Source organism: Calidris pugnax, unplaced genomic scaffold (genome assembly GCF_001431845.1).
Source record: "Calidris pugnax isolate Ruff unplaced genomic scaffold, ASM143184v1 scaffold52, whole genome shotgun sequence".
In the NCBI taxonomy this organism is placed as follows: Eukaryota; Metazoa; Chordata; class Aves; order Charadriiformes; family Scolopacidae; genus Calidris; species Calidris pugnax.
Genome location: NW_015090811.1, coordinates 858,052 through 1,002,230, shown reverse-complemented (window position 1 = coordinate 1,002,230; position 144,179 = coordinate 858,052). Strand labels below are relative to the sequence as shown.

The 144,179-nt window shown below is 39.5% G+C and overlaps 3 protein-coding genes across 7 annotated transcripts; 1 reads left to right on the top strand and 2 right to left on the bottom strand.

Moving 5' to 3' along the window:
• Nucleotides 1-8,298: 8,298 nt before the first annotated feature.
• On the bottom strand, nt 8,299-21,791 carry LOC106886135. Of its 3 annotated transcripts, none has more exons than XM_014938828.1 (8): nt 21,652-21,791; nt 13,383-13,533; nt 12,929-12,988; nt 12,273-12,366; nt 11,150-11,268; nt 10,600-10,742; nt 9,709-9,906; nt 8,299-8,951 (listed from the first exon to the last, which is right to left on the bottom strand). In XM_014938828.1, exons 1-8 carry the CDS (start codon nt 21,681-21,683, stop codon nt 8,840-8,842), a joined length of 909 nt encoding a protein of 302 aa, XP_014794314.1. In that variant the 5' UTR covers nt 21,684-21,791; the 3' UTR covers nt 8,299-8,839. The 3 variants fall into 3 exon arrangements, with proteins under 3 accessions (XP_014794314.1, XP_014794315.1, XP_014794316.1); XM_014938829.1 differs by lacking the exon at nt 21,652-21,791 and adding an exon at nt 18,866-19,149; XM_014938830.1 differs by lacking the exon at nt 12,929-12,988.
• A 13,685-nt stretch (nt 21,792-35,476) lies between these two features.
• On the bottom strand, nt 35,477-84,866 carry SERPINI1 (serpin peptidase inhibitor, clade I (neuroserpin), member 1). Its single transcript, XM_014938811.1, has 9 exons — nt 84,769-84,866; nt 57,689-57,956; nt 55,783-56,013; nt 52,876-53,070; nt 51,807-52,011; nt 45,754-45,851; nt 39,576-39,662; nt 38,250-38,339; nt 35,477-36,369 (listed from the first exon to the last, which is right to left on the bottom strand). The coding sequence occupies exons 2-9, from the start codon at nt 57,936-57,938 to the stop codon at nt 36,293-36,295; spliced, it is 1,233 nt and encodes a 410-aa protein (XP_014794297.1). The 5' UTR covers nt 57,939-57,956; nt 84,769-84,866; the 3' UTR covers nt 35,477-36,292.
• Nucleotides 84,867-85,028: 162 nt separating this feature from the next.
• PDCD10 (programmed cell death 10) lies at nt 85,029-98,095 on the top strand. 3 transcript variants are annotated; one of them, XM_014938809.1, is made up of 8 exons: nt 85,029-85,132; nt 91,402-91,616; nt 92,532-92,585; nt 93,985-94,102; nt 94,736-94,862; nt 95,235-95,313; nt 95,614-95,696; nt 97,369-98,095. In XM_014938809.1, exons 2-8 carry the CDS (start codon nt 91,521-91,523, stop codon nt 97,448-97,450), a joined length of 639 nt encoding a protein of 212 aa, XP_014794295.1. In that variant the 5' UTR covers nt 85,029-85,132; nt 91,402-91,520; the 3' UTR covers nt 97,451-98,095. The 3 variants fall into 3 exon arrangements, with proteins under 3 accessions (XP_014794295.1, XP_014794294.1, XP_014794296.1); XM_014938808.1 differs by having other exon boundaries at nt 85,031-85,179; XM_014938810.1 differs by lacking the exon at nt 85,029-85,132 and adding an exon at nt 85,351-85,375.
• Nucleotides 98,096-144,179: the final 46,084 nt, after the last annotated feature.

The window sequence follows — 144,179 nt, the reverse complement described above, 5'->3', positions numbered from 1 at the left end:
GTCCGTATAACCCGATCTCAAATTAAAGGATGCGTCTCCAAGTAAATTAGAAAAACAATTTGTTTTAAAGAAAGAGATGAATTACAGCTTAATTAAAGCTACAAAGGAAGGCTGGAGAAGGAAAGATGAATTCAGACCAGTCCTCAGGGAACTCCAGTCCTCACAGCACTTTGAAAGAAGACATTTGGTACCATCCATCAGCAGGACAAGAATTTCTGTGAGTTATTCCCAGGAGGCAGGACTCTCCTCAGGTGTACGGTTTCACAAATATACCTCCTTACCACAGCGTACTTCCCGAGCACAGAAATCACTCACTCCAAAGTCAGTTTGTGTTTGGAAACAAAAAGGAACAGAGATGGAATGGGAAGAGGGCAGCAGTCTGCTTCTGGAAGATTTAAAGTTGCAGCACAGGTGCCTCTTGCACAGCATGAGTGCACCCAGGACTCACAGCGGGGTACCCAGAGAGGTGTCTCAGAGGCTGTCCCATGGAGGAGAGCAGACACTACTCTTGGGAAGCAGATACATGCAGGTGGAGCGTTCACCTTCAGCAATATGTAGTCTTTCAAGAAACGTGTTTAACAGCTGCTTTTTTCCCAGCAAAGTCACTTTCAGTAATCAATAACCCAAATTTACAACCTATGAAAAGATGTGCAATAATTAGCTTACCTCATTTAGCACCATGTTATCTCCTCCATTGTTTCCACTCCTAGGTTGCCAGTTGTCCTCAGACTATTAGGAAGAACTGAGGCTTCAGCAAATCTGCCGAGGCTGGGGGAGCAAATCACAACAAGCACTTACACAAAATAAACTCAACCTCAACAATCCCCCCTTCCTGGCCTCTCCACGCCCACCCTAGCTTTTCATCTACTCCTTCTTCAGAAGCTCCAAAGTTCAGTTTACCAAGTTTTATCTTGTTAGGCAGAGTCCACAGATGTCTTGGCCCACTGGCTGTTACCAGCTGTGCTTCTTATCGGGGCTTTATTTATACACTCGTCAACCCTTCCTGCTCTGCAGGAGACTGTTGACCTCCGTGCTCAGCTTCCCAGAGAGCCCAACAAAAACCCTCCCCACCTTAGGGGGGCTGCCTTATATCTGGAGAGAGCTCCATGGGCCCCAGGCCTGGAGGGCAGCATATTTTTTTATTTACAGGCAGGGGAAGGGGGAGAGGGAGTAACAGGAAGACCAGTAAGAACTGGAGTATGAGCACGTCAGGAGTCCAGCTCACCTAATGATGGGCCTTACAGCATCTATACTGGGTTCCTGCCCTTCAGAGGAATCAGGCACATGGAGGAGATATGCTTATAGAGGGAGAAATGGCTTTCATTTATACACAGGTGTTTGCAATTAGACATAGAAACTGAGATTTTTGTTTTCTCCTGATATTGTCATACAATACCTTTCACTGTAGTTATTTTTAAAAATACCTACTTTCTTTCAGAGGTGACTATCCACATACATTTCCGAAGCAAAGAACCCCACCACCCCCAGCCCCTGGTCCTTCTCTTGCACCGTGAACTGCCCTGTCTAACCTGCATATACTTTGAAGCTGCTTGACATTAAATACCCACACATACACACACATATATTATGTCACATTATATTTTGCTGTGAATGTAGATGTTTAGGATATCTGGGGCTTTTATTCCTCACCTGGACTTTTTCCTTGGTTAAGTACAACAGAAGGCATTAGCTTTCCAGCCATGGTTATAGTTCTAAACTTGTAGATAACTCTGCACTGTACACTGCATCCGTCACAATGAAGGCACCACGATACATCTTCTAGACCACCGAGGCATCACCTTGTAAAGCTCCTGCTGAAATGGGTTTTTTAATCTGCTACAACACCACCTTTCCAGCCTTTGCCCAGGCTCGTTCCTCTCCTCCAGCTCGACTCAGTCCTCAGCCACCTGCCCCCCAGTATATCCCCACAGCCCAGCTGGTTTCTCTCCAGCACAAACCCTCTCACCAACCCTTTCCTGGTCAGGATGTCCAGGCACAAAGACACCCTCTGAGCTGGCTTTTCTCCATCCTTGGGCCTGTGGTTCCCAAAAACCTGGTCTTGGAGAAGCAGTGCTACTTGGACCTGTGATAATTTATACTGGGTTTCCAGCAGGGTAGGTTAAAAAAGGAGTATCTTTTTCTTCTCTTGAATTACTCGTTGTGGCAAGGATATAGAGACCTGTACGTGCTGTTATATCCACTAGACAGTGCAGAATTTTGCAGTGCCACGCAATTATGCTCAAATTTGGACACCTTTCATCATACCAACTGCTGCCGTGTGGCCCTGGCTGGCTCCTGTGTGCTGTGCTAATGTCACCTGGTGTCCAGCACCCAAATTACTGCAGCCATCCCGGCATCGCACTCAAATCGCCATGTGAAGATCCAGATTTCAAAGGCAGATTTAGGGCAGACTTAATTATGGCCTTTCCAATAATTGACAGATGTCTGTGGTGTAAATGAACCTGGCAAGAATAAATGGGATTATTTCTGCAGAGAAATCTGTCCTGGAATTATTCCAGCACCTTCAAGCTGACAAATATTAGGCCCCAAATAGAATAATTAGGCACTCTGCTAGCACTGTGAGGCTTTTTGGTTCAGAGTGCATGAGTGTGATACAGTTACAGTAGAAAACTTAGTACATTTCTATATAATCTGTGTGTCACAGGACATGATAAGCACTTTGAGCACTTCCCTCTGTAATTAGAATTAACATTAGTTGACATTTTCTCTACAGGCATACATCGACAGAGAAATAACACAGAGGAAAACAGACTGCCAATACTTCAAGGAGTATATAGAACCAGTGGTAAAACATTCAGCGGAATGAAGGAATGCAGCAGGTTTAAGCTTTTAATTCTTTGTATTTTGGACACCGCTGATTTATAACGTCCTCCAAGCTGAACACATTTCTCTATAATGTACTCTGATGTAGACACCTGTCCTCACAAAGAATTCTGCCTTTTAAAGATAAACAGGGATAGGTCGTAGAGAATGGCCGTCATTCGACCGATTTATTTAAACCCACAGAACTTCTTGTTCCACCAACAATTGTTTTGCCTACATAGTACCAAAGCTACCAAATGCGGTGGTGGGCCTGGAGGTGGAACTGGAGGAACCTATGGGGCAGGATCAACAGGTGAGAAGAGAACAGCCAAGCCTGGGAGGCAACAAAAGGCTTAGAGCAGCCTGAGTGACTAGAGACACCTTGGGCTAGAGTTTCAGGCTCATGGCAACCATTAGCCCAACATGGTGAAGGTCTTTGTGGCCCCAAGAGTGTGACTGAGCTATGACAGAAAAAGAAGCAAGATAAAAATAAGAGAGTAAAGCTCAAACAAAAGGTGAGAGCTAAGTACTGCCTGAAAGAGGGCTTGGAGCCCTGAGCACAGATGCAGTCTCCTGTTTGATTTTCCTTGAGTTCAGAAAAAAGGAATTTTGTATCTTTTGCACAGAAGATTAAAATTGCACCAAAGTAACATCTTTCATCATTCATGCCTCTTTATAGGAGCATCCTTAAACTGGCTCGGTGCTCAGGTTGTAAACAGTAATTATAGCAATCTATTAGAAAGAAAATAGACTGTATGTAGAGTAGGAATGGGAAATATAGTGTGTTAACACATAGTAAAAATAAAATTATCAGTATGAAAAACAACCACCAAAAAATTGGCCTGGATTTCACTCCCCAAGGCTGACTGCACCGTTTCCTGTAGCTTGACTATTCATGAACTTTCTGGTCATTCCCAATTTGTTACTGTCCACGCTTGTCTTGTCCCTGTTAGGGTCATTACATTTATTTTTATGGCTGTTTTTATCCAAAGCATATGTTGTCAATGGCCTTCTTTCCTTATCTGCAATGCTTTCAATTCCATAATGTAGCGTGGTACCTGGCAATTCCAAAGCAAATGTTATCTTGGATGATAGATTACAAATGAAAAAGGAATGCTCTGGGACATCTTAATAGCTTATTTCCCCCCATGCTTCCTGCCAACGTGCCTCCGTGTGTCTCATACATGTATCCAAATAGACCAGAACGTCAGTCAGTACATTCACTAAATTCATTTTTGCTTTCAGCGCTGATAGCAAGGAAATCATCAAAATTGGTGAAGGTTCTTTATTGAACAGCAAAACCTCAGTGGCAGGGATCGAAAGTTGCCTTACACAGACCAGAAAGATATTTGATTTTAATCAGTCAGGAAGGAAATGGTAAAACAAACAAATATACTCAGATCTTTAGAAAGATCCAGGGAAAGGGGAGAGTGTTCCGCTCCTCAAAGGTTAACAGCCTCATAGGTTTCTTTTTGGTAACCTGATCCCTGATTTGTGAGTGATTTTTTTTCCTTCCTTTCACAGGGAAGAATAAAGATGTGCTTCTGCAGCTCTGAAGTTGCTGGGAGTTTTGTTGGATGAAACACTGGGAGTATTTGTTGAATTGAATGTGGGAAGGACTTTGGTAGTCAGTTGTGTTGGGTGAGGGAATAGGCAAGCACTGAAAGAACTGCAGTCCTGGCATCACTAATACACAAAAAGACACCCAATCCCCTTCCTGGCTACAGGAACATGCAACTTGGTCCATGGAGGTCCAGTGAGAGCCACAGCAGAGCCTGCTGTGCAGCGAGACACCAGCAGACTGTGAGAGCAGAGCCCCCTGTGCTGGCTGTTTCAGGGGCAGTGATGATGCAGCCAGGAGCATGACCCACCACCTCCCCCAGATCCTTGCCCACAGCATATTTCAAAGTGCGTGTCGGGCAAATTTCTTACAGACACTGTGACCTGAGAGTTGACAAGGACTTCAGGAAGTCACTTGTGAAGTCCTCACAACCGTTCTGTGCTCCAGCAGAGGCAGGCTGAACTCTAGGGAATCATTGACAAGTTATTTACTCGCTGTAGATGAATAAATTTGGGCTTCAGCTGTTTGCATTAACATTCGTGATGACGAATTACAGGCTTAACTGATCAGCTCTGATTTGCCTCCGATGCTCTCTCAGCCTCTGAAGCTCAGTGGAAGGAACTAAAAGAAGACATTTTTGCAAGGTCTCCTTTTGCAAGGAAAGCCACTGCTTTCCTCTGCAGTGTATTCACACCTACTGCTGGTGCTGCAATGCCCAGTCCTGGAGAAGGTTATTGGCTCAAAGTCTTTATTTCCTGAGCAATTTAAATAATTTGGACCAGTATGAACATAGGGGGCTTGTGCTTCGTGTCCTACAAGGTTCACATGTTTTTGAGCAAACAGTCTTCTTTGAAATGCTCATCAGTAGTTGATGATTTCTTTTCTGTTCCAACTTTGGTTGCTTCCATTGCCCATGTACTATAATACAAGTTTTTTAAACACTGTGCTGGAATTCCTGAGATCATAATAAATGGATTAAATGAAAAATCTTGTTTTCTCTCTGTTCATTTAAGGAGTTTGTCTTTTGATTTGATATTCCTCACTTTTTCTTTTGTATTGAGAGACATAGACATAAACCCCAAAAGACAGTTAAAATGAGACCTGGGAACCCAGTTCTGAGCTCTATCAGCTCTGGACCTGTCCCATGATGTTAGGCAAGACTTTGGGAACCCTTTGCTAAATTTTCATGAAATGTCAAATTTGAAAGAATCTTTGTGTGTAATTGGAAATTGATTTCATGACACTTTGCTACTGAGCTCACAGGTGGTAGCTATTTTTTTAGATTTCAGAGTGCAATCACAGCTGACGAAATCTCCAAAGCTCTAGCAAAATAAAGGCTCTACTTTTGTTCCATTCCTTCCAGATTTTCTTGAAGTTATAGATTAGGTTCAGATCAGGCCATTCCATAACACAACTGTGGAAAAGCGACAGAATAAACCTCAAGAGTGATTTGCTGCAGGCCCAATTTTTTTCTTGAGGAAAGCTGAGTGTAAGCCTGGCAGGAAAAGAAAGTTAGATAGTCATAATCTCATTTAGAACCCCAAATGTACATTAATTTCTCCTTGGTTTGGCATGAACTTGAGGCCAGTTTCAAAAGGTTCCTGCTGCTGGGGTTTCTAGTTGACTGGTAATGTTGAAACGTATCCAGTGTGCTTCCTTGGTCTTATGGCTGTTGTCCAGTCAACCAGCTGGAACAGAATTGCTCTTTTTTCCCCCCAGTTTCCCATGTGACATTGCTGATAGCGAACATCTCATTTAAAGCTCGTTGAAGCAAAGTGACTCAAACATTACCAGTACATTCTTGCTCCTGGATGCACTTTAAATAAAATCAGCAAGGCTCCCCAGATATTACCTCATATTTCTCCGGGATTCCAAAGCCAGGCCATTAAAATACTAAAAGGAAAAATTATGAGAGTAGAACCAACCTCCTGTCCGGAAAGAATAAATCCCTGTCTGTGCCTCTTTCTTGTGAGTGACCCAGGACTCAGGTCTAAAGAGCAAAGCCTCTGAGCATGTTCCCAGGAGAGACTCCATCAGCTCCTAATTATATGTGCGAGAAGTGGGTGGTAGCTTCACTATGAGCTTGTATCTGAAATGTCTCCCCAGGGGACTGGGGCAATTTCCCAGCTCAGTCTCACTTGCTAATGCCGGATTCTGGGAAGGGAGCCTAGACCTCGAGTGCTTTTCATTGTGATTTGAAGAGCGCTGATTTGAATGCTCCCCAGTGCCTGTTACCTTGGGAAAAGGCTGCTTCCCTTCCCCGTCTCCAGACACACAGCCTTCAGCTGCTCGCTGACTCTGGCTCTCTCTGGCTGGGTCAGTAAGGGTGGTCCTCCAGGCTCTGCTTCCTTTCTGCTCTTGCTCCCTGCCTTGCTTCTGAGGAGATGGGTGTTTTATCACATACATCCTCAAGCAAAAGAATACATTTCACCTTTTTTTTTTTTTTCACCCTTTCCATTCCCAAACACAGCAGCGGATTTTTTTTATGTTGATTTTATGTTTCAAAGCTTTGGTTGCCTTGTTTCTGCGTAAACCACATCATGTCTCCTCTGAACCTGTAAAAGCTTGTTGCTGTGTATTGTTGAACCTTACCATCTTGATTCTGCAGCATGTTTATGGAGGGGTTTGTCCTAGTAGGGTCTGTTCCCATTGCTGGGGTGGACTACACTGCCTGGATCTAGTTATCAAAGCATGTAAATGCTGGGAAGGAACTGAGCTGCTTCTATGAATCACAAGAATATTTTCCAAGTGTGAGCCCTCAACCTGACACCTCTTTGCAGTGGTCTGTTGTCTTTTTCCTTTCATGGATGTCGAAAACACTTTGAGCTTGATACTGTTTTATTCAGCCTGGAGAAGAGAAGGCTGAGGGGAGACCTTATTGCTCTCTACAACTACCTGAAAGGAGGGTGTAGAGAGATGGGGGTCGGTCTCTTTTCTCAAGTCACAGGCGACAGGACAAGAGGAAATGGCCTCAAGTTGTGCCAGGGGAGGTTCAGGCTGGATATTAGGAACAATTTTTTCACTGAAAGGGTTATCAGACATTGGAATGGGCTGCCCAGGGAGGTGGTTGAGGCACCATCCCTGGAGGTGTTCAAAAGACGGGTTGATGTAGTGCTGGGAGGGATGGTTTAGTGATGATGCTCCTTGTTTGTTGTGTGGGTGACTATTTTTGTCAGTTAGGTTGACGGTTGGACAAGATGATCTTTAAGGTCCCTTCCAACCTAGAAGATTCTGTGATTCTGTTATACATTCCAAATCTCGTGATCTAGTTCTTGCAGTATTTTCCTCGAGTGTTTTGCCTGCTGGGCTGTGGGAGAGGTAAGGACGGTCCTAAGGGAGAGCCTGGAAACTTTTCAAGCTGGTTATTTCTCTTGCCCTGGTACAATACAGACATTATAGGGAGCTGCTGCGACCTTTCTGCAGATAAGTCATTGCACTGCGGAGCTCTACAGGGCTGAGAAGTCATTACTCCTCCCCATGTACCATACCCTGCCTGCAGCCAATACACAGCAGAGAATTTATTGGGTGTCTCTGGAATTAGGCAATTCTGCTAATTGTCTTCATTTTCCATTGCTCTGCCATTCTTTTCCTGAACCATTAGTGGCACAGCTATTTGTATGCCAGCATGAGCTGCCTGGAAAAAAAACCACCTAAAATTGAACAGCAAATGAATCAAAGACAAGGACAGATACCTCTCAAAGATAATTGCATTCAGATATCCTGGGGAGCCCTTACAAATCCCTTTTCAGCTTCCACAGCTCTTTTCCCTCATTGTGGCTTTGGTTTGAGGAACCTCTATTAAGCAACAAGCCATTCCTAAACAATGCCAGCAATGAGTCAAAAGAGTCCTTTCCTTTTCCATTATTTACCTCCCCAGTGCTCTCTAGCCATACCAAACTCCCAAGCAAAGAGGGTTTTCATTACTTTTTTTTATTTCTAAGGGTCAAAATGATTGGAGTGGCTCTGCCTTTCCCATCTACAAAGTGCATTAAATAGCACTAGTACATTGGTGGGACATAAATAAGGAAACTGCATAGCCTGTTCTTTTATTCAGTTGTGGTTTTTTTTGTTTTTTTTTTCTTTTCTTCACAGCCAGGATATTAATCCCTGTACCATTTCCCACAATGGACAGGTGATCCAAACTTGGGCATATTTTAAATAAATGCAGTGGGAGTCAATAATTGCAAGTTGTCTACACAGAGTTCCTAGACAAGACAGACACCCAATATTTTTAATACACCAAACTCATGACACTCAGTATACACATTTTGTCTTATTTACATGTCATTTACCCATACTTGAAGTCCGTAGTATCACAAATGTGTTCCAAAAAATTATATTTCTGCTTCAATATCTCTTTGATCAGAAAAAAATAATAACTTCCATATATAGGATTTATTACATCTTCTAAGTGAGGTGATTCTAGCACAGCTGTGATCCTACAAAAATACAGTGCTAGAGTATAGTACACATTTTGTAAAAAAACCTGATATCTGGGGGCGAACAGTCCTCTGGCAGTTTGGGGATACCATCCAGCATTTTCAGATTTGGCAAACTGGAGAATACACTTAAAGGGAGACAAAAGAAAAATAGAAATTGAGGAAAATAATCTTGGGAAATGTTGAGAACAAAATAGACATTGATAAAAAACAAACAGTGGCTTCAAACATATCAAAAATACCTTTGTATTGTTGGAAATCTTCATTTGTCATTTGTTGCAGGATGTATCTGATAAAGAGCTAATAAAAAATGTTCAGGTTTCACTGCCCACAACACATCCCTCCACTCAGAGGGGTGTTCAAGGCAGGGCAGCTTCCACAGAGCTGCCAGAGAGGAAAGAATCCACAAAAATCAAATGATGGTAACTTAGTTTTCTCTTGCCTCAGCTCCCATCTTTCAACACATCCCTCTGATTCCATCTCTGAGATGTAATGCAATTTAGACTCCTTCGAGAATACACGAGGGATGCAATGAGACTGAAGGGAGTTTGAGTAATAGGTAGTTTCTATTAATAAAAGGGAATCTAATTTATCTGCCCTACTCACTGTCTCTGAACTTGATCCATGGACTTAGTTCAGTTCAAGAACTGCCAGTCATGTGATTAGAAAGCCTCCTAGGAAGTTTCTGAATATTTTGTGGCTATTATTAGATACTGGCTCACCAGCCCATGTTCCTGAAGCATTTATGATAGTTGACTAGGGGAAAAAAAAAAAAGATTGCTTGGGGAAGCTTGTTGTATTTGAGATCCTATTCTTTTTGAACTCGCTCCCAATCATTTCTTTGCATTGTTGAACTTTTGTTGGCTATTGGAGGGTAAGACTTACAGTTGTCTGTATCTTTCTTGAAATTCACAAGGATTCCTCTTGAGTATAAGGGATTCAAGTGGAGTCTGTCTGAAGTCTGATATTCCACTTAGTGTCATAATGTTATTTTCAGCGAGTGATAAGTGCTGAATCTGAGGCATCTTTGGCAGCTGTTTGAAGGACGTAAAGTGATTTTTATTGACATTTAGTTCTCTGCATCTGTAAAGTATAAAGCACATGACATCACCGATCACTTCTGTAGTATTTCATACCTGTAAGCCAACACAGGGATGGCTCTTCATGGAGTTGGAGTCATGACAACCTAAGAGATTTTAATGAGAGACAAAAGAATTTGATTCCTCAAGACCTGCTTTCACACCAGTTTTACATTTGTGTTATTTTTGCCTACCCATGGACTTCAAGATCAGATCCCTGCACTTTATACTCTCAGCTTTCTTTATATTGAACACAAATACATCATTACTGTTGTTCTCAATGCTACAACTTCCCATACACCTAGACATGCGGCAACATAGTAGCAATAGATGGATTGTAAAAAAAATAGTTGTCATGGTCACATCTGGCCTCTCTGCTTGTGTTATGTTCCACCATCTCTTCATATACATTCCTTCAGTCTTCAACAACTGTCCCTTTTCACAAAAATATCACTGAACTTGATAAGACTCATGAATTATCCACCAGGAATAAAGGAGACATCACCTGACCTCCTAACCGAGAATTTTCAACTCGGGATATGAACTCAGCAATATACTGATGGATTGTCACTATAATACCCCCCAAAATACCACATTTTGGCAGTTCTCAAGAGTCTGCTCCAGCTATTACTGAAGTAAATAAAAGTTTTGATTTCAGTGATATTGCATTAGAATAGAAACAGGACATTTTGTCTACCTTGGCAACCTTATGGCACTTAGGTCTGTCAAAGAATTGTCCACCAACCAAAGTTTTTCCACCCGAATTAATCTTCGGAGAACCCTTTTGAAGTTTTCCACCTGGTAAAGATCACCCAGGTCTTGAAATGAAAGGTTCAACTCCTGGGAAGGAAAGAAAAAAAAGATCTGTCACTTTTTCCCCCCCCCTTGTTTTCTATTAACTGTATCTTTAAATCTTTCAATGTCAGAACGAGTTAAAAGGTGAATTTGAGAGCTGAAATTAATCTACTCCATTCTCTAACCATTCATTTACCACTAGGCACTAAGCAGGTAAGAAACATCACTAGTTCTTACATGCCCAAGCACAAATGAAGCCCTGTCACAACACAGGAGTTTACTCTTTGCACTGGGTCAGAATCCAAATTACAATATATTCCAGTGATTCTTCTGGTTTCCAATGTCATGGTGCCAACCTGAACTTTAAAACTGCTAACTGCAAGGAGCAGCTCACACCTTATTATTTGTCTGATTTTCTACTACAGTACAAAGAATTAATGAGAAAGTTTTACAGCACAGTTTTCCCAGTTCTCTTGCTGTTTCTTTTGCCACTTCTCTGTGTCAGTTACTTGTTTTCTTTTTTTCAAATAATGTTCTTCTCCTCTGAAAAATAGCTCTTCTTCTGAAGGCCCTGCTCAAAAAAAAAGAAAAGATTTACAATAGTGGATGTGATATGGAACTGGCACTTAGTTACTTGCTGAAAGATTATATATACAGCTGGGAAGATATCTGAAATGAAGAAATATATATAATATTATAGGTGCGTAGGTTTCCAGGCTTTGAAGAAGTAAATTAATGTGAAGATTTTTCTACCATTTCTAGGCCCATAATTCAGCAAGCAATCTAAGGGCATGATGATTTGGTACCTGGTTACCAAGTGACATTTCTTCTAAGCTAAGAATAAAAGGTTTTTCTAAATGGTTGAGCATAAGCATCTGAATTCTAAAATACTGTTTCTACATAGTTTTTCAAATGCTTTGAGTTTATATAATGGTTATGTATTTATCCTTTAATTATCCTGAGAAAAGGATATGTTTGTAACTTCCAGTCCACTGACAACAGCTGCAACTGGGATAAATAGCCATACTCAAAAGCTCATTCATATTAAGTCTACCAAAATGCTATGGACATCTTCAAATTCCTACCTAAAGCAAGGATAGTGTGGAATTTTTTCACTGTTTAAACCCAAACATGCAAACACTGGATTTTAAAATCCACCTTTCATTGTCCGTTCTTGAGGGTGTCTATAGATTGTAATTAGGCCAATGCAGTCTTAAAATAAAATACACCATTTGCAGAACTGAATTTCACTCTTGTCTTCTTGTTTGGCATATGGCTATTGCATTCTGAACAATATTCAAATGTTAATGAACTTTTGAGAGAAGTAACCAACACCGCATTTATACTAAAATTTTTCAAATTACAGTTCTGGCTTTTGTTTCCCATTTTAAAAATTATGAAGAGTATTTCCCCAGTTATTAAAAAAAAAAAGAAAAATGTACAAAATGGGATGAAATCCTGCCCCTTTTCAAAACAATGGCAAATTCCATGATTTAAGCTCATAATATTTAAGGACATACGCTTTGAGTAAATGGAGTTAAGGCTTAAACGTTAATAAGTCTTTTGGATCTTTACCATCTCTCACGCGGGGACAATGAAGCTGATTCCCTCGAACATCATGTTCCTCTATGTCCTGCCAGCTGAGATACTTGAAGGGATCAGAAGGAAGCTTAGAAAAAGCAAAATAAAGATATAAAAGAATCAGTTAAGATTTTTCAGTTTCTGGCACTGTCTTTTCTCATATTTCCGGCCTGATTACAGTAGAAATAATATTCATCCATGTTTACAATGTCTTCTGCCTTAATACCATCCGGTGAATAGCAAAATGATGTATGGAAGTGAGGATATGATGGTCTGCATTTGTGAATGCGTGTGCATGTAAAGACAGTTCTGGACAAGCTTATGTACAATATATCCTGAATATATCCTGAACTAAATCTAGGTACAGAAAACCTGCCACTGCAGTCCAGATCATGATGTTTCTGCCCATTTTGCTTTTCCACTAAAACACATTGTACAGTTTCGCAGGCATCAGACTCCTAGGACAGAGGAAGGAACAGGATCTCTAGCTCTTCCTGCAGTGTGTGATTGTGCCATGCCCAATGGACACAGCATCACAATTGCCTGCAGTGGGGGAACCTCTTGGAGCAAGTTTGCTCAAACTTGCAGCGTTTCTTTCAGTGGAAACCATGATGGTGGAGTTGAGGGGAGAGGAGAGATGGAGCACACACCTCTGACTGATCTCCTCCAGTCACAGCTGAGCTATGCACACATCCACAAGCTGGTAAATGCTGTGGAGATTCACCATATACGTTACGAATTAACCGAAATACTGGAGAAAAATATTCTTGCCAAATATCTGTATTGTTACCTTTCATAGCATTCCTGCTTATGACACTTTATCGCAAATGTACACAGACTCTTCATGATTTATTAGATACTTGCCCATTGGATCCAGTTCTCTGCATAGTGCTCAAAGGCTTCCTGGGCCACTGAGTCAAATCCCTTGCTGCTGCTGACACCATATCATATAATCGTATTTATAATCTGATCTAGCTTTGGAAGATAAAAGGAGGCAAACCAAAATCAGCTTCAAAGCTGGGGAAGAGATTTCAGCCTTAGTTATTCTTTGTCCAAGTCTCTCTTCTATAAACTTGTAATCAGACCGGCAAGCCAAATACTTACAGGAGAAAGTTGCCCAAAATCACAGTTCTGCCTGATGAATCCTCTGTTTTGTAATAAAACCGGTGGAATAGTGTGTGTATCACTTAGGATGGAGCAGCAGGATGAGTAGGTTTTATGGAACTTTTGATTGCTTGTAGTCAGACCTGAGGAACTAGAGAGGAGATGTTAAACAGGTAATGAGTTCTCTTCGGAGAAATGCAAACTATTTTATAAGGCAGAAAATACAGAGTAGTGAGGGGTAAGACTTACTCAGTCTTGAAGATAATGAAGACCAGAACTTGTTCAATAGCATGATACGTCCTCTGCTATCATAGAATCATACAATGGTTCGAGTTGGAAGGAACTTTAAAGATCTTTAAGTTCCAACCCCCTGCCCTGGGCAGGGACACCTCCCACCAGACCAGGTTGCTCAAAGCCCCATCCAGCCTGGCCTTGAACACCTCCAGGGATGGGGCAGCCACAGCTTCTCTGGGGAACCTGTTCCAGCATCTCACCATCCTCACAGTCAAGAATTTCTTCCTAATATCTAATCTAAATCTCCCCTCTTTCAGGTTAAAACCATTACCCCTCATCTTATCGCTCCACTCCCTGATAAAGAGTCTCTATCCTGTGAAGTCCTGCTTATGGATCAACATTGTATGAAAAGATACCTCAACTGCGTAGTTATTTTAATGCCTTGAATATCTTTTAGTAGAATATCAAGGCTCCAAAGAAGAGTCAAACTTTGTTCAATAAAGTCTTGAAGTCATGTGCTTCTGTGCTTTGTAGTTCACTGCCTAAGAATGCCTTCAGAAGTGCATTTTATATACCCCAAATGGTGCAATTTCTCCAATTGTGCTTCAGAGAGATTGAATAATTTGCAGACTAGCAGCTGCAATTTAGAAATTTACCATGGAATACTTCAAAAACATAATTTTAACTTAGTAAGTGTGTGCATACAACACTATAATTTGACTTTTGCTGTACAAGCTTGGTGAGAGCTTGCCGGAAAGTATCAGATGTCAGTAAGCATCATTAAAACAATTACAGTCAGGAGCAGAAATGGAGAGTAAAAATGCAGCTTAGAAATGGTCTATTGAGGATAGTAATGATAGTTTCATATTGAGTGCAAAAGACAAGCTAAATAGAATATCAGTTAAAACTTATGATTACAGATTATTGGCAAATAATCATGAAGAGACGTGTTCTGTTGACCTTACTAGGATTGTTTTGATGTTTTTAAAAATCATCAAAGCCCAGCATTACATCTTTCCTGGCTATTGCATGAAAACTGCACAGAATGGTACTGACATACGGAACTACTCCTCCCTTCATGCTTTATGCTTTTCTTTTATCGGGATCAAACCAGCCACAAGAAACCATAAGTGACTTAAAGAAAGCTGAGCAAGCTCATCATTTCTGAAAATAACAGCTATTTACTTGGGCATTTTTGGATGTCATCACTGTTTTCATGTTTGTGTGCTGCTACAGACCAGCAGGCATACACACACATGGCAGCCTTGTGAAAAGAAGATTTACATTTGGTCAATATAAAACAAAAAAAAAGGAAAAGGAGAAAAAAAAAAAAAGGTCCTGGAAACTCTTGCTTAGCCCTTTCTTGGTGTTTGTTTACTTCTGCTTTCTTGTATGTTAAATGAGAACAGAGAAAGAAATAGAAAATATTTTATACTTAAGAAAAAGATGTATTATTCTTCTCAGTTTTGGAAGCAATTTGTTAGGATGTATTCAAATGAGTGCAAGGCATTTGAAAACCTACCTTCCTCTCAGCTAGATACTGCCTCCTCTGTGGAGACATGAATATATGCTCCTAGTCCCTTGAAATGTGGGATAAAACATTTCAGCTGACCCATTTAACATGCTATCTTCTGATCTTTTGGCAGAAGCCCGCTCACAAAATTGTATAGCAGTGATAGAAAATAAAACATAAACTTCCAGAATCAATATGGGATAAATAAGACTTCTCCAATCAGGTAGGGAGTGAGATTTCTATTGGAAAGAGCGACAGAAGGAAGCATTTTTCATCTCAAAACTGCCTGAGTTTAATAAGCACCAGCTGGACCCTAACATTATGTCACAGAAGATTTTTCTGAAGGAGCAAGTGCGACAATGCTTTTCTCTCCCTTGCTTTGTTTTCCTTACTATTTTGCTGCAAAATTGATGCAAAAGAAATGGCAATGAATGAGGCGGGATGCAATTCCAAACAATTACAGATCACACAATACATGAAAGTAATAAAATTTTCTGCCTCGATTGTGAGGCCCTTCGGCTGGATATGAATCTCCAGTGACACCTCTGGGAGCCACACACTAGATTATGTCAGGCATTAGGGGGAAAAAAATTAGATTCATGATGTCTGTCCAGGCTGAGTCATTTCCTCTCACTTTGCCTGCAGTGAGAAATTGGTGCTTATCATAAATCATAGACCTAAATTCGTATGAGAGAGGAATTAATTTCACTAATGGAAACCCTCTGTGGCAATAGCATTCCTCGGTTCTCTCTCTTCTTGGGGAAGGGAGGGTGCAGGGAGGGTATCTATGACATCCTCTAAGCAGAGATAGTTGATCATATTTTAAGAATCCTATAAATGAGATTAGAAGCAAAACTTAAAATTGTAAGGGTGGAAGATCTTGTGACCAAATTCTAATTTCTGAGGCTGGTGCTCAGTCTAGTTGTTCATATCATGGCTATACCTTTGCCACCAATATCAAATCCAAAATATGCGAGTTGATATTCAACATCTAAACCCTCTGTCTGGTTAAAGTATGATTTCTCCCACTTAGCTGCAGCTTCCAGCCTGCAAAGCCAGGCTTAGAAAATGTTCTTGGCTCCCTCTACAGTCACTGGAGACAAGTGGGTATGTCCAGAAACCCCCTCCCTCAGCCCATCCTCGATACCTGTTAATTTGGGCTGGAGTGAATCACAGCCCACACATCATCTACATGAGGAGCCCACAGGCTTTCCTGAGAGTGGCCAGGCTTAGAAAATGTTCTTGGCTCCCTCTACAGTCACTGGAGACAAGTGGGTATGTCCAGAAACCCCCTCCCTCAGCCCATCCTCGATACCTGTTAATTTGGGCTGGAGTGAATCACAGCCCACACATCATCTACATGAGGAGACCACAGGCTTTCCTGAGAGTGGACCCAACTTCCAGGCATCTGAAGTTTGATGAGAAGGATCCCACCTTAAGTGCCTAAAGGGTTCTTTGAAATAGGAGGACTTCTGATCACTTCAAAAAAGCTCAGGGAATCATTCCCTTCCATGTAGCATCATTGAAATACCTAAAATAGCCATTTCACCTAAATAATAAAACAACAAAAAAAAATATTTGTACAAAGCAATTCTTTGCTAGCACCTTGAAATCTATAGAGTTTTGCATATGAGCTGAATATGCAGTATGACAAACTGTGGGGATAAGTGGAAGTACCCATGACTAACCCAATATATTTCATGTTTTTTCCTCAGTGGAAGTCCCAGTGGGGAATTAAGTGCCTGAAATATTTTGTAAACTGGAAGGAATGAGAACAGAACAGCTACTGCATTTTTCAAAACATGATTTATGAGATATCAGGCCATATCTTGGAAAATCATGCTCTCCCGTGGAGTTTACTGTTAAAAGTCACACGTTATCAAGATGTCAGTGTCAGTTGTGTGTCCATGAAATGAGTCTGCTTCTCCTCCCACTGACATCTTGGCAACGTCTTCATAGGCAACAAAATGCTGCAAATTTTCCAACTGCAGTGCAAGTACATTTGAGTCCAGCTGACTTTAAGGGTGGAATATATTAAAAGCCCAGGAAATACTTTGAAGAGCTCTAGCTGAGCTACTTCTGCAACAGCACCAGTGAAAGATATTCTGAGTGAAAAACATTCCTCCCGTGTATTATTTTTGATATTTAGCTGTTAAGAAAAGACTGTCAGTCAAAATGCCCCTTTCTCCTGATATAACCTGCAGCTCTGATAAACAAACGTTTTAGACTCTACTGCACAGGTTCAGCTTTGCCTCATGGAGAGAGGAAAACTCAGTGGAAGAGGAGTAAAGATAAAGAAGGAATAAATAGGGAAACTCTTGCAATTGGGATTTGAAAGGTTCTTTTCCCAGCATTTTGAGCAGTTCTGGGGTCTGGTCTGCCTTCCAGTAGTCTTATCCCCAGCTACTTCACATGAATCAGCAGCCTTGCGCAGGCTGAGCTTTCATTGAACCATGGCTTCTTTCCCCATAGATCAATGCCCGCAATAAAAAATTTTGGAAGGGCTATTTATAGTACTACTGCACATATTCAGAGTCAGAATTCCTCTGGTGCTCGCTACAGCTTCACATCCCAGCAAATCATGGAACGTATAGGATGGAAAGGGCCCATGCTGCTGTGTGCTTGACCTCAACTGGAAGTCTGGTCACTATTTAACAACAAAGTGCTCCAAGCTCTTCCAGACCTGCTTCTATGGAAGTGAAAAACACGGACCTTTCTAAAGGAACCAAATCTAGTGTATTTTAAGCTCATCTTTAAGAAAAAGAAAAAGCAAAACCAGCCCAAATAAACTAAATAAAGGGCCATAAACCCTCCTAAAGTGAAGAGTTCTTATACCTAGGTCAGAGCTGCTGATTTTGCGTAGGCTCCAAAAGAGCCGGTTATGGATCTGTCCAAACCACTTGCACAAACAGCTGTTTGCTTGTGTGATACAAACACCCAGTTATTTATGTTGTCTCAGCCAATTGCACATGCCAAAGCTGATTAACAGAAACGAACTGCAGGGTTAACTTACAATCGCATTTTGTACAGGTATTTAAAAGACAGCAAACTTGTGCTTTGTTCAAAATGCACACAATTTACTGCTCTGTAGCACTTGTTGCTTGTATGCAAACATTTATTATGAGAACTCTCTGAATTTAGAATAGTATAGGACTTGGACATAGTGTTTCCATGCTCTATTACCTTTCAATTATTTTTATATGAGTTTTATGAGACATTATGCAACATTTCAAAGCAGTTCTTTTGAGCATAATTTAGTAACAAACACACCTGTAAGTTATAGCTACAATGCATCCTTGCTGTGAGCTGTATCATCAATTATCTTGCTTTATGCATCATAAAATTGCTCCCCAAAAGACGTAATTAACATAATTAGGTCTTATCGTCATAATTATACATTCCTTGTATATCAACTAACATTCCATGCAGCTCTTCATGGATCTAACTTGCATCGATATGAATTCCACATCTTAATCAATGTACCTTTCACACATTCTTACAAGAAATTATACATTTTTTGGTGAGACACCTTTTGTTTTTCGGTAATCAGCCAATGACAGCAAGAAAAAAAAACCCCATTTTTCTTCCTGTTTTTACAGCACAACAATCTCCATCAGCAATACTGGTTGGTACATTTTAAAAAGACACTCAATCCTGTAACACTATCTTTGTTGTCAAAGCATGTCAAGCCAGCTGTGCAATGACTACAGTTACGTCTCTTCTTTCACCCTCCTACCTTTCGGACATGTCTTGCTGTTGCATAAAATCCTCACATCTTGCATAAGGCTATTTGTCTACAGTCAAAGCTTATCTTCCCATCTCTTTGCCCCTGCATAGAGAGGTAGTTGAACATCCTCTGAGGAGAGGTAACCAGCCAGGATCCTGGCTGGGGCTGTATGGATTCACCGTCTCCAAGGAAACACTGTCACCTCGCAACGCAGTCACGTTAGGAGGTATTGTTACCAATCTCTTAAGCACATCAAACAAATTCCTGTGCTGATCTACCTGGTATCGATGAACCGTCTTTCCAGAAGGTGGCTAAAGATAGGTTGGCGATACCTGTAGCAAGATATGTGATCCTCCAGACCAATCTCTGGTGTGCTCACTCCAGCAACTTCACTTTGCTGAATTGCTTTCACAATTTTGCCCTCATGAAGTTTCTCTTTTCTTTACCTAAAAGATGCCTTGCTCCGTTAAATGGCTGTTAAATGCCTTATCAATTTATCCAAGAACTTAATAGATACTTTAAAAGTCTTATATTTTATGTTAGGTTAATGAAATTTCTTCGTGAGCATCTCTTCACTAGGTCGAATGTCCTTGACTCATTTGAACATGCTCAGGCATTCTATAAAAAATTTTCCAGGCTTCCTTCTTCGAGTTTGCATCTGAGAATGAACACAAGAGACTCTTCTCTTGGTGGGAACCCACAGGTCAGTTTTGTGTCTATTTTTACATTGTGTTTTTCTTAAAACATTAAAGCTACAGGTTCTGAGAATAAGTCTAGTGAAGATATTCACTTTAAAATGTCTTTGATATGAAGTTTGCTTGGTTCACTCAGACAAAGTGCAGAAGCTGGCAGCGTGCCACTGATGGAATTGCAGCAGCCCAATATTGTTGCAGGCATTGCCTAGTCCCTGCTGAAGTTTACAGATGGCTTTTAAGCTCGAACAGTAGTTATGGGAACCAAGTTTCAGCTCTGTGCTGTGTGAGGTTATAATAGAGCAGTCAATCATGCCCTATCGATCTGCATCTCCCACATTACAGGTGCTGTTCCTTCTTCACTTGAGCTCCCGGGCTCCATACTGAAAGAAGAAGGGATAAATAGATCAAGATCAATGCGGAAAAAAGTACATGGTAAACCCCTCTGCCCAGGGATATTCAACTGGAAGTACCATACAGTCACAAAGCTCTGAGGTTCAGTCTTCCTACCTTCCAATGTCTTCACAGAAAAATTACTCCCTATCTCCCCTTTCCTTCAGATTTCTCTTTTCTCTTCTTCTTGGTCGTTAAAAAGGCTGATCGTTACAAAATTCTTCTGTATAGAAAGGCATGTTCTTTCCCCAGCAGTGACTGAAGTCTCCGAAACGTTATCTTAGAAATCCCACTGCCAAACTTCACTGTGCCAGTAAAGTACAGGAGCACAGCGTTTATCAGAAAATTTCAGCTCCTATGCAAAGGAATTCTGTGGTTACAAGTGCTGAATTGTCAGACCGTTACCTGAAGCTTAACAATGTAATTGTTACGGTTTCACTAAAACTTCAGGTGGTACGAACTGAGCTTATTACAGGGTGAGTAGAGGACAGACTATTAAGAGTTTCATCAGGTCACTTCAACATACCTTTTCTCTGCCTATTGAAAAAAAAACCCAAAAAGATGTGTTTCAAAATTAAAAGGGACTTTAATTTGGGGCCTTTTTATTTACCATTTTTTGTCTTTGTATAAAATGAAATGTATTTGTCCACATCAAGGCCTATTGGGCTTCAGATCTTCTATGGCAAATGCATTCCTCCCAAAGCATGTGAAAAATTATCAATCTGCTATTTCAGTGAAATGAAATATTTAAGATGGTGTTGGTCTTTCCATTAAAAACCCTGGTTTTCAGGTCTTTACAACCTGCCCATAAAAATTCTGCTAAGAAATTTAGCAGCATGTCCCATCCCTGCAAGAAACAAATAGTCTTTCCCACTTCATCCACGTTTTGACCAGTAATTCTGTCCTTGAAATGGTTGAGCTGGGCAAATACAGGGTGGGCATCAGCCTCCATCACCAAGTCTCTCCCATCTACATTTCGACTGATCGGATGCTTTCCTGTGTGTCCTACAGATACAGCTGGTGGCCTCCTGAAATATGTATGAACTGGGCAGAATACATCTCGCCCTGAGATCTGATTAACGGAGGAAACAAATCAAATTATTATGAATGTTATAGGCCACAAGAAGCCCTATTGTTCTGGGCACCAGGAAAGTAGAGTTTGCTCCAGAGAGTTTGTAGTCTAATTGAACAGAGCAGACAGACAAAGAGTAGGAGAAAGGGAATAATATTATCCCTCCCTCTTTTATACACAAATAACTGAAATGCTCAGACCATGAAATGCTGGTGCTGTGGCAGTCAACAGCAAAGATTCTGTTAATATGAATGGAGTCAGCATTTACACAGGATGCACAGAGACTGACTCTGATAAGTCCTGACTAGATAAACAATCTGGCTTTAAAGTCTATGCATTGAATTGGCTGAGTTTTTCTGATCTGACATTACGTTAATCATCTTTAAAGAATACTTAAATGACAACTCTCAATGAGAACATTTTTCTGATTCAGGGATAAAGCAGCTCTGTAAAAACCAGTTTGACGATGTAATTTCGTGTTCTTTATTAAGAAAAGTAAAATTCCTACTTTACTCAGTGTTAACTTGATACTTACTGGCAATATCAAACCATTAGGTTGATGCCACCAGTAAAATCAGATCTAAAAACTTAACGACATTATAGTGACAGCAGAAAGTTAATTTTTACATTGATCTTACCTGGTTTGCCTGTATCCAGGAATCCATGGCATTCCTGTTGGATGAATCAGTTATACAGAGAGAATTTCTCTGAATATTTCATTAGTATAATCTGCATGGATACTCATAGGAAGCACTAGAAAAAGAACACAATATTAAAGGCATACATGCTCATCTGTGCTTCAGCAGATAAGCAGGCACACTTACATAAACTGGTTATTTTGCTGAGTTACCTAGGCAACAAATTTCTTTTTGTCCTGCCCATTCAGGATTCCAGTAAACTATTTGACTCCCACTGGTAGGAGTTGGAGAGCATTCACAGGGAAAAGCCAAGTACAATGGAATAAAGCCTTGGACGGAAGAAGAACAGAGTTAGTGAAACATTTCATCAGCGTTACCAGACAAAAAGGAATCAACAACAAGCTGCATAAATAATTGAAGTGAAAACTATATATGTCTGGTTTCCTAAGGTGTTATAAACTCAGGGCTTCCAAGACAGTTGGAGGGGCTGTAACCAAGCAACGAGTACTGAAACTTCGTTCTCTCTTTTGGAAAAACAGTGGACCTGCAAGTCATAATGACACTATCTGGCACTGAAGGTTGAGGCTTTCCATTGATTTTATGGTCTTTGGATCAATCCATAAAGAGAGATGTTTATGGAATGAAGAATGGCATTTTTATTTGGGTTAGGAGAGACTTATTTCAGTATCAAATCTGACTTTTCTAGTAAAATGTAGGTCAACAATTTCTGGATGAAGTAGACTTTTTCTGACACTAAAGAATTATCACGTATGAGTAATGTTTTGAGTTTTTTTTTCTCCTCAGAAGTAACTTTGTGGAAAAAATAGACATAACTTGTCTTCTCTTGCATTTGGTCACTTACCTGATGAAAGAGAAAACAAAATTCTATCCCAAGTGAGGTTGGTGGCATGCAGCACTCCTCCTGATTGATGTGCAATAATGATTCCTCCCATTATGTGTCTCACTCAGATGAGATATAGTTCCCCTTTCACCTTAAAACATGGGTTTTTATATTGAACAAAATTATTGCATCCCTAATCCGCAGATGCACATAAGCTTATGCTTAACCTTTTAGCCCTTAAGAGTAATGCTGAATTCAACAGAGTAACTGAATTCAACTGGAGCAGAATCAAACTTGTATGTGTGTACAGAAAAAAACCCAAAAGGGATCTGCCAGATCTGCCAGATTTTTCAGAAGAGATTGAACCGAGCATTCTTTTTCAGAGGTCATGGTTTAGAGCTCATTGAAATTGATAGGCAAACTGCCATCCATTTTAATGAGCTTTCTGTCAGTCTTAAGTTGTCCAAATGCCATTTCTGTCTAATTCTTGAAATTCAAAATATCTTAGCCAAAGCTGCCAACACAAACAAGGTCAGACATTTGATGAAGACACCCAGAGATGAGAACTCTGATATGAGGGCAGTCTCATTTGCCTCCATCCACATCTTTAAGATTAATTTCATGTTTCATCTTTTCATATGTTAATTGATAATAATTCTCGGTGGAATACAACACTCATTAAGTACTTCCTAATTTGTTGAATGTAAGTTTCATCAGGTAATTTTAATCATGTGAAAATCATTGTAAATTCATTTTGATGAACAATTTCCTGTTGCAGTCTGGTAAGCTTCCTTTTACACCATGTCATTGGAAGCAATATCTCTGGTTATTCTCCCGTCTAACTTTCATCATTGCAGATGCCACCGTATTTCCATAAATTGTTGCATTTATTTATGTAACCGCTGCCAACTGCTAAAGAGTTATGTTTCTTTTTTTAGTGGAGAATTGATTACCTGAAATATATTGAAAAAAATGTTTCACTTCATCCATCAAAACGCTGCCTTCCTGAAGCTCAGATCTTGCAAATGTGGGAATACTTAAGAGTCACTAGAGCACTTCGTTATTAAACTGGCTTTACGAGGTTGTCATATGTTAGATATTTAAGAAAAATAGGCATAATCTCTCTAAGTATGGAATGGGAAAACTACTCATAATGCATTTGACTCATTCAGTCTGCCATTATCAATACCAGCAGTTCTTAAATTTTTTATACTGGGCAGCCTTTCCTGTGCCTGAAATACTTTGCACCTTTCCTTCCCTTTCTCCCCAGTACCCTCCTGCCCCACATGTATATCTGTCTCAATCATATACTTAATTATGTTTAGTTGTGTGCACGCACACACAATATACCAAACTCCACTTGCACAGCAAACCTGTTTTACATGCATAATTACAGATATAGCTATTTTTATATATATATTTGTGTGTGTGTACACATGTGCATGCTTGCACACACATATATAACTACTGTGCAAAAATAGGCAGGGGAACAGAGTGTAAGTATTCTTATACAGATGAAAATTTCATGGAAGACCACTGAATTTCAGTACAAACGTCCTTTAAAACATACCTCCTCTCTTTCAAAGATCTATCCATTCTTACTGTTGTTTCAATGATACATTTTACTGAACTACATTTCTAGTTGATATAACTCCATTGCTGGGCCAAGATGGTAAAAATTACCCAGCTCTACATATGCTAGGAAAGGAGTGAAAGAACAGGAAAGCACACAAAAACAATACAGATGGATGACAAACATAATGCAGTTGTTTGAAATTCAGAGACACCTGCCCCTGTTGCAGCTTGAAAGAAAGAACTTAGGACTAAGAACGTGTATTTATTTACAGGCAGAACTTGTTCCTGACATCTCTCATTTTTTTATCCCTATTCTGTCCCTGAGTCTTATTGCCAAAAAAATCTGTAGTTCAAATGAATGTCTTGTTATTCACTGTCTGCAAGGATAATAAAGATGTTCTCTAGCTGAAAACAGAAAGCAGAGCCTCCTATGATCATGGGGAAAAAAAGAGAAAAGCATTATGAGGAGAGCCAGCTATTTTTATTAAAGGTGTTTTGTTCATGCAGCTTTTGTCAGGAAATCCAAATAACTTGCTCCCGCTTGCTTTCAGTTTGATAAAAATGGCAGCCTTGAGTTAAAAGAAAGAAGGAACAGCCTTGTTTCTCTCCAGTGCTGCTTTTCTAGGAAGGAGACAGACACACTCTAGCTGTCCACAATTCCTGCATTTAAAGCTAGAAACTGGCATGTCCTGCCAAAAGAAATTAAATGTAATGAAAACGTGTTTCTGGTCAGTCAGAGACTGTATTTGTTCTATCACAGAATATGCATCCTGAGGGCTACAGGACGTCCTCCTTCCAGCAGTACTGGGAGTATTTAATCATTCTTGGGAATGATTTTCCACTGCTTTGTCTCAGCTGAGTGTCTGTACCTGCTGCTATGCAGGTGTGAGCGCTGGCCTCAGCAAACAGGGGATTCCTGAGTAATAAGCATTTTGCATGCACAAGGCACAGATATAAACATCTATTTTCAATCAGGTCTACTGACTTCAGTAGAGAAGGCATTCCTGCCTCATATACCTTCAAAAGACAAGAAGATCTTAAAGTCATCTCCAGCAGGATGATGCACCGTCCCCTTACTCTACACACCACCATCTTTCCACCCAAGTTCTGGTGCTGGTTCTGTTGGCAAGACTTCCCAGAGCATGTGTTTGCAATCACTGATAAGGGGAGTGCACCATCAATATGCATCAGTCTTTTCCTGCCAACTGATTAGTTTCAATCAGGGTCCAGTAAAGGCAACCCAATGGCTTGAAACAGAATGACTTCATCCAGCGCCTCTCTCTGCATCAACTGTTTTCATCCAAAATCCCTTCTGAAGACAAATCTAGGTATTTTATTCAGAGGTTTGATTCCCCCACCCTTACATTTTGCGTTAACAGAGATGAGGTGATATAAGCAGCAGCTTTTCTTTAAGGAAAAAAAATAAAAAGATTAAAAAATAGACTATTCAGATACACTGAAGACTTTTTGAAGGACTTCAAAGAGGCTATGTCCACTGCTGGCCTAAAGGAGGGTTATGAAGGTGCTGTTAAACTACTTTATGTCACTATATTCTCCAGTCACAGACCTGCCAAGCCACTGAGCTTGTCTCAAACATAAACTAACCCCATCTTTCAGCTGCTCCACTTTGTCTTGCTCTGCCAGCTCCATGCTGTATTCCAGCAGTTGGGAAATACGGATTTTCTTTTCTCCTTGACCCACACAGGGGGAAGGAGGAGGCCCTGTCTTCAGCAGGAACCGTTACATGCTGCTGTTGCTACTGCAGGCAAACAAATCTTATTAAAAAAACCCTAAGTGACCAGATGTAATTCATAGAATCATAGAATTGCCCAGGCCGGAAGGGACCTCCAAAGGCCATCTAGTCCAACCTCCCCGCAGTCAGCAGGGACACCCCCAACTAGACCAGGTTGCCCAGGGCCTCGTTGAGCCTCTCCTTGAATATCTCCAGGGATGGGGCCTCAACCACCTCCCTGGGCAACCTGTTCCAGTGCTCCACCACCCTCACAGTGAAGAACCCTCTCCTAATCTCCAATCTAAATCTGTTCCCCTCCAGCTTGAAGCCATTGCCCCTCGTCCTGTCACTACAGGCCTTTCTAAACAGGTTCTCCCCAGCCTTCCTGTAGGCCCCCTTCAGGTACTGGAAGGCTGCTATTAGGTGTCCCCGGAGCCTCCTCTTCTCCAGGCTGAACAACCCCAGCTCCCTCAGCCTGTCCTCGTAGCAGAGGTGCTCCATCCCCCTGATCATCCTTGTGGCCCTCCTCTGGACCCTCTCCATCAGGTCCATGTCCTAATTCCCTTGATTAAGGTAGTTTAATACTGATGCTTTTACTTTAACGTGTTCTTTCAGACCTCAGAGTTTTTGCAGCTGAAGTGTAAAAGATCAGCAGTATCCTGAGCTTCAGCAGTATCCTTCCCGTTTCACATGCTGCCTTTGCTGTTCTGTAGAGCTGCCGAATGCAAAATGAAGCTGCGAGAGCATGTTGGCTCCACAGCTACCAAGGCATGAAGCACTTCTTTCTACAGCTGTGGAGTACATCCAGAATATTCATAACAGTGTCACAGGAGATGTGAGTCAATGTGCAACATTCAGCGTGCTATTGTGTGACACCAGATGATTAATGCTCCCAGCAAAACACAGGCTGGTTTAAATAAACAAAATTAAATATATTTTTATGATTATAGAAATCATGTGTTACATCTCTGAGAGAACATCAGCTGCTGCTCCCAAATGCTTCCTAGTTGCTGGCTTGTTTTTAAATGCTTCGATTGTTCACTGGATTTTCCTGCCACATAAATCCATTGACATTTTGGCCCAACAAGACGAGTCGGTGATTTGGGCAGTAGCTCGGGCCACAGTTGGGCAACTGCACATCAGTCTCCATCTTGTTTTATGATCAGCAATTTACAGCATCGTATTGTTCCCATTTTCAGCCTTAGAAAGACATGAGGAGAGTTTAAATGGGCAAGGAGCTTAACCCAGTGCCAAAGCAGCAAGATTCTTCCTTCATTGCCCCAAGGGCTTTAGACCAAATCTACTTGTTGGTCACTCAGCAGGAGGGTTACTTTTTGTGTTCCAGCAATGTTATTTTCTGCAGAATGAGTTGCTTGGCCTACAGTCAAACGGGTGGATGAGAGATCAGTTCAGAGCCCAGTGTGTGCCCTGGCAGTGCTCCAGCTGCATCTTGGAGCAAAACCATCTCATTCAAACCATTATCCCTCGGCATCGTCCCCTCCAGGGGAAGGAAAGGCAGGCGGGGGAACCACTAGACCGTGTCACAGGCCAGTCAGGTCCTCTCCTTGGTGCTCACAAGCACAAGAGCTGAAGGGCAGCCAAAAGGACACCAATCTCCACAGCAGAGACAGAGCCACTGTCTCCCTTTGCATCTCAGGTTTTAGCTGACAAGCATCTTTATACACAATAGCTTTGCTCCACGTGAAGCGAAATTTTAACCTTTAAGGCTAAGGTAAGTTAAGGTTATGGCCTAGGGAAGTTCTGAGATAGAGGGCAGGAGCAAACACTGTGATTTACTGCTCCTCTACCAACCATGTTGGGGAAAACTTAGTCTTAACTGCTGTGTCTGTGCAGGTTTAGAGAGTTCCAGCAGCCTAAGTCACCAGCAGCATTATTGCCATACTTACATTGGTGTCACACACAAAAGTACACCACTGTCATAGATCCCCCTTAATTTATTAGATTACATTTTCTGTATGTCTGTGCTAAACCTGAACACACCTGCAAAATGAATAACCTCCAAGCTCCATTTAGAAAAAGAGGCTTTGTACAGAAAATCTAAAAATTAAATGGGGCTTTAGAGCGCAGAAGGAGATACAAATGTAAAAGATGTTTTCCACTTGAAAAGCTTTGTCTATGGAGTTGTCAGGATGCATTTCCTGTGGAAACAGCAAAGACTTCGATCTGCCTTTTTCCTGAATACCGTTCAGATTATCATGCTTACAATGAAGGGCAGAAAATGGGCTGCCAGATGGTTAATGGCCCTTCTGAAAAATAGCCTTCAATGTTGCTTTTTGGAAACCACTTGTCATGGAACTATCACCATACAATCTCTGCGCTCTTGTTGTTCATAGAAGGAAGCATATTTTAAGCAAGTGTTATCAAGGCTAAGAGAGCCTGAATTAACTTGTCTTAAAGATACCTCTTAGCGCGCTGCAATAAATCTACCAGCAAGCTGCTGTATCTAGAAAATACGTGTAAAATAATACAGAGGCAGCATGTAAGGGAATGGGATCTGCCAGCTCCTCAACCCGAGGTCTTGGCTCCTCTTCAGGGCCCTCGGTGTTGACAGTGGTCAGGTGGCTGGTGAGCTTTGCCATTGCCCATCGTGTTAAACACTGATTGTCCTTTATTTCCCCAGGATTCTCTGCCTTCATCTGTCTACTTTTATTTACCTTGCAAATTCTCCATGCAATAGTTGTAGGCAGAGGAATTTGCTGCCAACAGTCTCAGGGGGCCTGAATTCATCTCATGTAACTTCAGGGATTTAAAGAGAGGAACATCACCAAGCCAGGCTCCCTAAACAGTTACTGAGAAAGGGAGAGAGGCAAACAAACTTTTTATTTCATTATAAGCATCCTGCACCAAGGAAAAGTCCTCCAGCCTCTAAACCAAGAAGCACAAGACTGCTTTCGTCATTTTGTACTATCTTATGGTTTCATATAAAGATACTTAGGTTAAGTTTTGTTTACTTATTATAATATAACAGTAAAATAATATCACTATTTGTGATTCTCATAGTATGTCCACATTTAATGGAGCACATGGACATGTGCACACACAGAAAATACAACTTTATAAATTCTACATCTTGCGTGCCTACAGTCTTGACATTTTATTTTTTTTCTGGTAGAAACACTGTTTCAGGTAAGTGGCCTGAAGTCATTTTTGCAAATTGGGCAAAAATGGAGGTCTTGCTAATAACACAAAATCACGGATATGTCAGTTCCCACCCAGTTCTTTGTACTCATGCTTCGGGGCATAGTCTGAGAGAAACCTGCACACGGTCCAAAACTGACAGAAACTAATGGCAACCTTTTCCCTGTGGACTACAAAAGATTTGGAACAGGCTCCAGATGACTCTGATTAAATTTAGCTTTTTCTGATGATGCTCTTTGCTATGGGTGTTTTGGACCCTACCTGATTGTTTGCTTTATTGTAACATTGAAGGTTATGGAACTAGACATTCCCTAATTTCTGCTCAGAGGTTAACTGCACTTTCTCCCTTCGGATGGCTTATGCCTACCTTGTAATCATCACATGGAAGCAGAAGAGCTGGTAACATCCTCGGCTTCGTAAATGTTTGATTCAAGGCAAGCTGTTTTACTCATGGATCCAAGCTCTCTGGCCCACATGCGTCACGATTCAAAAGGTCAGTAATCAAGAGATGGCCTCCTCAGGACACTTTGTTCCATAGATGTATACACATTAAACTTGGAACGACGCTGGAAAGTAAATGAATTAGAAGTACTTGAGGTTAGCCTGTTCTGCTTGCACCTTAGGAAACCGCAGCAGTAAAAGTAGCACTGAAATTGCGTTACAATTTGCAAATAATTTCTGTTCAAAAAACTCTGACGTGAAATTATAAACTGTAGCGCATTGTCTTTGATTTCTACTTTTGTTTAGACTAAAGGGAAAATTTTGTAGAGGAAAAATCAGTGGAGACACATCCATAAAGCAGGCAGCAGCAACGTTAGAAACGGCCTCTTTTACCTCTCTGTGGGTTTCACTGAGGGCTCTACCAGCAGCTCAGCTGATGAAGACATATCCTTGGTTGAGTTGGCAGGAGTTTCATACGGTCCTGCTCCTAGGAAATGACAAACTGTCACTACATGCAGGTAGTTCTAAGCTGCAGCCTAACCCGAAGAGAAAAAGTCCCAGGAGAGCCAATGAATTGTTAAGATCAGTATTTCTCTTGCAATGAACTTGAGAAATTTCATTAATTTGTGTGTCAAACTATGCCAGCTTTCCGGCTGTTACCTTCAGAAATATGCCGTTTACAAAGTATATTCACAATTACAAAAGTCTCAAATAAATAACCTGTTGGTTACTGATGAAATTTAGCTTTGTCCAGACCATGATACTTACAGGTCTCAGGGCGAGACGGATTTCTTGATGTCTTTTATTTCTTGGCATGTTTTGATATATTTCTTTCATCCTGTTCAGGCAGTTACGGCTTTTAAGCATTCCAACTGCAAGTTGCTTGGTTTAAAACATGACTCTTTAACAAATACATATAAATAGAGTAAAAATGTTAAACCATGACCGGGTCTAAACTCTTTTGGTAGCATTAGAATACTTGAAGGAATGGTTGAACCTCACCTAAAGAAATTGTTCTTAAAGAAGGTCTAAACTCTTTTGGTAGCATTAGAATACCTGAAGGAATGGTTGAACCTCATCTAAAGAAATTGTTCTTAAAGAAAAAAATGGATTTTTCCACGGCCAATTCCAATCCCTTAATAAGAGCATAAAGACATGATTTAGACACAATACAGATTTCCTCTATATGTTTTCTTTTTTTTCCTTACTTAAAAGCACTTCTACACAAATACAGAATCATTTTTCTGTAGGAATGCATCCGTCAGTTTGTCCATAAGATAACTCTTCCATAGGGAAGAGATGATGTATGTTTATGAGAGCTAGATGGTAAAACAACTTGTTATCAGTAAAGCACAGGTCATATCTGAAATATCATTCCCATTATGATTCAGTGTGGCTGAAAAGATAAAAACTCAGGCAACAGGCTAAATTCCCAAGCTGCAAGAAAAATTTCAATCTTTATCCTCAGCCAGGCCCTAGTAGACCTAGAATTTTACTACCACTGTCTGCCAGGTTAGTTTCCAGAACATGGCCTTGCAAAAACACATCATTAAAACAAAAAGTCTCAGCCTATTTGATCACAGCTGAAAGTTGAGAGTTCCATGAAGATTTTTCACGTACCATGCTTTTTAAGAACAGCTGCTGACGTTTTGAGCTTTGCTGTGCTGGGTTTGGAGTGGCACCTCCTTGAGAACAATTTGCTGCCTGACTTCCAGGCACAGCCCATCAACAGAGTTTGAAGCTGCATTTGTTAAGGTGTTTTGGAAAAGCCTGAACAACTTCTAAAATAGTGAGCAGAGCTGAGATTCCCTTATTATTTGGATAATACGTTTATCTTCACCACCTTTGTCCATTTACCTACCTGCCAGCATGACTGTGAATAAATCTGATATTCTTCATGAGCTTTACAGACTTGACTGTGCTTTTGTATACAAACTGCAATTTAAATTGCATTTTGTTACACTACTTCTATTTTTTTTTATTTGGTTTGCCTAGTGCCTCGAGCAATTGGTGCACAACTCGGGCTTCTAATTAGTGCTGTGAAATGAAAAACATTCATGTGGATATTGTTGTAAGAGCAGTACTATATAGAGAGAACATCACTTCAGCAGCCCTTGTAGATGGGGTAACAGCTACGCAGCATTGTTCAGGAGTGTACTGGGAATGATTTCTCCCATGTCACTTTGTTTTACAGCCCTGAACCAATGGCAGCTGGAAACCAAAGAGAAGCTACTGAACCAATTAATAAGGTCCCCATTATCAGGCAGAGTCTTCATTCTCTCTGCACCCCTGTGACTACTGCAGCTTGATCCAAAATTCTTGGGGACTGCAGAAAGTTTTATAAGGTAAATTAATCTACAATTTCTCATCAAAAGTGTTGGTAGATACAGAGTAGCTCACAAGGGACGTTAACTCACGTTCCAAAATTCTTGGGGACTGCAGAAAGTTTTCTAAGGTAAATTAATCTACAATTCCTCATCAAAAGTGTTGGTAGATGCAGAGTAGAGCTCAAAAGGGACATTAACTCACGCCTTGCTGGTGTTATCTGAGTTCCTAAGGTTCTGGTTTCCTCCTCCCTAGCACTGGGGTTTGGGGGTAAATCACCCACTTCTTTTTACTCCATGTATTTCCATTTTTCACTGTAGGGACAAAAGCAAAGCTTGCCTATGAAAGGGGACAAAAACAACCCAAGAATTAGCTTTGGTGTTTTTAGAAAATCCTTGTGGGAAAAATACTGCCTCCTCCCCAGGCAGAGAGCAGAACATTTGACAGTGGTGTAACTTCACTGCACAAGGGGCAAACACACTGGGAATCTGCTCATGCAGAAATTCTAGTGACTGTATGTAAAGGCAGCAAGGGAGGGGGGAAACAAGAGAGACAAACAAAAAAGAAAACAGAATAATAGGGCCAAATATCAACAACTTCAACCCTGGTTACTTCTCTCTTGTATTCAAGAAAATACGTCTCCTGTTGTAGCAGTGACACTCTGAAGTAACCACAGCACAGCTCTACTGCTCTTCACGGAGGTGGGCTGAAAAAACCCAAACTTCTGCTTGAATTGCTCAAAACTGCCCCTATGAGCAATGAACTTTACCCAGCAATCTGTTACCAAAAATGAGAGAAAAGTTTGCAACAAAAAGCAGGGGTTTTTTGTTTGTTTCCACTCCCCCACCCCAATTATTAATCTCATGCACCTGCATCTAATTATGGTCTTAAACTCAAGCAACTCTAATTTACAAAGACTTACATATAGTTGAGTCCCACTGAGGATATTGAGGATATTCCCAACACTGCTGTAGGATCACTGTCAGTGAGAAAAACTTCCCCTATGAGCCATGAACTTTATCCAGCAATCTGTTACCAAAAATGAGAGAAAAGTTTGCAACAAAAAGCAGGGTTTTTTTGTTTGTTTCCACTCCCCCACCCCAATTATTAATCTCATGCACCTGCATCTAATTATGCTCTTAAACTCAAGCAACTCTCATTTACAAAGACTTACATGTAGTTGAGTCCCACTGTGGATACTGAGGATATTCCCAACACTGCTGTACTTCTCAGCTTCTTAGGAGAGAGTGACATCTTGTGGTTTCTTCTTTTGTCCATCATTGAAAAATAAAAATTAGCCATAAAAGGTTTGACTAATTTGTGTTTGTTTGTTTCAGGTATAACACTAAGATCTTAATTGTTTTAATATCATGTACTTGCTTCACAGAAACTGATTGATTTGGGTTGTTGTTAAGTCAGTCTAGGTCCCATTAAGAAGTACAGGTGTTACTGTATTAAGCAACAGTTTGCTTTGCCATCATCAAGGCTTCACTAACTGATTCTAATTCATGCGACATGACAAATTTTGGTTTGAATCCAGTAATAGTCTGGAAAAACTGTTTTGTGCTCATGGTCATGTGAAAGCGGGATCTTCTTAGTTAAATAAGTCAGTCTCTGGTGGTAGCACCACAACTGAAAGGATTTGAAGGAAAGTACTCTTTCCAGCTTTGAAAAGCATTTCCACCTGGACTCCAGTAGATATACACAAAGACAGAAGCTGACAGCATTAGAGAACTGCATCTCAAGCTTAAACTCCATCTGCGTCACAGAAAGATCTCAGTAGACACTGTCACATCATGGGTCACTTACACAGCACAACTATAGAAGTTTCAGTAATTTATTTTCTGATATAGCCTCCAACACAAAATACAATTTTTAATTTTAAGACTATACACCTAAACTCACATACGAGCCACTACTGACAAATTCCCCTTATGAAAAAAAAAAATCCAAAGACAAAATTACTTTGCTAGCTTTGTCTTGAAAAAGCAATAGCATCTTTGAAAAGAACATTATACAAAATCTAGATTAAAAACCACAATGGAATAGTATTCATATACCTCAAGAAATTGGTAACAATACTTAAGATATGAGTATTGAAAAACAGTATTGTTTGAGAGCTGTTCTCGTGATCTACAATATCTTTGCATAACTTGGTAGTAAATCAATTCATGTTGTTGAAAACCAGGTCGTTCTCAATTTTCAAGGAACATGAAATGGCTACTTTGCATCTGTAAGGACCAGGAGAGCATCAAGTGAAATAACTAGTGTTTGCACTTCTGTTTCTGCTGGTTTTCCTACATGCCATTGAGGCAACTTCCAGAATCAGATTTGGAATATGTGATTCTGCATCATTCCACTTATACCTACGCTCAGTCTAACTGCTGGAGAAGTCTGTGCACTTGCCTGATATCCTCTATAAATACTCCTGACTGGCAGCTGTCCTTCCAGAATTCCACAAGCTTTAGCTCAAATCTATCTTCAGTCCTTCCCCTTGGCAGGAAGCATCTACGCTGCGAGAAACTAATGCAAAAGAAACACAAAATTGGTCTGGAGGAACTTTTGATGGACTGAAAATAAACATGATTGAGGGTTGTCATCTGTTTTCACATGGCTTTCCAAATCAGAACAAACACCTCAAAAATTAGCCTGAAAAAAAATGCAATGGCTTAAAAAAATCAGGTTCCCATAAGATTAAAACCACAAGAGGTCCTTAGCATTTGGGTCACTTTTAAAGACATTAGGTGATGTTCATAGAATCCTTTAAACATGAAGCCCTTGTGTAACCCCATGTTAAAGGAGCTGGGTTTACCTGCAGTGAGACTAATTCTGTATCTTGGTAAAATTAGCCCCTGCTCCTTCTTAGAAGCACTCCCTTTTTCCCCTCCCAGGCATAACATTTGTAGCTATACAGAACTAAAATTACAATTTTTGTCTAAATTTGAATAGAAAAATCTCTCTCACCAAGGCCAGACTGTAATATAATAAGAGTAACAAGCCACAAAAATACACTAAGGAGCTCCATTTTTCTTTTGTGCAGCAGAACTAAACAATTCAAAGAGGCAGGGCTAGAAATGTGGTGGAATGCCCTTTCATCATGGGAGCAGAACCAGCCTCCAAGGAGAACGTCCATCACTTTGCAGTTTGACCTGCATGATTCGCACCAGCAATATAAAAAAAAAAGTGAACAATGTGTCAAATTTGGGAAGTTCTCTTTGCATGAATAACTTTGTGAGCAATATCTATGCTGTTGGGAAGTGAATGGATGCCAGAGAAGCCTATAACTAAAACTAAAGTTCAGCCCATATGCATTTGTTCCCACAGAATTCAAAACACAAAACTTCTATTGACTGAGAAGAAAACCACTTATTATCCAAAACTTTGTATTTATGATCTGTTTCAAAGCAGCTCCTCCCTTCTTTTCTCCTATTCTCTCTTACCTTTTTAAAAAAACTTCTTTTTATATTTTGCACAATGAGAGAAGAAATAATTATAAGCTTCTTTTGTGACAACTAGTACTTCTCCTCCTCTTGTAAGTGGAAACAGCAACTAATTTCCCTGCTAATATTTACTTGTGGTGTGTGTCATTCTCCTCTGTCAGTTGTATTCCCTAACTTTTTATTGAGAATAAAGGAATTATGTTGTTCCTTTAGACATTTACGAATAGAATATTTTTAGACACTTTAAAACATTTACGAATAGAATATTTTTAGACACTTAATTTTAAGTGTCTTGATTGGTTTTTTTTTAAATTTTTTTTCTTGACTCCGAGAAAGATCATTCTAGACCCCTGAAGTGAGATACTGCAGAGCTTAGGATAAAGTAGAACAACCACTTTGGGGGAGAAAAATATGTCCACACAAATGACGTTACTACTTAACTATTTTACTTCAGTCACATACATAACTATTCTACACTGACTAGTCTCAAATATTCATGCGATCAAATTTTATTGGCATCAACAGTCACGGCAGGTGAATTGCGGAGTCACATGCAGCTGCATTCAGAAAGCAACATTTTAGAATCACATGTGGGAGAGCTCACACAAAGTCTACCACAGTTATCTTATAGAAGAAAATCCACTAGGCTTAATTTGTTCCATTAAGTTTGATGAGACAGCATATCGCAGGCTGTTTACTACTTTTACAGGAACAGGAAACGATCACATTTTCCAGATGTAGTCCTTCAACTCCATAAATTATCATTAAGGTTTGCCGTTTGCATTATTCAGAGCTGCACACATTCCGCTCCTGTCTCATTGATCAAGTCAGTCTTTGGACTGTAAAATAATTACAAATAATGGATTTGCAGTTTTTTGCTTTACAATTCACTAGAACAAGAAACAGTTGTTGACATGTACACAATTTTATTTTAAAGACACAGCAATCACAATGACAGAAACAGAACCATTATTTTAATACTGTAAGCTTTCCTCTGGAAACTGACTTGCACACAGTTAGATCCTGAAAGCATTTTAAACAATACCTTGGGGGAAAACACAGCAAACCTTAAATATATTAACTTCAAACTTTATGTGCTTATCTCCTCTTTTTGGTAGCCGGTGGCAGTTAAAGCTCTTCAAAGTCATGGCCACTTGTATTCATTGCTTCAGGGTGCATTACCCTTCCCATGAATAAGACAGTACCTGTGGAAAAAGTGGGAAGGGAGGAAGGGAAGATGTCAGAACCAAGAGGAAAAGTTGAGGTTGTAAGATGACAAATACTCCTAAGTTCTAGAGCATGAGGTACAGAAATTTTAGAATTTGGTAGCCATGAAAGGCAATGGATCAACAGTCCTAGAGAAGAGGACCTCTTTGCATTTAGAACTGACACAGTGCAGAGAAGAACAGTGAAACCCTCTGCATTTAGGTGCCCCTCTGCTTATTCTGAAGGCTTGATTGCAAACCCACCAGAAATCACAAAGGTTCACTTTCATTTCAATGCTTCTGATGAAAGCCCATGAAGTACTGCCACTGATCTCAAGCACTAATGACACAGTACTGGTTTCTAGGCTGGTGGGCTCCAAAGGTGGCAGCTAACCCTAACTGGAGTGCAAACACCAAATCAGAGTAACCTTTGTGATTGTTTCTGACCCTCAAATGCATGAGCTGCTGGACAATATTCCTCACAGAATTAAAAGTGAGCCCCAGAAGCTCCATGCCAATCAGCTAATGATCATTAACAGATAAGTACTTTGAGTTCACAAATTTACTCCCCATTAAAGCATACAACCCACAACAAGGAATTTTCTGGATGAATATTGCTCCCCTACGCTATTTAATCACCATTTACATCTTTCCTGTTTTATAAAATTTCTATCTAACTTGTTTAAACACAGTAATCAATCATGAGCACTTAGGGTATTCTTGGGAAGAAGGGTAACTACCACAGAGTTTTTAAAAAGGTTTCTGACCTTAGATTTCTAGATTAGTAATAAGCTTTCAGCCTTAACTATAGTTACTGGCAATTCCTCTTTCTACATGCAACAACAACTGTGCAACATTAAGAACTGCCTCAAGGCTACAAACTCTACTCAGTTGTGATTGAAACTTTTCTTTTGGGAGAGATTTTTTTTGTATATTGAGCAGGGGAAAGGTCAGATACCCTCTCCTCAAAACACATTTTTGACTAAGTATTACAGCAAGGATACTCAAATTAAGAACTGCCTCAAGGCTACAAACTCTACTCAGTTGTGATTGAAACTTTTCTTTTGGGAGAGATTTTTTTTGTATATTGAGCAGGGGAAAGGTCAGATACCCTCTCCTCAAAACACATTTTTGACTAAGTATTACAGCAAGGATACTCAATTTAGTTTTGCTCAAAAAAAAAAAAACAACAAAAAAACCACACTAAGAGTTTGAATCATGCCTTGCAAAAAAGTGACCCTACCATTTCTGCAATCTACATGGTTTAATAAACATTGATACCTATGATGGGGATCTCAAACACAGAAAAAAAACCTCTCAAATTGAACCTATTGGAGTTTGCTTGTAGAACACACAGACCCATAGGTGGGTGTAGAGTAACGATTTGTCACCCAGACACATCCACATCATTAAGACAAATTACAAATATGAAACTGAGGAACTCCTTAGTCATTGCCCATTTTGCTAGTGAGTGCTGCTCTCATCCCTTGCCTGCCACGGAACACTTCAAGAGCACAACAGAATTATTCATAGCTGTAATATCTGCCCATTATGCAAATCATTTGGTACTGGGAACACATCTCACTGGTCTTACTACAGCCAAGCTCTTACGGAATGCAATTATTATGGATATTCAGGACCGTAACACTGTGTTCTCTGAAGAAAAAAATGGTGATTTTTTTCTTCCTCTGGGTTTTTAATCATGTAATTGTGAATATTTTTCAGTATTATGTCAGAGGTCAGTCTTTCAATATTAGGTATTTTAAGACAAATTAAGGAAAACCCATAATACAATGCCATTTCACTGATCAAAATGGGCAATTTTCTTTTGCATACATGATGAAGTACTGTGAAAAACAAAGAGTTTGCAATATTCTCACCTGTTCTTCTGTTTCTGACCAAAAAGAAAAAGGGATGATCAACTATAACTTGGGGATACAGCACTGCCATTCTGCTAATGGCAATCATTCCTAAAGGAAAAAGAACACAGGCAACTTGTTAAATACCACTGCACATTATCCTGCTCTTCAGAAGAGATACTTGTGAAGTTCATGAGTAGACATTCAAGTTTCACACCCTTGGAACTTAGTGTCACCAAGAAATAGCATGAAAAATCTAACTGAAAATGAGAGAGACCCACAGAGCACTTGCAGGCCTATTTATGCTTTAAGAATGATTAACAAGGGAGAGTGGCACAATTTCTCAGGCTGAACGAGCAGCTTATAAATTATAAGACCCAGAACCTGAAGAGGAGTTAGGATTCCTGCTCACTTTTAGGAAGAAAATGCATTACACTAGACAGCACTGCTGACCTGTTTTAAACAGCTCCAAGCCTGCAGTTGATAGTAAGAGGTAACCCTGAATAACTATGGAATATGCAACAACTAAATGGGCTGATCTTGCAGCTTTTAGCTTCAGTCTTTAAATAATGCAGAGGCTGAAAGTAAAATTAACTGGGAATCAGGCAGAATTTGACTCTTATTTTTATTTGGAGATGCACAGATTTCTCCAGGACAGTAGTATTATTTCTTAGTGTTTCATATACTTTTACATTTTCACTGCACTCTTAATACAGACTCACGCATGGCAGTAATCTCTGCCCATATTTAAGTTACAATTTAACCCAGGTCCTGATACTCATGACCAGGGAAGCCATTCTTCCTTTCCTCAAAAACTGGTACAAGTAGAGGCAATTAGAAATCACTTAATGCTACATATTGGCAACTAAGTAACTTATTTTCAGGAAAAGCATGTGATAACCACAATAACCACCCTCCCCTGGCCTCCTAGCATTAATAGTGGCCAGCTATGGTTTTGCATTTAGCACTTTCCATCTTGCATGAGCTTATTAAAATGAAATTGTAACAGCTCTCAGCTCCTTTTAACTATTTTGGATCAAATGCCTCTGACCATCTCAATTAGCAGATCAAAAACTACAAATGCTTAAGTTCCATAAAGAAAGAATAAATTGCAGTCTGTACCCTCCTGACAATCATGAGCAAAGTAAGGAAGAAGAGGTTTTCCACAGGATGCTCAAAACTTCCTGGAACACATGTTAAAAAAACGCTAACACAAAGTTTCCAGAATTCTCTTCTGAAAAGCAGTATAGTTGCTATGCTACATGCTATTTAGCTTTCCAGTTTTAAAAAATTAATTAACACAGAGTAACCAGACATTTGATTTAGTTCAGCTTTTCAGTCAGCTACCTGAGGCAGCAGCAGCTTCTGATCCTTCCTCATTAACTTCTAGAAATGCCTTGTGAAATGCCTTTGCAAGGTAAAGTTCCTTGTTATCTGGAGAGGAAAAGGAAACACATTTCAAGTGGCTCAACAGCAAGAGTGAAGTACTTAAAAAAAACCAAACACTGCCAAAAACCCCAACACTTTTGTCCACCAAGCAGGGAAGAATAAGAGCTTTGTACATAGGAGTTGCATTAAAATACCTCCTGACAACACCTTCAATGGCACCGTTTACCTCTTAAATTTGTAGTACTCTCCTACACTATGGATATTAAAAGAGCCTGGCACTGTCCAGAGCACCAGTAAACTGGACAGAATGAAAGACAGTCCTTGAACACAAGACTTTCAAATGCAACCACTGGAATAAAAAGATTATGACTTTATACGGCAAATATTTATACATAAAGAATTTTATTTGTGCATTAGGTACAATATAGACTTCCTCCAGAAAAATTTGGTATTTTTTTTCCTCTTGTTATATTTAAGAGAAGCTGAGGAGAATTATTTGTTGTAAAAACCACATGGAACTAGGTTTTCTCAGCCTTGTTTGTTTTCAATCCCTCTTTATCAGCGTTTCCATTTCGGTCCAAGCCTACTCCTTCTTAAGTCAGTGGATGTTTCATTACTTTTCTTCTCTGGCTAGACAACCAGACCTATTGGAATATACCCAGCACCTTGCAGGAAGCAAGACACACACCACCATTTAATCTGAGTTTCATCAGAAAGACATAACAAGGATTCGATATACATTTATTGTACCTGCATAAAATCCATAGTAATGACAGAGGACAACTGGCAGTTAAAGGAATAAAAGCTTTCTCAACGGAGAGATACACAACCATGAAAATCTAATCTATTCACCCCGGTGAGACAGCTATACACCATTTTGCATTTCTGATCCTGCACGAAATGTTTAACACCAAAACTCTAGCTGAAGGCTGTCAAAGGAGGAAAAGCTTGGGACTATTCATCTAATTGTTACCCATTTATTTTGATTCTCACACCGACAGCCACTAGTTCTATTACTAATGCAAGGCAAAAGCACAAGAGACAGCAGTTTAAGATGTCTCTCCCCAGATCTCATTACTGCTACACACACTCAGAGCTGAAGTAAACCTCTTGGTTCAGCTGCTTAACTTAAATCTCATCAGCAAAAGCCCTGAATCATTCCCTTTGGGACTGTACGTAGTAAAACATACTAGATTGCTACAAATTTTACTAGTTCTAGACATCAGTTGCAAGCCTTCAGTAATGCTATCCTGAAAGTCAGGATGAAGTTTCGACCCTGTTACTTTAAAACACAGGGCATGCAGCATCTGCTCATCTGCAACACTAAGCAAAATTCTAACAGCTTTTGTTTCCTTAACTGTTAACAGAAAGGCCACCTGAAAACACAGTGTGGTACCACTCCAACACTAACATCATCTTTAAGTCTGTAAAAAATGAATCACAACCTAAGTAAATACTACAATCATGCATTAAACATTCATGCCCTTAACCTTCTGTTCCTTTTCGGACCCATTAAGACTCAAAGTTTCAAAAAATATATTAGAATAAACACAGGATGTGCAAGAACATTTACACAGGTGACAATGGATAGATACTATAATTCTATACCCAAGGCAAAAAGGGCGACAGATCCATGCACATCAGCAAGTCCTGTTAAGCATGTCTCACATTACGTGTGTGCTGCCTTTGTAAACATGTCAGTTAACAGGATTCTTGATAAGTTTATTGGTCACTTCTGCAAATTCTACCTTCTGGGCAGCTGTATTTTGTTATCCTCGTTTGAGCCCCTTTCAAAGCTCTATTGGGCATTTGAGCTATACAACACATGCCAAAAGAAAACAGTAATTTTGCAACCCTTAGAGAAAAATCTTGGTTTGGAGTTCCTTATCTTAAACCCAAATAAATTTTTTATGTTTAGTAAGAGACAAAGAAATGCCCACTCAGCCTAATCATGTATTTCAATCAAATTGTTTTTTTTTTTTTTTATTACAGCACTTAAGCTTGCTCCTGTGACCTGTAATATTCTCAGTAATACCCTGTATTTTCACCCTGAAGGCTTTATTTTGCATAGTGTGGTGATGCTTATGGTACCCCAAGGTATATTTCTCATCAGAGCTCTTAGCACCTTGGAAGACTGGTCTCCCATCTGATGAGCTTACAGACCTTAATTCAGGTAGTCAGCCTACTTGTAAATGTATTCAGGAACTGAGTATTAAAAAAACTCAATGATATTTTGTTGACAGGAATAGAAGAGGTGGCACTGCAGATGAGACCAGTACGTCCAATTAGTCCAGCACACTGCTCCAGCTGTAATATCTTTGTTGTTTCAGAACAAGATACAAGAAGCCTTACAAATTAAAACTACAGCACAACTTACAAAGAAAAAAATCCTACAACCCAGCATGCGCCTTGTATCCTAAACCAAGAATACAGAATCTATATAATACACAGAATGCCTTTATTCAATGTACTATAGGCAGTTCTGATTGCTCTGAGGCAATTTCTTTCTTTTTTTAAATTCTACCAGTCTCACGACCTCAGAGAATACCCAGCAAAGATCTCTGTGGTCACGTTTTCCGTAAGAGAAGTACTTTGTGTTTGGTTTCAATTTGTTGCCTTTCACTTCATTGGATGTCTTTGTCCTTGAGTGGTGAAAAGAGAAATTCCACATCCCAGTTTACTTTCTCTAGACTCTTCTCTTTATATTGCCACAATCACATCCCTCTCTTTCGTCTCACTCTCTGAAGTGAATGGATCTATTTTCATGTGGAAGCGTAATTTTGTCACCGAATGCTCAGACATTCTTCTCTTCGATCTCTTTTGTGACTATCAAATCACTGACTGCCATACTTCAATATCACACGCACTTTGTCATTATTATACATCTTTCCTTTATGGCTTTAAGTGTGGATAAGGTGTGCATTACCCAAGTATCTACTATCATGTCCTTTTTCTCTAATAGCTTCTTGGAATCTGGATTTTCATTAGCACCAACACGATTCGATTGTTAGAACCAACACAATTTGATTGTTAGCATCTCAGAAAAGTACCACGGAGATTTGGTATCAGAGTTGAATTTTTCTGTAGGACCCTGGCCTAGATACCCATTAATGTGTGGGAGTAAGCTGAGACTTACTTCTAATGTACGTGACTCCGTTAGCATCACATTTCATTTGTCATTACACTCCATATGCTTGCAAACTCCTACTCAAAGCTGCCAACTGGTTGCTCTGCAAGTCTCATTTTAAAAAAAGCATGCAGGTTTATTGGCTTTTCTAGCTTAGACTGTCCCAGAAAAATTATACCTACCTTGGTCAAGACTTCAAAGAACTATTTACTGGACTGGTGCTCTTTTAGCTACTTTACATTGTGAAAGTCCAGATTACTTCACTGCTTACTGAAATGCAGGTCACCCTGAGGTTAAAAGCAGTTGCCATTTAAGGTGTTATATAAGAGTAAGAAATCTTATAATCATTTAGAAGAGGAGAATTTTAGTATTGAAATTAGTAAAGGTAAGAAAGGGTAAATCCTATGTAGTGTCAAAATACTCAAGTAGCAAGTTTACGTGCTGTGTAAATTATAAAATCCCAAATACCAGAAGTTGTTTCAAGATTCTTTTGAACTCCTGATGGAATCACAGATGCAAGTAAAACCTGTCAAAGTCTTTTGCTGAGAGTCAGACTACATGCAACTAGACAGCCAAGTAGGAATGTACTCCTACTCATCGGTGTTAATTGACAAAGAACTTAATTTCTGCATGACAGTAACATTTAAAATGTGCATCTGGATTAATACTTTCCCCTCTGGTTGCTCACAATCCAGATATTCCGAAAGATCAAGTTGACTCATCCATTTCCATTTTTCAGATTGAGTGCAAAAAGCAAAAAAATTCTAAATATTGAAAAATAAATCTGTAATCCTGCAATTTGACTTATATCCACTAAACCCACATATATTTCACTGAACTCAACAATCTGTGCCTGGATCTGATTACAGGATTAGGCCCGTTGTTGAAATTGCAGAAGGCTTTCCTTGACAATAATCCAAAGGCAAGAGCAACAGGAGAGGAGGTGGAGAGTATTTTTAAATGCAACAGAATTTCTGAGAAATCTCCTTAGATTTTCTTTTGTGATTTGTATCTTCCTGAATTAGAAGTGTCCAGACAAACAGTTTGTTCAAGTATCTGAATTTCAGGTTTCACGAAATACCAAATTTTTCAGAGGGCTGATGCTGAAGATGCACAAAAGCTTCCCAATTCAACTTACCTGAATAGTAAGTCAGGTAACAGGGAATTGCAAAAGGAAGATAGCAACATTTTTCTTTATGATTTTTTTTTCCTTCCCTTCCCATTTTACATTGTGAAAATTAGAACAGAAAATATATTTTGTATTTTAATTACTTAAAATTTCATCTCCATAGCATCAATAGGAAGGTTTTCCCTGTAGACATTAAAAACATTTTCTTATTCTTAATTTATGAATAACCTTTTCATCACCTGGTGACATATAGCCTTTTAAGTGAAAAGCAAGAATGTTACGGTAAAACTAATGAATTTTGTCCATATTCTCTCTGTATTACTTAATAAACAAGTTAATCTTTAAATGGCAGAGGAGTCAATTCAGCCATGCAAAACGTGGTATTTTGATTTTACACGGTACAATTGTAAAAAGTATAAAACTTTCAAAAAAGTCATTAGTCGCATGACTAAAACACAAGCATGTTCCAATCTTTCTGCTAAACTCTCTCAACTATAGAATTAGTCTCTGATAGATATTTGAATTTTACATGACACTAAATAAGAGCCAAGCACTGCCTTTGTGGTTCAGTATCCCGTGTACTTTCCATTCTGTTTAGTGCCTTTCCCCAAGTAAATACTTTTCTATATAGAGACCAGAACTTATTGGAAAGCTGACTTTTCTTTGGGCTGGTGGAGAAATCAATGGCGTTTTTTTCTTAAGAAAAATGGTACTTTTTTTGAAGAAGGATTTTTCTTTTATTCAAATTCTTTTCCCATTGGCTAACTCTAGATCTTCCCACAATTTCAATCAAAAAGTGAAAGCAGCAGAACAGTGGAACAAGCTACACGATACACTATGAACATTATTTCAAACTTAGCAAAAGCAAAAAGTATATGAAGATCCCAACCATTTCTGCTGTAAATTTTAGAGGAAGGTTGGCCCTCATTACCACTATTTTGAATAAGCCACCCAGGTGTGATTGCTTCCAGAAAGAGACAATTAAGAACAGGTATTTCCCATCAGCTAATGATCGGTCTGGCTGATTAGGCAGTAACCCACAGAGCTAAAAAAAACAACCCAAAAAAACCTCACAGAGAGCAGTATATAAGCATAAATTACAAGAGCAATGACTGCAATCTCACACTGGTGCATGTTGGGCTTGCCAAAATTAAGATCTAGACAGACCATGCTAAATACACTGCTCATGTGGATACTTTTGATACAAAAAAAATGAAACTTCTCAGGCAAGTGTGACTCAATCTCCATTTTGTGCCACTTCAATACCTTGTAGGAGGTATTAAAAGCAGAAATATCTCATTTCCACCTGAACGTCTAAGTGTATTGGATATTTTAACTTCTGAAAAGCAATTGTTGACAACATATTGAAACAGGCAAGCACCATTTGTGATTAAATTCCTTTTACCTCAGAACTCTTTCTTTCCTGTGCTGTTTCTATACAGCAGGGATCTGGGGAGATGACTAATTGTACAACAGCTTAATGCTCTTAATGCTGTGAACAAATAGCCTCCAGAGATAAAAGATAACTCCCTTGATGTGCAAATCCCATTTGCCATCAAGGCACCAAAGCCATACATTGCTCTATGGTGGATCTGCCTCTTGCACAGTATCACACTTTCTCTACGGTTCTAATGTGATCCAATTCTGAAATACTCAAGAGTGAACCTTCCCAGGCCAAAAATTCCTCCCACCTGATGGATTTCTCCCCTGCCCCAAACTGCTCCTACAGTGAGCACACAAAAATCCCAAAGGCTCAGAAAATTGCTAGAAGGTTGGGGTTTTTTTCTCCATAAAAATCTCTTTGAAGATCTTCTTGGTTACCTTTAGGTGATTTTGGTGCTTCCATATAAGCCTTGCGAGACAATACAAGAACCTCTTACCAGACATGGCAGTGAGGTCAGCGCTGCTGCTGAACAGCTCTGTAATTCCGAGACCTCTCCAGACATCCTTCAGATCAATTTCCTGTTCTACTGTGAACCTGCAGAACAGAAGAGAAAATTACAAAAAGCCCAGAATGGAAGCAGCACTTACTCTTACCAGGAGGTTAAAATTTCTAGGTAATGACAGTTGAAGCGCAGAAATAAATAATGTAAAGTAGGAGATTCAGCACCAATAGTACAGCATAGTGACACCTTCTACACAAATGCTTACAAACAAATTAGTTTACTCTCACAGTTGTTTTTCTTTTCCCCCTAATGCAGAAGCAATTAAAAATATGCTAATCCTCTGTAGAGTCCCTGACCATAAAACCTCAGTGCAAAATTATGCAGTAGCTAATGTAAATGCTTACTTTTTATACAATTTTTTTTTAATACTATAAAAACTGAATTTAATTGTAGATGTACCAGAACAGAATTTCAAATAAGGCAAAGGACAGCACAAATTTCATAGACAGCTGTTGGCAAAGGAGGAATATGAAGGCAAGACGCACGCTCCATTTTTACTTAGTGTAAGCAAAGACCAGCAGTTATGAACATGAATAGAAAGCCCAAACCATGACACTCAGCTTCTAATTACTCTGGTGGCAAAATTTTAATTGGGTTTTGATTGTGAGTAAAGAACAGGGAAAACAAATAGCTGTTAGAGCAAATGCACATGTGAGTACAACCTGGCAGGATTTCAGGATTAGCTTGCAAAGTCATGTTCTAGCCTATGTTACTATGCTAGAAGGACAAATTGTGATTTATCCTGAGGGCAAGAAGGTGTATTTTTCCTTTTCTGGCTTTTATTTCACCACAATTAGTATTAAATATATCAAGTTTTCAAGATAAATTATCTATTAAGTAGCAACGTCAAACCAGTAAAGAGTATCAGGATAGGACACTCGTGAGAAATGTCTGCATGAAAAACAAAAGTTGAGGTCACAAATAGAAAAAATAACTGCAAAACCTTTGTTTTTTTCCAACTGCAGAGAATCACTATAAGATATAAATGGAAATTAAGTGGGTTTAAGTCTCTGGACCACTAGACAGAAAACACAGGTATCTGCTAAGCAATCAATTGTGACTCAGAAAGCATGACCAAAGATGCTTTTTTTTTTTTGGGAAATGTTACTGAAAAACAAAAAAAATATTACATCAGCTGGTATAAATACCAAACTATCCCTTTTACAAAACCAAAATTAATTACTTCCCTTGTCCCCTTTTAGTTTTTTCATATGGTAAAGAGTCATCCTAAACCACTACTTGAAATAGTATCTCCCCTAGTACCTGCAGAAGAGCAGTAAGTTACAGACAAGCAACAAACGACATTTCAAATACTTTAGCTCATCAAAACTAGCTGCTTCTGAAAAACAATAGGGCTGCTTTATGCTTTGAAATATAATTTCCAGCAATGCAAACCGATGTAAACATTTGGTATGAGTTATCCTCCAGTCATGTTTGGATTTCTTTGCGTTCCTTAGTGATGTAGGTATTCAAAATCAAAGCTGACAACCTAGAACCCAGAAGAGACATTCAATCTCATTTCCCAAGCCAGGCATTTGCTGTACCTCCAGACTCCGGAAATGCTGAGCTACATGATACTGGCCCTGACACATGGTTATTTGCAGTGTTTGTCGCATATAATGAACCAGATGCTCCTATTTTTTTTCCCCCCACCATCTTTCAGGCCTTTCCGATGCTAAAAATATTATTGAAAAATCAATTTCAATACTTCTGTATCAGAAGTCATGGAATAGTTGCAACTAAGAGCACTAAAAACCACGAAGGGAAGTCTGAAAAAGCTCAGACATTGAAGAAAATATGAGGTATTTTCACCATAGGACTAGAACAAAAAGACTGGTCTGTTGAGCCAACAGGAAACCTTTGGTAGTTAAGTAGTTCTAGAAGGTTCACCAACACACATCATGGATCTATGTTCTACAGACCTCCTTCAAAAGTACTGAGCCAAAATAAATTAAAGATACTGACTGCCCATCAGCCATTAGCCAAAGTCAACGAGAAGTGAAGATGGGAGTTAGCTCTGTATTTATTTTTACAATGCTCATCTGTAAAGTCTCTTTACTTTCCTACATGTCAAATGCAGCCCAAATAGCTGAACAAAAATACTTCCCTTGATTTCCACTGCCTCTGAATCTCTTTCACATGAAATTAAGGATGTAGTAAAATGCTTAGGAAGTGGAATTAGACTGAGAAACTATTACACAGGTCTCTGGAAAGTTTAGCAGAGAATGATGACGTTTTAATGAAATTTAAAATTTATACAGGCATTAGATTAAAATGATGCATTTACGTCACCAATAGTCTCCTTAGTTATGTATCTGAACCTTCACATTTTGAGTAGAGCATTAACTTCAGCATACCACATGAAGCCATCTTTCTTCTATTTTACAGACTTTCAAGAGAGAAGAAAACATGGCTTCATCTTGTACGATGCTGTGCAACCCTTCTGAAATGCTGAATTTTTTGTGAAGTCCTTAGATGCTCAGGATCCACAGAACCAAGAAGGATTAAGGTACACTCTCTAGTTATACAACCAAGAAGTGAACTAGAACAGAGTGTGATTCATCCCTAAGGCTATAATTTCAAAAATTACTAAGAGTTCTGCATGAGAGAAAGCAAGAAATTCCAGGTTTTCAGATTGGTTCTAATGTATTATACTTTGCAGAACAAAAAGGAATGGCTCCATTGCTTGAAATGTACAATATTCTTGTTTGGAGGACAGGCCCTCAGGATTCGAATCACATTTTACCCTAGTAAGCAGCCTGCAGAACAAAGCTGCCAGATGATACCAATTCCAACATTTTGGGTGGAATTTCAGCTAGGTTGTCCTGAGGTGCTAGAACTAGCCTGCGTGATTTAATAGCCTGAAAACCAACAAGCAAACACCAAAAAACAACCCCACTAACAGCAAAAAACAAACCAAAGAAAACTCATACAGCTGCTCTGATCAGGTGAAGACAGATGATGGTTCTTTCTCTGGGAAGGTCCTTCTATCCAGGGCTAAATACAGGCTGCAGAAGTTGGCTAACAGCGTATTTCAGTGGGACAATTTTGTGCCTCTTCCATGACTGTACCACAAGATCAGCACTGGCCTATTCCTCATGAAAAGGGACAAAGGGGACCCAAGAGAGCATGTTAAAAGAAGAGAGAATGTCTGGGTTTTTTTTTCATTTGGGATAGGTTTTGGTTGTTTTGTTGTTTTTTTTTGGAGAGGAAACAACTTCCAGATAAAAGAACTTATCAGTTGAATGCTGTCTAAGGCATTTTAAAGATATTTTAAATGTACAAAAAAGCAAGAAGGTCATTATAGTGAGCCGAGCACATTGGAACAATCCTTAAGAGGAGATCTGCAGACAGTAGCACTGTTATTAGGTACTACTTCCTCCTATGCTTTTCAAATAATTTGTTAGACAGACAGCTTTGTAAATTAGATTCATGGTCTGTTTCACCCCTATGCAAAAAGTGGATTAAAATGTTGATCACTTTAGTCTGGGTTAAGCTGGAAACAATGATTTGGAAATGAAAATGAGAAAGTATAATTTAACAATTCTCTACAAATCTCTCCTTTGCTATTAAGAGGAATAACACACAATTTCATTTGCACAAAGATAATGCAGACAGAAATTGGAAAGTTGTGATTAACTCTGTTTTGGCTAGTCATTCAGGTCCTATTACAAATGTATAAGTTTAAAAAATGCTCACTTTATAATTGGATAGCATCTTTCAGGATATAAAAATTTAATTTTATTCCACTGCTTTCAATTTCTCAGTGGACAGAGCCTGCAGGCCACATTTCATAACATGCCTTTCTGAGTCAGAGCATCAAATATTTATGAAGTGTTTATTTAGAGCATTGATAAAATCCTGTAGATCACCTCTGAATCCCTAAATGGAAATCCAACACCTTGGGAGCGTGCAATAAATCTTTGGAATCTTTGTAAGGAAACTGCAGTATTAGCATATGGAATTTCAAGCTCATGATAGTTATCTTTTATAATCTGAAAACACTGAAGGTAATCAGCACCTGATTGTACCTGTTTTGCTTTTGTATCGCCTTAATTCACAAGTGTTTACCAAGTTATTTAAGGTTCTTGGATAAGAGCGACAGGCATGACAACTAGCCTGAGGATGGAATAAATAAGTACATTTTATGACCACACAAATCCTAAGCCTCAAAATCACATCCGAGAACCTGGCTATCTGAAAATCCTGGAGTCTCTGCTTTTGATTAAAAGCAAATATCAAAACAACCTCTATAATCTTAATTCGAGTCACAAACATAATTTATATGTTTTCAATGACATCCGTGTATTTAACTTGAGATACCTAAGATTCTTAAATTTGAAGCTAGTTTTCATAGAATACGTATATAAGGAAGGGACAGACATTTCTGTTGTGCATCTCTCACTCTAGGAATTCTTTGAGAGAAGATGCTCAACTTCAGCACCTGACACACAGGCTGTGAAACGCTCCACACATAAAAGTAAAGCTTTATGGATCAAAGAATCCTTATCTTTTACTTCTCATGAGCATCTAGGTACAGTTTGCCCAAACCTGGAGGAGAATTATAGCCTAGGAGAAAGGCCCCTCCTCTGCATCTTAGTGGACTGTTAATACTAAAGCTCCTGGGACCTGAAGCTCCAAGAGAAAAACAAACAAAAATATCCCAGGAATAATGTACAGTAGGTTCAGTTTGCATAAAACCTGCAATGCAGCTCTTTGCTGCTCTCCCTGCTTCTTCAAAGGAAATGCTACTTACTAAGGGACAGAGAAAAATAGCCCCAAAATGCAGCTGTTCCCTCACCACTCTGACTCCAAACGTAACAGCTTTAAAGAGAAGCGGAATTCCATCTCGAGCGGGAATCAGGGCACGCTGACAGCACCAGTCTCTTTCAACCTTATTCATCCTGGGTCGCCTTGGTTTATTGTGCTCAACTGCAGTTTGCTTCTTGAAAGTGGTCTTTGCTATGGAAAAGCAGCTGATAAACTGCAGGGATTCTTGCCCTGCTCTTTACATGTGAAATATAACAAACTCAAACCTCCAAGTCATCTGAAAACAAAGAACTATTTTAATGATTAAAAGGATTCACTACAGTTTATTTTTTCTCCTGCCACGTACCTGCTGCACAGTGCCACAAAAGGAAAACAAGTGATTCAAAACAAACTTGTGCCATATTTTTATATAAACACTTCAATGAAATCTTTATGAATCACTTGAAGGACACCATGATCCAACTATACATTATTAGTGACATTTAGTAGTAAACAACTCTGTTACTAAGTCAAGAGTAGGGCAAGCATGAAAAATATTGGAAGGTAGATGAAATAGAATTCTAGAAAAGATAACGAAGTGGTGTATGTGAGCAAATACACCGCTGAGCACACACAACTTATGTCTACAAATGAACCAACTGAAGTGTCATCCTTTGTGGTTGTAACGTCTTGTTATTCTATTGCTCCTCTAAGGAAAAAGAAACCAGCACTTATTACAACTAAGAAAAAAAAAAGACAAGAGACACAAATTGACTGGAATTACCCCTCAACACTCAACCATTTGTATCTACACAGACACACACCATTAGGACTTTTTAAATTAGCAGCACGTAGAAATCTAATTAGGACCTAAATGAAACTTTTTTAGCTTTGGTTAATTCAGACTTGCAATATTTCTATGGCTCCTGTCTAAATGGAACTTACCCATAATGAGTTCTGTAATACCCTGAGCATCATTCAGGCTGGATATATTCCTGATGATACAATTCTCCTTTCTGGAGCTCGCATAAAGACATGCAAATGCAGTGCTCATCTGCTGCTCAAACCACCATCATTCTGCACTGCACACCCCCTGGGCTTCCTTGTCAAAGCAGCCTTCATGTGGGTGCTCTATAACTGCAGACTTGATCAAGATGTTCAGGTTTTACCTACTCTGCTACTCCAATCAATTTGAATGCAGCTTTTCAGCTTCTAATGACATGAGAGCATATTCTCACCTTGGTAAATACACTTCCACTTTTTGCTTCTTTACAGAATTCGCCCATTCATTAATCAACGAGGCTTTGACCAGCGGTTCCAATGTGGCCAGTGGAACTTCCTGTCTGGAGAGAACGATCATCATACTCATCTCATCTCCCTCATATGGTATTTCCAGAACTTGATAGATACCACCTGCTTCATTGGAGCCATCGCTGAACTCTCCTACAAAAGAAAAAAACACAACACCACCATAAGCTATTAGAAGTATTTTCTTTTGTCTTCACTGGAGATAGGGGAAAATAGAAGGCTAATACTAGGCAGTATTTACTAGATGCTGGAACTAACAATGGCCCTTTCTATTCTGTTCTGGATGAAATATATATTGGCTTTTCATTATAGGATTTGAGGCTTATATCTGCTTTCTTAAAGAAAAGAAGCTTATGCAATCACACAGTTTGTAGGTAATAGGTTCAGAATTATGATAATCTAACTTCCATTGGTTCGACAGAGAGAAGACTAAGTTATTAAGGCTGCCAGGACTTCCATGGAAATGGGCAGAAGTTTTTTTTATTCAGGAGAGATAATTTGTCAATGATGAGACTGAGTGAAATGCTGCCAATGCTAGATGCTGTAGAACCCACCTGGAATTCAAGCTCAAGATAAAGGAGGACTGCTGTTCAAAGAACCCCTATTTTACCTTTCTGAGGATATTACAACAATAATGAGCAAACATTATCCATTTTAATATTTAGCACAGCACAAGAAAAACATTTTAGTGAGAGCATGATTAGCTCAAGGACTGTTAATATAGATAGAATGGATAAACATTCTGAAATCCATCATGTGGCACCAAACACATATCTAAAAAAGTAATCAAGAGAGAGGTCATTATAAATGTTGCCATCCAGTTATAATACACAAGCAAGCATATTACAAAAAGACATCAAAATCAGATTCCCTTCATTGGGCAAACACCACATTTAAAATTCTAGGTGAAGGAACAAACAACAATACAAATGAATATTACTGCAACAAAACTATTAAGGGAAGAATTATTAGCTTTAAGTTGCTAAAGCTCCAACTCACCATAGTAAAACTCTCCCTGCTGGTACATCATTGGAATCTGCACTTCACTTTCATCATCTTTAGTAAATGAAAAAGTTCTTGTATTTTCAGGTCTGAACTGTGATTTCCAACTGCCTTTAAAGTAGATTGCGTTGATGAGAGCCAAATGAGTTAGAGCACCAAAATCTCTTGATGACACAAAATCTTTGATCATATCTAAGAAAAAAAAAAAACACCCAACTGTCAGTCTGTATGTCAAATTGAGCATTAAATCAAAACTTAAGACAGCTTGAAAAATGCAAGAAAATAAAAAGCTGTAATTTCCAATTCAGATGTTCCATTAAATCTCAAATTAAACTGCCAGTGTTTTGTAAACCTAAATCACAGTGTAGGTGCATAAACTCTTCCATGGAGTACATGTTAGTCAACTGTTTCTTCATCACTACTTAAACATACCCCACAGTGAAACCAGGTGGAAAAAGGGGTCACATAAGAAATATTTACATTGGTGCTATAATACAATTCAGCTTTATCGTCTTAAGGTCAGAAATTCTACAAACTTTGGCTCCAACCCAAAGAAGCACTTAAACAGGTCCTTAAAGTGTATAAGTATACCCATTGGAACTTCACCTGGGCCAATTCTGAAGGAAGCATTCAGTTTCAGTAATGTACTACTGACTTCAAGGTAAGGACTAATCATAGAAAAAACCCCAAACCCATAAATTCACAGCATTTGTTCCACTGACATTAGCTCTTGAAAAGCAAGAGAAAAAAAAACACATCTAGCATCTGCTCTATTCATGGGAGGTATGTCAGCTGAGCGTGGCAGCTGCTTTGCTCCTACTCCTCAATAAGTCATTTACATCATCAGAAAACAGTCTGTTACCTGCTTTAGCTCATCTTAAACGGCCTGTTTTTCAGCAGAATAATTTCAAGTTTATTAAATTTGGTGCACTGACCAGGTTTGTCACTTTTCTTGACCAATTACAGCCTACTTCCAATAGCTTTCTTGCTCACTTCTATTTTTAACTGACATTGTAATATGAGGTGTTAAAATAAACACATTCCCCATTATTATTTCTTAATCCATGGTTTAAAATACAGATTAGTTTTGCTTTCTGGAGCATATGACACTGACTACCTGGTGTGAAATCTGTATCATGGGGCAGTACTTCTTCTGGGTTGCTGTTTGTACTTCATTTTATCTAGAACATTCTTAGAAATGAGATGTTAGCCATACTGCCATATTCACTCTCCGTGTTGGAAAAAAAAGAAAAAATTAAGGAGTACACTTCCAGTTTTTCCATTTCTATTTGGTACATCATATGTCCTTAAATTTCATAGCCACATCTTGTTAACGCACTAATGTAACACTAAGAATTTTTCTGGCCAGAGAAACCTTGACAGTTATGTTTTCTGCTCTGAGCATCCCATCAAGCTTAACATGCTGGAATTGGAAACCTGCCTGTCTTGTACCCCTTTCCTAATGAGAAAATAAGGCTCCTCCGTCAGAGCTGGCAGGCAGGAGAGAACGAGATCTAGTGGTCATAGACTGGGCTGAGGGACTGTTACTATCGCAACCTACTGCTGAGAGCCCCACAGCTGCCTTTGTTAGCTCTGCACAGCTCCTGCCAGGGCAATGGTTATCAGCTCGGTCAGCACACGTGGCAGGTGTTAAGCAGGAGAACTTGCTGTTCTCTCCAAAAGAAGGAGAATTTTACTTTTCCTTCAGACAGACACCACGCTTTGCTGAAAATACTCTGCAATCTACTGCATCACTTACATTCCCTTATTTCTGTAGCTTGAGATAAAGGGCAGAATTTATTATGAATATAATAGCTGCTATTTTCCCTTGGAAAAAAACAGATCATTTCTGAAATGGAGTAAAAGCATTATATGAGGTGTTTTTCAGCTTTGGTGCCATACATTTCCATGAAGCATTATGGATTCTTAAATGTTCAGAATGGATTCTTAAATGCTCAGACTACACAGTGATGTGTTAATTCTTTACAGGAAATTCCGACACCTTCAAATTTACGATGGTACAACTGATGTTAGAGCCAGACCCCTGTTGAATTACTCTTAAAATATCAGCCTCCAGAGTGTGCCAGATGAACTAGAATGAGATTATGCTTTGATCCCGACCACGGGGGACTAACTTCACTCCCATAACTTGAGACTCTGCATGTATTCAGAAAGTGTCACAGCTTTGGGTTTCCACAAGCAAAGCAAGCACCACACCATGCGGATCTGAATATGCATATTTACATCAGTAATCTTTTGCTTACTCCCCTACTGCAAGTTTTTGTTGTGAAACTCTGTTGACAGTCTGTCTAAAATCAACTGCTCTCTCAAATGCTATCTAGTTTCCTCACATTAGAACAGACTAAAATACAGGGTTTGATATCGTGGCTGAAAATTATCTTTTGTATTGCTTAGTATTCTGTTTCTCAATACCTTGTAACTATGAGTTCCTCACAGAACTAGTGACACTCCACACAACTAACACAGAGGCCAATAACCACTTTGTGGACAACTTCTCTGCAGATAGGAATAGTACTTACCTGTTTTGTTTTTAATACTGAAATCAGTATTAAAATGCTATTCAAATACCAACCATCAAAACATTCTCCTTCAATAAATGTTGCAGGTACTTTAAGAGGGTAAGACTGGGAAAAATATTCAGACAGATACTACCATATGATTAGCAACAGCTAATATTACTTAAGATACTTAAGACAGATGACTCCTGCACAAGAAAATTAATTTCACAAAGAGCTGACACTAGAATTCTTTTTAAGAGAAAAAAAATACTTTATTCTAAAATGGAACAGATAAGAGGCAAGGCAACAATTCACCAACACTGTACAACTCTGGAAACATAAACACTTACTGCAGGAAGTATATAAAAGAATCATGTGGACTTACTATTTGTATGATTCTCCACCCACTTGTTGATGTGGGTGGCTACAGCTGCACTTTGGGTGAAGTCTACATTCTCGACTTCAGCTTTAAAGTATTTTTTCATCAGCTGCAGAAATTTGTCACTGATATGAAAGCCGTTCTGCACATAGAGAGCGTTAGCAATATTCAGAACATAATGACTTTCTTCAGTAGTTGCCATATCAGACAGGTCCTTCAAGAAGGTAAATTCTTCACCTGAGGAAAGAAAAACAGATTCAGTGTTTCAGAAAAGAAAGTTATTCCAAGTTTTTTTTCTGCTGGAAATTCACAAAGACATTTTATGCAAGCAAAAGAGAGTCCCTTTTTAAAAAAAAAACAACAAACTTGTTTCTAAACCTACACACACCTTCAGATCTGAAAGAACAATCTACAAGGCAGAACATATTATTTAGAGCTTATTTTTTTCTACTACCTATAATTAGCATAATTAACAAGATATTTGGATCCCGTCACAGACAAACCTATCAATGATAATCCTTTTTAACAACAAGAGAGTAATTAAATTCTTATAAGGCACACTTTTATGTCTTGCCACCACAAATCTCTAACAGAATTTTTGTTACACCCTGAAAACCAGTTGTTTAAGAAAAGGTGAATTTTAAGTTTTGAAGCTAAGTAGTTCTCCATAGAATTCTCTCTGCAAAAGAAAACTCTAGAATTTCCCAGGATCTTGCGTGGGATAGTACAGAGTCATTTGCTTGGGTAATGAGGAATCCTGAGTAGGATTAAAATAGTCTCCTTTAAAATAGGAAGCTTGTACTGTTGTATCATCTACCTGAACCTGAAATTGGTTATTTTAAAAAACCCAAACAAAACCTTAAAAATCGAATGCAATGCTATATCCCAAGCAGAAATCATTGGAGTACTTACACTGAATACTACTCCTGCAAGAACAGCGCATGACCTAGCTCAAATCAACTGCCTAACTTCTTCAATTATACTCAAGGGATAATTTATCAATGTTTTAGTGACAAACTGTAGAACTAAATATGTGCTTAGTCTCCACAGAGAGGCATCACCTGTGCAGTGCTTCTGTTGAACATGTTTTGAACACTGTATTCAGAAATTCCTCCCCAAGATGCTTTCACCGAAGGCTTAAAGTCCAGTACGTTATATGAATAAGAAATTTCATTCTGGTTTCAAAGCCAATTACTTTGACATCAAAATTCATAGAAATTGCCTCTTCAAAGTCTTTTTTGCCATTCACTTATGCCCTTCATTTGCAGTCATATTAACAGTTCCTTGCACTCCACAGCACAGCACTACATCCAGACACATGACTTGGCTCATCCCATACTACGAAGGGGATGGTGGGGTAATATTGTTCTCTGCTAAAGAAACACATCCTTTTTCTTAGAAAGGCTGATGGGAACACATGCTGTATCGTGCTGAAACAGCCAAGATGCTTATATTTCCTAAATTAGCTTGTGTATTTGTACATGACATTATGCAATGGAGACAGAACTTTAATGACAGAATTAGGATAACAAACCTAGAGGTTGTACCCACAAGAGCCAAACAAGTTTTGTCAACGTAAGAGACATTCCCAGTTAAACTGCAAAGATTTTCGTACTTTCTTATAAAACAATATTGCTAAAACTACTGCTTTCCTCTCTGGGTTTCATTATAATCCCTAAAATTGCTTAAGATTCAGGTGCCCAAGCCAGGATTGTATGTTAGCATCTCTCAGCTCATGCAGAATCCCCTGAAGCATGCTTCAGCAGGCTCAGGCCATCAACCAGCAAGCCAAGAAGCCTACTGATTAATAACCCACAGACATGACCAGGCTACTTCCATCGTTGTTCAGGCATTACCATCTGTTTCTTTAAGACAAAAAGCCCCCCAGTAAAACATGACTAAAAGGTCTTACCATTTTTTAAGCTGTCAAAACCCAAGGAATGTCGAATTTCCTTCAAAGTGGTTCCATGGGCTCCAAGCTCTATCATTCCCATGGCTATTGCAATGCTCAGAGGAGAGAAAAGAATATTCTCATCTTCTCTTGCAGCTCGCAGCTGATTGTAAACATTCACAGAAAGCTCAGCAATAGTTTCATCAGGAAAATTTGTCTTGAAGGCTTTGCTTTGCAAAACAAGCAAAGACAACAGTCCAAGGAAATACATGTCTTGAGATTCTAATATCTGCAAGATAAATTTTAGAGAAAAGAAGTTAACCTTGTGAAAGTAATAAAAGATTCAACTCGAGAGAAAAGGGAATAGTAGGCTTTTAGTTTTAAAGCTGTGTGGAAAAACAACCCTAGTTATGGAGTTCAATGCACAATTCAGTTATCTGGAGGAGAAACTAAAACATATACTGAAGTAATGACCCATTTTAAAAAAAAATTACCTACTTTATTATGTGAATTTATGCTTTTGAAAGCTTTCAGCAATAGATTAACAAAATGTAGCTTCTATGTTTTGTTAGACCTCAAAGACATAGCAATGCCTGTCCTACTTGAACATTTTAATTCTGCTTTTGTTGTTGTTTGTTAAGCAATGCTGATCTGGAATTTCTCTAGTATTCCTCTAGTTTTTAATCAAGGAGACTTACAAACCCGTATTTCTTTTATTCGACCTTCCAATAACATGCAACTTATTCATCTAAATCAATCTAAGCCCCAAACTGGTAAAAACTATTTCAAGCACTGTAAGAGAGCTTGCTGACACCGCTGACAAACGAAATCTACCATGATGTTGCTCAGTTGCAAAACACATGGCAAGCAGCCAAAAACTCTCTGAAAGAAAAATAAATCATGTCTTAGTTATCAAGTTAAATCCCTTTTGTTAGTAAATAACGGCCAAAAGTTGGTTAGTTATGCTAGCTAGGAGACACCACCTGCTCAGAGATCTTTAGAAGATAAAGTTACTGTATACACCAGTAAGAAAGATTCAACAGGGGAAATAAGAAAGTAACCTAAATAGAAAAAAAAGATTAGCAATAAGGCTTTTGAATAGTCCTCCAAGCTTTGCTAAACTGCCTCAGTAAGCAACAGTTCTCACTCTATCCCAGTTTAGCTCATCACACAACTACTGACATTAAGATTCCAGCTCCTGGAGCTGGGTACGTAATGTTTCCATCCTTCTATTTTTCCTTTAAATTTCACACTACCTTGGCATCCTACCCACTGCTGCCAAGTGTCTTGGGTCAGCGGTACCAAGCCAAGAGAGCTTGCGTTTCAGTTCCGTTTCTTTGGCGCTTAAAGTACCTCTAAAACATAACAAAGCAAAGATTGTTGAAGCAGTATTTTAGGCAGCACAAAACTAAAAGCTTTAGTCCAGAAGCATTTACACGTAGTGCCAGTCAGCAGGGCTTGTCAACATGGGACAAATTTGTGTGAATGTGCTATTCTGTTGCTCGACTGAAGCCAATTTGCATGCAGGCAGCCCAAGCGCCTTATGCTTCCCAGCTCTCCTGTGGCTGCAGTTACCACGGGTTTCTGTATACTTGACACAGAGACCTTTAGTAAGCCTTATACAACACTTATATCATGCTTTTTGTCTTCAAAGACCTATCTATGATTAATTAATTAACTCACACAACACTGACACATAATTTAAGCTTTATTACTCACATTCTATAGCTGAGAAAATACAAAAAGCAACAGGGTACACATATATGCCTTGGCAGCAACTGATGCAGTCACTAGTTAGGATTCCTCCTGTCCCCTAGCTGGGGATCAGCCTTTTATTTATTTTTCCACTGAGACTATTAAATAGATGAACCGGTGAAGCCATCACACATGCTTCAGGGGAAAAGCACAGGCTCTTAGTGGAATATGGTAGCTACAGCCTTGTTTCCCCCGTCCCACATCTCCTTTCTGATAATTGCTTCCATATATATATATATATATATATAAATAAAATATGCCCCTTTTCACAATTTCTAATAAGCCTTCCTCTATGTTGGCATCACTTCATTTCTCTGGACTACCCAATCAATCTTTCTCTGATTCTTTGCAAGATATAAAAAAATCTCCACCGAAGGCTCTTGTTCTATTTAAGAATGGCACAGGGTAAGTCATATAAGCCTAAAGCACCAGCTTCATATTGTGCTTATTACTAGATGACTACATATTTCAGTACACTTATAAAATTATCCAGCATTTCACTGCTGCCCAATGGAAAACACTTCAGGCTGAGCCATGACCATCACTGTTTATTTCATAAAGAAAAGAGTCAACCTTTTTGTGGTCCTAAAACATTATCAAAATACCACAAACTTCCCCAATAATTGCTTTTCTTAAGAGCAATTAATTTTTTTAACCTGTTCATTTATAAGATCTTGACTTAAGGATGTTAAGGTTTCTGTTACAGAAAACAACTGGATTTCTGTTTTCTTTGTGATTCTGGGCATTCTAGATTTCTTTATTTAAAAAAAAAAACAACAACAAACCCAAAACAACACACATCTCTCCTAATGTTACAAAATATAAGGCTTCATTCAGCACATCACTGCGATACTCAAAGAAATAGATAAGCAGAAGTTCAACTTTCTTTTGTTGAGGATGAACACAAGGCATCATCATGGCTGGCCTGCAAATTTGGGGAATCTCACATCCTACTCTAAGCAAACAAGTTGCCTTGCTCACTGTGGATGCAGTTATACACATAGCTAAGCTTCCCCCCGGCCCCGTATCAAGAACTGTTTGAACTCACTTTGAGACTTGACAAGGTTACAAGAGCCATAAAATAAACTTCAGTTTTAAAAAAAAAAATATCAAAATTTCCCCAGCCTTTTAGTTGCAGAGGCAGCTATTCAGTTCTCTATCACTTATCTTTGTTATATGTGCTATTGCCAGACAGGCTTAAGTAATTGCAGAGGGGAAGGAGAGAAAAAATTTATACATCTTAATTAAGTGCTTAACATGTAGGTTAGACTATTTGAATCTAAAAAAACCCCAACAAATTATATACAAATCGAAGTCATCTTTCTTCCTGACCGCTGCAGAAAAGCTCCTCAGCTGAAATAATCAAGTTATAATAATTTTAATTATTTAGTTGGACAGAAAAATAGAATAAGTACATAGATAGGGACAAATAAAGTTTATACTGAAATGCTCTTACAAGACAAAGCAACAGAGTCGGTTTTCAAATACATGCTTAAATCTCACTGATGGCAATGCAAGAGGTTAATCTGTGCAGAAGTAAAGCTCCCAGTAGGAGTGAATTAAAGCCAAACAATTTAGATCCCACCCGCCGGCCCCTTGCACATGGCTTTTAGTCTAGAGGGGTTCTCAAACTGAGTTCACAGTGAAGTTTCCTAAACACACATCCAGGGAAAAGGAATAGAGTTATGGAGGTGGGAATGAGCACCCAGGTACAGGCAGAGGATTGACTGGCCCTTTTGCTGGCAGCACTCTCAAGGTATTTGACAAAATCTGGGTCTCACAATGTATGAGTACAATGCAAGAGAAGATATTTTAAAGCAAACTGAAGACCTGTGGGTGACAGTCAGATGGGAGAAGGCTGTAAAACAGAACAGACATTTGATCAATCCTTGCCAGCCAAAGCGAAAACGGTCTCATCTTATCCATCTGATCTGAAATGTCTGTGGTAAATTCTTGAGTTCAATTCTTCTTGCACTTTGGGTACGAGCGTACACTGTTCTACTGACAACTGGGAATCCAGCTCTTAATTATCATTCTAGTCATAACAGTTCCTGCTTCTCTGATTCTGCCTTACTTCAGGCTATATTACTTTTGGGTTTATGCCTCCTCATGCAGCAGGTCTTGATCCAACAAACAGCTGAGCACTTCTTACGGTGCAGCGTGTTCTCAGCATGTCTCTTCAGTAAGAGTCGAGGGCACTCTGTTTTGTCTCCGCAACAGCACGGAGAGCTTTTCTTAAATTGACTGTACCCTACTCACAAACATACTTTAAGCAAAGAAAAAGAAGCTGAACATTATGTAATATTATGTCCAGGAAGTTAAACAATTCCCACGGGTATCATCAAACTTTTAAGTCAGTCTTTTTACACTCTTCCTCAGAATCATCAACAGAATAGTCTGTCATAGCTGTTCTGCATCACTGAAATCTAGTTAAATAATACTGCATCAGCTGAAAAGGAGTCAAAGTCCACATTGAACAACATTTTTAAAAAATAATCAAGAAGCATCAGTTTCAAATGTTACTGCATGCATTTTGCATATATTGGCTACCTATATGGATGAAAAAAGCTGCTAAAATTACTTTTGCTTAATCACACAGCTGTTAAGACCAAAGATACAAATTTGCCATTTAAAGGCCAGTCTAACTTCTGTTTTATCTTAATTGATGCATGAACACCACTCTCTCCTACCAGGCAATCAAAGGATCAGTGCAAATAGACAAACACTCTCCTTGCAATAACCTCTTCTTGAAAAACAATTGTGTATTACAAGGTTTATCAGAATATTAGCTTTTTTCCTTGCTTGCAACTGTTCTCAGGGAAAACAAAGCAGAAACGGAACACTAAGCAACGCAGTATTGCTTCAAAAACCTGAGAAACAACTGTACCTCCAGATGAGACATTATTGCACAGTTATACCTGTGCAGATGTTATCTGGCGACTTACACCGTAACTTCAATATAAATCGGCGTCTCTAACATACATACACTTCTTTATTTGAACACCAACTCTAAAATACATACACTTCTTTATTTGAACACCAACTCCACTCACTTTGACATTCCTACATGATTCTTTTGGTGTCTCTGCTCTGGGTACAGAGACGTGCCTGTTTTGTCTGGGACTTCTTTTGCTTCTGGACACTATTCTGTACACGGTCTAAAAGTTACTTGGAGACAACTTAAATGATTCTTTTTCTTATTTTTTTTTAGCACTTCCCTCACACATTACTTAAAATAATAAAGAGATTCCAGATATATGTCATTCAGTAGGTACTTGCATTGAGGTCACGACTAGTTCAGTTCCCAGGAAACCTCTTCATTCAAAATTTCTGAAATCCTCTAAAATTTTCCACACATTACTTAAAATAATAAAGAGATTCCAGATATATGTCATTCAGTAGGTACTTGCATTGAGGTCACGACTAGTTCAGTTCCCAGGAAACCTCTTCATTCAAAATTTCTGAAATCTTCTGTAAAATTTTTGCAGTCCTAAAATTCAGCCTACCACATTTCCACAACAGGTCACAACCAGCTCAGTCTAAGGGCAGCATTCCCATTCCTTTGCCCTGTGGCCAGCACAAATATACTCCTGTACACGGGCAGAAGGAACACCAGTATTAAAAATGTTTGAAGAAAAAGATTCATGGGCTAGAATACAGGACTGATTAACTCTAGTTCTTGCCTTTCCCCAAGCATAAGGCTGGAATGACTAAGAGGAAGTAGAACAACATCGCCCCCTCACACCCACAAACCCTGAACTACTCAGTGCATTACATATGCTTTCCGAAAAATGCAAAAGGGGCAAGCATCCTCTGTAAGCCAAGATATTTTGAGAGACAGCATATCAACAGACTCAAACTGAGTTCACAGACATGAAGTACTGTGAATTTTGTAACAGTAAGAATTGGACTCAATGTAGGAAGGTGCCAAAAATTCAATCAAGGGTTGAATTCTAGTACCTCATGCACGCCAGACAGGTTGAAAAAAGGGGTTATAATTTCCTTGTCTTTTACACTTCCAAAGATTGTGGGTTTTATAAAGAAACTCATTTATGTCTTTAAAAACTTACAAAATAAAGCTGTGATATATTGCCTTAGTTCCTCAGCACACAGAGACTAAACTAAGATTAGTTGCTTTAAAGATCACTCTTGACTACATGCAAGCTAAACACCAAAGGTGTGGGAAGCACAAACAAGAAAAACTGCTGATTCCTTCTGATCAGTGTATAAAATAAAAGCTTGGGGAGAAAAGCAAATGTGGTAACAGGACTGATTACATTCTCTCTGTAAAGAAGAGCATCTGCAGGAACAGACAGAAGTCTGCCAGAACAATTTTTAAAGCGAGAGATGAATTTACTTAGGGAATAAGCCCTGCTGGTCAGAGAAAAAAAAAACCAACTATTTATGTATCCAGCTAGGAGCTGTGGGCTTCCTCCTTCCTCTCAAACCCAACCAAAACTCTATAATGTTTGTGACAGATTAATTACAAAAGGATAGACAAGTTTGGTGAAATTCAGCCACTGTTGCTTTGCCAAACATGACAGTTGCTGCAGGCACCTTTAGTCTAGATGATTTCTTGTTGGCAATCTTGTCAAATGGTACAGTATCAAAGAGACTGCATAACTAGTAATAACAATTCAGAAAAATCAACACAATTCTCCCTCCAAAAAGAAACCAGCGAACACCAGTTGAGCAGAGGAGATGCACTGAGCAGTTAACAAGATCATTAGCTGTTCACCAGGACCAGGCAGTGGTTGTCATGGCTACCCTGAAGGATGTGCTGAGGAGGTACACAGCAGCCAGGAAGAGCTCCTGGACTGGTTGAGGCTTGCCTCGGGCACGCTGCCCTGCAAGTAGGGGGACAATGTGGCTACTATCACAAATCTCAAGATTCTTGCAAAACCACTCGAACAGTTTGTACTGCAGAACAATATAAGAATCATTTCTTCAATCCTTTCTACTTTGTCCACAAATCTAACCTTTCAGATTTTTATCTATTTAAAGATTGGGCAAAAATTGCATCTCCAGCTAGCATTACTGTTCTCACACCTGGAATGTTGAGATTTTACCTCCAGAAAATCCCACAGAAGTTATGTGGCACTTCCTCCCATCCGTTACCTTACTTTATTCATTGTCCTTTGCCTCCATTCAGCCGCTCTCTCCCTCCAGCGCGGGGGCTGCAGACAGAGTACTGCGAAACAAGGCTGTAACCTGAGGTGACTTCACTTGAAAAATCATTTTCAAGTTTTCATAACAAGTGGAAGCAGGCAGGTATGCAGGGGATGGCACTGCAAAGGCTGACCTCTGTAATCAAACATCCAAATGGGAAATCTACATCCTACCAAGTGCTATAAGGGTCTACTTACGCAATCCATTAGGGCATGCTTACACGTGGAGTTGAGATACAGCAGAGCCTGCCTGAAGGTGATAGGAGGCAAATAAAAGTACCGATTCTCAGAGCAACAGCTATGCAATTCATGAGGTATTATTGCTTATAGCCAGAAGAATATACCCAAGGAAATAGGAGAATAACTAGATGACCATGAAATGTTTTCAGTTACAGCTATCGCGGACAGTGCAAGCAGCATTTGAAGGTATCTACAAAGCTCTTTGGTTATTACAAGTGGTTTGGTCATTAGAAGTGATGACAATCATGTGAAATTATACGTGCCTCCTGATGCCAGGCAGGCACAGTGATAGCTAAGGCACATGTCACTTTTGCCAGCAAGACAACTCCTTCATATTAGGGTATGGATTTACATTTTTGGTGTTGCTAGAAATGTTTATCCTTAGCTTATGTGAGCATATGACCTTGTCAAACAGATTCTACAGACACATCTTAAACCATTAAGCTTGTTTGAATCTGTTTGTTTCAGAGATATGCAGCAACATCCATATTTCAATCCGCACAAACATTAGTAATAAAGTTATGGGATTTTATCACCATCTGTCAATTACGGAGTCACTGCCTTCTGGAGTAAGAAACCTTGAGGTTTATTTCATCAGAAAGCAGCACAATAACGAGATATCAAATACTGGGGTATTTAAACCTCTAGTATATAGTGACTAAAAAAAGAATCATTCTAAGAAGTGTATGGAACATACAAAAACCTTGCTCTCCAACACAATGCAAAGCATGCCCCTCAGGATTCTTTATTCCTATTTTTAAATGACCTCGTAACACCAGCAGCTTCTAGAAAACCTGAAAGGAAAATGGTACACTGAAAACTTTCACATTGACAATTTCTACCATTAAATCCCAAATGTCTTTAAACTTTCATGGAGCTTGGCACCGAGTCACTAACCTGCTGATGCAATTATGCAAGCCAAAGTTGTCTTAATTGAGCTTCCTCAAGCATAATCCCTCAGCTCCAATTAAAAAATAAAAAGAGATGCTGAGAAGCCATGTCCAAAATACTTAGATTTGAATAGCCTAAAGCAAACATCTAAATCCATGTCTAGACAATTAAGAAAAGGTGGTCTTATTTCAAAATACGCTACTGTAAGGCCTGCAATTGTGAAGATTTCTCAATTTGTTTCTTCCATTTAGAAGAAAAAAAAAATTAGAAATTCTTTGGCAGAGTGCTTTTATTTCTGACAGCTACAATGTGCCCCACAAAGTAAAAGCTATAAATAAGAAAACACAAAACAAACAAGGTCTGTGAAGGAGAAAATTTGAAGTATGAGAGAATTTGGGGACTCTAAAGGCTCAAAACTGGGGGTGTGCACATAGCCCTTCTAAGAAAGCCTAACTGGGGATATCTTCAAGGCTGGAGTCTGAAATACAACATTGGGTCTGCTTTCAAAAGACCGCAGGAGAGGGGGTGTCTACTTGCCAAGTCCCACAAAAGCAGCTTAATCAGGCATAGATTGATTGGAGCTTTTTTAACATATATTTATGTTTCAGTCAGGGCTGTCAGCCCTGTACACCACTCTGAATGAGGTCACTCCCATGCATGTTGGTCTTATGGTAAAGATGTTGACCCTGATTCACTACTGAAAGAATAGAACTGGCTAAAAGAATGTGTGTTAAATTTCAGAAACATCAGTTACGCTTGTTTTGATTTTGAACAACTTTCTGTGTATTCTATACGAGTAACAAATTAAAACTTAATATACCATCAAAACAATGACTGGATCTCAACTTCTTTGTTTTACATTTTGCAGTAAGCTTAAAATTTGGAGTGTCTTCAGAAGTGAAATGGCTAGATTTTCCAGAAGAACAGCGCAAGACACAAACTGAAAGGTCCATTCAGGTGCTCACAGTTGCCTTATCTTAGACCTGAGAGCCCAGCAGTGGGAACATCCTCTTAGGACTCTGGAAGGAGGGACAATGCCTAGACACAGGAAGTGAAGTTGGTCTTAGTAAGAGGCTCTTAAGAACCAATTTTGCTAAGTTCTACTTATGGATTTTTTAAATTTTTTTTTTATTTTGAATGAACAGGTCAACATAGTACTCCACTCACAGTGCAGCCTTCTACGGAGGTCACCCCAAATGAGACTCTAGCATTATTTTTCTGCCCTCCGATTTCCTTAGGGTGGTTTGGGAAAGGAAGGGAGAAGAAGGTTGTGATCCAATTCTGCAGTAATTGTATTCTATCAGAAGCAGCATAGATGGCACACCGCAATGTTATTTTAGATACAAGAACAACTTCTTGCCTGCTCTTGCGTGTAGTGCAAATTCCCTTACTCACAATAAGTCACATTTCTGTTATTTTACTGTGAATTCAGTTGATCAGCAAGCTCCCAGAAGCAAGCTCCCAACTATAATTTAATTAAAAGGGCAGTAGCTAAGTTTCACCATATGCAACTGCCAGATGCAATCATTGCAGTTTAAGTCTAAAGGCGACGTTACTGCATGTACTGGAGCGTAGTTTTATAAGTGATGAAAGCTGTCACTTATGTCACAGATATTGCTGTAATGGAGTAATACAGTTTCAGCAGAACCAAAAAATATTAATAATACATTTTGTGAAAGCATTTATGGCAAGTGAGTTTGGAATACGATGTTTCAAGTGCCATACACTTTTCCTTGCAACTCCATATTCATGCATAAAGTCTCTTGAGATATGTTAAACTATATACTTTGCCTGGCATTATATAAGCTCACAGCCAATTTTAAACCTTCAAAAGCTGGAGGACTGAAGGACACAACTAATTAGGGATAAACAAAAACTGAACAGGAGCCCTTCACTATTCAATGATTCATAGGAATACGGAATACTGCATCAAAGGTACCTTAAAATTGTACCTTGTAAAAAAGGTACCTCCTCTTTGGAGGAGATGTGCTGAATACATTTCAAAAGCCAAGCAACCAACTCAGGAAAACTTTTAAAGGTCTCTAATAAAATGCGATGAAGAATAATAGTCTTTAAATCACCCCAAAATAACTAAATAGACAAGGTATATCTTAGCTGCGAAACAGCATTTCAAAAGTTCAAAGCAGAAGTTAATTCTTCAATGCATTGTTCAGCTTCCTTCACACAAGGACTTGAGAAGAAAAAAGATCAGGCTGCGGATATAACTATGTCAAGAAGATGAAAAAAGTTAATTAAAATGTATCAGGATTTCAGAAAAGGAGTCCATCACTTCATAAACTCAACGCAAACATGACATACAAACCAGCTTGCTTTCCTACCAAACAATATTGGCTTCAGACTTGCAATCAACATTGGGCTCCATTTACATTTAGGTAATGTCAGTACTGCCAAGAGAGTTATTATTCACTAATGTTAACACTACTTAGATCAGAATTAGTTTCTTACAATACAGCAATAATGTATACAGATTGGTTTAGAAAAAACCCAGAACAATTAACCCTAGCTTTAAAAGTAGATGTTCTACCCTGATTAATTACAAACGGCAATTCATCATTACAAGGACTGCTATTTATAATGCCCAGACATTGTTTCTCTAACACTTTATATTCCGTTTCTGCACAGAAGATGCAAGATCAACCGCAGCCGCCGGGCAGCTTCCAGCCTCCTACAATTTCTCTTAGAAGCAACCACATCTATCAGGCAGACTGTCATGACAGTCCCAGTCCTGACAGTTGGCTACCAAAGGGTACTGAACACTTGCCCAGCTAACTCTGGAGCACAGCCACATGCCAGCAGAGCCCCCCCAGCCACCCTGCCAGCCCTGGCACCTCCCGTGCTGGCAGCTGCTCGGGAGCCAGCCAGGGGACGGCGCTGGCAGAGATGGCCAGGCCATTACCATCCAGTTAATAGAGCTGTCCTGGCACGGCAGCTGGGCCCGGACAGAAGCTGTGAAAGGCGGTTTTTAAAACCAGTTGAAAGAGTTGTTTTGGCAAGTGTGCTGAGCCTGACCAACAGAGCCACAGCTGATACAAAAATCAAAATGAAAACAGCCTGTAAAGCTGGTTTTGCACAAAAACTTCAGAGACAAAAGGATGAGAAAGAAGAGTCACTCAAAGGGTGTTTGCTCCTGAAGCAGCAAAATGCAGCCAATGAACAAGTGTATTTCATCAAAATCAGGAACACTGAGAGAAAAACTTAGCACTGCTATGTAAGCCTCACCAGTTCAAATATTTCCCTAAGATAACAGCATAACATCTGTTACAAAATGAAGACTTTTTTCCCCTAAAAACTACAGAATAATCTGGATGCAAAATTCAGCTAGTAGCAGGATTTTTCACTCTGTGTTTCACACAGCGGAAAACTCCAAGCAAGGCCCATGTTAAGAATTATTACTTTTTTTTTTTATGTGAAGGATGCTGAGCATTGATCTTCCCAAAGGAGTGAGAAGCATGGGAAGACCACGTGGAGAAGAAAATTAAACTTCTCCTTCCTCCTGCCCTAAGGCCAATTCCAATTCTTGCCTCTTAGGCTTCAGCATCATTGCCATCTGCTCTGCTAGTAGTTTTCATATATTTTTGAAAGTTTTCATTTGGCTCTCTTATCTCCATGATTTCTTCAACTCCAGAACTCCGATTTTATACTGCATCCACTTGTGAGCAGTTCTGTAAATATCTTTAAAAAAAAACCAAACAAACAAAAAAGGAAACCAGCCTGGGTACCTGCCCAACTACAGACACCTATACAGGCAACTGATCAATTCACATAGTATCTGGACAGGAAGAAAAACCTGCTGGCATGACATAGGGGACAGAATTGCCCCTAAAAGTCTCACTTTTTTTTCTTCCATGTCATGATTCAAGTCTTTTTTCCCCTCTTGCTTCTTCACAAACATCCATGAACCTACCAGCTTAAGAAAAAAGGTAAAAAGGAAACAGCCATAGCCTCCTACTGTTCAAAGCGGGTGAGCTGGCAGGGCTACAAGTATAAGAAGCGAACTCGGCGCCCTGCATGTGTTACTGAAATTGTTCAGAGACAATATTTGGAACAGCAGCAGTTTCAAGGGATAAATGGGAAAGCTGGAAAATGAGAGAGAAAGGCAGAGAGGAAAAATACAATCCCTTCTGTGCAGGTATCTTATCCAAAACAGAAGATACGCAACAATCAAAGAAATGTAGCTTCTTCAGTTAAGAGGCAGAAAACAAGAGTCATTATACTTGGTAGAAAGAAAAAAAAAAACCACAACGAAGAAAATATTCACATTTTTCTTCTAATGATTTTGTTTATCCTGGCCTTGGAGACCTATAGCTGTTGATACATCCCTCTTGGCCTACCATGGACAAAACCAGCTCAGTTTAGAGTCCAGTACTCAAGCTGTGCCTGGAAGGTGGAAACTGGCCTTGAAGTGCAGTTCTGCGGATCGCTGTTCAAGCCTCATTGGTTTGTGTTTATGAGAACTGACGCTGTTCCAAGTCTCCTCTCGATGATGAGCCATTTAAACAACACATGTAGGGAGCTGAATTTGTCTTAATCTTGCTCATTCTCCCACACAGAGAAGTTTGTATCCTGTTAGATCTGATTCTAAATGCTAAAGCAATTCGCATGAACAAGAGCAATCACGAAGCGCTGAAGAAACAATCCATTTCTGTTGTTCGCTGCCTCACATCTGTACCATCTCCCTGTGCTTATACCAACACACTGGGGGTACGTCCTACAGAGGGTGTTCAGCAGGTTTTTTTTTGATTGATTGGTTTTGGGGTTTTATGGGTTTGGTTTAAGATTTTTACAGGAGTGTTTATAATTCAAAAACTCCAATACCTTACAGAAAGTAATCACTTCCAACACCCATAATGAAAAATGAGGGTTGAAACCTGATTGTCTCTCCCTCCCCAAACCCAGAATATCTATTTTCCAATAAGTTTTAGGTGCTTCCTCTAGGATTTCCTACGGCAAGTAAATATTAATTCTACTTCTTGTTAGAGACTATAATACTACTCCTGTTTTTTGTATTATAAGAGCTATGATTCATGCGTGTCTAATATTTTATATTGGTGGGTAATATACACATTCTTATTAAAAATTAGGTTAATCTTTTTTAATTAGCATGGCTTTGAAAACTAAATGGGCTAACCTGAATTCCTGTGCCTGTATATTAGATGCCAACTTTCAAAGTTTCTGCAGGTTATCTTACTACTATTGTTAAATCATTCAATAGGCAAGGTGGACAGCTGGACCTCAAAGCAAGAATTTTAGACCCAGTTTGTACCATCCAGTTCTGTTAATACAGCCATAGCAGAAAGATATTTTATTTTTCCATCAATATCTCAGCAGCAAACTCATTAGCCAACAATCAACCAGAACACCTTGCCTCATACAGACCTCCTGGAGTTGGTACAGCTGTATGAGAAGCATTGCCCGAAGTGTGCGCGTTTTTTTTTTTTAGTTATTTACCACAGAACAATTATTCTATTGGATCCAAATACACCTCAACGTGTAAATGGGCAAAAGCTCATCTCTAATCGCTCAAAGAATCAGTTAATCCTTGAAGAAGCAAACAGATCAACTGTAAGCTTTGAGGAAACTAGGTTGTATACTTCAGCCACCTCTGGCTTATCATCAAATTAAGCTTATCAGTGTGATACATGAGATACTGTTCAAAATTACAGCTAGCCCGCTTCTTAGAGGGAGAAAAGCAGGCATGGTAGTAGAATGTAAAAGGGTACCATTACAACCGAAAGTTCCCCTTAAATTTATTTCTTCTTGTTCAAAATCATCCGAGGCAGAAGACAAGGGCCCTCTAAGTGAGGAACAACGCCCAAAGATTGGTTGTTTTAAGCAGTAAACTGCCTGTGTACAGGTGAAAGCAGAAAGCCAAGACATCAGCTTTGTGCTTGTTTTCATAAAAATATAAGGAAGCCAAGAGCAGAAAACCTTAAAGAGGACATGTCTTTTCTAGCTCCCAAAGCCTGCAGTAACCAAGCCTATTAATAATCATGGAATAAAAGTTCACTACACATTTTCTAGCCTTCAAACAATCCAGTCTTCACTGCATATAGAGCTGTAATATTCACATGTTTATTGCAGCTACTAAATACAATAATAATGATGTCAAACATGACCACGCACTTGCCTAGGTAAGACTTAGATTTATGTCTCCATATAGCCAGAAATTAACAGCCTAACATTTGCTTTCCCATGATTCACAGGGTTTCAGGAATTGTTATGATGTACTAGGAGGGGCAATGAAAGGCCTAGTAAAATAATGGATTAAGAAAACTCTCAGCACAGCAGGACTTGAAAACACACTTATCACAGCTGTAATTACAAGCCTGAATGGCCACAGCTGATCCCTAACCTCAAACACTGCTTACACTCCCATTCAATGACTCTGCATTAGGAAAAAAAAATATCTTTACTGTGCCCTTATTAGACACGCATTTCCTTGTACTTATTGTAAAGGTTCTACTAGTTTAACCTGTTCATACAGAATGGATCAGACCACGACATTACAGAATTAGAGCACTAACTACCTCCAAGTCCTCAGGTTCAGTTCTTCACAGGTCTCACCACTGTCTTTTTGCTGAATTGTTTCAGGAAGGGAACTGCAATTCTATTTACCTGCTATTTAACATCGGCAACTCACCGTTCCCTCTAACAATTGCTGAGACTACTTTATCCAGCAATGCATACTAGATTTTTTTTCCCTATAATGTCCTGATCAAACTCTGGATGTCTCAGAAAGTGTATTTGGTTTATGATATTGCTAAGGAATTGTCAAAGAGATCCAGCTGGTTACTGTGAAATAAAAGCTGAAAATATTTAGAGTTTTTGAAAGGTACTATCCAAGTAATTTTCTTCTAAGCTTGACTGTGACAATAGTCTAGCACCTGCCTGAAATAATTGAAAAAATTCTTAAGGCAAGTGCATATGTTTTAGTTAGACTAACAATGATGACAGGTGAGGTATAAAAAGCTCAAATTTTGCCAGTTTGGCAAATATCTCTATCTTTGATATCAATCATGGAGGGAGCAGAAAAAAAAAAAAAGGAATTAAAATACTATTCTGATTGTGTACACATAGTGGATGGGACAAGAAGAGTCTCAAATTGTAGCAACAAAACATCAGGCGAGACTTTTAACAATAGCATTTTGCTGGCAAAGGCAACAAAGCTGTGGAATAGGCTGCCTGGGCAGGTGTCTAGATCGACCCCTAACATCTAGATCCCTTTAAGGTTAGACGGTTCACTGTGACTTGGGAAAGCAGATTAACTATAAGAGTGAGTTTCAAAGTTCCTCATATACAGCACACACTTTCCACATCCTCCCCGTGCTGAGTATATATATGTGTATACATATACACATACATCCCCACCCATATACATTCTATGGCCCCATTTTAAGAACTGTAAAACTTGGTACCTCTTAAATACTGAAAAGCAGTGTTGAAAAGGATTTTATCTACCTAATGAACTGTGATCTCACATGGAAGATGCACGAGAGGGAAAGCAAAAGACTACATAAACCTGCTCCAGATCTATGTTTGACACAAAAGGAAACAACCATTGAGGGAAAACAAAAAAAGGTCCAGCTCAAAATTTCTTTTGATTCAGTGATTTTGGAATTCTTTGGCCAAGCAGCCAAGGTTCAAATCTCTGGTCTGCATCACGTAAGGAAAGACAGAAGTAGTCACCATTTTGTGAGTTTTATGGCTGGCAAATAAACCCCATTAGGGAACAAATTCTGTTCACTACCTTTACTTTTATGTAAAAGGCCTGAAAAAATACAGATTTTTTCCTTTGGCTTGAACTAAATATTACAAAAAAGTTAATTATACACACACCAAAAAAAAGTATTTGATGTCCCAGGGCCAAGTTACTGTATGTCCACAGGGAACATTAATAAACATGATTTATCTCACTTTATGAAAGTTGTGATTACCATTTTTCAATAACTGAAGCTATCAGCGGTATGATACTTCTCATACCTTATGAAATTGAACCAAAATGGCAAAGCTTATTTGAATTTAGCTCAAATGCCAGTTTATTGCAAACATGTTCTCTTTTTGTTCCTCTATATAATGTCAAAATTCAGGGCTGGATTTCTGAGAGTACAGCACACCAGGGCTCAGCTGAGAACAAACAGAAGCAGCCAAGCACATGCAATAACAAGTCTCAATTTTGGTGCCTAAATGAGAGGTAAATATTCCAGGGTAAAAAACAAGAAAACCCAACAACCCCCCCCCCCCAAAATACAAACAAAACCTATATGCCTGCTTATTTTCAGAATTGTTAAACTTAAAGAAATGCATTTCAGTTACTGAACACATGGGAAGTATTTAAGAAGTTCCCTCTATGTAATAGAAAATACCACAGTACAAGGTACTTCTAGTCCAAAACCCATTAAAGTCAATTGGAAGACCTTACTTCTATCATAATTTGCACATATGAAATCTGCATGCACGCATTTAAAAAAAAAAACAAAAACTTTCATTAGCTCATCAAATTCTTTTTTTGTAATCAAAAATTTTAAGTCTGTTTGAGGAGAACCATAAGCATTCTGCAACTGCAATCCAATGTATAAAGTTGAAAGACTCAAACTGAAGACAAACACCTTTTGGCTGCTGGTACAAGAGGAATTTAGAGATAGAACAGACATTTTATTTTCAAATAGAAAAGACTGGCAGTAAAAGAAAAAAATGCTGAAACTACTTTGATCTGTAATAATACAAAAAACCACTTCCATTTGTTGTTTTACCTCTGCAACCTGATGCCTTTGTTATGTGTTATTGATATTCTGCTTCTGAACTGCTACTGAAAGACCACCAAGCTGTCGGCTCCCGTTCAAATACTGACACAGCCGCATCTTTCTTGCTTTGAAGACAGACAAAATAGTTGTAAATTGGCATGTATCGCTGTAGACTAGCAAACCCTAATATTTCAAGTATGTTCCTACAAAGGAAACAAAATTGGTACCTTTTCTTGCCATACAGACATGATGGTTACAGGATAATTTGACACAAAAGCAAAGTTTGTGAATTCTGTGCTAAATTGTCTTCAAATATAAGTCTTCCAACAAAATATACACACCATCAGCCTTTGATATGCTTAGTTTAATGCAGAAACATGCTAGCAACTCATCAGTTAATCACTTCCAATATATCAGAATATACAAAGATCTAAATACCAATTTACACATTAGGTATTAGTGCTTGCAATCCCTGTTTGCATTACCAAATACACAGGCTACTGCTAATATCACTATGCCAGGTATTTTTACTAGAAACTTCCAAAACTTAAACAGTGGTTCATCCAGGATATGCACACAAGATCAGCCCAAAGTTAAGTCTTTTGATTTTAATAGATTTCAGAATAAAAATATGCAAATTTTTACTCAAAACCAAGAAAGGGATCACATTCCACAGAACCAGTTAATCTCAGGTGAATCTGTTTTAGAAGATACAGCCTGACACTACTCAGGCCTGGAAATATTCTAAAACAAATTAAAAAAATGTACGAACAACAACAAAAAAGTGATTTCCCTAAGCATTTCCATAGCTTGCATAAAGACATCAATTACCATCCCTTGTCTTCTAAATTAATGATTCACAGCAATGGATTATTCATGCAAGCCAGCCTGCTGAACGTTATACTTTGACTCTGGGGAGAAAGTATAGCATGTCTTAATTAAACTATATTTTGTATAAGCCAGAAGACAGTCAAAAATTTTATTTCTCTAGTCAACCAGGTAAAATGTAAGACAATAAAATTAGCTGCAATTTAAATTTGAAAAAAAAGTCTTCAGTAGTCCCCATAATCCATATTTAAGGTGAACTAGCAAGAGCACATTGCCTCAATTGAGCTCTGTAACGTAGTTCCAAAGTGCTGTTTTGTTGAATGAACTGACTTCAGATCTTCTCCATTTAAGCTTGAAAAAGATGGACATTTCACATTAATATGCCGTTTCCTGTCATATGCGCAACCTTGTAAGACTTCAGTGATGGCACAATTTCTTGTTTCAAAAGGATATCAAGTAATTTCACAGCTTTGACAGAAATTCAATTCAACACTGAATTTTTCTATGAGTGAATGATACGTTAATATCTCAAATATTTTCTAAACGACTGCTGCATTCCAACAGCCTTCTTGAACGTACCTAACATTTATGTGTTGTCTCTTGATGGTATTTGTTACTTTGATCAGGACAGTGCAAAATACCTTCACAATACAAACAGTATCTAGGATTTGCAATTGTTAGCTTTCAAAGTGTTATTCAATCATTATACTGAAAGATTTAAAAAATAAAAATGGGAAGTCTATGACAAATGTTACCATTTATCCTTAGAGTAAGTAATATGAATGATCTAATATCACTAAAAATCTATACCAAGCGGCTCTAGGATAGTAAAGACAGCCTTGCCTGATGAATTATATGACCACCTAGTTGCTTAGAGGGCTTATATACATTGCATTAAGGTTCTTAAAAGTATTAATCACATTCAAATAGACCTTCACCTTTTAACAAACTAATACCCAGATGCCTCACACTCTTTATTGGATTTTATTTTGTGAGTAGGAAGAGTCTGTTTTCATTTTACATTGGAGAAATACAGGTTAAGTATAGATTAAACGACTTGTCCACTACCAAAGAATCTGAAAACAAGTAAGCTTTTTTTCCTTCTTCCTTTAAAACTATTTTATCCATTGGTGTTGCCGTCTCTGAACTCCCAGGACAACTGTAGAGCCTTCAAAAGCAAATATTTCTTTTTGTCCTTGCTCTCTTGGTGTGTCAGCAATATTTCTGGGGATTCTTTTAAAGCCCCACAATTCTTAAGGAATTAAGTAATAACTCAAAGACAGGATAGTAACATAGATAAGGATTAGGAAAGGACAGTGAATATCAATTCAATTAGTCTCTACCAATCCCGAAATGAATAATAGCAGGAACATAATATCACAATACATCTGCCTCCATAGGGCTTTCGCTACAGGTAAAGATGATACTGTATGAGACCTAGCCCCCTGTAACGACTCTTATATGCAGATTTGAATTTGCATTGCTTTTATGTTGTTTATGCTCCAAATACAAGACATGCCAGTGTTTTTGTTGAGCACTACGCTTCCATCACTTCAAAAATTTATTTTCATTGTGACTGAGTGGAAGTTTGTCCTCTTGAAGCTAAAGGGTATTTTGCTGTCACTTCATATATGAAAACCTGGTATCAGTTATGTCAAATTCACAAGTGTACTGTGCTTTGATATTGTATGCACATTTTCCTCCCTCACATTCCTATATGAAAAATTACCAATGGCATTTTTTCGCTTCATGCATATCATCCCCTCAAAATAAATCCACTTACAGTCGATTTGTTCCTTACTCACTTTCATGGATATCTTCTTTATACACCCTGCTGCTCCGTAACCCCCATAATTAGACATTTCTGCTTGCTTGTTTTTCTGATATTTGTTTTTCTTGGTATCTCCTCATAAATCCAGTATCCTGCTTTCTTTAGTATTTCATCACACGCACAGTAGGGAGAGCAGACGGAAACTGCCAGTTACAGATGATGCCAAGGAGCTTCTGTGCAAGTGGAGACTCCAAAGGCTCTAAAATCCACAGGGGTTTTTGTGCTACCATGACATTTTCTATCCCTCCGAGATGCTGGAGAGGACTAATCAAAAGCACTTTCCTACAGGAGATTTGAGAACAAGCATGGTTGTAGCAGGCAGCAACCCTACAGGTGACAGTGAACTGGGGAGCTGGATTCAGGCATGCCTGGCATGTGAGACTTCAGAACCGCGCTGAGGAAGAACCAGAACACTTGGAGCTACAAAGCACCACAAACATTGTTTCAGGCTGCTCAGTCCTATCAGGCATCATCCTATTAAGAATGTTACTTCATGTCTTGCTGAATTAATTCCCAGTAGATATTTAGATATGCTCTTTACACACCTGAGGGGCAGAGGAAGATGTGGGAAGAAGTTATTCATACCATTCTCTTGTCTCTAGCTTAAAAAAAAAAAACTTTAAAAAAACCTCCACACCTCTGGACAAGCTCACATGGGGGTGAGATATTTCACAGACTACTGCTATTTTCTGTCTGAACTGGTAGTAATAAAACTAACTCCTGTTTCCTCTAAAAAGAAAGCCACAGCTAGTACTCCTCACAGTTCATCTTCCCTGCAATGGCATTTTCAGATGGCAGAAGGAATGAGGTGGGCTACACCCCTCGCAGATTAAAAGGAGCAAATATTTGCATGTGGACACTGCAGGAGCACAGAGCACCATGGGCACAGCAGAGGAAATGCTGGAGCACATGGAAGGACATCTCTACGGTCAGGCCCGGGCAACCAGGGAGACTGAGAGAACAGGCAAGTTGGATAAAGATGGAAGGCCCAATTCTGATGTAGAGAAATGACCTTAAGCAAGGGCAAAACATTCCTTCCAGACTTTCCCTACTGACCTAAAGCAAGGGCAAAACATTCCTTCCAGACTGTCCCAGTTAGAGACAACACATAACTCCTATCTGTGATACTTAGGTCAACATTACTGTAGGATAAAAATGAGATCATAGCAACCAAAACCCAAAACAGTGTTGAATTAAAAGGCTTCAGCTCCCTATCTCCTACGTTTACATTGCAAACGCTAGATGGATGTTCTTTGCAACACCTTTTCTTACTACTTTTAAGAGATTTTCAGACACTGCTGTCCTCTTCTTCCCAGCTCCTCAATTTGCAGACCTCAACTAGTAGCTTCTTTGGATAGGGAAAACTGGACAACAGATGTGCTTAATGATTTTGTGACTGCCAGAGACACAGGACAATGGAAAAAAGCAGATGGTCCATAGCACATGCAGTTGTGAAACAAGATCTTACTTTTCATGCTAGATCACGGAGGTGTAGCAGACATATTAAGCATTAAAGTCTTCCCTGTCATCTTCAAGTCGAACATCAGTTGTGTCAAGTATTATCAGAACATTTATTTTGGAAGTGTGGAGTCAGCTTTGGCTCTTTACTCTTTTTTTTTAATAACCAAAACACCTGCTGCCTGTAATGTTACTGTGAATAAACAGTGTTACTTTATTAAAGCGGTTTTTATTCACCATATGTAAGTGCACATGCTTTTAAAGACAAAATAGAATCACTACAGCGTTTTAGAAGTCCATATCCAGTTTAATAAGAGACTAGTTTATTCCTCTTTAGTACTTGTAAGAATCATTAGACATCTTTTGACTCCCACTAATTACTTTGGTTTTGGCAGACATTACTGTTTCTTCCTCCTGCTTTTTTGAATAAATCTGAAATTAACAAGTCAATAAACTGACATATTTACAGTAAAAATAACTTGGCTTCTTTTTCTTCTTCCTCCCACTTTTCATACTTCTATTTGCAGATGAAAAGGTTATCGTTTACCTACAAGCTTTACATATACTTAACAGCAGTTTGGGTAGGGTCCTACTCATCTTCCTTCACATCAACAGGATGGCAAGTTGAAGACCTGATATTACAGTAAGCTGTTCATGTTGACTTAGTTTTTGATTAATGGCTTTAAATAGTTTAGAAAATAGAGCAAATGCTTCTTTTGAAAAAAAGGTATCCAAGAAAGAAAACATGAGTTGCTTCAGTGAACTCAAATTGCTACGTGAAATACACAATCATTAAATGCTCCAAGAACTGCTTTAATTTAAATGTGGAAAGAAAAGCATTCGAAAAGGGCAGTTTTAGTGTACCAATTAAAAAAAGATGTCTTAAATCTTTAAACGTATTTTCTTTCTAACTACAACTTACATAACTGAGATGTATGGGGAAAACTGGGGCAGCGAATATTACCTCAGACTTAGAAACAGTAACTGAAAAACGACATTTTGCTATACTGTCAAGCAAGGAGGCAGTCTCCAGTGGCTAAGTGATGGTGAGATGCTCAGACAGGCTGTCTTCAGCAAAGTACCCACGCTCCTAACGTTACCTTGACGTGACAAGGTCAGTTAAAAAAAAAATATAAAAAAAATCATGCTGAAAAGTAGATGCCCAAGTTCTTCACCTTACTCCAAACTTCTACAGGAGAACCAAGGGCCAGAATGGCACCACTGCTCAAAAAGTACCAGATGCAAAGCGCAACTATTGAGTAAGTGTTTGGGCATATTATCTTGTTGCAAAGGCAATTAAAGTGTTTGCTTTCCTGCGGTGTCTAAGCAAAATTCTTGGAACTCAGTCAGAATTCCAGTGGCAAAACAAAGCCTTAAATATGTTGTTCAAAAAAAGTTTGAAAGGAAATTATAGTTCCCTCTTCTCAGATGAAGTAGTCCCCCAACCCCACCGTGCATACAGAAACATGGATGATAAAAACCAGATGAACACAGGAACTAAAGTGCTTGGTTTTGTGGATTTAAGAAATCCCACTGCACACATGGTACGGTTTCAGTTTCAATTCTGGCAGAACTGATCTTTCTAGAAGTCAATTGTCCATTAGCCCCATCAGGTCATCATGAGTTTAGAATTGTCAGATGTACACAGTGAATTAGAAATACTTTACATTATTAAGTAATTACTCGCTTAGATGTAATGGTGGAAATACTGCAGGGCTGAAGGACACAAGTGAAACGCTGTCTTCCAATTAACAGGCTGGCTCTTTGGTTAAAACAGAATATATAACCAATATAACCACATTGTTGAACTTCTCCTAGCCAGAATATTACTTGCCATCATTGATTCTTCCTGAAAGAATAGTCTCAAGGTCTGAAAAAATATTTCAAGATTTATCATAATATTTAAACTCTCAACTAAACCAAAAATACTTTAGCACACAGGAGGTCAAATCTTATTAACCCAGAAGCCAGACACATATTTAACTTGCTAGCTCATATCAATATAAATTTTTTTCTTTTCCCATCTCACAGCTACAGCTGCTTTGCAATGACTCTAAGAGACCAAAAAGGATGCAGATAACTCACACAGCTTTTATCACATTAGCCACAGTCTGCAGTTTTCATAATCATTAGCTTTGAAGTATATTAAACAAAGCAGAACATGACCTTACAGTTGATATTTCTATCACACCACATAAGAACAATTCTTTATCATACATACTTTATTAAGGCCACCAACCAAGATGCTGCTCAGAACTACTCAAAACACCACCAGGCAGCAAAGAAGGCTGCTGGTGCCCAGCCCAGTGAAGGCAGGCAGTGACCACATTATAAGGGTGTTCACTGATTTAAACGCGGAGTCACCGCACGTACCTGGGATTTTGGCTGGGTGGAGGGACCAACAAGAAGCAGAAAGGATGCATGTGCACCACACTAATAGGAAAAAACCTAAAGCTTTTAGTTTCAAAATAATGCAACGTAGCATAGGTTTAGTTATTAGCAAAATACACAGGTTATCTTATCTACATTTGTGTTTAGTGCAATAGGTCATTACTTTTTTAGAAATAGAATTTTGGGGGAGGGAAAATGAAAAAAGATGACATGACATTCTTTCAAAGTCAGGAAATTGAAGAGATTTCATACAGGCATTCATCCTACTGAATTCTCACAATACTGTGGTTGTTACAGACCTTCTCCAACATAACTCCCTTTACTAATGACTCTACTGAGCTATTTACACTATAAAAGAAATAAATATATATATTCCTAATGTGATTGATGCAGTTTACTTCCACCCCTGTCATTTTGTACTGCTTTAAATACCAAGTATAGAGGGAAAATTAAAAAAAAAAAGCCTAAAACTTTACCCTTGTTATTTAATTGTGGGATTTAATTTTTGTCTTGAAATGGATAGCTTCATTATCTCCAGAACAATTTCACAAAGAAATTTAAAGAAAATGTGTTGTTCCGTCAAGTCAGTCATTCAAGATTCAGTATCTCCTTTCCTCTTGCAGGAACACGTTACATTATTTCCACCCCAAGCTCCACTAACCTTTTGTCATTCAGTTCACAAGACTAACAGCAGTCAAAAGACACAAATTAAAGCCACAAAATTAAAAAATACTTCCAAATTTAAGTTAACTACTCTGGTATTTCATGTATTTGAGGAAAAACCCAAAGTTATCACTAGTCACAGCTGACATATAGACATCTTCCTCTACCATATGCCCATTATACTGACATGTAACCAGAGATACTGATTGTATTAGAGATATGCAAGTGTACACAAAACAAAGAAAACAGACATTTTTTAAATCCATGTTTATGCACCAACTTTTAATATTATTTTAAGCACACAATGAAGATGAGGACAGCCAAAAGACTGAGTACAGGACAGAGATACCATATATTAATTCATATTCAGCCGATGTTTTATGAAAACAGAATAACGTATTGTCTATAGAGATTGTCATAAATTAATTTAAAATGTATTCAGCCATGCCAAAAATGCGTCTTCATGGATGAGAAGCAACCAAAGAACAAATTTGAAATTTTGAGAAAAAAATATTAGATAGAATACTTGAAAAGGACTTCAAAGAGCTAAACAAAATAGATCTTGGTGTGAAGAGTCCTTCCAGCACTAACTCCTCTCCACTACTATGTTTTGTGATACATAAGATTATAAACTGAATTAAGCTATGTCATAAACATGACATTTACATCTACAGGATACATTTGAAATGCATTATTACAACGATACAGTGTTTACAGACACCTGCTCCTAGAAATCTGCCAGACTACATATGAACATATACACATTCATCCATACGAGAGGGACAGATGAGAGGAGGTAACAAGAGACCCAAATCTTAAGAACAGGCACAGAAACACACCACACCAGCACGCTCCCACAGGAAGAAAATCACTTAGCAGCTCAGACGTGGAATAATCCCAGGCCATTTTTGGAACCAACTTCAGCCAGCAGCAGGGTAGCTGAAGCATTCAGTAGGCCAACAGACACACTTGACATCGCGTGGTTTCAACAATGATTATGAAAGCAGAGGAGTGACAACTTCATGAAGACTTCCACATACATGAGTGCAAATCATTCAATGATAAAGGTAGATTGGAAGACAAAGTCAAAAAGCAATTAAAACCCTAAACTTTATCTCAAACTTGACTTAAGGCTGTGAATATATAGGATGGAACATCTTGTGAAAATAAATTTTGGAACTCATGACTGCATTTAATAGCAAACTTATCGCCACAAGCCTTCACCACATATTACCTCTTAAACTGCCCTGTGCAATTCTATGGACAATCCATACTTTAAAGCCAAGAAAACATTCCTCCTCCTTCCCTCACCTCCTTGACAATTATTCCTCATCATACTCAACCAAGCCACAACAATTCTGAAAAATACAAGGGATGTAAAAATGGGAAAGGGTGAATGATCAAAGAACTCGCTGCTTAACAACAACAATGAAAAAAAAGAATCTGGAAAAGTACAACAAAATTGATGGGGGGATAGCATATTCTATTTTCAGTGTTAGCACCAATAATACTGCAGCCTTGTAGCTTTCCATGGAAACATACTAATTTCACTGAAAGGGTAAAATACCATAGACATGCATTTGGCTCAATCTATCCTATCATATTTTGGTAAATGTCTCTCACCTAAGCAGAATAGCATCACTTTCTGTTAGAGTGAAGTACTGATCACATCAAAAATGATGAGACAAGAACTGAGGAATCAAAGCCAGCAGCCAATTAACAACACACAATTCATACATGCCACACAAGTTCTTTAATACCAAGATGTGTGGAGCATTTGTTACATGAGAGATCATACACAGATCTGACTAAAACAAAACAACGTGGTGTGGGGAGGAGAAAATTCAGTACACATAATAAAGTGCAACTACCCAGATGTGGTTTTTTTCTTTTTTTTTTTCTATTTTTTCCCCTACCCAGCGTTCTTGCTCACCTCCACGAAGGTGATGGGGACCGATAACACACCTAGATACATGCACACAATGTGTCTGTTCCCATAGACAAACATCAAAGTCTTCCCACTTCACCGTCATCTCACTGCTGCAAGAAGTTACACCCAGTGTTGGACAAGTTTAATACTTTAGCTGTTCATTCACATCATGTTCCCACTAGAATTATCCGTGTATCTTATGAACATTAGGCAATACTGATCAGTATTAAAAAAACCCCACAACCACCCTGATGCATCAGAAATGTGGATACAAATCCAAAACCAAGTTAACGCTTTAATAGCTGAGCTAGTTTTAAATATAATTTTAAACTTTAAATCTTAAAGAGATTGCCTCGACAAAAAATACACCAGTCTACCTAATTTTTTTAGCAGCCAGAAGACAGGACACTGTCTGCAGAAAGCTGAACAAACCATCGGAAGGAGCATGGCCACAGAGGAGAGAAGCCCCTCAGAAGAAGGCGCTCAGACACCCGGCTCCGGGCGAGGAAGCCACTAAAAAGCCGCGCAGACCCGCCCGACACCCCCTTCTTAGTCACGGACAGGATTTTAGGAACTACTGCTGCCACTCTTACCACAGTTTAACTTGAAAACTGAGCTTTCGTACGGAGACGCAGCCGCTGGCGAGCGGGGCTGAGGGGCGCCTCGGCTGCCGGAGCCGCTTCCTCCCCGCCGCTACCGGAGAGACGAAGGGCGACTAAACACCTGACGGGGTCTTGAGTTCTTTGTGGGTTTTTTTTTATTCCCTCATCTCTGAAGTTCTCGTAACGGCGGGGGAACCACCTCCGCTCCCCAAACGCCTCCCCTCAGGCGGGCGCAGCCGCCCCTCAGGCGGGCGCAGCCGCCCCTCAGGCGGGCGCAGCCTCCCCTCAGGCGGGCGCAGCCTCCCCTCAGGCGGGCGCAGCCGCCCCGCCGCCCTCCCTTCCCTCAGCCGCTAACGGAACGCCGTCCGCGGCGCCAGCCCAGAGCCGTGCTGCCACTCCGATCCCACCGGCGAGCCCCCTACACGGACAGGCGCTCCTCTACACAGCCGCCGCCCAGACACGCGTACCGAAACACGCCGCGGAAAGCTCCACTCAATTTAAGAAATAAACCGGAGCCGCCTCTCAGCATACACACACACCCACCCCCGGTGCCGCCAGCAGCGAACGGACGAGCGCACTCACCACCCCGCTGCTGCTGCTTCTGCTGCCGCCACCCACCAGCCGCTCCGCCGCGGGTGTGCGCCCGGCACCGCCAACGCCGGGGTAGTCTCACTGCCCCGCCCCGCCCCGCCGAGTCCCCGCCCTCCCCCGCCGGTCCCGCGGTCCCATTGGACACTCCCCGCGCCTGTCTCCGCCCCGCTGTTGCGTAGCATTGTGGGGCTCGTAGTCGTGGCTTGGAGGACTACAAACCCCAGGGGCCCGCGCGGCTGCCGGTTAGTTCCGGACAACGCCTGGTGTGTGGTAACCGCGGCAGACGCTTCCTCCTCGCGGGCGCTTCCGGCGGGGCGGCGAAGCCCACTCGAGAGCTCCGTGGGCCGGGGGGGAGGTGAGGTGCTGCACCGCGCCCCGCTGACGAAGCACTTTCCCTTCCCGGTGCGTGCCCGTGGAGGAGTGAGGGCGTTTGGGGCGGCCGGAGCGTGGAGAGGGGGGGAGGGTGGTGTCCGCTAGTCTGTTTGCGCAGGGCCTGACTCGCCCTTCTGGGCTGCGCCGCGCGAGGAGCGTAAAACTCTTCCCAGCATCGGGGCCTGGCGTGGGGAGGACAGGGCGGGCGGAGGAGCGGCGGCCGCAGGTGAGCGCGGCCTTGGGGCCTCGCCGTGTGGGGAAGGTGAAGGGTGTCCCGTCCCCTCCCTGACGAGGAAAAGGTCCGGCCCCGCTTCCTCCCTCCCCGAGGCGGAGGCCTGCCTTTCTCCCCGTCCTTCCCGCTGCCCTCCGTACCCTGGGGCCTTCCCCTGTTGGGGGTGAGGGGGAGCTGCCCGGCCTGAGGCCCCCTCGGCCTGGGCCGAGCTCTGGGGAGGAGTTGGGGGGGGGAACTGGGGAGTGTAGGCCCGGATGTGTTATTATTATTTTTAGCTCGTCCTGCCGTGGGAGCGGAGCGCTGTCAGGTGGCCGCGGTGAGCGGCAGCGGTGCCGCCTCAGGTGGGGGAGAGGACAGGGCTCCTTCCCGCAAACCTCGGCTCCCTGCCGGGCAGGGACGGCGGGTAGCCCGGGCTGTGCTCCCCCGGCTCACCGGAGAGTCTGGGAAGAGCTGCAGCGCTCAGGTGTCCCATTAAACTGCTCGCTTAGCTGGTGCGTGGGGTTGGTTCCCTTCCTTTAGCTTGCACATACCGGGGCAGAGGTAGACGGCTGAAACCTTGGGCCAGGTTTGTTCCTGTTATCAGAGGAACTAATTGCCCTCTGGTATTTGTTTACTTGTTGGAATGTATTTTGAAACTGTATCTTGCCTCTTAGCATTTGATAGAGTAATAGCTTTGCTTTCACATTCCCAAGGAGAAAAGAAGAAAGAGAAACAGGGCTATTTTGTTGTGATTATGTATGACAAGAACCATGAACTGCTTCAGTTATGCTGTATATTAATCTTAATGTTGCTGACTGGTGAAACTGGGGCACAGTCCAGGAGGCTTTAGTATCTTATGTGGTAGGCAGACACAGAGGCTGGGTGTATTAGGACAGGCTAAATCACTTCCATTTTGAAGTTCAGCATTGCAAAAGAATATGAACCAGTCATAAGCCTAAGTTTAGAGTCGGCTTGGATTTTAAGTTCCTACAATTCTAAAAATAGACATGTTGAGTTTATTGCAACTTGGTGTGATATCTGAATTAGTCATATGAATTGATCCTGAAATAATAAAACGTTTAAGCAGTTATGCTTTGTCAGACTGAACTCAGCTGTAAGTGGCTGTATCTGTGTGAAGATGTTTGAAAACTGCATATCTCTATTCTAGCAAGAGGCATTTAAAGATACTTTTGAAACTTCAGTGCTATTTTCTGGTGACGTTCTCTTTATTAACTCTTCAGTGAAACTGCTGGGTATAAGAGTTAATTGAATATGGAACCAATGCAGTAGAATACCTTTGTTAAGTTTCTTGTTATTTTTGCTGATTTTAAAATGCAGAGATAGTTGTTGTAGCAGTTGATCTGTATGCCAATTCCAATTAATTCAACCATACTGTCAGGAAGTCACCTCAGTTTTAAAAAGAAGCAAAGTAGCTCTGTTATGTGAAGCCTAAAGCCTTCAGGCTTTGTACATTATAGTCTAAGTTATACATTGGGAAATAATTACAATCTATAACTGAAATACAATGCTGGCAGGTAAGTTGCCATCTGACAAGAAAAATGAGTATGAGCTTTTTTAAAATTTCTTTTTAGTGACCATTAATAAGGGAAACTTAGTTACCAAGTTATGCGTGGGGTATGCATATAGTTAAAAGCATACTCTGCAAATTTTTTTCCTTCTGTAAAATTTGCAACTGTAATTAGTAAATTAGCTAAATTCCCTCCTCCCATGCACATTGGCCTTGCAAAAAACTTGGCTCCTATTTGTCTCTCAATTCAGGATGGAATTCCTGGTGCTGTTTCCCTTCCCCCTCTTTCTCTTTCTTAACTTAAATTAGTTTTTCTGGTAACTCAAGGGGCTCAGATCAGGTTAAAGGTAAAAACCTCTTCCTGAATCCTCACTGCAAGAAGTGGAGGAGAACTTCTTGGTAGTAAGGGTAGCCTTTTCTAGCAGGAATAGAGCTGTAATTTTTGCTAGAAGCCTATCCCTGGAATAATCACTACCTCAAGCCTTGTTCCTCTCTAGTACCTTTTTTTAAAAAAAAAAGTGTCAGTGTCTAGGTGCTTCAAGTTTTCCAGATTTAAGGTAGATGAAGCCTGCAGAAGAGAACAGAGACAACATCAGTGCATGGCTAGAGCTGCTGATAACTGAAGATTAAAATCCTGCCATTTCATACCTAATGTATCTGTTGTTTTAAAACTCTTTAAAAGTTGTAATCATGAGACTCCTCCTTAAACAGTGGTTCAAAAGCTAGTGTTAAACAAACACCTTTCTTCATGGAATCCTTGTTTGTTTTCACCCTGGCCAATAAGCAGGTGGGGCTTTGGGGAAGATTATGGCACTCTGTGATAGTTCTATTATTATTAAGTAGCTCTGCAGTTCTGCTTGATTTTAGTGCATCACCAAAAGTCTGTCAGTAAATGACACAGATTAGAGAAAGCAAATTATCACCTCAGATGCTGATAACAGTAGTACGTTTTTGGAAGTGTGGGTTTTTTTGCTATTTACCCTTTTTGGCTTACAGGAAGTTTATCTTAATGTAATTTTTTTCTGATAAAAGTTCAGTTGAATGATTTAAAATGTCATTGGATGGATATGAGGGAATGGGTCTATCAAAGAATCCTTCCAAACTTGTTCCTCATCTAAAATGTACCAGTTCTCTCAGTGTTTGCTGAATAGCTGGGATAATAGTTTAGTGCTAGAACTTAAAAGTTAGAATTTAAAATTTGCACTAACATTTAAAGTATATACTGCATGTTAGTACATCTCTTGTAGTACAGCTACATGTGTGTGATGCTTTAAGACTGAGCAGCAGGATTGTATTAGCTGGCATCTTGGTGTAGTTTTCAGCTTTAGATTCTCTTTAAATTCCCAGTGTTGTTCTGTACGTTCTATCTCATGGTTGTTTTCATCTGATGATACAGCATGATGCATGACTTCTAATTACACACATATAGATCTAAATCTGTGGGATCACTGTCAGAAAAAAGATCAGGCTTGCACATAAATTCGTATTTTTCAGTCTGTCTTTTCCAGACAGCATATCCTACTATTTTCTCCTCGTCTTGCCCCTCAGACCAATTAACGAGTTTGCCAGCTAAGTAACACCTTTTTTTACATCTTAACAGCAATTTGCCAGGATTTCCTGAGCCACACGACTATGTTGTTCTGTTCTAATAAATCACCCTCTCATGGAATCTATTCAATTTCTTTTTTAAACTCAAATAAAAGATTCTTTTGGGGTTGTGGTGAAGTTACATCTGAAGGATGTGAAGAAGTTGGTCCCTAGCTGCGAAGACAAATGGTGTGGCCATGTTCGCAGTGGGATACTTGCACAACAGCATGATGCTACCTAGTGTATCTTCTGGAAAGTGGGAAGATTTCTGGAATAATGAACAACCAGTGTGATATAGTGAATATATTTTTTTATGTTGGCAACAAAAGTATTTGATGTGGAAGATTTCTGGAATAATGAACAACCAGTGTGATATAGTGAAAATATTTTTTGTTGGCAACAAAAGTATTTGATGATCTTAAGTATTTCTTGTGTGCGTGTATATTTAAATCAACTTCTTGTCTTGCATCACAACACTTGTATCCTTTGTGTTAATACAAAACCTTGGATTTCTGTTTTGTTTGAAGAGTGTCAATGTCTGGTAAAGAGGTAATAGATGGCATATAATTGTTTTTATATGAAGGGCTTTACTGTACTGTGGATTAGTAACAATAGCTTATGGCTCTTCAGGAGAAAATGAGTTCTTCGTGGTAGTCCACACTGTAATAGGTTTTCACCATCATAAAAATCCATCATTTCAGTTAGTATTTCCTTTTCTTTGTGGATACTGCTAGCCCATAAAAACAAAGTAATTGTATTTAATGATTATTTTGTCCTTTTTTTGCCCTTCTTCCTATGATCACAAAATCTTTTGGGTAGACTAGAACAATGTTCAGTGACCTGATTTAACTGTTTTAAAAACTTATTCTGTTGAGAATACTATAATCTAGATAAAAACTTGAAGTAAATTAATCTGTGAATGCTGACTTGTTAGTGTAGGGTCTTGCATGAGTGTATGGATTTGCTGAACTTCCAGCAGCACAGAATTACCCAGTAAATCAAACCACTCTCCATCCACTCTGCCCCTATCATTCCAGAGTCTTTAGTGCAGGGAATACGCATGTATAATAAATGGGGCAGCTTGTACTTGCAGTTGTGAGTGAAAACTTGTTCAGGCAAGTTCCCTCCCCCCCACGTGAGTAGACTTTGCATGAATTTATGTAACTCTGAACCAAGTTCTTTAAAGATATTCAACTTTTTGAGGAATGATGAATATTCATTTGTATTCTTCTACATTCCTGACAGCTGTAAAGTATCTATGGGTAGGTGATAAAAATGTGAGAGACCTGATTTTTGCAATTCCATCCACGTAGAGATATCTCATCTATCACAGACCCCTTCTTAAAGTCTCCATAATCCTGTTCTGTGGCTATAGGAATCTGCTTATATATGTGATGTTGAAGGCTTGAAAAAAGAGGAAAAAAAGGATGAGATTTTGCAATAAGTTGTCCATGTGAGAAGACTTGCCTAAAGAGCTGTTACTTGTTACTATAGTCGTGTTTAATTTTTCTTCAAATCATGTTTTAACTGTTGGCTGGTTCTGTAGCGTGCAAGTTCTTCATTTGTTTTCTCATTTTTAGGTATATTCATCCTGCCTAATCACATGCTTGCATGAGACATGCATGATATTTGTAGTCATCCAAGTTTTTCTCTGTCCTTACTGTAATCAATAACAAATTTCAGCTGTATAATGATAGCTAAACTACTATATACCTGTCTTGGGCAAAAAAAAATAACAGCTCTTCTATTTAAACAGCCTGAAGTTTTTTAGCCAGTGCAGAGCATAATGAGGAATTTAACTTGAAAAAATATCTTTGCATTTTTTAATGTGTTCAAACTGTTAGGGTAGTGATATTGATTACTATAGTAGCTTCTGCTGTTTTTTAAAAATGTCACTTTTTTCACTTTATTTTACTAAAGTATCAGTAAAAGCAGTGTGCATGCATACAAATGCCTGAGGTCTGAAGCTGGTTAGGAGGAAAAAAACCTCTAATGCATTAAATGCTCCAAGCAAATGTAAAAATTAAAACTGTTAATCACTTTCTGCTTATCTTTATTCTTAACTTCGACTTTAGATCTTTAAACCCAACTATGTTAGATAAAATATTTTAAAAGAATCTTACGAACAGAAAATCTAGCAGGCTGTAACAAAGGCTTCTTACGAACCTTAGGGTGACCTTTTTTCTTTTCCACATCATTTCAAGGTCTGGGGAACTGATCACTCCATGTTGGAGATGATGAGCTGGACTGGGTGGAGAACTTTCAAAACTTAGGTTCAGTTACTGGAACAATAATTTTCCATTGAGTTAACGTTGCTGTTGACACACCCGGAGTCAAAACATGACTTAAGATTTCTGCTTATATAAAACCAAAGATGTAGTATTTGGAATTCAAATGGGTAGGAAGCAGGCACTGATCTCCAGCAGAAACACAATTTGATGTATATGCAAAAATATGGAGTATTTATGGGTGGTCTTAGTGTCAATTGTCAGAATGCATCCATTGGATTTGGGGGTTATGGCATGTAATGCTTCGCAAGCTTTTTATATATGTGAGTGGTTAGGAATCTTAAGCATCTGCTTAGGAGTGGTGGCAAGGTTCTTGTAATACATACCAAATAAAATAACTTCTTTCAGGAAAATTAATTCCATAAGAACTACTTTTGGTAGTACCTTACTCTTTAAAATACCTGTTCGCTTAATAGATTTCAATTAGGGTTTTAAAGTTACATGAAGTAGTCGTTCCATATTACTCAACTCCTAGTTTCTAGGCAGTAAAAAACTTACGTTTTTCTGACTCAACTCCTAGTTTCTAGGCAGTAAAAAAACTTATGTCATTCTATGCCTTTTCATTTTTAGAACCTCTCAGTCATGAGCATTCATAATTGTTTGTCTTTTTTTTTTTTTTTCCCCTTGCACAACCTAAGGACACTATATTTTCCAAGCTCTTCAAGTATTCTTGCACGACGAGGAAAAAGAAGAAACATTTCAGTGAATGAGGAGTTTTTTGCTTCTATAGTGTTTTCCTTGAGAAGTGGGTCTTTGAATGAGGATGACAATGGAAGAGATGAAGAATGAAGCAGAGACCACTTCTATGGTTTCCATGCCTCTCTATGCTGTCATGTACCCTGTTTTTAACGAGGTGAGCTACATTTTGCTTTAGAATGTAATAATCCCCTTTACTTTGGGAAATATGATCACGGTAACAAGTTGCTCATTTTGATGGGGAAAGCTTTGTGTCTAACACTGTTATCTTTCTATACATTGTTTTACCTTTCTTTCCACAAATACAATTTCATGTTTATCAAAGATTGCTGGTTGTTTCGGCCCTGATTTCTTTTCTTACCGTTAACAGAGGATTTTGACAAACTGTCATGTACCCTGTTTTTAACGAGGTGAGCTACATTTTGCTTTAGAATGTAATAATCCACTTTACTTTGGGAAATACGATCACAGTAACAAGTTGCTCATCTTGACGGGGAAAGCTTTGTGTCTAACACTATTATCTTTCTATACATTGTTTTACCTTTCTTTCCACAAATACAATTTCATGTTTATCAAAGATTGCTGGTTGTTTCGGCCCTGATTTCTTTTCTTACCGTTAACAGAGGATTTTGACAAACCTGTAGCTCCTGTGTTCTATGGCAGGAAGTTACGTACAGTTGAACGTGTACCCGTGAACAGCTTGATACATATTAATTTGACTGCTAATGGCCATAATTTAATAGGATATTTGTTTTTCTGCAAGTATCAGAGGTGGTCAAAATGTTCTCAGAAGCTTCTGTCAGACTTCTGTAGGCTGGATAAATGCGAAATACATCCAGGGACATGTTTGATTTTAACGTTTTTATTTTGGGCGGTGTGGCACACTGCCACAGGGGGAAGGCTTTCCTTTGGGATCAAACTTTATAGCATTTCTCCCTCAAATGAGATCAGTATTTTGAATGCTTCTGTCGGTTCCCTTTTTCACTGTGCTGTATGGGGCAAGGCATGAGTGCTTGGCTTGTTTTGTTCTGGTAACATTAGAAATGCTAATAATTCTGAACTTTTATTTCAGCTAGAAAGAGTAAACCTATCTGCAGCTCAGACACTGAGGGCAGCTTTTATTAAGGTGAGAAGTAACTTATACTGAATGATTGTTTAAAAGGTAAACCGTGTATAAAGAAGATAAAAAGTCAGCTGTCTTGTTTCCTTGCATCTTTGTGTTTGAATACTACATCCTTGATCTAATAGTCTAAAGATAAAAATAAACTGGACATAAAATGGACAATTACATGGACTGTAAGTTTGAGATGTCTGCAAATTTTATGCTTAGAAATCTGAATGATACAAGCACAGTGAGCAATTGTAAACAAAGAGAATCTTGTCCACGTGGTACAAAAGTTTAAATGAGGAATTGGTCAGTGAAGGTAAGAAGGTAATAAACTTAGTCTAAATATGACAAGATTATGTAGAATAGGTGCTCATGAGAAATAGGCATGTAGCAGACTTTGAAAATGGCTTATAAAGTGAACGGTAATGGGATTTTTTTATAAATTTATACTTTTATAAAGTGAATGGGTAATGGTTTTGTGGATGAGGATAATTCAGTGCTTATATTTGCATCCATCAGTAAATGGAAAAAAGATTCTTCAAACTTTTCTATTATGTTCCTAAAGAATGAAAATAAAGGTATTTCTTTATACTGCTTTATTGAAGTGCTGATCTTTTGAAATTTTTAAAACAAAAATAATTGTAGACATGATGTATCTTAACATGTGACCTGTGCAACTAAGTAATACTTCCCTGTTTCTACACTTAAACCTAAGCGTACCTAGATGCTCTTAAGTCTCAACTAGAGCTCATAAAAGCTAAATGTTCTACGACTGGTGGTAAGGAGCTAAGCTGAATGCAAATCATGTAAAAACTGAGATACTGATGGCAAAGGTAGTGCTAGCTAAAAAAAAATACACCCTCACTCTTATTCAACACAGCATAATTCTTTGATATCTGCACAGGTAGTGTGAATACCTCCAATCTTAGTCCAGTTTAGCTTTGCTAAGTTGTTTGTTGTTGTTGTTTTTTTCCAAAAAAGTGGTTCTAAGATGCTGTTTGAGCATATGATGTGATTCATAACAGGCATATTTACAAAATGTCATGTGGAAGGCGGGGGAGTAGCACCTGTGTTGGAGTGAATTAAGTCCCAGTGCATGCAATAGCTTTGTCTCAAAGCTTAGTGTTTATGGAAATATAACAGAATATAGAATTTAATGAAAAACTTTCTCAAATTGAAATGAGTGGAAAGGCTTATGGAAAAAGTTGTTTATACAAAACCACTGATGTAATGCGTGAAAAATGGATGTTGTAGCAGAAGAATGGTTTTCAATGTAATCTAGTTTAAAGCCGTTAGACCTTTACAGTTTCTAACAAAGTCCTGCAGTTTATGAAGGAAGTTATGTGAAAATCTGCTTTTGTACTTGCAGTATTCAGGTCTTGCATATTTAAGAATAAAATTTTTCTATACCATACAGGCTGAAAAAGAAAATCCAGGTCTTACACAGGACATCATTATGAAAATTTTGGAGAAAAAAAGTGTGGATGTGAACTTCACGGAGTCTCTTCTGCGTATGGCAGCTGATGATGTAGAAGGTAATATCTTATCTCTTATGTTGAATGAGTGTACGAGTGTAACTAGGAACACGCATTTCTCTATGCCTATTTTCAGAAGAGGTTATTTTTTTCTTAATAAATGGTAAAAGAATATTTGTATTTTCTGAATACGTCTTTGGGAGAAGTTAAATCTCCCTAAAAAACATACTTGACTACTAAGAGAAAGATGAAGATGAGTGTTTAGCACAATGTTTATGTGGGTGCAGAGTTCACCTTTTGCAATGCTAACAAACCAGGAAAAAAAAGCATATGTGGAGTATAATATCCACCTTCCTTTTCTCTGCTTCAAATTAAAAGCAGTAGTTATGCTGTCAGAGAAAGGGAGTATACAGTAGGCTTTAAGTTATTTTAATAATTAATTTGATTAGTGAGACACTGAAGACACTACACTAATAAAGTAAAATGGGCTCTTTTTCCAACTTGCAATAATAAAGGTTATTGTTACTCTGTGTTTCTATTGATGCAGAGTGTATTCACTGCAGTTTTCTGGTCATGGCTATTTTTGTGCTGTTCACCTTCAAATGTAACATGCTGCATTTTGTGTAGTGCTTTTAGTTGTCACTAGAGGCTTGAGGAAAAACTAATGGTAATTTTGAATGTTGTTCTTGTTAGAGTATATGATTGAAAGACCAGAACCAGAATTCCAAGATCTTAATGAAAAGGCACGAGCACTTAAACAAATTCTTAGTAAGATTCCTGATGAGATCAATGACAGAGTGAGGTTTCTTCAGACAATCAAGTAAGTCCTGTATTATGTATTTTTCTGCAGAATGAGGGGTCAAACTTTGTATTTAAACCTGAATGTTCAAATGCTGTAGGAGATGCTAGAAACACTGTTCCCATTGGAAAGGAGCCTGATCCTCACTTATAAATGAGCAGAGTTAAGTATTTTTAACAAGAGCCTCATGTTACTAGACCAAACCTAAGTTCTGATTCCTAGTTTGAATTCCCATGCCACTGGTCTAGCTCTTTGCATTTGGTCTTGCTCCATCCTGTCTGACACTTTGTAGAGACTGTTTTAAGAAGTATTTGACTACCAGAAGGGGAATAAATTCCAACTTTAAATAGGGTAATTTAAGGATATTACAACTGTCTTTTTATTACCAAACAGGGACATCGCGAGTGCAATAAAGGAACTTCTTGACACAGTAAATAATGTCTTCAAGAAATACCAATACCAGAACAGGCGGGTATGTGCAATAACTCTTTCTCTACAATGTTTTTAATAGTATAAGAGGAAGCATGTTCTTTTGATGAAAGGATGGATAGAGCTTAACTGGTCAATGACATAATACTTTAATAAGGGGATTGTTGTGTGGTGGGTCTCAGCAGTTTTATAGGAAGAGGGCAGTTTCTCTGCATGTCTGCTAAAAAAAATAATGAAAAATCCTGTACATACATAATGGTAGCCAGTCTTCTCTAACACCAAGATCCTGACTGTCCCCAGCAATATGTGTACTGACTCTACTCCTGCTGGTTTTGTTTTTTAGGCGCTTGAGCATCAAAAGAAAGAGTTTGTAAAATACTCCAAAAGTTTCAGTGATACTCTGAAAACCTATTTTAAAGATGGAAAGTAAGTATGTTTTTGTCCTAACATTTTATGTAATGAAGTCATCCCTTGTTGACTAACAAGGGAAAATAAGACAAGCTTTTGGGCATCAGCTATCTTCTTCAGGACTTCCTATTTTTTTTTTTTCTTACCAGTGTCCTCATACCAGCATAGGTTCTTCAAAATATTTTTGTTCCTTTTGTAATGCCTTTGAGGAAAGGGAAGTCTGTTCAATGTACCACCATACAACACCCATGTGCATTATTGGCTTCGAATTTGCGTATGTGAAGTTAAATTTCATAGTCTCCTGTGGTTTTTTTTCAGTGTATGTATAAGGAAAAAAAATATGAATCCTTTATTGAAAAAAGTAATCTACCTATTTGAAATATCTCTTGCAAACACTAAATACCTGTGCAGTCTTTTCTTTGATTTACACTTTCGTTGTCCTTTCTTTATAGCTTCTTATAGTGCTTTGCAATATTTAGAACTACTCAACTGATTAATCTTTTTATATTTGAACATTTTAGCCTTCAAACTGAGGGGTTTTTTCTGGTCTTCACCTTGGGTTTTGAAGTCACTATTCTTGTGTACTTCACTAGAGTGACTGTTTTGGATGATAAGTGTATCTCCCTCGGATTTTGACAGTGCCAAAAGTGTTCTACTCTTTTAAAGACGAGAACTAATTTCCATGTCTGGTCTTGTTGAGCTGGGCAGAGACTAAGAGCACCCAGGGGATGGTGTGTTATTAAAGGAAGAGAGGAGGTTTGAGACCAGCTGTGAATACTATGTTACTCCTATTAAAGCATTCTTTTTTTTTTTCTTGCTCTTACTGAAAGTGGGGCTAAATTTGATTATGATACCAAAATGAGAAATGTAGACCTTGGTAGCTTTATGATAAATGAACAGACGTGCAGAAAACTTTTCACATGAACAAGGTCTGAACAGTCTCAGTTGAGTGCAAAAATGAGGAAAAGGGAGACCAGCTTTGTTTAGCCCTATTTGAAGTGAATGCTGTGCTGTGTATTGTGGGTGTGAGCTTAACGTGTGTTAGGGATTATCAATATTGCAAGAAATCCCAGGTAAGGCTTTTATGTCATATATGTGTGGAATTGGAAGTAATTTAAATCTCTCTGAACAGCATGGTGAATAAGATACCCTGCTCCTACCTGAAAGTAGCAGCACTAAACAGGGTAGTCATGCTCACAGATGTCATTACTGAGCTGAAAAACTCAGTGACTCCACACCCCTTCCTTAACAAAAGGATAACTAAAATAGTATGTCACTTCTATATGCATGCCTGCTTAGTCTTTCTTGAGGAGAGAGAGTTGCAAATTCTGAAATTGCTAATGGTGAGGTGTTCAGCTTGAAGAGGCATTTAATGGTCATCGTGCTCCACTCTTTTTTTTTCTTAGCTAAAAGTCCAGAACTAAATGATTGAGATAGCCATGATGATTGAGAGCCAAAGTCTTTTAAGTTCCTGCCAATAAAAATAGACTTTCTAGGATTAGCTATGCAAATAAGTCTATCTGTTTGCCAGTGGTAAGCTTCAGGTAAATCACAATATGGTAAAACATCAATATGTTTCCAATTTGCAGAGCCCAGATGCCAATATGTTTAGTTGCCCAACCTTAATGCTGTGTTTATTGAATGACGTGTTTCTAAAAATGTCTGAAACGATATCTTTCTCTTTTAACAGGGCAATAAATGTGTTCATAAGTGCCAACCGACTAATTCATCAAACCAACTTGATACTCCAGACCTTCAAAACTGTGGCCTGAAAACTGTATATGTTGAGAGTTGTACTTTTCAATGGTGGATAGGGTACCTTTATATGTAAATTTTAAAGTTTTGACTGTATAAATTATCAGCCCCTCTTGAGGGCCTAATGCAGGATTTTGAATGGGATTATTGCCATCTTACACCATATTTTTGTAAAACATTGTAGCTTAATCATAATCTCACAATGAAGATTTTGCATCACTTTTTGCTATTATCATTCTTTTCAGAATTATAAGCCAAAAGAATTTACGCCTTAATGTGTCATTATGTAACATTCCTTATAAGAATTGTAAATATTTGGTGTTCTGTTTCTGACATTTTAACTTGAAAGCGGAAAACTGCAAGATTATGTATTTAACAATATTGGTGGCAAATATTCAATAAATAGTTTACATCTGTTAGACTGTCTTTTTGTATGTAAACAACAATGCATAACTCATCTTTCTAGAACTGCAGAACATTCATTAAATTAAAAAAAATTAAAATTATTTGGGTGCTTCAAGCTACTAGCAGTCCAAATCAGTATAAAATGAGGGGTTTTCCTTAAAGCTGAGATTTTTGGCTGTGATCTAATACTAGACCAGAATACTAGTATGATTCTATTTAAATGTCTTTGGCAAAATAATAAAGAACCCCAGAAGTGAGGTGTGCTTTTGTTTTTTGACAGAAACTAAATCCCACTTCTTTCTTAATCTTCTTTTGGTGGTGAGTTAACAGGTTTTTACTCCTAGACTCCTCTGAGATTTTGAGCAGAGAATTAACTTTAACTATATGCAGCTGACTATGCAGCTATGGGTGAGTTAAAAATATTCAGATAGTTGGGTTTTATACTGGTACCCTTTTGGGAGGGAGGAGGAGAGAAGGTAGAACTCTTCCAGGTAGCACTAGTGATGTCTATACTATGCATGCCAATAAGGCAACTATTTTTTTCAGGGATTGAAATCATACGAGAACCTCGATTGACAAAACTTGTGTATGTAGATGGTTAAGAACTGCTAACGGACAGGTTGAAACTTTATCATTGTGATGTCAAGGTAATATTTCACAAGTTTTACTGAATATCTTGCATACCCCTTTGAAGTGCACCTTGAGTTTATTTTGAAATAGGATTGTTATAGAATAAACTTCTGAAAGTCTTCAAAATGTTTCTATGGCCATAACTAGTAAGTCTAGGGAAGGATGTGAAGCAGTTTATAAAGCTGCACAAGCTGTTGCAGGAGGAGCACTTCAGGCTGAAGAGCACAATTCTTACAGAACTATTGTTTTAGGTAAAATGATGGAAAAAAAGGTACAACCAGACTTTTCTTGCACACTGACCTGGTGCCGTATCGCTTATCCGGGGCAAGTGCCTTATCCAGAGAACAACAGCTGGGTCTGAGTTTGGGTTTCTGTTGAAATAAAAATCTAAAAGGAGAAAACAGTATCTGCAACCCTCCAAAACAGCACTGGATGTTCTGCTGTGTATCTGTGCATGGAAATTGTTTCCTTGATGAAAGCACTGACTGTAGTGAAATACAACAATGTGAAGGAGAGTATTATGTAAAAATGAGTTCTTGGGAATGTACATTGTGAATTTCTTGGTTACATAAAGCTATAAACAGGACGTGGTCCTTAAAGCTCGCTGTTCAGGCTGTTTTCTGTTTTGACAGTGGTGTTTTGTGTTTACTAGCAAATTGAGCTGAGTGACATGACAAAGGGATGCACATACAAATAATAGTTAAAACTTTTTGTTATTTATTACAGTGTGGCATGCTAAACTGTCACTTCTTGGAAAGTGGTAGAAGAGAAGCAGCGTTAGCAGCTACTAAGGAGCCTCTGACTAAATTAGAGTAATATCTAATTTGCATCTTTGAATTCTGTACGTGAAAAGGCTGAGTAGTCTTCCTTGTGGATGATGTTAGCTTAAGTTGTAGCACCCAAGCGCTTGATGAAAACTAATTAGTTGGGTAGAAGAAAGGGAAAAGGCACCCAGAGTTTCTGATACTTCATTTGTTTTGAAAAGAGTATTTGGTATTCGGGAGACTACACCAGTGGCTGTAAGGAGAGACAGTAAGGTTGGGTTATACAATAAAATTCTGGGATTTTCCTATTTTCTTGTGTTGAGCTGTAAGGAGAGACAGTAAGGTTGGGTTATGCAATAAAATTCTGAAATTTTCCTATTTTCTTGTGTTGAGGAGCAGTAGCTAGTGTGGGCAATCATTAGTGGAATGATACCGTGTTTATACCTGCAGGTGTAGTAAGAAATAAAAGAAGTATGACTTGGGTTCCAAACAAGATGCTGTGTTATGTCCTGCTGATTGATTCCTTGAAGTTAAAAATCAAAGAGGCTGTCAAGAAATGGACTGTTCCTGTTCCTCAGTTCTTCCTAAAACCTTAATTGGGTAAAAGGTACCAAGCACAGGGCTAAGTTTCTGGTAGTCTGGCCAATATGTTTTCTTTTCTTTATAACCTTATTGTGATTTCATTTTGTTACCCTTAAAAGTAATGGAAAATTATTCATTGTAATCAATGTCTGGTAATGGAAAAACTTGAAAACTGATGTCTTCAGGTCGCACTGTTCTATTGTGTGCAGTGAATCCATATCTAGTGATCTTACAAACTTTATTTTCCACTGAGTATGAGCTGGATCATGTGTCTGTCAAATTTTATTGTGGTTTTGCACTTTATTCAAGTTACCTGAGTAGCTAAAGATAAGTTTCTCTTGAGGATTTCTAAAACGGCAGTTAGTGTTGCAAAATGCTATTAGAAGATTTCTGCTGTGAATGTGGGTTATAATTGATATGATAATGTTAACATACAGAAGACCATTCTAATAAATAAAATAAAACTTTGTATATTTGTTAATGAAGCAAAGAAATGTCTTAATCACTTGTTTTTATCTTCCTCAGCCTATAAAGAAGTTAAGAAAAGCTTAGGTTGACTTATTTCTGGTTAGGACCTTCTTGTTCTAATACCGATAAAAAGTTGTGTTTAAAAGTGTGTAAGATGTGCCCAGCTTGATAGAAGCTTTAGCTTGAGTTGACATAAAGTGGTAAGTATGAAATTTCACAGTGTTCTGGTGTCAGAGCTTCAATTTATCCAGACAGGAAGATGAAGTAATAGCAGTTTTGATTAAGCATTATCTTTTCACATTATTTTCTTTAGATTACAACTGAAGTGTTCCTTCTTAATGTTCTTTTTGGATCCTTGTATGTCAAGGGGAGACATGCCTTGTTCATTCTGCAGATGTTACCCCATCTCTGTATCTTACAAGAGATTGTGGTTGCTTCTCTCGGTTGGGTGGGGAATGAAAAGAAGCTTATCTAGACAATCTCGCCACAAATCTAAGTTTTAGATTATTCCATTATGAAAGGGAGACAAATATAACTTACTGTGTGCAATACTAATAACTGGATTTGGCAGAATGGTGATTATGACTTACCTTTGGAGTAGGCACGGGCTGTTCTGCTTGAGAATATTGCTTTGCTGTGCTCAGTCTGGCTCATCTTCCTGCAGGACTAACCAGTGCCTTCTGGAAAAGGTACTTGCAGAGAGTTTCTGCTCGTGAGGCGTGGGGACTCTTCCACCTTTGCATAATGATTCACTGCATTTGTTCACTTTGTTGTTTTTCACTCCGCTGTTTCAGTTTTCCTCATGCTCTTCTGGGCAGATGTTGCTTTCAAAAGAGAGGAGTAGGAAATGTCCTTCAGGCACAGAACCACTTCCTAGTGCTAAAAAATAGGACTGAAAAGATGCTGCTCGATCATCATGCTTCCTGTTGAGGAAGTTAAAAAGTACCATATAATGTTGGTCATAAATATGTCAAGTTCTATTTTAAAGCAAATTTCGTTGTCCTCATTCCTCTTGTTAGATGTCACTTCAGAAGTCTGAAAGGAAAAAAAACCACACCTTCAAATACCAAAGTTTAATACGCTGCATAAATTTAATTTATGATGAAGAATTCGCTAACCTTGTCCGCAATCAGTTGTTCTTTTTCCCTCCACTTAATTTTGGGATGAATTGTATGCCATCTTGGGCTTTGCTGCTTAAAGAAAAGCAATCCCAAGTTTTTTAGTCCTCTCTCAAAAGAGAGGAGGTGTTAGGCAATGCTAAGTTTGCACCTTCGAGGCTGAGACAGAACAATTTGTCCTCATGCTTGTAACACAAGCTTGAATTTTGCAACAAAATTAATTGGAGTTGGTGCCTCCAGGGTGGAGGAGGAGGGTTTGGCTCATCTAGAGATTGCTGTGGAGGTGATGTCCCTGCTTAGCTCCTCTGTACCTCCCTCCTGCCTCACAGCTTGGTTACGGTTTTGTGACAGAGTGCTTGATTTCTGAGATGATGCAAAGTGCTTCTGACTAGGTACCATGCATAGCAATTCCTTGCTGGGTGGTGTAAGCATCTTCTCTGTAACTTCTTATTTTGCACCTTGTCCTCCTTCATCCCCCAGAGATGGCAGTTCAGGAACCAAAATGTGTGTGCTCGGGGTCTGTAGGCAGCACTTCATCACGCCAAGGACTCGTGTACCATGGGGGAGAAGAGCTCTTTGCTCAGGATCTGCACCAGGATTGATTCCTAGGTGGTCAGGTGGGGTTCCCTTCTCTATTTCAGCACACGTTGCATGTTTTATTCACACCTATTTGTGCAAGATCTGTGCGAGGACCTCACTGTTTTTAACACCCCTTGTAAGGATGAGTGCAGCTCGGCAACATCTGAGGTGCAAGGATTGTCCGTGCCTGCAAAGCACACACAGAAAGCTGGGGCTGTGATAACGGCACCCGGCCACTATCAGAGTATGCAATTGTAGGAGAAAGGGTTTAATCTCTTCCCCTTTTCTGCCACCTCTCAGTGCTGCTTATCACAGGTCAGACTGTGTTAAGACCAGTAAGACTTAACCTGGCAGCACAGGCAGTGACAATTTACAATTTTAGGAGTCATTCCAGAAAATGTACGTCTTTGGGTAAAGATTAGTTTGGTCAGAAAATTCCAGTTGAAATTTTGACTTTGGTTAGCCTTTCCTATTGGTATTCCTTTGGAATTTGTTTTTTGCTATTAAAGGTATGTAGCTGCTTCCTTTTTTTTTTTTATTTTCTAAGCAGTAACCAAAGGCAGCCGTGGAGGGAAGTTGGGTTGATTTTGTAGGTGCTGTGAGGGACTGGGAGACTTGTGAGCACTGAGAGGAAAGGAAGCAAAAGACTGAGCCATGTGAGTGTTTGACTCTTCTCACCCTAGAGACAAGTGTGTTCTACTTATTATATTCAAGAAGGAAATGAGTTTCTTAGTGATGTAATTCCATTATTGGTGCCAAGGTAAGCAAGATCGATTTTGCAGTTGCTGATTCCTAATGCACACTCAGACACGCTGTGTAAATGTTTATGAATTTGCATTTGGTAGCACAGTCAAAGGGATCATTGTACCTGATGGGTATAATGATTTTAGAGAATGTTTTGTAGTATTTCACGAAGCTGGAAATTTTAAAACCCTATATCTAAATTAGACATGTCTTTGACATTTTATTATTTCATAATTGCGGCTTCTAGACTTTTCACAGTAGGTAATTGCTTTTTTCCCCAAAGCTGTGTTAGTCTCCAAGGACAAGTGATGGGTGAAATAGAAGCCTGAGTGCCTGAAGTTTTAAAATAAAGAGAATAGAGTATGAGCTACAAATATAATTCACTTAAACTCCCTTTTTTTGCTGCTGGCTATCTAATATCTGATAGATCCACAGTGAAAAATGCTGTGGAGGAATCTGAAAGCAGACTTGAGTTATAACCTTTAACAAAATGCAGGACGTTTTCATGGTAAGCGAATTTTCTAATTAAAATGTTAATTGGAAGGATTTTGCCTTGCTTATCGAGAAAAATATGGTAACCATTTTTCACTGCTGTTTGCATAGCCATGTGGTATTAATAATTTTGTGTGGTTTTCTACATCTGCTTAATGAGTGACAAACAGAATTTTCTTCAGTGGTTTGGAATTGGGAGATCAGAAATTCCTGTCAAGGATGTAATGCAGTAAGGATAATAAATGTTGCCTACAAAGGTTAAGAAGTGAAACTCAGTCCGAGCTGCAAGTTCCCTCTGAATCTAGATAGCCTGTACAATAACTATGTCTAAGTGAAAATCCCATGTGTGTGGTATTACACCCCTGTAGGGAAACTGTTACCAGTTAACCCAGCACTAGTATTTGGGGAGCTGTGCTGCTTATCTCACTTTTCTCAAACTCAAATTAAATACATGTTCTTCTGAAGCCTTACAAAGATCCTTGGTTGCTGCAGGTGATGGCAGAATAAAAATCCTATCTATTTCTATTTGATTAAGGATTACTAAGTTTAAGGCACAAAGGAATAATCTAGTTGGAGCTGAGTTTTACCTGCATTTTTTTACATGGTTTAAAATATCAAAAGCAAAGTAAACATTTAACAGTAAAGCCTTGAGCGAGTTCATATTTTTTATCAGAAATACCTGAATGAGAACTGAGATGTTTTTTTCAAAGAAAAAACAAACATTCACGTTAGTATGGAAGTATGTGTTGATTGTTTTGTTTTTTGTTTTTTTATTCCAGCGTAATAAGAGATCTTTATATCGTGAAATACAACCAATAACAACTGCTGACAAAGCCAAAGTAAGTGAAGTTCAACCTGTTGACCTCTTTCTTTCCAGAGCTTTTTCTCATGAACGTGCAATAATGCTTTTGTAGCTCTCTGCCAATATACAGAAGCAACTTGCATTAGCAGAGTAATGCATAAGAAAAATACAGCTGAGGTGCAAAAAAAAAACCTGTTGTAATCATGTCCGTTAGACACAAATTAAACAGCAAGGCTGACACACTGGAATAATTAGAGATCAAACCTGCCATTCGGCCAATTCTCATTTACTGAGGTGTCAGGTGTGTGATGTGTCACCTTGTACCAGAGCTGCATCTGCAAGGACATTGGGCCTGGCAGGACATGCTCTGTGTTCCCATGCTGTCTTTACTGGGGGAGCCCCAACCAGCCTTCAAAATCTCAGCTGATGTTGCTTTATTTATCCAATTTTTGAAACAGTCCATAAGGAGCTACCGCATCTTCCTCCACGTGATATATATTGCAATCCTAAAATGTAAGAAGAATCAGGTGCGAACCTTCCTGAATGTTTAATGATTTTGGTTCTTTCTTTCTTGAGGCCACAAATGTGTCTGTCTCTATAGCTCTTGGGTTTGGAACAACCGTCCATGGTCTCTGGGTCTAGGGTTGAGGTCACTTGGGTCCCCGCTCTACCTGTAGCTGTTCTGTGCAAGTCAACAGTGTCAGCTCAGGGGCACAAATTTCAGCACAGACTTCTTATTTGTTTCCAGACTCTTCTGCCTCTGTAGCCTTTGAGGCTGCTTAAAATGGATGGAGTTCATTTGTAAAAGGTACACCTACACACAGCCATTTATTTTCATAGTGGCAGTCACTGGGCTTCGTTTTGTGTGTTCAGACTGTGAACTCCAATTTCAGTTCTTCTCCAAGCTATTAGTCACTGTCCTTTGAGCCCAACTTTGGGAACAAGTGGAAAAGTTCATCATCAAAAATGCCTAAAGTAAACGGATTTTGCTGGGGGAATGGTCCAGCTGCAAACTGCTGTCGCTTCTGTTCATCACTACATAGCGGGTCTCTCCAAATTGGGTACCTGGAACTAAATTTTAGGAGTTGGCAGCTTTGTGGGTTTTCCGACTTCTTAAAAGCTAATCCAAAACCTGTACTTTCTGCTACTTGTGTGCCTTGCAGGCAAAGCTTCTTATCACTTCTATATTTCCAAAAAGCTGTTTGGAGGAGACCTATGTGGTAGAATGAATGAGAAACTTGGCCTTTACATTTGTTTTCTTGACCTCTGACAATTATTCAAAGAGGTGAGTGTTAGTTTTGTGGTGGTTTTTGGGAGGGGGTCAGAGGATGACAATTTTAAGTTAGTTAAACCTTTAAATAATATCTAAAGGTGTTTTGATCCAAAGTTGTGAACATGTGGCAACTCACCACAGTGGAAGCTGGAAGATTTTTTGGTGATATCCACTATATATGCTTACTGGTCCTTGGGAGGACATTGCTTCTCTTCTAATAGGCTTTCACTGTACTGTTGGTATAGTCTAACTATACAGTGTGCACATTCTAGCCTATAGTGTATTAGTATAGTTCTGTGTGGGGACTTAACGTATTTTGGATGGTTATGGGTGACCCATCCCTGGAGGGGTTCAAGGCCAGGCTGGATGGGGCTTTGAGCAACCTGGTCTGGTGGGAGGTGTCCCTGCCCATGGCAGGAGGTTGGAACTGGATGGTCTTTGAGGTCCCTTCCTACCTAAACCATGCTGTTTAGGATCAGTTGCAAGACTGAAATGATCTCTCCTTTCCATGAAGCAAAGGAGTTGTAAAAGCTGCTGTGTGTCTCAGGTTTTTGTAGCTGAATTAGCAACAGAAACCCAAGAGATAACTTTGCATTTCATCACTGAGCTGTTAGAGTTCAGAAATCCGACACACAATCTACATCTCCCACAGATGATATGCCTAAAATTCTCTGTCTTTCAGTCTCTGCAGTAAAAAACTGTTTTTCTGCTGATACATCTCAGCAAGAGAACTCAAAGTTGGACAAAAGAATTCATGCTATTGTGAACGGAACTTGAAAACTAGAAAGAAAATGTTTGAAATTCCATAATTAAGTATTAAAATAAGGATTGAAATGTTCCTTACAAGAAGTGTGACCCTGGAAATTATTCCTGAGAGCTGTCTTTGTCCATATTAAGAGATTTCCAGACGTGGCAGAGTTGGAAGCCTGGTTCTGCAGGAAAGTGGTGTGTAGAGAAACCTGCACTGGCTTTAGCATGACTGTAGCTCCTGCTACTGTCTCCTCACAACTTAGCTTAAACATAGTTTTGGCACATCTGTAGTTAATAAAGCTCTAGCTTTTTTTTGTTTTGCAAACACTATATAACTGTATATTCAAAGTAAATCAACTTTTTCCCAATGTGTAGAACATCGCTCAAGAGGTGACTCTAAATTGAAAAGGAAAATCAAATCCAGCATTATTTTCAGCTGCAGAGAGGTTTTGGTTTCCTTTTCCATGGATGACTGTTGTTAGGGGGCCCGTTTACTTATTGTGAAAAATCCCTCTGTTGTGCAACAATTTTCAGTGTCATCAGTGTGACACTTAAAATAAAAGATATTAAAGGAGTTTTAAATTTAACCAGGCACTGAGCACCTAGTCCCCATTCCTAACTCCTCTCAATGACAAAGATCAATCATTTTTTTTCGTCACATGCTGGCGAATTTGTGGCACCACAAGATTTATTTCCCATTTCAAATAAATGAGGTCGGGTATGATGTTGCATGTGACAAAACTGGAAATGTCTGCTGTGATTTGCCAGCCAGCATCCCTTCGACCTAGTGGGCAGCTTAAATCCAGACCTGTTCTGGCAGCATAAAGTAATAGCTGGGACTGAGCCTGGAAGAACAGGGACGTGTTCCAGTCTATACTGGACTTGTGCATGCGTTTGTCTCATTTTTCTCCTGTTCCTGCTGTGTGCCAGCCATAAGCCATATGGCTTTTTCTTAAAACAACTGATCCACCACTTTTTTTCTCTCTTTTCAGTGCCATTTTGACACCACAGCAAAGGCTGGCAGAGAACAAGGGCAGCCTTGTCTCAAAGGGTGGCTGTGGTTCCCGTGCTCCTAACCTTTGTCTGACCTCCATCAACGTGTTTAATTTCTCCCTGCCTCAGTTCCCTGTTCATTATTTAAGGACTACACACAATGGGGCCCTGATTTCAGCTACGTTACTGTAATAACAATAAAATTTCCCAAGCATAAAGGAAAGATTTGCAAGCCAATGAGTCTGTCAAATTTAGAGTGCTGCATAGTCTTTAGAATGAGAAACATTTTAATGTGAGCAAAGGCAAATCACTTATGTTCAAAAGCTAGATGGTACCCTCTAAATATTTTAGAATTGAGATAAAATAAATAAGTCAGTATCTTTCAGCTAAAGAGCTCAGATAATTTTCTGCATGGATTATATTGCCAGAAGAAAATCAGAGAAACAGATACTGGGAGACAATAGTCATAATTTGTAGAAAATGGTTGTGTGGAAGGCGAAAATCTGTAGTATTTCATTAAAACATCTACTGCACATTTTCTCCCCAGAGCAGGAAAATGCTGGTGTCTTACCTGGCTCATTCCTCGGGGCAGCACCTGCAGAGGTGCCAGGTGGAACTCATCTATGGTTCCCTGCAGCTCTGTGATGCTCTGTGGGCCGTGACATTATTTGGACATCCTGCAGGAACCTATTGCTCCTTCCTGCCTGCTCTGCCTCTCTCCCTTTGAGTGGTGACATCAGTAAGTACCCAAACACACCTCTTCCTCTGAGAGGATGCTGGCTGAGATGTCTGCTTTATTCCAGATGCAAGGCTTCTGGGGTACAGCTGTACAACGTGCTTACTCCCTTTTGCCAAAGAGAAGAATGGGAGCCCAAAGGGGGTCTTACCCACCCTCCCTATATGATTAAACAGGTTTTATTTATCATAGATAAAATTTCTGAGCTTCATCTTTTTTTCTAAAGATCGAGAGCTTGAGCAAAAAGTCTTTAGCATTTTTTTCTATTCTAAGAGTACAGTAGGAGCCCTTAATCTTTATGAAAAATGATTCCTAGGTGGTCTCTATTTCAAACTTATTCCAGAAACGCAGCATTATTTATTGTATTGTAGTTGTGAGAGTTTTCAGTTCAGAGTGGGGTCTTGTTACGCTTCATCTTGTGCAGCGCTACAAGATAAATTAGGGGTGAAAGAGCTTGGAGTTCAAAACAGCATGATTCACAGAATAGGAAAGGAAAGAGTTTTGCCAAAGATCACTGGTATAATGTAAGTGGAAACAAGGTTTCCTTTTCCCCAGCCTTTTGTCCCAACTATTGAATTAACGTAGCTTCTTTATAGCTCAACCTGCCTCTGTAAGTGGAAAAACTCCTATTGTTTGATTTCAGTGACAAAGACCATAAGAACAGAATGTTACAGCAAAAAGAAATCACACAAAAGTAATATAATTTGTGCTATCACATTGAAAAAAAAGATCTCTTGCTGTAAGGTGGTGGTGGTGGGGAACAGGCTGACCTGTGGCTTCAAGCTGTGGGCTGGTCATACGCTCTTCCTCCTCCTAACCCTTGTCAGCATCACGTGGGGTGAAAACAGTGGGGAGAGCAGGGCAAAGCAGCAGTGTTAAAACCATATATCCAATCTTTTGCTGCAGAGGCTATTCTCAGGAGATGACAGCAATTCTGCTGCAAAATTCCTTTAAAAATTTCATCAAGCACCCTTTTAGATTAGACTTTCGGACCCAGCCCTGAAGAGGTTTTGGCACATTTTAACGTAACGTCTTTGTGGTTAAATATGTGCTTGCAATATGCCAAGATGTCTGGGTTTAGCTAATCAAGGCTTAAGTACTGTGTCTATTGAAAATAAAAAATGAAACGGTGGTGCATACCTTGAGAAATCATTGCCTTAATACTTTCTTGATGTAATATATATGTAGGAACTAACAATTACTATTTTTTTCTCTTTACCACAGAGTAACTCTTGTAAGCAACCCAACCACTGGTGGGCCAGAAGATGACATTTTGAGAGTCCCGTGCTGGAAAAGAGCAGGCAACCACTGGTGGGCCAGAAGATGACATTTTTAGAGTCCCATGCTGGAAAAGAAGCAGATTTTTTTTCCTGTCTCAGTGAGTCCAGACAGATTGGTCACATACAGAACATCTTGGGGGTAGATCTTGATTGAAGAACAACTGTGATCACTGGTGTGAGAGCCATGGGAAAGCATCCTGTGATTCTTCTCCTGAAGCAGAGTAGGTGAAGCACCCCCAATGCTTTTAGAGTCAGAGAAGTAGTTTATAGTGTACAGTGGTGAGATGACTTGGAAGAGTGCACGTGTGGTTCTGGTTCCCTCTGCTCAGAAAGATTGCCTTGAGTGGAGACAGAACCAGGGAAGTTAAGAAGATCAAGGGACTCCATTAATCTTTTTGTAAAGAGAGATTAAGGGTTTGGCTTGTTCAAAAACTAATCAAGGTCAGAAGAGAGATTATGAATCTCTATTCAAATATTTGGGATAAATAGAATTGCTTCAGCTAGAAGCTGGTATGATTTTATGATAGAATTATTATGACTGTATGATGACTACAGTTGTGTTAGTTACTAAAAGTGGGGTTTGCTACTTACTTGGAGAAGAAGTTGTGTGTTCTTCTGAAAACCTTATGAGGAAGAAGAACCTAAAAGGCCTTAAGGTGGATTTTGAGTTCTTGGAAGACATTGTATAACTGAGTGGGAGAGTTTCTGGGGACAGGAAATTAGGTGAAGTCCATAAATACCTGAGGCTTATCTATACCTAAGGGAAGAAGGTTACAGGCTATGGAGTGACAGCTTTCCACACAAATTGTACCCATTGCATGTTTTTGCTGGTCACTGGTGGGGAACAGGAATTCACTTCTTCCCTACAGAATACTGTAGCTTCTTTTTTATTTATTTTTGGTGGGCGTGTGTGTGGCAGGGGAAATGTTTGGACTTTTCTTGCTTTCCAAGTGGATAACTTGGTTGCAGCCAGTGAGAGATCATGCCGGGGGTCCTCGTGGAGGAATTGCTTAAGCATGAGTGTAAACACTTTGTGTATCTGTACCTGATGTACTACAGGGGCATGAGACAACAGCAGTTCCCTTTACTGTTCTTTAGAGGTTTATAAATTGTAAATTGCTTGGAAGGGGGTTGTGCCCTGGAGCGTGTGATGATGTATTGAATGGATGTACTGAAGCTCCGCTCTCATATAAAGCTAAGTGAGCTGCTTTGACCACAAAATTATTTTGGAATAAAAGGGGCCACTTTGGACTTATTGAAGCTAGCAGTAAAAATGGATCAAGTTTTATACTTAATTAGCAAAATAAAAGGGTAAGGGCGGGGGCATATTATTTCAAAAACAATAAATCAAGATTACTTAGATCAATGCTTGGAAAAGAAAGTTTTACCCTTTTAAAAAAAGTTACATCTAGAAATCTATTTTTTAGGCATTTTTTTTAAAAGTCTGAATTAAAACATTTCTTGTAGAAGGAAACTCATGATTTGGCATGAAGACTTTTTATACATCGTGATGAGAGAAATGATTTTAGTTTGTTTCCTTTGACTGCAGCTTTCAGCCACCAAGACACAAGGTGTGTTATTGTGTCTCTGCTCTTACTGTCCTGCTGGCAAAGCAGTTAGTGTGAATTGCTTAGCACCTTAGAAAGTCAGGATATATTTACATTTCATAAAGCAGAGATCCTCATTCTCATGAGTGAAATAAGTTATTCTTCAAATATATCATTTGTAGTCTAGAGTCTCATGATAATGTAAAATATAGAGTAGCAGGAATAGCAACACGAAAGCATTAATAGAATTGATACAAGAATTAGTTTTGATATACAAGGTTATGAAGCTGAATTTCACTTTATTTCTGATAGTTTTATTTAACATTAAAATGAGAGAGTCAGCATTTACTGGGATAGACAGGAATTTGTCATGAAGATACGGGATTTTATTCCTAACTTCATTCACTACCACCCTTCCCTTACCACCTGCCCAAAATAAGTACATACTTCTTGCTAGTAAAGGACAGCTGAAGAAATCAAGGTAAAAATGTGTGCTGTAGGATAATTGCTGAGGAGATTATGAATAAGATACAGAACCTTCCAGCCAAGATCACCAGATCAGGTTGAACCCAACAACCAAAAATCATTACCACCTGACAGCTATTCAGCAGATCATCTGAAAGAAGTTTGTAGTCTCAGGTGTCCGAAGTTCAAAAAAAACCCCACAATGCTTATTAGAACTGGAATTAATCTATACCTTTTGGAGTTTCAGCAGTGACTGCCCACAGAGAAGCCAATACCCCTGTATATTCCCTAGGGAATTGAAAAGTATTGGAAATACCTTTTTTTGAGCTAAATAAAATTTATGGAATTCGCTCTTGTCATTCCAGTTGTAGATTACAGCAAGTGGATATATGATTCATCCCTTACAGTGGAATAAGCTCATCCCTGAATGTCAGGGAAGTCTCCAGAACTATCAATTCTGTCTAAATTTCACAATTTATATTATAGAACGGTTTGGGTTGGAAGGGACATGAAAAGTCATCAAGTTCCAACCCCCCTGTCCTGGGCTGGGACACCTCCCACTAGACCAGGTTGCTAAAAGCCCCCTCCAGCCTGGCCTTGAACACTTCCAGGGATGGGGCACAAAGTATGCATAGAAGGAGCCTTCTTAGAGGGGTGAGGAATGTGCCGCCTCTTCTTTTTTTTTTTTTTTTTTTCTCCAAAAAGTGATTTTACTGCATCATTACTGCACGTTGGCACAGCTTTCAGTATTTATGGTGAGATCAGGACTGGTCTTCTGAGTCAACTTTTGTGTCAGCTTCAGAGCTCTCTATATATTTAAAGATCATGCTGAGGAGAATTATTATTTGAATGTGTTTTATTTTTTGCTGATAATTAACAACTACAGATGGGTTATTTCAAAGATGATAACAATCAAGCTGTTCTGGGATCTTTAAGAACCGGTGGCATGGATACAACTCTGAATAAAGCTGGTTTAGCTCCTTGGTAAATACAATTTTAGATTTGTGAGCAACAGAAGACATACCATAGTTATTTTCTTGACCTTTTAGAGTCTCCGAGGTGGAAGGGGTCAACTGAGAAGAGATTAGAGCAGGTGCCTGCAGCAATCAGACGTGCAGCTACCAGGTGGTAGCAACAACAACCAGTAACTGATTCATGGAAGTTTCTGCATAAGCCATTTTGCTAGAGGGATATGTAAGTTATTGAATGCATTTTTTTTTTTTTTTTCTTTTTGGTAGCTCTTCTATAGCTGTTGTTTTTGCAAGTAAACAGCTTTGCTTCTGTCACCCGAATTCTGGCAAGAACTTGTCTCGGTACAGACTGTACTGTGGTGTGTGTACAGGAGCACTGCTATGTACCAGCTTTCAGATAAACCTTATCATCAGCATGAAGTCATTCTAGCATTTGGAGATACTAATGTTTGGACAGTCATTAGCACTTTAAACATAATGTCATACTTATATTTTGATAAAAATTCTATAATAACTTTTAATTCAGGTTTCAAATGAAAAATACCTCATTGCGTAAATGAGAAGGCAGACTCCACATTCTTCTCCTTATAATCTTTTGCAGAGAGTGTTTTTTGGTAAACCTAGAGTTTTTCAGTAAGTCTTTCTAGGCTTAGATGTGGTGGCATTCATATAAATTTTAGGGTAATAAAGGGTGCGGATAAAATGTCAGGTCAAAGGACAGTCCTGGCACAAGAACATACATAAATTGGCCTCGAATGATTTAGGTATCCAATTATCATTAGGGCACTAGTTTTAGTACAGCTGTCCGGTGGGAAGGGCAAGGAGAAAATACAAACCAACTGGCATAACTTAATTTGAGTGAGAGATTATTAAATTTCTGGAAAGACTTGATAATATATTGCTCGCAGCATCGCAGGTGTCGACCCACCGGCTGAGGAGGTTTGTTCTAGCCCTGTACCTGTGCATGACCTGAATGAAATGCAGGAAGGAACTGTATCACTGAATCATAAGATGATGGAAATTACAGGAGGAGAAAAGAACCCCTCTCATGTCATTTAGTCCATTCCCTTGACAGCACAGAACATGAATTCAGTCTCACTGTTAGAGCTTTTTCTAATATTCAGGATAAATTACCCTCATCCGAGCTGCGTACCATTCCTCACACTCAGAATCATTGTGCTGCACTAAACAGCTTTTTCTATTTATATTGGCTGCCTTTAATGACTCTCACACTTTGTCACCCCCTTATTTGTCACATACCTGGATTGTACACACTCGGGTCTTTCAATCTCTCATAAGAGAACCCCCTTCTGTCTCATTAAGGAAAACAGCCCCCGCAGTGATACTATCATGTAAAGACCTGGCAGCCAGGGATTGTAAATGGGACAGGATCTCCGTGCTGCACTTGGTGCAACTACCTTGATAAATATCCTGATTTGAAATTTCAAGGTTGACAGAACCTTCTTCCCCCCCCTCACCCTCCTCAAGTTAGGTCTTTCTTCAGCAGGTACAAGTTATTTTCTTCACTGCTCTGCTTTCCTTGTTCCTCCTAAGAGGAAGGCTGCAATTTTCTTTTATTTTATTTTTTTCTTGAATGATCAAATGATCTTTCCCCCTTGGAATGTCACATTACTGCAGTGAGCTGTTAAGGGCTGCAGGAGTACATGCAAATTCAACCCTTTACTTAGGAGGTGAGAATTGGTTTTCGCCTTGCTTATTGTCAGATAACTTTGGGGGCCAGATCCCTGTGCGATGAAGCTCCCAGAGGCTGGTGGCTCTGCTGGTGTGTCCCTGCCTGCAGCCTGCTCCTTGGAGAACGCTCTGCTGAGGATCTGGAGGCTGCTGAAAATCCATTTCTGAGAATGGAGTAAGACATTATCAAACAGCTGAAAATCAAATGCTGTGCTTTTAAAAACAGATTTAGCGTTGCTGTTTTCAGAGCAATAGCTTGAGTTTTCCCCGGTTTTGAGCACTACCATAAAGAAATTCGTTCCATCTCTGCCTGCTCCTTTTCCCCAGTTTTCTCCTCTATGAATTTTTTAATTTGTCGCATAGTTTGATGTTATGGAAATTACTTTAACATCACCTTTTAGTCAGGCGTTCTCCGAGGAGCATGACTTACAATACAATTTACTCAGAAACGAGTTTATGTCTTTGTTACAAACTGCAAATTGCCAAGCTGGTGAAACACAGCTTCTCATAAATGCCACTTACAACCTTGCAGATTCAAGTCCTCGAGCGACAGTCGGGCTTTTAAACTTCATCATTTGTCTTTCTGTATGGACTGCAGAGCTAAAATTAAGAATGCATTTGGGTTTTAACTAGAAAAAATAACCAAGGGATTTTTCAGGTAGTTCAATCCTGTTGTCGTACTGTACAGGAACGGCGTGTTTGTGGAAGAATAGTTAGTGGTCATTGTAGACAGTAGAAACCAGTTTTGCCTTGCTGAGTGAGGAGTAACGGGGTGAATAGCATGGACAAAATTGAGGTCATTTATGAGAAAGCACTTCAGGACTGTGTTTAGAAAGAAAGAGCAATGGTTCAGAAGTAGCAGTTCCCAGTCAGTTGCCAGTATTCACTCTTTCTGTAGGAATTCTATCTATATAAACTATATACACTACATAGTATCTTTCTCCCCTGTGGATTCCTTTCTTGGTCCATTCTAAAACAATCTCCTACAACTTCGAGCCCACGAGGGTTGATGCCACTCAATACCTTGCAGGATTAACATTATCCAGCGCCTTGTCAAGTACATGATGTCCTTGCTGTCTCTAGAGTCATATCTAATATGTGCTAAGAACCCTGGCAGGTCTCCAGAAACACACTTAAGCATGTGAACAGTCTGGAACTGAAGCATGAGCACTTGGGACCTTGCAGGATCCAGCATCTCTGTGACTTACTCAAGCTAAATGTAGTTCTTTGTAATTTGGGGAGCTGTTTTAATGCTCTTGATATCAGTCTGCAAGTGAAGTTTAGTATCTTTCTAAATTATGTGCCTAGTTCTGTGTTGATAAATTTCTTTAATTTTTTTTTTTTTTTTTTTTTTTTTTTTTTTTTTTTTTTTTTTTTTTTTTTTTTTAGTTGCATATAGTTCATTAAATGCCTTTATTTCAAGTGTAACCAGTGTTACTGCTAGACTGGTGCTGCTGTGGAGAGAGAGAGAGAGACTCATTTCCAAGTCTGTGTTTCAGTGTTGCCCAAAGAGTTCATGTTCTTGTTTTCTACTCTCAACTCATCGTAATTATTATGTTAAAAACTTCAAAGTTAATTCACTCTGCTTATTTAACATGACTTATTATGGTGGCTACGATTGTGGATTGTACCAATATTTCTTTTACCTGTGTGTGTATTACCCATCAGAATGAATTATCGCATCGGTTAAACGGTGGCTGTGATTTAAGAGGACAAATCTGCTTGCAAAAGGAGAAGATTCAGTTTGGAAAATAAGTTTGGTGAAATTTCAGATAATTGAGGATGGAATTAAAAGAAAAAAACATGATGTAGGATTGCCATTATAATAAATGTTTAGATTTTAAGATAATATCTAAGGATGTCATCCACTCATTTTCTGAGAAATGGGATAGTTGATTAAGTAAAATCTCTGCCTTTTCTTGATGGCCTCATGCAGAAAGGGATCCAGGGCAAATGCGTGGTGAAAAACCCTATTTGAAGGAGCCTGCATGTTGGTTACTTGTCTGCATTTAATTATTGGTTTTTTGTAGTTGTGTGATTTTAGGGATGCCACAGAGGATGGACCCCCCTGGCGTCCCTGCAGAACAGGCAATTTCCGATGATCTGTAGCAGTTACTGCCGTAGACTTATTAAAAGCCCTTTACAACATCCCGAGTAAATATTGGTTTAGAAATTGCCTGTTCATTTATGTGCACAACGGACCATGATATTTCTGTCTCAGCCACCGGTCGCTCGCATCAGCCCCTGCACGATTCCACAGGAGATTTTTACTGTATCATTTCCCCACCAGCCTCAGTGGCTACAGAGCTCACCTACAGTATTTCCAGGTCTTTGGGGACCTTTGGAAAATGTAGGTCTGACGGTGCTGATGCTTCACCTTTTCTCTGACAACTCCAATTTCGTTCTGTGTGCGAGACTGAGAGATTTTTAGACATAATGGCTTTGCTTCCTCTCATTTGCCTTGATTATAAAACAAATACGTTTCAATGCAGACACATCAAATGAGGGAGACACGAACTGTGGAGAAGAAAATGAGCGTGATTCATTAGCTGAGACATTGCACTGAGATCAGAAACAGGACTGATCGCACACCGTGCTCTTTATCTACTTTGTGACCTTGGATAAATCACCCGCTTGCCTTTTTTTTCCCCCAACCCTTTGAACGTTCAGGAGGTAAATCTGTCTAGACAAAGGCTCTTCATTAAGAATAGATGACCAGAAGGGCTAATGAGGACCACTGGGCTGATTGCCCTGCAATTGCAGGCACCTTTGCACTAGGTGTTTTGGTTTAGGTCTCACCATCACCTGTACCTCAGGTCACAAACCCCTCTGCAGCTCAACAAATGTCAAATCTTTTGTAAAGGAGCGTCAAAGCCACAAAATACAACATGCCAGAGTAGGAACAGGCTATCAGTGGAATATATTGTGTATTCATGCAATGAATAATAGTACAACGGGGCCCTGGCTATTGATACAAAACAAATAATAATGGAAAATAGTGGTTGACAACTCTTTATAAAGCCAACCAAAATGTGCTTAGTGGCAAATGAGGAAAATAATAAGCAAGGCAGACCTTCTGCAGTGGGAGCTATTCATTGCTGAATCCCATTCTGAAGGAAAAACTGGAGATAATTGGTGATTTCTCTATTATGTTCACAGGTGTGGAGGATCTGGGGCATTCAGCATCAGCTGCGCATCCAGAAGATTGCTGGCTTGTTCCCAGAGATCTGAAATCCCATTCTTCTCTCTATTTTAATGAAGCTCAGAGGTGCCCCTTTATCTCATTTAATAATGAACTGATGATACTGGGAATGGAGCAGGAAACTAGTAGAAGGGTCAGAGGCGGTGAGGAAGCTGTTAGTCGTGTCTGAGCGATTCGGTCTGGAAACAGGTAAAGGAAAAAGGCAAAACGACCTTTCTGCATTTCCCTGATAAAGAGCTTGAAAGTGTCTCCTTGGAAGAGCTTTCCCAAAGTTCAGAAAGATGCGAGGAAACAACCCTTTACTTCGGAGAGGAAATTATCTCATGCTGATGTAGCCTAATTGTGATGTTTTGTGACGCTCCCCGGAGAGAAATATGAGTAGTCTGCTTCTCCTGAATTTTTGTGGAACTGGCACACTGGCTGAAGTGCTCCAGCCTTTCATATTCGAAAGCGTTTTGTTTCTGATAAAGGTTTGGTGTTTCAAAGAGGTACAAAATCTTCCCATGTCCTGTGCCTCAGTGAAGCAACCGTAACAGAAATAAACCTCCTAATCTGAGATGTTCTGGGGGTATCTCTGAGGGAAGCTGGTCTTCATGTGGCTGCCAATTCCCAATGAACTTGGTTATAAAATTCCCCTTTATTGCCACCTCCCTGTGTCCCTGAGGTTAATTCTGAAACACGCATGAAATGTAATTAGCGCGGCTCCATTTCTGCCGGTGCCTTTTACACAAGTGGCTGACGGTGGCGGACCTGGGTGTATTCATACTAAAATGATTCAGTTAAATGTAACACCACTTGGTATGCAGCAGGAGTGTTGTTTGTCTTCACAGTACTTTAATGATGCACTGCAGTCTTTGGTATCGCAGCGCTACCTGCATCTCAATGAAGAGCCGTGGTGGCTGGACGGGGGAACGCCTCCTATAACGTTTTCCAGAGCTCAGCCCAAGCAGCATCTTTTATTCACCTTAGAGCATCTTGTGCTCTGATAGGGAGCGTCGTGACTTTTTTTTCATCACTTTGTTTGGTGCAAATGAATGTTCCGAGCGTGGCAGCAGTGCTGCAATCTGATTGAAAAAGAAAAGGAAAGGAAAAAAAAAAAACCAAACAAACAACTCAAAACCCAAAGAAAAGCAGCCGGTGATCTAGTTTGCAGTCAAAGCCATCTATCTGTGCCCACCTGTCTGAAAGCACAATTCAGAATCCTCTCCCTCTGGACAGAGTGTTTTTCTGGTTAAAGAAACAAATGTTGCCTAAATGCATCTCCTAAAGCTTCAAGAGAAGTTAAGATTATTTTGAAGTCTGTTTATAAGAAGTTACTTTGCTGTTTCATTAATGAGGATGCTAATGCAATCTCTTCTGAGGAGCCTGTATGGTTGGCAATTATTCCTTTACAATTCTTTTGTCAGCCATCACTCAGTGCTAAAGCAGCTTTTAAGAATCGTTGGAGCTTATGATGATAAATTGTCGGCTGAATTGTCTTTCTTAAATAGCTTTTGGTGCACTTCAAATCTATCATTTTCAAGTGTTGTTTGTGTTTGGATCAGGCTCTGAAGGCGAGATCGGTATTTGGGAGGTTTTTTCCTGTCTGGGGAAGCTGAATCAAAATGTCACTTGCTGGTGTGTAAGCTGAAAATTGTTTGTCTGTAGCTTGGTGCAGATGCATTGTCCCTAACAGCAAAACAGGGGTGCAGGCTTGGAGCCAGAAGAGGTCATAGGAACCTTCTGGGAGTCCTTCTGGGAACACGTCTAGGGACTAAGTTGGTGTTTGAGCAGATGAGGAGGAGATACAGGACTTGGTCTTGACGTTGGGGTAAATGGGCTGCTGAAGGGAATGACTTCCAGCCCTGGTAGATCAGCCTGACCCCCTGCAAGGGCTGGACAAGTTACTGAAGAAGCTGAATCTTCAGCATTGGTATCAGACCTGGTTTGCAGCTATGACTGCTGTATTTTGCCATTTATAATTGACTGAGAGTTCTCCCTTTACTACCCTAATGCTATACAACACACGTATGCATTCCTGTGGTAGTAGCAGAAGTTCCCTGGGCAATGGACCAATTCCTGTATGTTTTCTACTTAGTACTCTAAATCCCTTTGAAGTCTCAAGTATAAAATTACTTTTGTTATTAACCAAGTGTTATGTAGCAAGAGGAACGTTGTTTTTAAGGTATGTATGTTCTCAGTTTAGCTGTTGAAATTGAAGACCACAAAATCAGAATCCAAAGGAACGGATGCCTAAGACAGTAGCATCACTGGATGCTTTTATTTTAGGGAAAAAACCATCTATAAGGATTTTTTTTTTCGTGGTGGTATTCCAAAGTTAGATGTACACCTGAATTTGGATGATCAGTTTGTTCTAGTGTAACATTGAAAAATTAAATATCCAAGCACAGACAGTAATTTATGATACAAAACACTGCCCAGAAGATGATGGGGATGAAGCAGTGCTGAGCATCTTCTGGCCTGGAGACCTGTGTCAGTGCTGGGCTAAGTGACAGTTCCTCATCTTGATCTCTTGGTTTGCCATTTATAATTGACTGAGAGTTCTCCCTTTACTACCCTAATGCTATACAACACACGTATGCATTCCTGTGGTAGTAGCAGAAGTTCCCTGGGCAATGGACCAATTCCTGTATGTTTTCTACTTAGTACTCTAAATCCCTTTGAAGTCTCAAGTATAAAATTACTTTTGTTATTAACCAAGTGTTATGTAGCAAGAGGAACGTTGTTTTTAAGGTATGTATGTTCTCAGTTTAGCTGTTGAAATTGAAGACCACAAAATCAGAATCCAAAGGAACGGATGCCTAAGACAGTAGCATCACTATACCATCTATAAGGGAAAAAACCATCTATAAGGATTTTTTTTTTCGTGGTGGTATTCCAAAGTTAGATGTACACCTGAATTTGGGTGATCAGTTTGTTCTGATGTAACATTGTAAAATTAAATATCCAAACAGACAGTAATTTATGATACAAAGCACTGCCCAGAAGATGATGGGGATGAAGCAGCGCTGAGCATCCTCTGGCCTGGAGACCTGTGTCTGGGCTGAGTGACAGTTCCTCATCTTGATCTCTTTAGACTATATGCTTCTTTGGCCCTCTTAATGCATATTTTCTTGCTTAAAACAGGAGTAATGGATTAGTTGATACCTGTGAATGGGGGAAAGGCTATTGTTTTTTTTCCTTTGGGATACAAAAATGTCACTGTGTACTAAGCTCATGGAAAAAATCTTGCCCAGGCCAGATGGAAACACCTGCTGCTCAAATAGTCTGGGTTTTCTCTCAAGTGTATTCCCTTCTGAAATAAAGCCTAAACTTAAAATTTGAAAAATTCCCTGTTTGAAATTGGGGAAAAAATGGTGGTTATTCGTTGTTAGAAAACTTTTTGCTTGCTGCATACAATTTATCAGTGCCTAGTTTCTGCATACAGCACTTCACGTAACTACGGGAGAGGCTCAGAGGAACAAGATGAGATGTTGCTCTGTGGAGGTTTGGGAATAGACACTGAAATACCACAGCTAATTCTGGCTGCAATGAACATTATGGATTTGACGTGAAAAGTTGTCTTTTTAGTTCATTTTTTCCTGAAATGAAACATTTCTTTTTTCAAGAAAGCTTGTAATAAAATAATACCCATGTGGAGGAGAAGAGAATAATCTCAGAAAAGCTTAAAATACAAGTCTGGTAGTCTGTTTCGATGAATCGGCCTCTTCTGTAGAGTGTTTCTGTCTCACGTCTATAAATGGATGTGATCTAGATTACAGATTTATTTCCCTGAGATATTTAGGGTAGTTAGTGTCTAGATTTAAACCTAGTTTCTTGCCCCGTGGCTTGTGTTTTTTATTGCTAAAGCCAGCTTTGCTTTTTAGCATTTGGAGCCGTGCTTGGATGTGAAGATAACAAGTACATCTAGGGCAGGTACTTGTGAAATACACATTTTCTGGGCTGTAAATGTACCTCTTGGCTTACACTGGTGTATGACCCTTTGCTATCAGAGAATCACAGAATGATACGGGGTTGGAAGGGACCTCTGGAGATCATCTAGTGCCAACAGGTCCACCGAGAGCAGATGGCAGGGACATGTTCCTATGCAATGTGTTTTATTTTCCCCTCTGCTACTTAGTGGTCTTCTCATTCAATTTCATATGCTGGCTTTCTTGAACTGAGCAGTGTCTGTCTTCCAGTAAGCACCTCTTGAGTTTGCTGTGAATAGCTGCAGAATGGTATTATATAAAGGTTCACTCCTTATCATACTGGAACGGTGCCACCACGTGTGGTGGGTCAGCCAGAGCTGGGCAACGTGCTCCGTTTCCACCAGCATATATTGCAAAAAACTGATTTATTCAGTAAGGACATTCTCTGCCTGGTTTAAAAGGCAAGATATAACTACACAACCCCACACTGCAAATTGTTGGCAATAACCACTAAAAGTATTAATAAAGTACCCATTAGAAATTGTTTAAAAGGGGGGGAAAAAAGCCTCTTACAACCTCTCATCCAGAAAACTGATCTTTGCAAAAGCTGGGAAGTGAGGCGTAGAATTTAATGCTAAATTCACTGCTGCCTTCACCATTCCTGAACTGCTCCACTCTGGCCGGGGGTAAGCTCGGACAGTCTTCACAGACATTGCCACTCTGGTGACTTTGATATGAAATGCTTCTTAGGTCAAGTAAATCTTAACTTTTTCTGCTTTGGTAATCAAATCTTGCCAGACCAATAATGAAACTTTATTCTGTAGTTTCTAGAAGTTGTCTGGAGCTGTAACCATAACTGTCCAGTTCTTTCTTTTCCCTCCTTTTTGACTTTTCTCTCATATTGGGGTACAACCATGTTTTCTGGGGCTGTCACGCCTTTTATCAGACAATTGTGACATAGTCAGCAACAGAGCTTACATTTCTCAGTGTCAGTCCTTTTAAGTTTTCTTTTTTTAATTTTTTTTTTCAGTTTCTTTATCACTAGACGTGAAATTCTCTCTCGGAATCCTTGTTTAAATTACCTTGGATGAGCTGATGGTAAGGCTCTGCCTGCCAGACGCTGGCTGCAGAGGAGAAGTGGGGTCCCCCTGTGCCATTAGAAGTTGTTCTAACATATTAAAAACGTCTGGTAATGGAATCTCCATTAATTCCTCAAATAATTTATTCTAGGCCTATGTTCTCCTAAGGAGAAAAAAAAAAAAAAGAAGATTTTAAAAAGCTTTTTCTAATGTCTAAGTAGATCTTTTGTCTTGCAGTTTGAGGTCTCCCAATGCTTGCCTGTCCTCCCTTGGTCACGGACCTAAGGTGATTCCCTCTCACAGTGCAACAGCCTTCAGGTAACTGGAAATTGTTGTCACATCTTTCCCCAGTCCCCTCTGTGCTAAAATAATCACACCTTTGCCTCCTTGCTCTCCTTCATCCATATCTTCTCTGGGCCTCATAGAATCACAGAATGGTTTGGGTTGGAAGGGACCTTAAAGGCCATCCAGTTCCAACCCCCTGCCCTGGGCAGGGACTCCTCCCACCAGCCCAGGTTGCTCCAAGCCCCATCCAGCCTGGCCTTGAACCCCTCCAGGGATGGGGCAGCCACAGCTTCTCTGGGCAACCTGTTCCAGTGTCTCACCACTCTCACAGTCAAGAATTTCTTCCTAATATCTCATCTAAATCTCCCCTCTTTCAGTTTAAAACCATTCCCCCTTGTCCTATCCGAAAGGAGGGAACTTATCCAAAAGCCTTACTAGTTCTAATACTTCATGAGTCCTGCAGATGTGTAAATATATCACTAACAGCTAAAATTATGATGATTTCTGTCTCTGCTGGCAGGTATTGCCTCCCGGTTCCGTGTCACCAGATCCCTTCCATCACCCAGATGGTAAATGAAGTCACCCCTCGGAGCCAGACCTCTGCCCACCTGCTGGCACGGGGTGACGTAGCACAGCCTCCCTCTTGGGCAGTAAATCATGACAACTCTCCACCTGCTTTGCCTCTCTCCTCTAATAGTTTCATCTTGACAACTAATTAGGGGAATGTCTGCCCCGAATCAAGATATATGAAATTAACTGCTTCTTTGTGCCGTGTTGCTGTGGAAGGAAATGAGATAACGCTTTGTTCTTGATGAGTGAGTGATGGCCACTGCTCCCCTCTTGTTACCCTTTGCTGCTTACCACTAATAGCATTATATTATTCCTGATTATTTTTTTTTTTTCTGGGATGGAAGTAATGCTGTCTTGTTTTTCATTTCTCATCTCTTTTCTCCCTCTTCTAGCAGACAAGGGAAAACAGTTGCCTTTTCAAGTTTCTTGCTATTGTGCTTTTTTCCACGATTCCTCAATTAGAATTGTTAAAATTTTGAGGTTCTCTAATCAGGCTTTGGAAACATCCATGTAGTCCGATTGTGATCCGACCTGTTTCAGGGAGAGTGCTTGCCCTTCTGTCGTTGCTGTTAACACCTGCTTGACATTTTTAATAGGACTAATTAAATAACGCATTGAACACGGTGGCCTTCTTGGCATTGCCCAAATATTACACTCTCTGTAACGAACCAGTATTTTCCTCTGTTTTTCCCCTTACTCCTAATGCATTTAGAGAACGATTTCTTACTATCTTTAACTCTGACAAGTTGCTTCTCCTTGTAGTGTGATTAGATTTTTTTTAATTTAATTTTTTAAACTTTTTTAAACATTCTGTCCTTTCAGTATTGTCTGATTCTGCTGTTCAGTGCTTTTGATCGTGCTAATTGTTCATAAAGCACTATATATATGAATGTATGTATAAAACCTTCTGAAATCTGTGATCTGTGGTGAGCCATGATAGCTCCCATGCTCTGTTTTTCCCTTTAACTTTACCAGTGTATTTTTGAGAATATACAAGATAATATATTTGCTTTTTTCTCTTCCTTTCCTTTCTGAGCAACCTGTACCCTCCCAGTATCCTTCAAGAATCATCAGAGACCTTAGAAGGCATAAGAAAATACCTACGTTTGTGTTAAAAGGAAAATTGCTTATAATCAGAATTTAGTTTTTGCTCTGTAAGACATTTTTTAAGGCAGAAGCAGTCCTTGTAATGTGGTTAGGATGGGATATTGCTTCTCAAATAGGTTTAAGTAATTCAATCAGACCTTCTAAAGGGCAGCGTCACACTGTCTCACTTCAATGACATTTTTTTGCAAGTATACAAAAAAATATTTCTGATAGTTTTGACCAGTTGTTGCTACAATAGGTATTATATTTATGGCCTCAGGTGTTAAGATCCAACATTAGTTTATGCCATGAGGTTTCTCCAATTCAGTTGTACGCACTGGCTGCAAAACCCAGGGTATTTTCTTACATTTGCATTGCACTATGAAGAAATACAACTTTTAAAGTTGTCTTTTAAAAAAAAAATTCAAGATGATTTCTTGACTTTGGACAGGAGCAAGGTGATCAGATGTGACTCTCTGGTGTAAGTTCACAGCAAAGGACAGTAGGAGTTTGTCACCTTTCAGCAAGTTGATGTCCATACAGAAAAGAGACAATCACCGTGGATTTTAAATGGAATTTCTCCTAACTTGTAAATCTGATCTTACTGACGAATTCTAAAGCACAGCTGCTATCTTCTCAGTCTCCTTGAGTTTCCCTTTCCACGGGCTGGTGATTTATTACTCAAGGTGTCTGTTATCCAAGGGAAATAAGGAAGATCTACCTAACACCAAGCAGCTTCTGTCAGAGCTGTCTCCCAAATTGCAGTTGGCGTGTGGTGGGATGGGTGGTGCTGCCCTGCCTCACCCCTGCTGATGACTCCAAAGGAGCGAGCCTGCTCTCTTCCCAGGAGCTTTCATAGCTCGGGATGAGAAATCTTTTTAATGAATTGAAAAGAGGAGGGGAAGAAAAAAAACCAATCAATGCCAACCGCTCTGCGCTTTGCATTTCAGATTTTAGTGTTTTCTAAGTTCAGAGCACATATGTATGAGATTATTGTAGTGAAGATGTATATAGCAAGAGTTTATATTTCATCACAGTTTCTGCTTTCCCCTAGGTAATTAGCTCAAACACAGGATCTGCTCTTATCCTCTCGCTGACTGACGGTGGGCAGAAAATCAAAGCGTTTACTGGTTGTCATGGGGATGCTGAGTTTTAGTGCTGGGGCACTGGATCCGAGCGAGACGAGGCTTTTAAGCGGGAGCAGAAATGGAACTGTAAAGGTGGGGTAAAGCCCCTCCTTCTCCTTTAGCCTTTCAAGGTATTGGCTTCTCTCACAGTTTTACCCAAACACAAAATGTCAAAAAAATAGCGTATTGTTTTCCACTGCCTTGCTCAGAAAGGCTTTGAAGCCATAATGCTGTTGGGGAAAATGGAGTTTGATTTCATTGCTCATCTAAAACTCTAGATATACACATAAACCATGACATATAGTCCGTGCTTTGAGGACTCTGCAACATATGGTAGAATTCCTGCTTTTCTTACTCAATTATTTCCAGTCAGCTAAATGAGAGAGGCTGTGTCAGAAGCCACGCAAGGATCTGACCTCAATGGGCTTTGCTGCCCTTTAGTGCAGCTTTTTAGCAGTTCCTAGAACATCCTATGTCATATGAGACTCTCAGAAACCAAAGCAGGGCGTTTAGTTGGAGCACTCTTCAATTAGAGATGTGTCATCAACTGGTTAATACCTTTGTCACTCCAAGATCAAGATTTTGAAACGGGAGCGGTGCTGGTAGAGATCATGACCAGGCTAGTTCCTACACTGGCAGTGTGTATTCAAATGTTGGCGTGTTAAAAGGCAATAACAATTAAAGGAGTTTATAATGTTCTTAAACCACCACATGAGCTAAGGAGACTTCAGTCTTGGACCTTGGCAGCTCCACAAAGAACTGGCCAGCAGACAGCACTGTTAATTTTTAACCTGAATGCACGCTGAACTCTTAATAACTTACTGACCAAACCCACTTCTTCAGAGGGGCCAGCTCTGACGCCTCCAATTTCATTTATTAGCTCTATAATAAAGCACATCATATATATATCTGTATATCAGCAGATGCCAGCAGCAAATCCATCTGCAGAGAGTTTGTGGTGCTGCAGAGCAAAGGGTGGCAGTGAGAGAGCGGTAGCTTAATAACAGCAGTGCACAAATCCAGCAGCTGAGCTGGCCCAGGAATCAGTCTTGTGGTTCCCAGCACGGGGCTTGCTCACTAAACTGTGCCAGGGCTTAACTTTTCTGGTGATGCTTTAGAAAGTCACTAAATTTGGTTCCAAAAACATTGTATATCTGGCTTATCCTGGGGATTGGACAAAAAGCCTGACTTCAGTCTTCAAAGTTGGGTGTGCGCTGTGTAGCTGTTGGAAATACGCCAGTCTAAATCAAACGCATCAGTTCAAAGTATTGCTGGTATCTGGTGGTACCTCACGGGTGGAAACTTCTCTATATAATGGCATACCCTTTTTAAAAGTTTGATTCTTGCTGCCTTGATCTCAGTCGTGTAACAAAGTGCTTGTGCCCTTACACCTCTCCCCATTATCCCAAATGCTGATGCTGAGGTTAATGTGAATTAAACTCTTGGCTTTGTCTAATACAAAGTGCTCTCAGAGGAAGGTTCCTTCAGAGAAGTGGGAAGCCCTAATAAATAGTAATAATAATATGAATTTCCTGGAAAAGAGGCTTCTCTTAATGCTACGTTAGGACTTCTCTTGATACAAAAACTCTGTCTTGGAACATTAGGTCCGTTAGGTCCTCTGTGTATTACACCTATCTTCCCTTTTGGCTTTTAAAAAGCAGCATTACAAAACCATAGTCCTGTTTTAAACAGTTATAATAAGAAAACAGCAGATGCAATGGCATTACTCTTAAAGAATAATCTAGGGGAAAGCCAAATTTTAGGAGCAGTCAGAGTTTTAAATTAGGGTCCTGCGGCTGAGTTCAAGTGTTCCCAGCAGAGATGATGTAGCAAGGGGAGGTCCTTATTTCGGTTTTTCTGTCTTGTAGATAAAATAGAAGCCTCCCTGACTCTCACTTACAGAAAACAAATGGATGCAACACCTTTGAAATGGATTCCTGCCATGAAATATGCATAGTTTGGAATAGCAATAGGTGAAACGCGTCCCAGCTCTAATGGCAAATACATCTTATCTGAAATTACTGTCAATATAAATTATCGCCGCATGAATTAGATTGCATTTAAAATGAGATGTACTACCAATATTTCCCCAAACGGCATCTTTTGGAAAGCTATTTTAGTCTGTAGAGGCCAAACTGTAAATTAATGAATATCAGCCTAGGAAAAGCAGATATTGGTGCACGGCGATGTACAGACCCTATTTTATTGGGTTTTAGCATGACATTGGGCTAGTGAAGGGAAAACTCTGTTATTCAGGAAAAAAAAATAAATCACTGCATACAACGTGAGTGTGTTTGAGCACAGGTGAGCACTGATCTAGGAGGGGGCATATCAGTGGCCTCAATTTTCCCTCTATCCTTAATCTACTCAATGGAGGGACCTCTAAAGCCCCAGGAGCAGTGATTGAGAAGAAAGTGAAGTGTTGGGTTGGAGGGGTGTCTGCAGCCTTCTGAAGGGGAACAGAGGCTGCAGGTACCTCCCAATGCCACCATTTTGGTAGTAGAGTACTAATTACCATACCACTGGTTAATTTTTAATTTGTAAATCAAACTGACTGCATCCTGCAATCCCAGACAGTGTGTAGCCAGAGCAATCTGTGTAACGCACAGGAATCCCACATGTCCCAGTACATTAGTTTTATTGCACACGAAATAGATGCTTCCATGTAAGAGCACCAGATCTGCCATACTCTGGAGATGTCAGAATTGCTGCCTATGCAGAGGAACACCTGAAAAACAGAGGACTTCCCTTGAAGGCATTGAGTTGTGCAGGCAGAAGCATGGGGATTTCGATAAAATTTCTGTCTTTTGTCATATCACTGGTTCATATCCTGCCTCTGATACATGGTTCTCTTACTGTCTTACTTATGACCTGCAATGTGAAATTTAATTTTTGTCTGTTTGCTCTGCCCATAAAATGGGGGATGCTGTCAGAGCTGCTTTCTTCTGTGTTTTTATAGAAAAAAAGATCCATAATGTGAGGTATGGGACTAAGTCTTTATAGAAAAAAAGATCCATAATGTGAGGTGTGGGACTTAGTCATAGTAGTAATGGGACTAAGTAGTTATGGGACTTAGTAATTCTTGTCACCTATTTTTTTTTGCTTATTATCATATTTGTTTTTCCTATATTCCTTCATTGCTTTATTGACTCTGAAATTGCTAGAGCATTTTTCTCCTTTTCCCAAACTGTTTGTTTTTTTTTCTTAATTAGAAGTTTGATTTGGCTTTCATCATAAACTTAGTGTTGGAAAGGACAGAGCAGTTGACATCTGGCAGATCCTGCTGCTAAAGAGGCTGGTAACAGTGGTTACACACTAGGACAGGTGCTGTACATATTATAAGAAAAATCAGGAAAAGCTATATCGTTGCAATGTATTGTTTGCTTCAGTTTTTTTTTTTTAAGATAAAGATCTATCAAAATCTAATTTTCTCAAAGCTTAGTAACTCACTGCCTGGTTGGTAGCTCAGTGCAGGAAGAAGATTTAGGGCTTGGCTGCACATCACTGAATATTGCTTCAAAAGTTGCAGCAGAGCCAAAGAGATTCCCTACCGTGTCTCTTGCAAACAAAGGTGCTGGTTCTGTGCAACAAATCCTGTTTCAAGCCACAGGTTTGTCCACATTCAGGATATTGTAAAATTGGTGTTGACAGCAACAGGATTGTCACAATATTGGCTTCCGAAGGCTTCGTTTCCTCGGCTTTATAGCAGAGAAGAAAGTGCACTTTGAGATTGTTCAAGATCTTCAAAGAAAGGAAATAATAAAAAAACCCCACTTATCTGCTAATTTTTTAAACTGTTATTATGAAAAAGATTGAGACATAATTTGCAAACATTTCATTTGTCAACCGAGAAAGTCAAAGAATACAGATGTTGCTTTATCTACAGAGATGACTTAACACAGCAGTTGTTTGCTGTGAGATGAGGAATAAAAGGGGACAAATTGCTTCTGTGTCTTTGTCTGCTTTGAAACTTTCAAGAGAGATATCTTTCAGTGCCTTTTAGGATATAAATTCAGCAAGGAAAATACCCAGTTATGGCCAAAAGCACTCTCGGTACAATGTATTGGCAATGTGCTGGAAATGGGGAAAAATGCCTATTAGTAGCAAGGGTGAGTGCTACCTCTCTATAAATTTTGCACTCTCTATTTATAGTATTTAGTTTTTATTCAATAACTCCTAGCTGCCAGGTAAGAACATACTGTTGCTGTTCACACATTCTTGCAAAGTAACCATGGCTCATAAGGAGCTGAAACTCCCTTTGAACCTCTGAATCTGTGATGTTTGCAAGGAACTGAGAATAATATTATTACATGGTTTTCAAATGACACCTGGCTTTAAACTTCACCTCACCCAAATTCAATCATCTAAATGTTTGTCTTGATTTTATTTTATTTATTTGTCTCCAGCAAATGTAAGTTTTGTTTCCAACCATGATAAGCTGATGATGTTCTTATCTTGTTTACATGGGTGTGATGAACTGCTCTCTGAAGTGCCGTTGACCATAGTAGGAGACTAGGAAACTGGTTTAGATACAGTTAAAATTCAGGGGATTATCAAGCAGATGAAATGAATCCCAATTAGCTGTCAGCATGCTTTCTGGAACCATTTGAGCACTGAGCATTCTGGAGCCAGTCAGTCCTCCTGGACTTTATGATGCCCTACAAAGCCAACATCTGAGGTGGCTTCTGCTCAAGAACAGCTCATCAGTGTTCTTGCGTAGGCGCTTAAGGCACCAATTAGATCTTTTTTATTTTCTATGGTGTCCTTTCAATAAGTTGTTTTTTCCAATTGTAGACATGGCTTTGATTCTTTTAAATAAAGTTAAGTTTTATTTGGCACGGTGAGTAGAAAGTCAATATTAATCTACAGACAATAAAACACTGCTGTACTATGCAAAGTATTGTTGCAGACAGACTAAATTCTGTTTGGAATCTGCACATTAGCAGGACTGAAAGGCCTCTATTTTGGTGAAGATCAGTCTATTTGTCTTCCTACCAGGCTATTGAGCCTATTATTTTTCAGCTGGGATCACTTGACTGACGGGCCTTTTTTTCTTCCTAAAAACAAATGGTAAAATTAACGAAAAAATTATTGTTACTGATTATTTCTATTTCCTATTTCCATCTGGCAAAGTCTTATTAAATTACCACAGGTACAAAGACAGCCATCTGTTTTTCCCTGATTGTAACTGTGCCATGGCCGCCTGTACCCTATATCATCTCACTGTTGTGATCCTTTGGGGAGATCCAAACTTTGCTGCCTGGTTCAGTTTGTCTCTTTCCAATCAATAGATAGACAGAAATGGAAAGAATTTTATCAGTGAAATGCTCGGCTGAAATTTCCTTGGCTTCCACAGAACTGTGTGCAAGCACTGAGACCTTCCCAAGCACCGATGATTGGAAGAGCATCAACACCACTCCAGGTGGTGAGACCTCCGTACCCACCTCGTAGATGTGAGTATCATCGGCGGTTGGGATGTCATCACACTTTGTTGGCAACGGGTGTTATGAGAGACTCAGATGATTCTGTATCCATTTTTGGGGGACTGTAGCCCTGATATTAGTGATATCAGTGATGTATCTGCTGCTAAGGACACAGATCCCATCAGGCTGTGAGCTGGGGGCAGGGTTGGATGCCGGCAGAGAAACAGTTATTTGTGGCAGTTACCTTTTTATCATTTGATTTGTTGGCAGGCAGCATTTTTATGGCAACTCAGTTCAAAATTCACTTCAACCCATTAGAAATAATAATCATGTTTAAGACAACGCTGATAAAACACTTCTCTCCAGTAGGAAGGTGGGACTAGATTAATTTGTTTGGGACTGGTTTATTTGTGCATCTTTTATGAGGGTAATTATAGGCTTCCACCTGAACAACGTGGAAGCAATTTTCCGTTCAAGCTGAAGAAGAGGGAAAGGGGGGGTGGGAATCAGTATCAGACTTTCTGTGCTACATTTTTACTGCCTCCTGCTCTCGTTAGAGAGAGGAGAATGTTTATTGCCCAATAGATCAGCTGGGAACGTGCCCTCGTTATCCCACCGGGCTGGTTCTATCACTGTGTGGGAGGACCGAGGCGCTGGATGGGGGCCAGGAGCTCTGTTACGTACCAGCCATGACCAAAGGGGATCATTTTGGAGAGTGAAGGACAAATGTACGTTTATATCAAGCTTGTGTACTGTGAACAAGTGGTTTGTTGGTTGTGTTTTTTTTTTTTCAAATAGATGCATTTTTTCCCCCAGAGGTGTGTAGGGAGGGATGTGTGTGGTTTACAGTGGAGGGACCGACAGGACAGTTGGGTTCGTATCATCGTACGGGCATGGAAATAACATTTTGTGTAGCACACCATGCATGAAAGTACAATATGCCCGCAGAAAATGTAAAAAAAGATTTCAACTGTAGTGCTGTATGTAATCTTTACTCCTCATTGATTTCATTTTGAATCGGTATGTTTTTAGCTGTTTAAAGAGCTGACTGGCTTAGCTGGCGTGTGCACCTCAGCAGCTTGCCGTAGCAGAGGGAGCAGGTAAAAAAGCAGTTCAGCCTTTAATTCAGATGCTTTTTGATACTGGAGATTGCGAGTTCAATTTTTGCTAATAGAATCAGCAATTACACTGGCACTGAAAGGAGACGTGAGCCAAAGCTCGTGCCTCGACTTTAAGGAGGCAGGGAAAGCCCCTGAGAATGTACCTTATTGCTGGTCTAATGGGGGCAGGGAGAGATGCCTCGCTCCTCCTCGCTTCTCCTGTCCTCCCATCACAAAGGCTGAAGGCATCAGTCCGGGCAGGAAACCAGTTCAAAGTCAGCATTGAGATGGTCCCGAATGTAAACCTGGTCATGCCACAACTCTGCATCACCCTTGGATGATATGCACCACTCCCGTGGTGGGATAAGAACCTGAAATGAACCCCCTTCCCTTCCGAGGGCAGGGGTTAAGCAGTGGGGTAGTGGGAGTTGGTATTGTGTCCCTCTCTACACACCTCTGGGGAAAAAAATGCTTCTATTTGAAAAAAAAATACAACACAGAACAGCAAAGACCTTAAGACCTGTTTCCCACTTCCTTAGAAAACTTTTACAAACATTTTAATAGTCTGATCTTTATAAAAAGCACATTTTCCCCCTTTTCTTTTAGTGACCAGCTTTACACCCATATAGGAATGCAAGTTCTGTTAACCTTTTAAAGGTGAACTTTCATAGAGCACAAGTATTTATTAGGTTGGGAAGAATTTTTTTTAATTTATTTGCTGTAAGTTTGGCTCAAGATTGGCTGGTTCATTTCAAGTTAGTGGTGCTTACTCCAGGGAGGTGGGGTGGAAAAGTTGTTTGGAGCAGCAGTTTGGAAGAATGCCTGCCTTAAACTGCTCTTCAATCCTCTGAAGCCACTGAATTCCAGCTCAGGTGAAAAAGCAACTTATCCAGGTGATGTTGTTGAGAGCTGGAGGTGCCATGCTGTATTTTCCTGTGCATATCATATCCCACGTGCTGGTAAATTACTCATAATTGAGTGTAGGCTGGGGTGGGGGTGGGGGGGGAGAATTATTTACGACTGTCCTGTCAGAGTGACAAAAAGCAGCCTTGAGGTGGTGCTCGCTCCGTTCACCTCCACACTTCCAATATATCCTCAAGGCTATTGCTTCTGTCTCCTGTCACAGACCTACATCAGCATTTTCATATCACTCCCTCAGCGAGGAGCATTCCCTTAATTTCTGCCTTGTTTGGTTCTGGACTATAAATAACACTAACTGCTCGTGAAACCGAGTCTTGCAGAGCCCGACCCTGGAGGCTACTCCCAACCTGAAAATTTCATTGGTTTGACAGTCTTTACAGACTAACAGCTAATATATAATAATCATTGTGCCAGTTGGAAATCCGTAATTATGGCCCACTCTAAACTCTAGCGCAGTAGATGAGGAATAATGCAGAGTGCTCCACTGGAGGAAGTGCACTGAGAGGATTTGTCAAGCCATTTATTTTCTCTATATGATTCTTATTCTGCCTGTCTCTCTCCAGCTCCCCAGCCAGTGTGATGGGAAAGTAAATACAGATATTTATGCCCATTTCTAGGAATGCAGTTGTGTCAGTGCATACAGCACCCAGGAGGGCCGTAAGAGATAAATTAGTGATCTACTGCCTGTATGTGCCAGAAAGGATGCATATCTGTTTGACTGCTTCTAAGGAGCTAAATATTTCAGATGAGGAAGGCTTACAATACTGTGAATGTCACTGATATGTCAAAAGAACAGTAAGTTTATTGAGCTTTTAGGGGGCTGTTCTTTAGGAAGCCGGTGCAGAGCTATGCAGACTCTCTCCAGAAGTCACAACCCCAATATTTAGGTAAATAAATCCTCCATCCCCACTGATCTAAAAGGAGCAAGACCAATTTACGTTAGCTGAGGATCTGGCCCTGTAATTAGGCAACTCTTTTTCTGTTCAGGCAGCTGCTCGTGTGTAGACAACTCATTGATGTAGTGGCTGGGATGTGCAAATGAGGTAGGGACTGTGTTTTGTGCTCATTAAAGAAGGCACTAGAAATCTCATATGGCCACCATCTGCTGCCTTGTTTGTTGAGTTTGATCATTAGTCAATGAATGGTTCTACTGAAATCCAGTGATTAATCTCCGGGATATGATTCTCTTTATCACGACGAAGGATGGCAGAATTTAGCTCGTTATAATAAAATTGTACGAATGTGCAAATTCTCTTCAAAAGCCATTGGGATTCATCAAGCGGTGAAGTACAAAAATGGGAAAATTAGCTGCGGGGTTTTGTAATGCCTATTTACAAACACAAGCTCCTCCATAAAAGCTGGGAATATCTCTTGTAGATATGTAGTGACTAAACCAGCGGCGTTGTTGTGCTGAAAAGAAGGACTTCTAGAAGGCACGCAAGGTCTGCAAGGTCTGCAGGCGATTTTAATGAGTGACACTGATTGCAGCAAGCTATTATGGGGCTTTTCTTTCTAGATGGTAGAAGGAATATTTCATTGACAGGTGTGTTAAAGTATTTTCTGAACACTGGCTTGGCTCAATTTGTCTATAATGAATAAAATGAGTTTTAGGGGAAAGGGGGGTTATTAATGGCTCTGATTTATTAAGTATGTAACAGTCTTTAATTTTCTCTTCCTAAAAAACTCCGTTCAATCAGAGACCTTGGAGTTTTTAATTGCATGTTGGACTAGTTTTTCAAATAACAAAGCATTAAGTCTTGTTATGGATCCATTTCACTTTTTATGTGAAATGATTTGACCATAAGTGATGCTGACAGGGAATTTTAATAGTCTAAACCCAGTCTGGCAACAAACACAGAATCGTAATATGTACAGATCTCTAGCCCTTGAAATTGCTCTAAAGTCAATGAGGTTGTGTGGGATATACGTCACGGCACATTTTGGGTTTGTACTGGTATCTTCAGCTGTTTGCTGTCTTGAGAATGTAAAATATATTCTCTGCTATTTTTATTGAACATTCTTTGAATCAGCATCGTATGTCTACAAAACAATTTGAAAAGCTGCGGATTTATTTACCATATTTGAAGAAATCTCTTCATAGGGCTATTGATCATTTTTTTTCCCCTGCATCTATATGCAGTTTCACCTGTTACTTTCCCTCCTATAAAGAAAGCTGTTTACACAGAGATTTACTTTGGATCACGGTCTTCAGGAATAGAAAATAAAGGTTACATTTCTGAAAGATCATTTTTGGTGCTGTAACTTCTTTGCATTTTGCATTGCTCTGGGAAATGATTGCTTTTAGCAACCAGCTCACAAAATGTATTTCATGTGGATGAAATTTATTTGCAGATTGGTCCCATTCCATATTTCAAAAGTGACCAGAACAGTGAATTTGTGCTTAACAGAGACTGCTTCTATGCAGAATTGCTCAGCCTTGTCCATTTGGCCACACTTGTGTTTAGGAGGAGAATGGAGCAGACTTTGTTTCCTGTGGAAGCTTTGCAATACCCTGGGGAGGCAGCCGATGGCCAGGTGCAGTGCTCATGCTGGAGCTGGATTCACTGTGGTTTCTGATGAAGTGGGTCAGTATCTCCTAATAGATCAGGCAAGTGAATGTATGGAATATACAGGTAGAGTGGAGAAGAGAAGGCAAGGCTCTGGGGAGACCTTATAGCCCATTCCAGTACTCAAAGGAGGCTACAGAAAAGATGGGGATGGACCTTGATCAGGGAGCGTAGTGACAGAACAAGAGGTAACTGAAAGAGGGGAGATTTAGATTAGATATTAGGAAGAAATTCTTTCCTGTGAGGGTGGTGAGACATTGGAACAGGTTGCCCAGAGAAGCTGTGGCTGCCCCATCCCTGGAGGGCTTCAAGGCCAGGCTGGATGGGGCTTGGAGCAACCTGGGCTGGTGGGAGGTGCCGTGGGCGGGAACTGGATGATCTTTAAGGTCCCTTCCAACCCAAACCGTTCTATGATGTTAGGAACAACTTTTACCTCTTTAGTAGAATTTTTGAGTAGAATTATGAAATGGAAATAAAAAGTAGCTCTGGTATGGTAGTTATTCTGACTTTTAAAAACAACACTTTTAAGAACTGCCATGGTAGCTCTATGGGTGTCTCAGGGGAGATCTGCACTTGCTTTCTTTGTCTCTTTTTTGTCTTTTGGGAGAAAGATGACAACTGATTTATTTATATATAGGAGAGACTGCCTATTTATTTGAAGGCTACAAGAAATTATTCAAGCTTCAAGCAACTATTTGCTCCATACTTCTAGCAAGAAAAATCAGCAAATTGAAAAACTTGCCTTTCACAAGAAGGATGTTGCAAAAAACCAAGCACAGGTTGAAGACATAAAGAAAAGCAACTCCTTTTCTTGGAGAGAAATCTCCTAGTTTTAGTGTGGAGGAAAACCAGTAATTTTACTTTAACTTATAAAAGGTTGGTTTATGCAGTGGTACACTTTGACTTATTATGTCAAAACTGGATAAAAAGCCAAAAAATACTGGACACTTTAGATCAAATTTTTTTGAGAATGTTGGACTTCAAGATTTTATGTTAAAATAAAACATTGAATTGTCTCCAATTTGAACCACTTGTTCATATAACAGAAATAGATATTTTAAGTTAATTCATGTGCCTTCTCAACTTTTTCATGATTTGTTTTCTTCAGCCTCCAGTTGGGAAGATGGATTCGTGTGATGTGCAAAGAGCAAATGGAATTTTCCGGCATCGCTTAGATGTCAGGTGCTGAGTGCATCACGTCTCTGTGCTAGAAAGTGTCTCCTTGAAATGGCAAGGGGATGGTATAGTGTGATGCCTGTTTGCTAATATAGTGTGCATGGCTTTATAGTTACATTTATGGACTTTTATTTTCTCCCAAATGATGTGTGGTTTGCTAGATGCTATCACGAAAGATAATATTTAGTCCTGCTGACAATATGATGTATTAATCTTTATCGCTTTGGTACGCATTTAAGCATTTATTTCTTCAGTAACTTTCTGTAGCACAGACTATACAAGACACAAGCAGAGTAAAATGCAATAGTACTAAAATATGTCCTTGCATTACATTTTCTGAACATAAAATCTTGAGCACTTAGAGTATGAAAATACTTTTTAGATAACATTCACAAATTTAATCTTAGCAATACCATCCAAATCATCAGAATGAATGAAGAGCGAAGGTAATTTTGTTACACGTGGGGTTATTTCTATATGGGATAAAGCATGTGTTAAAGACTGAGCAGCAGATAAAAAGAGCACCGAATGAAAAGCATTTTTAATAAACTTTCACTCTAGACTTTAATTTCAGAGCATTCCCCCTAGATTTCACTCTATACAGCAGTAAGAAATCAGACCTGAATTGGGCCCAACACCATAGTTTTCAATATCCTGAAAGGAAAAGAGCAAACTGCTAAATAAGTGCTGTTTTGTGAGATCTGTGCTTTTCCAAGGCATCGCCATTTTTTGCCACTTCCCAACTGTGGCAACAAACACGGAGAGGTGCCAGCCCCTTCTGCCATCTTCCAGCCCAACGGGGGCCTGGGGAGACCTCTTTAGGGAGGGGATGGCAGAGGGTCTTTTTCCTCCAAGTTTTAGAAGTGCCTAAAGATAAATAGATCAAGTTGTTCCACTTCCGGTACGTTTTTACAAGCACGTGAAAAAGAAACTGGCTTTTGGGTGTTCTTGTAAATATTTTACTAGAAAGTGGCCTCGTGAGGGATTTTCTCTTTTGTTAGAGCCAGATTCCTCCGAAACAGTGCTTTTAGTAAAAATTGTTTTGGGATCACATCAACATGTCCTAGTTTCCAAATCTGCAGCGATGTAAGGCATTTCTGAGAGTATGCTCTTTTTTTTTTTTTGGAGGCATTTATGGTAATGTATAAACCTCTAGACCAGTTACTAATTTTTACATAATTAAAATTTCATTAAAAAAAGATAATTAGGAGCCTTATTATGTAAGCTGAATTTCTGGCTCACTTGCTAAACATCTAGCTTGTATTTGCACAACAAGTGGGTCATTTCACGTACGGTTTGCAAACAGCTACTGACCTGATCTGAAGCCCTCCAAAATCGTGAAGAAACTTCCTCTTGGATTTAAAGGGTTTTTGATCCAACCATAAATTGCTATAACTGGTTCTTTCGCTTATGCTTGCTGAAACAGAAGCTGCAAGAAGCGCAAATACCTTTGTATGTCCTGTCTTTAATCTGAAAGAGAGGAGATTTAGATGAGATATTAGGAAGAAATTCTTTCCTGTGAGGGTGGTGAGACACTGGCCCATGTTGCCCAGAGAAGCTGTGGCTGCCCCATCCCTGGAGGGGTTCAAGGCCAGGCTGGATGGGGCTTGGAGCAACCAGGTCTGGTGGGAGGTGTCCCTGCCCAGGGCAAAGGGGTAGGAACTCAATGATCTTCAAGGTCCCTTCCAACTCTAACCATTCTATGATCTCTTCATCCCATTGTGGAAGCTATTTCTGAAAGTGGTGGGACCATCTCAGCATAAGGATAGAGTAAGTGCTACCCTCTGGTTTTTCTGTTTAGCCAAAAAATGTTTCATTTTTCCCGGGAAAAATTCACAGAGGAAAGAAATTTTAAATGCCGAAACAACACGAAACAGTGAAGTGGTAAACAACTGTTTTGACATAATTTCCCTCTTTACATGTATATCTAAGCACAGAATGTTCTGGGGCTGGTTTTTCACTTGTCTTTTCAGAATGGAAAAACCAAAAGAGTAAGAGCCTTCCTACTGAAGGATAGTAATAGTTTCAAACCTTTTTCTTCAGCCATGTTAATAAAAGGTGTCTGCCTAAAAGCAGAGCACTACTTAAGTGTTCTTGTGGCTGCCTAAAGCTTCCTGCTTAGCTGGCAGGCAATAAAACTTTTATTCTGCAGTCTTCCTTAAAGGTCTGCTTCATACCATATATATATACAAAATATTTCCCCCCCAAGATGCTTTTCAAATACAGATGAATCTTGTACTTCTACAGCTAAGAAAAAGACTGAAGGTGACAGCACGTGCAAAGTCTAAACGCAGAGTTTGGCAAGCAAATGGTGGATACCTCCTCCCCAGATCAATGTGTACAGATTCCTCCTGCCAGCCTGACCTTGAGGGAGATAAGAGGTAACGGGCACAAACTTGAACCTAGGAAGTTCCATCTAAACATGAGGAGGAACATCTTAACTTTGGGGGTGGCAGAGCACTGGAACAGGCTGCCCAGAGAGGTTGGTGAAGTCTCTGTCTCTGGAGACATTCAAAACCTGCCTGGACACGTTCCTGTGCAACCTGCTCTGGGTGGACCTGCTTTGGCAGGGGGGTTGGACTAGATGATGTCCAGAGATCTTCCAACCCCATATCACTCTGTGATTCTGTGAGACCCTTGGGTTCAGTTTGCTGTGTTGGGGAAGTCCATGAGTGATATGAATTATGGCCAGGTACAGATTTATTTCAGCTGACACTTTTTTACATTATATTTCAGAGAATTTTTTCCTTTTGATATGGGCCCAAACTGATTCCCAACTGTCTTTCTCAGTATCATTGTTTTAAATGACATCTAAATATTTCAGCAACAAATGAAACACAGCACCTGAATTTTTCTCAGTACAGTCTTGTTTTCACAAAACGAAGCAGTAATTAGCACTATTAGTTATATTCAAGAGGTTAGCCCAATTTTCCAGCACTAGCTGTGTTCATCTCAATTGGGAAGGATCCCATCTAGAGCAGGCAGAGTTTTGGCAGTAGGAATGGAAGCTGTTTCGAGGAAAGAACCTAAAAGGTTCTTTTTCCCCTAAAAGGTAATAAAGAATTGAATGTGTCTTAAAGAGCAAAAAATAATCATGTTTTTATCCTATACATTTGTACAGAAATCTTGAATATTTTTTGCCTGTAACTATATTGTCTGCCTGGCAGAGTAATATTATGAAGATTAGATGAGAAAAGTTAACTTATCATAGAAGCACAAGTGCATTTGGTTTTTCCACGAACCTGGATTTTTCAGGAGCATTTTAAGTCATTGAATATTGGAGCCCTCAAGGAGATTGATGGCATGAACGAGTCTGACTTTGTTCTTCTCCCTGAGAAATACTTTAGGGAAAAGACAGAGGAGAGGAGCTCTGAAAATCTGAGCCTTCCTACCCTGTTGGAAAATAAGTAGACCTTCATTATATTCTCATTACTCCAGCTCTCAGCACAGAAAGGCAAAAAATAAAGGTCACTAGCTTTTACCATCTGTGCTAAAATGAGACGAAGGTAATAGAGAACTCCCAAGATTTATTGCTTAGCAGCTGATTTGAGGCTTCACCTAAGTAGTAAAATATATAATCCTATCTCAACAACTTTCTACCTTGTAAGGACATGTTCCATAACCCACTGAATTTGATTGGAAAAGTCAGAACTTCTTTCATCAGGCACTGGATTGAGCTTTGCAGGTCAATTGAGAAAATTGAGTCTAAAATACTGACTTTTGACTTTGAGCAAAGAAAAAGGATTTTAATTTGTAAACAGATTTAAAAAAAATATATATCCAAGAGTAGGATATTTGGACATTGTACTGGATGATTTGTGGCTGAATATGATGTTTAATAAGATGAGACACTTCCCTCAGCCCATTTGGAAAACAGAAGCTTCATTCAACTGTCAAACGCCTGAGGATGGGGGAATGAAAGCAGGGCATGAAGCTGCTTCAGCTACTGGAGAAATCATTTTCTCCTTAGTGTAGTTACAGTCAAAGCCCAGCAGCAGCAGAAACCTCCTCATTTCCCTGACCAAGGCTGAATGTGTAAGTGCCTGGTGATGGCTTAATTGCTCATTAAAAATAAATCTTTTTTATGAAATGGAACAAAGCTGGAAATGTTTTGAAAGTAAGCATAGTACTAAAAAGGAGGCTGGAAAAACCCAGTTACTTCTGTGCTCTGTGTTACCTTCAGACACAACATTCTGCTTCTGTTCCTACTAAACAAGCAAAGTCCCAATGAAACGTCAGTGATACCAGTCTCCTTAAAATAGATATTTGCTATCTAGGTGTCATCTTGGTTCAGAGACACCTTCCTACTGTCCGAGTCAAGCTGGCTCTTGACAAGGTTCCTATAACTGTTTAATTTGATTCATTAAAGACGCTGACTTGTGCATTCATTAGTGTCTTTGCATCCTTGATGAGGCTTTCTGATGGCTTTGCAATTTGCTTTGCAGTTTCTCCCTATTCTTTAGCAAACCTCCTCTCAAAACATAACGGCTAACAATCTGAGTACAGTATGAAGGATATATGACACTTACCACCAAGCACATTGTGAGATTTAATTGATGATGGGATGTAGATACAAATATCAGCTATTAGAAGGTCAGTATTTGGTGCTCTCCTGTGCGACACCATCAGCTCTGGGCGAGATGGATGGCAAAGGTCAATAGCAAGGCTCGTGGAAAGAAATGAGGTGAAAGAACCTGATTATGTGAGACACTTTGCCGCTGACTCAGCAAGGCCAAATGTGCAATCTTTAAATGAAACACTTTGAAGCTGAATTAATTGTCATATGAGCTTTAATTTTTTTTAATCAGGTGCCTGTTTTCATTTGACTGAGAGATGTTATTTCTCAGGAAGGATTTCATTAGCAGTATATCTCTCTCTCTCTCCCCACCTCTCTCTGCTTTTCCTGTAAAAGGCAAAGTGTAAAATACTGTGCTTTTAATGCAGATGATTCCAGCATTTCAGAACTTCCCCACTATTTCAGCTTTGACTATCCAAAACTCATCCTCATCGAGGAAAAGAAGAAGTCTGGCATTTCCCACACCACTGTGAGTTGCTCAAAATGAGAGGTAAATGAGAGATAATGCCATAAAAAGTGTGGGCAATGTGATTTTAAAAGCAGAACCTGAATGAAGTCTAATTGCTATGTGTGAATATCAAACTAAATCCGCACGGCTATTACTAAACCTGCAGTTTATTTCTAAGTGGACTTGGCTTCTCAGTGGCCACTCTCTAGAGGAAACAGCTAGGTTTTTCACACAAATCTCTGTCACATCAGTCCAGTTTGTGCCACAGAGTAGTTTTAATGTATTGTGGGCACATATAAAGCCTCAAGCATGCTGATTATCCAGATTGCTCCTGCAACGGCTGCGCTGCGGACACAGGCTCTGGGAACTGATTTGCTGTTTGAGGCTTTGAGCCATCTCTCATTAAAGCCAAGAGCAGCTCTTTGCTGCCTTTTGGATCAGGGTTATCACTAAATTAGTATCAGCTTCTTTTTGCAGCTAACTTTAACAACAATTCCTAGTCAAAACTGTTCACTTTTAAGTGCGTGTTTAAACTGCTTTCTTGTCTCTGAAATACACCAATTAAGCGTTAAACCCTGGGTAATGTATTAATTAGCTTTTTTTTTTTTTTTTGGTACCTTTTAATTAACCGAAGCCAGAAATGCAGCTCACATCTTTAGAATTCTAATCCTTTAAATCATCGCAAGTTTCATGCTAAGCTTACTGAAATCAATAGATAAACTCCTCTCGCTTTCCTGAGAGCTAAGTACCTGTAATTATAGCTGTAAGGGTGAGATTCCACTTTTTGGACAAAAAACTTGTCTTGGCTTTTTTTTGCTGTTTGGTTTCCTGCTCTGCACAACGGGTGCTGTCTCCTGCCCGGGCAGTAATGAGCGGGGCTCGGTGAATATCGTGCACCTTTGATTTTATTTTTTCTGACGGTCTCCACAGCGTTAACAATCACTTGGGAATAAAAATTCAGTCTTCGCCTCCTGGATTCACAGCTTGTCAAACGCCAGTGAACTTTCAGTCAAAATGGTGGCAGCAATTTTGATCTCAGCAGCCCAGCCATGTTCTGATGAGCCAACGCTTGTTATCTTGTTAACAATATCCGAGTGTAGGAAATTCTTCACAAGTTAATTCCTCAGGCCTCTTTCCCAGAGAAGGTAACACAGACTTCCAGCCTACACTGCTCAAATGAGATACTATCAGGTGTCATAGTAACAGCTCGGGGAACATAATTTAATTCTTATTCATGAACTAGTCTGACTTTTGTGGGAGGGAAATATGCCCATGAGAAGAAAGAATCTTGTCCTTAATCCGGGACTGGAGGAATCCCTGAAGATCACTCTTCTGTATATATGTAAATAAATGGTTGCAGGGTAAACCTGCTCAGTCATGCAGGCGTTCACTGAACAGTTTTAATGCTCTTGTTTCAATACAGGATAATTTGTTGGTTTTTTTTTTTTTCTTTTGAGTCCTCAATGGCAGGATAGAAATTATAATAAATTAAAAGAATGGAGATTTGGAGAAGAAAAAAAAAAGCCAGTCTAGTCTCCCTGAGTCGAGCAGGGGATTAGCTGCCTCTGTGAAAATGTAAGAAGGGAAGTTCTGCTTGATGCTGGAAGGGTTTTGGTACAGGCAGCACGTACCCGGGGGGAGGCAGGCAAGCCTCTCCCTTTGCCAGTTTTGGTATCTCTAGCTATTTTTTAATACAGAGGTTTAAGTGAGGAAGAAATAAAATATAATAAGCAGTTACAAAGGCACCAGTGAAGGCACATTCCCGGGTATTTCTCCCTTGAGACTGACTGGGATTGACTTTAGTGTCCAACCAGGTGCTGGCTCTGGCTGAGCATTTCCCAGGAATGGGGGCATCCAAGGAAGCGCTGTCCTCCCCTGCTCTTTTCTAGGCCCCGATGTTGCCTTCCTGTACTTCTCCAAGGGAATGGCTTTTTCTCCTCCATCCAGTTCATCTGTTTTCCTGTTTTGTAGGAATTAAGTTCTCCAAGATCTTCCCTCTTCCATCAGATTTGTTAGACCTGGCCAATGAACTCCAAAGGTGCGAGGGGGGAAGATGGATACGGCGTGGTCCTCAGGACTGACCAGCCTTGATTCCCCCACCAGAAGAAAAATTACCAAAAAGCTGAACTTGTCAGCAAAACGGGAAGCAGAAAATTCAGTGTTGTTCTCTGTGAAGTGCAGTGCTTGAGGTCTGCCTCTTTTATTTTATTTTTTTTTCTTCTTCCAGCAGCCTGATTTTCACACTGTATCCCACCAAATGTATAAGTGGTTTTGATGTGGGATTCACTCCTGTTTTGTAGCCTTGAAAATTGTATTTGATGAGAAGAGCCTGCTCCCAGGAGAAATTCATGATCATGAGCAAAAAGCGAGGCAACTCTGTGAACGAGTGCACAGTGAAAGCAAGATAAAAAGAAATAAGAAGGAAGCAAAGCCATAAGAAAAATAAACCTCCTGTTACAAAGGCAGGTGTGTATAAAGAACACCATAGACAGAGCAAAACTGCCCTTGCTACACGCTATTAGTTTTTACAATGCACTCCCTTTTTTCTTGGGGGCAACATTTTCAGCCATTACTTGGGATCTCATCCTTACACAGCTCTTGGGTGTTAACTTGGATCTCCTCTCTCAGCTTGTCCTCTGTTTTCCATCAAAGTATCTGAAATCAATGAGGGCATTTTTATGCCTTTTTTTTTTTTTTTTTTAGGTCTGTTTTGACTCATTTTTCTGACTGAGGTCCAGGTGGAATTTCTAGGCATTTGGATGTTCTTGGAGTGTTTTAAAACTGAGAGTGATCAATTCCAGATCTGATTTAAACCAAACAGCTTGGGTCCAGAGAAGTTATTTGTCAGTTATTTGCCTCCTCCTAAATTTTTCTGTAAGAGTTTCCTATTCTAAGTCTAAAAAAAAAGAAATATGAATGTGAGGCCAGAGAAGAATCTGATTTTTGCAGGGATTTTCTTCCCAAGCATGTGCTGTCCCCAAGGT

Excerpts from the sequence above, each read along its gene's own strand:
- LOC106886135 (XM_014938828.1), bottom strand. The coding sequence starts at position 21,683 with ATGCCATGGATTCCTGGATACAGGCAAACCAG. Across the intron at positions 9,907-10,599 it reads AGTGCCATAAGGTTGCCAAG|ATGCAGAGAACTAAATGTCA; the intron begins GTAGACAAAATG and ends TATACTTTACAG. Across the intron at positions 8,952-9,708 it reads CAAGAAAGATACAGACAACT|TGTATTCTCCAGTTTGCCAA; the intron begins GTAAGTCTTACC and ends TCTCCCTTTAAG.
- SERPINI1 (XM_014938811.1), bottom strand. The coding sequence starts at position 57,938 with ATGTATTTCCTTGGACTGTTGTCTTTGCTTGTTTTGCAAAGCAAAGCC. Across the intron at positions 56,014-57,688 it reads TTTTGACAGCTTAAAAAATG|GTGAAGAATTTACCTTCTTG; the intron begins GTAAGACCTTTT and ends TTCTTTCCTCAG. Across the intron at positions 39,663-45,753 it reads TGACCTCACTGCCATGTCTG|ATAACAAGGAACTTTACCTT; the intron begins GTAAGAGGTTCT and ends TTTCCTCTCCAG.
- PDCD10 (XM_014938809.1), top strand. The coding sequence starts at position 91,521 with ATGAGGATGACAATGGAAGAGATGAAGAATGAAGCAGAGACCACTTCT. Across the intron at positions 91,617-92,531 it reads TGTACCCTGTTTTTAACGAG|CTAGAAAGAGTAAACCTATC; the intron begins GTGAGCTACATT and ends CTTTTATTTCAG. Across the intron at positions 95,314-95,613 it reads ACCAATACCAGAACAGGCGG|GCGCTTGAGCATCAAAAGAA; the intron begins GTATGTGCAATA and ends TTTGTTTTTTAG.